At 40.8% G+C, this 144,179-nt stretch overlaps 4 protein-coding genes across 6 annotated transcripts; 2 read left to right on the forward strand and 2 right to left on the reverse strand.

Moving 5' to 3' along the window:
• Positions 1–688: 688 nt before the first annotated feature.
• Positions 689–44,021, reverse strand: LOC129863979 (transmembrane protein 164-like). The gene is made up of 6 exons (XM_055936473.1): positions 42,712–44,021; positions 21,877–21,926; positions 18,324–18,390; positions 11,457–11,535; positions 5,433–5,533; positions 689–4,988 (listed from the first exon to the last, which is right to left on the reverse strand). Exons 1-6 carry the CDS (start codon positions 43,072–43,074, stop codon positions 4,782–4,784), a joined length of 867 nt encoding a protein of 288 aa, XP_055792448.1. The 5' UTR covers positions 43,075–44,021; the 3' UTR covers positions 689–4,781.
• Positions 44,022–57,253: 13,232 nt separating this feature from the next.
• Positions 57,254–65,914, forward strand: LOC129863980 (FUN14 domain-containing protein 1A-like). Its single transcript, XM_055936474.1, has 5 exons — positions 57,254–57,362; positions 61,881–62,046; positions 62,183–62,258; positions 62,459–62,587; positions 64,691–65,914. The coding sequence occupies exons 1-5, from the start codon at positions 57,344–57,346 to the stop codon at positions 64,766–64,768; spliced, it is 468 nt and encodes a 155-aa protein (XP_055792449.1). The 5' UTR covers positions 57,254–57,343; the 3' UTR covers positions 64,769–65,914.
• Positions 65,915–67,328: 1,414 nt separating this feature from the next.
• On the reverse strand, positions 67,329–69,485 carry cmc4 (C-x(9)-C motif containing 4 homolog (S. cerevisiae)). Its single transcript, XM_055936476.1, has 3 exons — positions 69,385–69,485; positions 69,198–69,262; positions 67,329–69,098 (listed from the first exon to the last, which is right to left on the reverse strand). Exons 2-3 carry the CDS (start codon positions 69,253–69,255, stop codon positions 68,953–68,955), a joined length of 204 nt encoding a protein of 67 aa, XP_055792451.1. The 5' UTR covers positions 69,256–69,262; positions 69,385–69,485; the 3' UTR covers positions 67,329–68,952.
• Positions 69,486–69,814: 329 nt separating this feature from the next.
• On the forward strand, positions 69,815–116,668 carry LOC129863982 (lys-63-specific deubiquitinase BRCC36). 3 transcript variants are annotated; one of them, XM_055936478.1, is made up of 8 exons: positions 69,815–70,074; positions 70,463–70,582; positions 70,781–71,065; positions 71,157–71,212; positions 71,440–71,571; positions 72,988–73,031; positions 73,144–73,301; positions 116,378–116,668. In XM_055936478.1, the coding sequence occupies exons 1-7, from the start codon at positions 69,970–69,972 to the stop codon at positions 73,290–73,292; spliced, it is 891 nt and encodes a 296-aa protein (XP_055792453.1). In that variant the 5' UTR covers positions 69,815–69,969; the 3' UTR covers positions 73,293–73,301; positions 116,378–116,668. The 3 variants fall into 3 exon arrangements, with proteins under 3 accessions (XP_055792453.1, XP_055792452.1, XP_055792454.1); XM_055936479.1 differs by lacking the exon at positions 116,378–116,668 and having other exon boundaries at positions 69,822–70,074; positions 70,781–70,868; positions 70,977–71,065; positions 73,144–73,685; XM_055936477.1 differs by lacking the exon at positions 116,378–116,668 and having other exon boundaries at positions 73,144–73,685.
• The last annotated feature ends 27,511 nt before the right edge of the window (positions 116,669–144,179 follow it).

Raw genomic sequence — 144,179 nt, forward strand, 5'->3', positions numbered from 1 at the left:
AGAATTTACCCACTGAAGTCGGTTACGACCATGGTGAGGACAACGAGCACACAGAGAGACTGTTTCTGACAGTTTGTGGAGAAATTCTTCAGTTGTGGAAACCCACAGTTTCATCAGCTGTCCGGGTGGCTGGTCTCAGACGATCCTGCAGGTGAAGAAGCTGGATGTGGAGGTCCTGGGCTGGCGTTATTGCATGTGGTCTGCGGTCATGAGTCCGGTTGGATGTACTGCCAAATTCTCTAAAACAACATGAGGCGGCTTATGGTAGAGAAATGAACATTCAATTCTCTGGCAAATGCTCTAGTGGACTTTCCTGTATGCCATTTGGACACTCCCTCAAAACTTGAGGCATCTGTGGCATTGTGTTGTGTGACAAAACTGCACATGTTAATGGCATTTTATTGTCCCCAGCACAAGGTGCACTTGGGTAATGATCATGCCGTTTAATGAGCTTCTTGATATGCCACACCTGTCAGGTGGATAGATTGTCTTGTCCAAGGAAAAATGCTCACCCACCCTGATGTAAACACATTTGTGCACCAAATGAAATAAGCTTTTTGTGAGTATGGAACATTTCTGGGATCTTTTGTTTCACCTCATGAAACATGGGACCAACACTTCACATGTTGCATTTATATTTTTGTTCAGTGTATTATTAGTACCTGAGGTATTCACTGAGAAAATACAATTAAAGGGTAAAAATCACTTTTATTGTCAATAAATACAACAGTGCATATTCACCCAGAAAAAAGAACAAGCGTACAAAAGTAAACCATATCCCTTTTATTTTTTATTGTGTACTTGTAAAGTAACACAAATATCCCTCATTACAAAATGGGAGCGATCCAATGATCGAAGTGAATAGGAAATGCTACTTAAAACCTCTTCATTAGGCTGTAATACTTCCCTTATAACAGGGGTTCCCAATTACTGTCCCAACGTAGAGCTATGCAGGTTATCAATAAACAGATGCACTATGTGATCATGTATATAGAACAAATATATTGGGGTACATGATAAGGGCCATCCCAATTTCAGTCCATAAATAACCTGGGGCACAACACTCAGAATGTAGACTGAAGTGTAAAGTAAAGAACAAGCCTGGTTCACAATCTCATGTGATAGAGAATAATCAACATTATAGTTTAATCTGCAACCTTAACAGTTGTGCCCCACTGAATATGGCCCATGATTAAAAAATATATATATTTAATGAATAATCTCTGAAGGCCATCTCTTCCTCTAAGATCCCTGTATCTCTCAACAGGCACAGGACATTGTTCCTCTCACCCTTTCGACAACCGTGCTGCACCAAAATACCTCCATCCAGATACTTTCTGTCGTTTCCCCTCCATTATAATCTGATAGGACAGAAAACAGTCTTTGTCTCTGAAAAGGCCCCCTACATCATATTTCTTTCACCTTTGCAGTTTTGAAAATCAGTGATGGAGAAATGGGATAAAGAAGCAGGAGCCTCTTTCATATATACCATTTGATCCAGCACGTGAGGAACAGGTTTGTCCATGTAAGTCATTGAAGAGGCTGTGACCGAGGCTGTCTGACCACAGATATCATGACAGGGAAAGCTGCTTCACTACTGTTACTCTTCAAACAATCATAAAGTGATGTTTTTTTACAATGGATTAAACTTGTCACAGATGAAATGTTACAAACACAAAATGTCAACTTGACCCATATCCAGGCCAACTGGCATGGCAAACCCAAATGAAGAGTTTAAAGTGTACAATAACAATGACATCTAAGAGAGCTCTAAAATGTTTTACTGAACATAACTACAAAAGGTAACTTAAAAAATAAAAAGTATCTCGTATTCAGAAAATCGGACCAAAACAAAACAAGAAACAAAGGCAAATTTCATCTGGCCAGCCCCACATCAAGAACTACCAAACTCCAGAAGTCTTTCCCATTGTGCGCATAGGCGCCTGAGCAATGGGGAAAATGGAGCAGCTTACAACTCCACTTTTAGAATAGAGGTGCAAACATCAGTTTTAACCCCCACTTTTTTACCAGAAAATGATCATCCATTGGATAATTTCAAATGATTAGTAATGTTTGTAATAAAATGTATATGTCCATTTGAGTAATAATCAGTAGGCCTAATATTACATGCTTACATCTGTGAAATATTTTTCCTCCCCAAGCTGTTTACAGGCATTTAACACCATTCTGCATTTTTGCCATCTATTTCCCCCAACTTCAAATTAACTAAATCACATTGTTAATTTTTTTTCATTAATTGACAAACGTAACAGTTCTGGCTGAGCCCCATATGCGAGCGCACAATGGCCACTTCACGGTTATAATGTTGCCAAGTGGTGTCTGTATGCGACTATGTTCTAAATGAAAAAGCACAGGGTATTTGGATCTCCATAAAACAGCTATGCTTGCGGACCCGGCTCCACGAGGGGGCAAAGCCACTTCAGTTTTATGTCTCTATATAAAAACAGCAAAAAGTTCAAATTATCGAGTGACAGGTTGGTGCAAAATCCGTATCTGCGCACCTCAGAGTGTGTGTGTATATGTGTAGGGGGGCTAAGGAAAGCTACTGGGCGGTTAGGTATGACTCCTTTGGGTTTCCATAAAAAGCAGGGGGTAAATGCTGCTCATCTGTGGTAGGCTACGTGAATAATGTGATACGCCTCTGCCTGTAATAGGCTCATTTGATTTTGATTTATAAGGGCAGGTCAAGTTCAGTTAAAGCCCCACCACTACAGCGTTTAGTTAGCTTCTTAGCTAGCTGTAAAGGGTGTTAGTGTTATTATCCTATTTTGCTCTAACCAGCTAATCTGCCACTGCCACGATGGATATCAGAAACGAAACCGCCGCCAAGCTCAGCAGCGATGATGCTGCCGAGCTCCAGCTAGCTCAGCGTGAAGAGCCTACTCACTCTTCCACAAGCGCCACTAGCATAATGTCTCCACAGACCCCTCCACCTGTTCCTGATGATCTTGGAACAAAGAAGCCAGCCCAGGTTGGCAAAGAATTCTACCCTAGCTGCAGGTTTTCTGGGCCTTATTCAAAGGCGGGTATTCTAACTGGAAGCATGCTATTGATAGAATAAAAGGATTCGCTAGGCACGCATGAAGCATTTGAAATGCACTGCACTGTGGAAAGAAAACAAAGTTTTAAGTCCTATGGGAATTGAGGTGTCAACACTTGTTAATGATAGGCAACTGGCACAAACTCCTTTTCCACTTTGACAAATGTGTTTAGTCAGGAGATGAAGCATGCTACACTCGAGGAAAGCTCAACTAATCCAATCCCCCTCCATTTGAGGGGGATCTTACAAGAAGATTTCAGGGAGAATGGAATGATTGATTACTCAGGAAGTTCCACAGAGCATCAAGGAGGCTGCAACTTTTCTGAAAAGGTAAGAAACAATCTAGCTGGTTGGTTTTATCATAATCTTGGTAGTATAGCCAGTGACATCCTTTTCAGCAACAACCTAGAGTATGAGTGGCAAATATATTTTCATTGCCAAAAAGGGCTTGCTTAGTGTGTAGGGCGCTGTACATGGTGATGATATAGCACTCAATGGTCTCGGCCTTTGAACTTTTACATTTATTGTGATATAAGTAGAACTCATTCTAATTCTAATGGAAGAACCCAAATGATAGCTACATATCGATACATTTCACCATAGAAATAGAATGTATGCTTTCTTGGCAGCCTATTGGTTTTCATGTTTTTAAAATGGAACTGAAATGGAAACGTATTTATGGTAGGCCGGCATTGCTTAATTGATTACAGGGGGAAAAACAGGGTTGGAGAGCCCTGCTGTAGACTGTGGTTATTTGCATTCTCCTTTTGTTTACTGTTAATGTAACTAGCCTAGATTATGTCATGCCTTTATTAATCTGCTATTGTTTATAGGCCTATAGTAGGCCTAACTCTGTTTTGTTCTGTTCACATTCATTTGTTCACATTCGCTGTGTCGCTTTTCTAAGCCAAACTGCTATTCAGTATTTTTGTTTGCATGAATAACTAGTCTACTACTTTCAGCATTTAGTTTGCATTATTTTGGTAAGACAGCTGTGTGCACGCCTGCATTCACATTAGGCAATTCACCATTATAAAAAGCCTATATTGTAGCCTATATTCATTACCGAAATGGCCTTGTGTAGGGCGCTGTCCATTGTGCTGATACAGCACAGTGGAGCTGGGCTACAGATTTCACGTTAATCTGTCACTTCAAAAAGCACTCACTGGTCTGAGTATCTGCATTTGAACTTAGTTTATTACGTTATAGCGTGATAAGAATTCAATATAATTCCAATGCAAGAACCCTTAAAAATTGTGCCCCCCTCACCGATTTCAACTGCACCCCTTAATCACTTAAAACCTGTCCTGACGCCGGGTCTGTGTGCTTGGCTTGTTAAGTAATTTTGACCAAATAAGCCATTTCTACCCTTTTTAATCAAATATGTACGCTGCTGAGACAAGTAAATTGTTTTAATGTTTATGGTGACAGCGCTTTAAACGATGCCAAAAAAAGTCAAGCCCCCCCCTTCCAAGCATTTGCACCCCCACTTTCAGACAAAATCAGGCGCCCATGATTGTGCATGCATATAATGCAATCCAGCACAAACACTAAAGGAATGGTATTTCATTGACTCTGAAAGGCTTATTTCTTTACAGTAGAAATAAATATGGTAAAAGTGGCACAGATGCATTAAAAATGTGGATAGAAAATCCCAACATAAGAACAGGCGTTTGGATTGAAAAAGGCTACGTTCGTGTTTGTCTCTGTGTGTGGATGTTCAGTCAATCTTCTTGCTGCGCAGTCTGGCGGTGTCCAGCAAGTACCTGCAGGTGGGGCCGGTGTGGTGGGAGAGGAGGGTCAGGGCCTTTCCATGGACCAGGGTCAACAGGGTCTGGTGACCCGCAGCCCAAACCCGGTACCAAGGCCCATAAAATGGATCTGACACTGCTGGACACAGCATGTTGTTCAGGTTGACCTCAGTCATCTGGGAAGAGGGAGAGAAAGAGACAAAAGTGAGAGACTATGTAGAAGGAGAAACACTGAGGCCACAGGAGGTTGGGGAGGACTGGCTCGTGGTAATGACTGGAGCGGAATTAGTAGAATGGTATGAAATACCTTAAACACATGCTTTCCAGGTGTATAATACCATTCCATTTGCGCCGTTCCGGCCATTACTATGAGCCGTTCTCCCTTCACTCTGACGGTGGCCTTGCTTGGTGTTTGTTTCATTCGTGCCATCAGTCAAGCAGTGTGGGAGAAGAGCAGTCCGCTGTGTCATGCAGCTCATTAGTCATGCTAGTGTGACCTGTACATTAGTGTCTGACTCCTATATCTGTGTCATGCGTCTTGTTACTGGCCTCTCCTTTAAGAGCAAGTGAAGAGGAGTTGCACCGAGTGTCCAGTAGAGGGCTCCCTCCATCAATCTTACCAGGCCAAGGCCCTGCAGGAACAGGAAGTGATAAAGGAACAGGATGCCAGTGGAGAGGATAGCCCACCACATGTCCCCCAGGGGCTCCGGCTTGTACACACCTGGGGGGGAGAGAAGAATAGTAAATGTATGAACATTATTCAAAACAGAACTGAAAATACAGTTACGGATTTCTTCCATTTTATGGCAGAGTAATCAATATGGGTATTCTCAAGTTCCCTTGAAAATTAAAGAATGCAGCTGGCAGTGGATTTTTTTGCTCTCGAGACCCACTATTGCATGCCTTTTCACAATGGGTGTGCCGATCTGTCGTACTCATATTTGTAATGGGAATTACTTGTGATCGGAAAACCCGGAAGTGCACTTTAAAATGCCGGTAATGCCTATACCTTAAGTGTGCATTTCTGCGCTATATCACCCAGAGTACATCATTAAGTTTCTTCACTCATTGTAAAAAATAAATAAATAAATAAAATAAATGAAAAAGTCACATGATTTACTTACTTGATCCTATTCAATTATGAACGGAATAGGCTAATAAATTGCCTAATGCATGGCCAGTTACTACTGACTGCATTTATTCCAGACAGATTCAGATGAAGGTACGCAAATTTTTAGCCCCATATATTGTTTCACTTTCGTGAGAAGCAAAACTTCTCCCAACACTTTTACAATCAAAATAAACAATCTACATTTGTGATATTATTTTCTAATGATTTGTTGCGTGGCAAACATGCCTGGGCGAGAAAAAGTAGCAAGCAAGCATGGGCTTGGATCACGACAAAACGAGAGAATTATACTAATTATGCGGACAGAAATTAGGCCTACTAAACAAGGCAAAGTAGACAGACAAAACCAGCTTATGGACTCAGCAAAGTGTGAGAGCAAAATTGCAAGATAATGCTATAATACTGTAATTGCATCAAATTGTTGTTTTATGCAACAGAATAAGGGGTTGTTAGAACACTCATATGTGTGTGTTCTACTGAGGGTGGGCTCTGAGAGATTAAACACTGACAGGAGATTTATGTCTTTGGGTCATACCGCATTCCATAGCATGAGTTAATGTTTCTGTACTGGGGTAACAGGGGAGATGGCTCCAGTATGGAGTTGGGGGGCCAAACCCTGGTCTCCATACAATGAGGACAGTATTTACAGCAGATACTGTTTGCTGTGAATTATTAGCAACCTTGTGACCCATTCCATACAGCCTTTGTTTGTCATGAACATCCAGGAGGATGGACTTTGCTATAAAATGCTGTCTCTCAAATCCACTGGTTGAGTTCAGTGATCACCTCCAGGGGTGATTACCGACCAGCTCCATTACTGCACTAATGAAATAAAGTTTGATTGTTTAGAAGAAATCTAAACGTCTCTCCTTTTGATTCCAATAATTCCACCACAAAAGTCAACAGGAAATAAATTGATTTAACAATGACTAGCTACGGATTCTGATTTATACATGGAGAAAGGGAGACTTGTGCCCTGAGACGAGTGTGTGACACAGAGCCGTGCGTGTCTGTCTGGGAAAATGAGAGCGGCTTGTTCTAATCTAATCATTGCAGCAGGTTCAACCAATACCCCGCCCATTTGATCTACAGACAACAACTACCTAATAGTAGTTTAGAGCACCCAGCGCTTCACACTATTTGAGTGGAAGCAAAATGAGTGCTGTCAGCTGAAAATTAATTTTTCCAGATGAAGGATAATTAGAAAATACGTGTCATAATCGTATTTGAAAAATTCTCCATATCCGTTTCGATATTTGTTTTGTCCGAGTACTCAGCACAGCCCTACTTTTCACTATGTTAAAAAAAAGCATTGAGTAGATAGTGTGTGCATGTACTAAGAACATTTGTATTTTTAAAATAATTTGTATGGAGTTTAATTGAATATCATGTGAAAATGTGTACTGACAATGCAATTGTTGTTTGTCCAATGCGGTTGCTTAAACAGAAGGAAATAGAAGGAAACAGTACTGAGTAGGTATGGATGGCGGCGTCAAGTTTTTTGTTGTTGTTCGGTTTCACAATAATAATCAAATGCAGCCTTTGCTTTAATGAGGCCCTTCCCACCCTAGACTCCCCTTTTTGTTAATATATTATAATGAGTCCCTACACTATTCAGTGCATGTTTTCTCACAAACTAAAATTGAGCAAACAGTGTATAATTTTAGCAGCCAGGAAATTAGTGATTTCTACATTGGCCGCTTGACCCGATTTCCACCCAGATAACAGCCAAAAAGTCAAAACAGCTTTCCCACTTTGACAACAGGTGCCAGCCCGGCGGGAGATATCAATAAGCGAATATTACAACACTGGCCAGCCAATCACAACACTGGCGGGTAAATAATACTGTGAAACACTATCATTCCACTATTACTGCAGATATACAGTGTCTTCAGAAAGTATTCAGACCCCTTGACTTTTTCCACATTTCGTTATGTTTTAGCCTTATTTTAAAATTGATTAAATAAAAATCATCAGCAATCTACACACAATACCCCATAATGCCAAAACAAAAAAACAGGTTTTGAGAAATGGGTGCAAATTTTTTACAAATAAAAAACAGAAATACCTTATTTACATACTGTAAGTATTCAGCCCCTTTGCTATGAGACTCGAAATTGAGCTCAGGTGCATCCTGTTTCCATTGATCATCCTTGATGTTTCTACAACTTGGAGTCCACCTGTGGTAAATTCAATTGATTAGACATGATTTGGAAAAAGCCACACCTGTCTATATAAAAAGGTCCCACAGTTGACGGTGCATGTCAGAGCAAAAACCAAGCCATGAGGTTGAAGGAATTGTCCGTAGAGCTCCGAGACAGGATCCTGTCGAGGCACAGATCTGGGGAAGGGTACCAAAACATTTCTGCAGCATTGAAGGTCCCCAAGAACACAGTGGCCTGTATCATTCTTAAATGAAAGAAGTTTGGAACCACCAAGACTCTTCCTAGAGCTGGCTGCCCGGCCAAACTGAGCAATCAGGAGAGAAGGGCCTTGGGTCAGGGAGTTGACCAAGAACCCAATGGTTACTCTGTCAGAGTTCTTGAGTTTCTCTGTGGAGATGGGAGAACCTTCCAGAAGGACAGCCATCTCTGCAGCACTCCCCTAATCATGCATTAATGATAGTGGCCAGACGGATGCCACTCCTCAGTAAAAGGCACATGACAGCCCGCTTTTGCCAAAAGGCACCTAAATACTCTCAGACCATGAGAAACTAGGTTCTCTGGTCTGATGAAACCAACATTGAACTCTTTGGCCTGAATGCCAAGCATCACGTCTGGAGGAAACCTGGCAACATCCCTACGGTGAAGCATGGTGTGGAGATGTTTTTCCAGAGGCAGGGACTGGGAGACAAGTCATTATCGAGGCAAAGATGAACGGAGCAAAGTACAGAGAGATCCTTGATGAAAACCTGCTCCAGAGTGCTCAGGACTTCAGACTGGGGCGAAGGTTCACCTTCCAACAGGAAAACGACCCTAAAACCACAGCCAACAACGCAGGAGTGGCTCTGAATGTCCTTGAGTGGTCCAGCCAGAGCCCAAACTTGAACTCAATCGAACATCTCTGGAGAGACCTGAAAATAGCTGTGTAGCAATGCTCCCCATCTAACCTGACAGAGCTTGAGGATCTGCAGAGAAGAATGGGCGAAACTCCCCAAATACAGGTGTGCCAAGGTTGTAGCGGTATTATTAGAGAGGGGTAAAGATAAAGGTTTTGTTTGGGCGCCAAGCAGGTATTAACCATGCCAAAAGGAAAAGAGTAGAATAGAGAGAGTACCACTACCAGACACACACATCAGCAGAAGAGACTGCCTAGAGTGTAGCCTGTTTACCAGATAGCCAGTGGAGAGAGAAGAGAGAATACACACATCAGCAGAAGAGACTGCATAGAGTGGAGCCTGTTTACCAGACAGCCAGTGGAGAGAGAAGAGAGAATACACACATCAGCAGAAGAGACTGCCTAGAGTGTAGCCTGTTTACCAGATAGCCAGTGGAGAGAAAAGAGAATACACACATCAGCAGAAGAGACTGCATAGAGTGTAGCCTGTTTACCAGATAGCCAGTGGAGAGAATACACACATCAGCAGAAGAGACTGCATAGAGTGGAGCCTGTTTACCAGACAGCCAGTGGAGAGAGAAGAGAGAATACACACATCAGCAGAAGAGACTGCCTAGAGTGTAGCCTGTTGACCAGATAGCCAGTGGAGAGAAGAGAGAATACACACCCTATAAAACCCACATCACAGCACAGGGGTAACCCCACCAAGAATACCTCATACAATAATAATAATGGCAGAGCAATTGAACCGTAACTTAATAGAAACTATTTACAAGAGGGTATGAATGTGTGGGTGTTCATAGACAAAACAAAGGCCTTAAAATGTCCAAAATCTTCTCGGCTACATGTCATTAGAATCACACCACCTCAATACAGTTCAAATAACAATACACAGACTTGCAAGCAACCTCCCTCTCAACTAAAATGTCAACCCAAATAGTTCTGGCAGGGCAATAAGAGTCCAGCGATAATGAACATCAACGGGAAGCGCATCTGAAAAATAGAAAGCCTGCTGCAGTGTAAAGCACTGGAACGATAGAGGGAAGAGAAAAGATCTTAATGCAACTGCAAGCCTGAAGTCAACAGCTGTCTGTCCGTCTGATGCTTTATTTGTTTGCATGTCAAAACTTCGCAACAATGTTGCTACTAATTCATGCAATTCATAACCAGTGCAGTCCCAAAAGAAAAAAATCATGACCTAGAGCGCCACACCGATGATGGAGTTAAACACTTTACAAACTAAAACACGCTGAAAACAAACAAGATTCATGCAGCATTGCACACAATCAAACTGCCGCGCCAACCAAGAGCTACCTCCCAGAGAGCCAGAAGAGCAGTCTATTTCCTCCTTCCTTACTGCTGAAGCGCTCTTAGAGGCAGTGCACAGTGAAGGCTCCGTGCAGGATTTCATCAAACTTGTAGCATCATACCCAAGAAGACTCGATGCTGTAATCACTGCCAAAGGAGCTTCAACAAAGTACTGAGTAAATGGTCTGAATACTTATTTAAATGTGACAGCAAAAATGTCTAAAAACCTGTTTCTGCTTTGTCATTATGGGGTATTGTGTGTAGATTGACGAAGAAAATAAACAATTTAATACATTTTAGAATAAGGCTGCAATGTAACAAAAATTGGGAAAAAGTTAACGGGTCTGAATACTTTCGAATGGCACTGTATTACGGACATTTTCGAAATTACAATGCAGAAAAATCCTATGTGTAGCACCTTTAAGTCAGACTGTTAACTCTACAGTACAGGTATGGACTTGGTTTTTGTCTAGTTTTTTTAGCTCACCAGTGATGCTGCTATGACAGGGATATGAATTATTCCTTATGTTCACAGATATGTTGTGTGTAATACACCAGACTGTTGTTCCAAATTAGTTTGAATTTGTTAGGAGCCAGGGTGGTGTGTGACCTTATCGATTTTTCCTTAAAGCTGTCAGAGCGGTTTCATTTTGAAGCAGTTTTGCTTTTTCATTCTATTGGAGAAATGGTAGATCACGATGGAGAGTTCATTCCATTCTTTTTGTTCAAATTGTAGCCTAGTCTGTTGTTGACTGGGGATCCATTTCACTATGTATTGGAGCTAATTTTAACATAGGCCACCGTAGTCTCTATTCCTCTGAATTGTTAAATTCATATTTTTTTTATTGCCATATTATGTTTTATTTTAATGTTAAACATGGAAAATTATCACATTCTCACGAAAAATAAATGTAATGTCAACAGTGTTTGCAAGAATGGCATCACAACACTAGATGGCAGTCTAGTTTACTCCAGGGCTCTGCCTCTCTCCCTGCAACAATCTCATAACTGGAGGAGGGTTTTGATTGGTTGAGTTAAGGTAGTAGTGAGAAGTAACTCAAGATGGTTTAAATTCTCAATGATAGTGAAGCACCCATGGAATGGAGACAAAGCACAGAATTCCATAAGTGCAAAAGAAGCCGGCACCTACCTCCTTTCCTGAAGAGGTATACAGGCACCAGGTAGAGCAAAGAATGCTGGATGTAGTAGACCTCCTTCTCAAATGGAAGCTGAAGAAACAAAATTGACCAGTGTTCAGTATCTACATGATCATCATCAGCTTCATTATAGCAGTACAGATATGTACATGTCAACAATTAGTGTTTGCCTTACTATATTAAATGTTAAACAATGCCCTGCTCCTGCAGTTCACATTGTCTGGCTATGGACATGTTTGAAACTGTGTGTGTGAGAGCACAATTGGATCAAAACATGACTGGTGTTTTGGATTCAGTTAGGCTAACTTCCGTAGAAAACAAAGAGAACCCTTCCCTAGGCAGGAGTGGAACCAATCTGGAAATTGCCAGCCAGCCATAACAGTAAAAGGATCTGTGAGTGAGATGGTGAGCTGGAACGGAAAGGGAGAGTTGGTAAAGCACTGGGAATCCACAGGGTGCATAATCTGGTTGTGCATCAGCAGGTTCTCTCTCATCATGTCAGTCACTCACAATTAGCCCATATCAGCTTATTGTTTTTTAGATTTAGTCAAGCAAACAGCTTTCTTTTTTTAGTCACTCAGTAGGATATTAAAACTGCACATTTTTCTCTCCACCCCATGGCAAAATGAGTAACAGGGTTCGCTTGATATTAACTTTCTTTACACCATAGAGAATCAGATCAAAATGTAGGCTACACTTCATTGCATATTCAAGCCTGTCTCAAAACAGTCCCCTTTTAAAGCTCTCATAGAGGATGGTTGGCCACCCTTTGTAGCCTTTAAAATATTGCAACATTACAATTACAAAAAAATACTTATGTCTTAAAAAAATTATTCCCTCCAGGGCTTGAAATGAAGTACGCCCCGTCGGTGTCTATGGTTGAAAATAGACTCTGGGACAGTTCTGGGACTACAGATCCTAAAATCATACAACCACTATACAATAAAAAAACAAAAAAAATGTAAGCTAATGAGGCTGATGCAACAGATCAGTCTGTTTAGCCTAAAATATTGATAAACTTTAATTCTTCATATTATAAACTCAACAATGCAGAGATGGCTGTAGAATACGTGCGAATGTTCCAAAATGCAATTAGCGGAAAACACCGTCTCAAAAGCGCTCCGCATGTGTGAGCGGTTTCATGTGACATTGATGAAAATATCCATTCGAAATTAAGAAAGTCTGGAGCACTAAAAATGCATCAACTAGCATGGGTTACTAATATGACTAGGATTATGCCTTTGTTTTCTGGACAAAAAAATTCACTGTTGAAAACCAATGAGAAAAATGCTGGTTTCAATGTCATGTTAGTGTTAATAAAATAATTCCCTCAACATTTCTATGGTCGTATTTTGGCTAGGTTACTTTGAAACAAGGTAAGACATGCTTCATAAAATAAAACATTCAGGGTTTCAACAATTACGTTTATGGTTAAATAGTCGTTAAATGCTGACCGCCTCCACTCAGATTCAAGTTATGTAAATTGCGGAGCGCAATTCCTGCACTCTCTGGTCTTGTGACCATTTGATCTAAAACGAACCGTGCCTTGAGGACAACTTGTATATAGCCTCGTTATTGTTATTTATTGTGTGTTATTTTAGTATGACTATTTTCTTTTGATCTATTTATTTTTCGTACTAGTTAAATTAAAATGATATTAACTGCATTGTTGGGAAAGGGCTCGTTTAGTAATAATTTCACCGCAAAGTCTACACTTAATGTTGTATTCGGCGCATGTGACAAAATATGATTCAATTATTTAGACGTTAATGTTAATTATTATTTGCCAAACATGACTGGCGTTTAGCCTCAATTTTCTGTAATTTAAAAGTGTCATTTATGTTTGGCCAAATTTTCTGGCGCCTCCATCACGTCAGCATCAGCTTGGACATGACGCCGTAGAGAATATGCACGAAGGCCCAACAAAATGTAGATTTGGGGCCCCCAAAATGCTCTGACTGCATGTGTGGGTATGGATGAGGGTACGCAGATGCGGGAGCCATTGCGCCCCCCCCATGATGAGTTCAGATTGTATATGTGCCCCCCACCCCCATCAAAGTTGCCCATCCCTGCCTTAGATGATCGGATATGACCTTTGGATGACCGTGTCTCTGCTGTAGCATACACCCCCCCCCAAAAAACACACCCTTGCCTTTTGTGACCACAACTTTGCTGATAGTAAATACAATTTTCCTCAAAGTAGCTATGATTGAGATGTGGTTGTCCCACCAAGCTATCTTAACATGAATTCACAAACTAAGTAGCTCTGGATAAGAGGATCTGCTAAATGACACATTTTTGTGTGTGAGAGGAGCCTCACTGTTTGTCAGGGGTTCCCGGGAGCCACCTGTCACATGTTGCTGCTGTTACTCAGCCAACAACACAATAAACCCCGCCTGCCTGCCTGTCTGCCTTTCGACTGCCAGGCAGCAGTAAAAGAGGTAGGAATTGGTGGTCACAGGCCCAGAGCAAGTCAAGGGGACTCAAGCATACCGAAGGGCAAAGCCACATAATGAAGCCATAGTTATGCAAGTAGTATTTGTCTTTACTGCTGTTCAACATTCAATACAGTTGACACAACATGGCTGGAAAACTTGACTTGAGACATTCAAAGGATGCATTCACTTTTTAAAAAGACAGACAAATCTTCTGTATGAACAAAAACAATTCCAAATCCTTACTGCTCATCAGAATGACCATCTGTCCAAACCGGACAGCATAGATGAACAATCTTCAGGAAATAAACTAATTCCATTCAGGTATTGTGAACTGGACTAAAATAAAAATGAATGTCTTGTTTGGTCTGGATATTTAGTACCATGTGTGCTTTGTTCAACTATTTAGAAAATAGTTTGGAAGGAAGTATAAATGTGTGGCCATGCTTTCCTTGCTATTGAGATATGAAATGAAAAAGTGCTTGATGTGCGTTCTGGACAGACAGCAGATAGTTGGATATAAAACACAGGAAGATAACAGTGATCTTGTAAATGTTTTACCAACAATGTCACTATAACAGGCCTTACATACAGTACTGTTTACATGTTTGGGAAATTACAAGTTTCAAAACACACCCAATAGGCACATCTAAATGTATAACATTAAAACATCTTAAAAATGATCAACACACTAACACAGCCATATGATCTCTGGTGAGCGTGTGACCGTTGAGAAATAGCAATAGCATTACAAAGCACAGATCAGTGTGAAAGAACTTTGATGACACAGTGTATGTGTGAACCCTCATCCCCCTCACCATGTAGCTCAGATTTACCAAACTCAGTCCTGGGGACCCCAAGGGGTGCACGTTGTGGTTTTTGCCCTAGCACTACACAGCTGATTCAAATAATCAACTAATTATCAAGCTTTAATTATTTGAATCAGCTGTGTAGTGCTCGGGCAAAAACCAAAACGTGCTCCCCAGGACTGAGTTTGGAATTAGCTGATGTAGCTTGTGGCTCCTCCCCAGGACAGAGCACGCCCGTCCCTACACACCAAATCAAATTGTATTTGTCACATACACATGGTTAGCAGATGTTAATGTGAGTGTAACCCCCCAGGTTTGTGCCAGCATCAAGGCCAAGATATGGTTCCTCTTCTCCCTCTATGATAAAGGAATTGATATTGACTGTTCAAACAATAAAAGTACTGGGAATTTGAGATGTGTGAAATGAATCTCTATGCTCCACTGACACCTCCCTTTGGTTAAATCCTGGCAAGGATCTATCATACACGGGATGTATTCAGTAAGGTGAAATGTAGCAGATAGAAATGTAATGAATAGAGCAGACAATTTCCTATTCTTCATGACAATCATATTCTACACAATTGTTTCAAGTTTTATTTGTCACATGCACAAGTACAGTGAAATGAATGACTAGCAAGCCCTTCCCAACAACCCAGTTGGGAATCAAAAAGTATAACAATATATATATATATATATTTTTTTAGAAATAAGTAATAAAAACAGGAGTGTAAGCTTTACTCTACAAAAATATGAACATAACATGTAGTGTTGGTCCCATGTTTCATGAGCGTAAATTAAGATCCCCCAAAACGTTCCATACACACAAAAAGCTTATTTCTCTCAAATTGTGAAGAAATGTGTTTACATCCCTGTTAGTGAGGTCTCCTTTGCCAAGATAATTCATCCACCTGACAGGTGTGACATATCAAGAAGCTGATTAAACAGCATGATCATTACACAGATGCACCTTGTACTGGGGACAAAAGGCCACTAAAATATGCAGTTGTCACACAACGCCACGGATGTCTCAAGTTGAGGGAGCGTGCAATTGGCATTTTGACTGCAGTAATGTCCATCAGAGCATTTACCAGATAATTGAATGTTAATTTCAATACCATAAGCCACCTCCGTCATTTTAAAGAATTTGGCAGTATGTCCAAACGGCCTCATGACCGCAGACCAAATGTATGCAACTCCAGCCCAGGACCGCTACATCAGGCTTCTTCACCTGCGGGATCGTCTGAGATCAGTCACCCAGACAGCTGATGAAACTGTGGGTTTGCACAATCAAAGAATTTCTTTACAAACTGTCAAAAAACATCTCAGGGAAACTCATCTGCATGCTTCCTCACCCGGGTATTGACCTGACTACAGTTCGGCGTCATAACCGACTTCAGTGGGCAAATGCTAACCTTGGATGGCCACTGGCACGCTGGAGAAATGTGCTCTTCACGGATGAATCCCAGTTTCAACTGTACCGGGCAGATGGCAGACAGCGTGTATTGCGTCGTGTAGGTAAGCGGTTTGCGGATGTCAACTTTGTGAACAGAGTGCCTCATGTTGGGGTTATGGTATGGGCAGGAATAAGCTACAGACAACAAACACAATTGCATTTTATCAATTTGAATGCACAGAGATACTGTGACGAGATCCTGGGGCCCATTGTTGTGCCATTCATCTGCTGCAATCACCTCATGTTTCAGCATGATAATGCACAGCCCCATGTCGCAAGGATCTGTACACAATTCCTGGAAGCTGAAAATGTCTGTTCTTCCATGGCCTGCAAACTCACCAGACATGTCACCCATTGAGCATGTTTGCGATGCTCTGGATTGATGCGTACGACAGCGTTCCATTTCCCGTCAATATCCAGCAACTTTGCACAGCCGTTGAAGAGGAGTTGGACAACATTCCACCGGCCACAATCAACAGCCTGATCAACTCTATGCGAAGGAGATGTGTCACGCTGCATGAGGAAAATGGTGATTGACTGTTTTTTTTGACACACGCCCCTACCTTTTAGGTATCTGTGACCAACAGGTGCATATCTGTATCCCAGTCATGTGAAATCCACAGACTAGGGCCTAATGAATTTATTCAATGAACTGATTTCCCTATATGAACTGTAACTCAGTAAAATCTTAGAAATTGTTGGATGTTGTGTTTATATTTTTGTTCAGTGTACATACAGGATCAGTGCAAGTACCACATTTACAGTGTGCTATACTGTAGTAGTTGAGGTACATTCTATCTGAAACTTATGTAATGTTGCACTCTCCTGAACAGCCCCAGGTACGTCCTGAAACATGATATTCCACACTGCCCACGAGCAGGTGCCATTGACACATTAATGGATGTCTGTTGCATGTGTATGAGACACAATGACTTGACACTAAAACAAAACAGATAACTTGACACTAAAACAGAGAAAGTCCATAGCCTAGAGAACATGCCCCATATAGTCCATGAGATGGAACCAAGAGACTAAACTCTTATAACCATCTGACCTGTGGTATTCAAAAGCTGAGTTGTTGACCCATAGCATACCGTAAAAGTGCACTTCCAAATCAGATCATCAGACCTACAGGATATGATCACAACACCTCTACTTCCCAGAGGTATGTAGAGGGATTGGAACAAAACCAATAAGGCAGAAGTCTAGAGGAAGCCAAAAGAATCCTCACATACAATGTTGTCAGAGTCATTTCAGGGGCTGGGCCAGACTCAGCATTGAATTGAGTACTGTGCTTTTTTGAACAAGAGAAACTGAAGTGCTTTTGAGTCATTGATGGATGAATGTTTGGGAAGGTGGTAATGAAATGTGGAATGGGCCGAATAGGCCTAATTGAATTTGGGCTTGGTTTCCATGGCTGAGATGTGATTAGCAGCAAGAGAGACATTATTCAAGAGCAGGGAGCAGAGCTACTCTTGAGGAAAAGGGAAATGCAGCAAGAAGAACTGCCTGAGGACAGAGAGAAAAAGAGCAAGTGGGGGTTGTGACAGGGCAGCTTCACAGTTATTCTGTCAGCAGCAGCCAAGCTCAGCTACTGTAGGGCTCTGCTTTTACTGTTTCACATTCAATTACTGAGTCCGGAAGGCTCATAAAAAGAGTATCTTCTCCCCGATCCTATTCTATGACCACGTCACCATGGTTACATTGGATTGAGAGAAGTTGATATTTTCCGAGATGCATTACACATCTGCCATTGTCAACTAGAGACGGTTACATTTGGTTACAGAAAAACATCTCATCAAGTCCCTGAGAACAGTAGGACGTCATGGCTGTGTTCATCTTCTGCACAAAGGACAGTTATGTTACTTTCCCACAAGGCTAGGAGATGCAACCTTGGGGTTTTTCTATGTCCTGTCACTGTATTTTTCAAACAAACATGGTATTTCAGCTTCCTGATAAAGTTGTATTTATTTGAAAAATACTGTTTAACCATAAGCAATGCAAGATGTGTTTTTCTGTGTTTCACATACTAGGTCAATATTTGTATTTGATATGCATAATGAAATATGATCTTTGAAACTATGAAAGAGTGGAATTCTAATTGTGAGTGACTGCAGTGCTCGCTAATACAGTGAATTTAACAGATAGGTGATGGTTTCTTACCAGCCTAGTGTTGACCACAGGGAAGACGAGGGCCAGTAGGGCACCGTTCAGCATATGGACCTGCAGCCTGCGGACAGAGAGTACACGTCACACACTTAACTCCATAATCAACAAAACCAAAGAAAAGTTTGCTTAAGATTCTGCAAGCCAAATGCATCATATACCATATGATACCAACCAGCACCTGTCAAAGTGCTAGGCTAGTATGGAAACGTGCTACACTTGGACCGGTGGCTTAATGCAATGAACTTGGGCATCCGCAGATGATAATTTAGGTAGATTCATTGTTTGTGTATCTCATATACTAGTATATATCCTCATTTTGTAGTGTACCCTACATCTGGTTGTTGATCATCTTCAGCATGGCCCATGTGATGTGACATAATCCTGTAGCTTTTGCATTACATCTCATTTCCTTCCCTCAGGGAACCCAGATTAGTCTTCATATCCTTTTCAGTCATTTTGTTTCTATGCAGACTAGTTCAGCTACATTTCAATTTTCCTCTGACTGCATGGCAGAAGGACAAGGCAGGGTCTTGATTGGAACAGGGAGGGTTTGGAGGCCAGTATGGCTGTGGTCCAGCTCCAACCCTCCTAATTAAGTAGAGGACAGAGAACAGGGCCCAGGTGTTCTGTACTGACCCCCACCTTAGGGTTCCTCCCTCTGCTATAAGACCCTACCCACATAAGTAGAGGCTGACAGGCATGTCTGCACTTTGGGAGTGATTGGTGCTGTGATACGGATCCTAGTTGGAGTCTCCACAACTAATGGCTCTGCTCTTTTCTCTATGGGGATCCTTTAGGGATGGAACGATTTACCAATACGCATCAGTCCACGAATCAAATGTTTAAGATACAAGTGCATCGATTCGCTGACCGCAAACCGATCCAAATGTAGCATGAGTTGGTCAGAAAATCAATTCAAATGTTATGAATCGGCAGTTCACCCATTTGTTTTGCTCATATTACTATGAGCAAAACTAATTTTGTCTCTGACAAAAAAAATTATAATCTTGGCCGACCAATAATCTGTTCTTTCGACTAATCGATTAATAAATCAACTATATATATATGCATTGAGCTTGTCTGAAGCTTTAATTAAGCGCAATGTTTGATGAAATAAGACAATAATGACTCAAAAAGGAAGCCAGGGATCAAGATAACCAGAAGGGGGAAAAAACGTAACTTGACGAGCGTCCTCCCGCTCCTACTGGTGTTCGCAGACTGCCGTTACTCTCCTGAAGTTGCCAGTAATAGGTTGCCGACTCCTCGTGTAGCCTTTCTCATGTGGAATGCCAATTTAATTGACCATTTCTACTGATCTGCGTGCCAGTTATGGTTATCATATGCACATTTTTGTGGAACAGTTTTATTTAATTTATAATAAAGTCTTTGTATCTCAAAATAATTGGTCTGTTAATCAAAATTCTGTCAATCTAAAATCAAAATTATACAAACTTAAAAAGTAACTTCAATTGCCAACTATGTAAAAAAATTGCCTATAAAGCCAACAAATAAAAACATTGCAGCCTACAGGTAGAAAATATTCTGATAAAAATAAATAACCTAGGAATCACATTGGAACATTGTATCAACTATTAACTTTGGTCCAGCCCGAAGTGTGCTAGCAAATTTGCAACATTGTATAAAATATTTTGGGCCCTCAGTTTCCTGCACTAGTGAGCTCGGGACAGACACAGCTGTAGGCTATTTGCGCAAGGGATAAGAAGTAATCAGGTAGGCATATTTTATGATGTTTCCACTGGATCAGAGCATGATATTTTTCCCTTTCACGCTGAGTGGTTATGGAAAGGGAGAAAGCTGGAAAGATTTTTCAAAATACATTTAGGAACTATTGTCATTCTCAAAGGATGTAAAAACAGACTGTTTGCTTGTTGTTTGAGGTGAAGAAAACATTACTTTGAGAAGCTCCACAGTTCATTAGTGGTGGTGCGTTAAGCCAATCAGAAATACTATCAGATCTCCAAATGGGCACATTTATATGCCTACATTTGCACCCTGACACGGTCGCCAGATGTACGATGTTTCCTCCGACACATTGGTGCGGCTGGCTTCCTGGTTAAGTGGGCATTGTGTCAAGAAGCAGTGCGGCTTGGTTGGGTTATGTTTTGTTTCAGAGGACGCACAGCTCTTGACCTTCGACTCTCCTGAGTCCGTATGGGAGTTGCAGCAATGAGACAAGACTGTAACTACCAATTGGATACCAAGAAATTGGGAAGAAAAAGGGGGGAAAAAAGAGGGACTCCCAAGTATACAGACTACACTGTCTGACTTCAGTCTTGTTGCGCCATGGGTGTCCATTGTTTCTGAAGATGTGTTGTACTATAGCAGCTTTTTTCCAACATGAGCTTCAATAATGATAGTACAGTAATTCAAAAACAAGAGGACTAACAAAAACTCTTGTGGGATGTTGGCAATATTACACACCTCGGCTGTGATTATGAAATGTCCTGAGAAGGAACCTCAGCCTGACCGCCAGATGATGGAACTAAATTTGCATGGCATTGGTTTGAAATGTCATGGTCTGGTGTGGTGAAATGTGCACAGTGGTCATATATCAACAGCATAGTCAACTGTTGCTTGTGACATTCTAAAACCACAATGTTCTTTTCACTTTCGTGGCATTGCAGAAGTCCTAAAAAGGTTAGTAAAACAAGGAAATTTCAGACAAGTGGGGACATTTTGCTGGTCCCCATAAGGAAAAAGGCTATTTTAGGGTTAGGGGCTAGGGAAAATAGGCTTTTGAAGGGTAATAAATGTTTTGGTCCCCACAAGGATAGTACAACTTGTGTGTGTGTAATTAATGTTTGTCCATGTACTATGTAGGCACCTGAGCTGAGCCATAGGGGAGACTAGGCATCTACCACCCCACGGTCAGATTAGGGGGGGGCAGTGTTGCCTGTTTTTTGTCCACCCCACCTTGGTTCTGAAGTTACCATCCTCCACTAATTAACTTGTAATTTTAGCATATTATGTTTTTGAGCAAGTAATTTATCAATATTTATCGTTTACAAATTAAGTGGGCATTAACAGTTTTGTGGAACCATGAAGCCAGTGTCCAGTCAGTCTCATTGGATCTCCCTCCTCGTCTCTCGAGTGTAGCCTAATGCATGCAACCAGCTAGCGCAACTTCACAAGGAAGAGAACCGATTCAACAGATTGTGGTAAACCCTCAGAATTCCCCTCAGCTTCACATATTGTACATGCAGTTCCTGGCTAAGTTCAGTGTCCTACTGTGCTGGGACTCAGTCATAAGATGAGCACTGAGGTGTTGACAGGGTGATGGTCTATTTTAAGAAGAACTTTGACAGTCAGGTGAAGTAATGCCTGGGAAACTCCAGTCAATGGCTAGTCTGCGTTCTCACATAGCTAACTCAGCATGACACCTTAATACGTGGTGTGGTCAGTAGGATAAAATGGGTGGGTATTTGGGGTGAGGGTGGTTGGATACGTATTTGAGGGTGGTGGCTTGTTGAGGTGGGTGGGGTTGGGATTTCATGGCGGTGAGAGTGTGTAGAATGGAGGTACTCACCTAAAGAGGACCATGGCTGTTTTACATGGGGGACAGGCCAGCAAGAAGATCTGTGGAAAAAGATGAAAGAACACTGATAAAAATAAATATGCTACTGATGTATTCAACTCCAAGTCGGGTCCTTTACGGATACTGGGTAGGCCGTGGTGCTACACGAGATACTGGGTAGGCCGTGGTGCTACACGAGATACTGGGTAGGCCGTGGTGCTACACGAGATACTGGGTAGGCCGTGGTGCTACACGAGATACTGGGTAGGCCGTGGTGCTACACGAGATACTGGGTAGGCCGTGGTGCTACACGAGATACTGGGTAGGCCGTGGTGCTACACGAGATACTGGGTAGGCCGTGGTGCTACACGAGATACTGGGTAGGCCGTGGTGCTACACGAGATACTGGGTAGGCCGTGGTGCTACACGAGATACTGGGTAGGCCGTGGTGCTACACGAGATAATGGGTAGGCCGTGGTGCTACACGAGATACTGGGTAGGCCGTGGTGCTACACGAGATACTGGGTAGGCCGTGGTGCTACACGAGATACTGGGTAGGCCGTGGTGCCTCCTTGAGAGTCGTTGTAAAAGCTGCATCCTGAAAAGGTCATAGAATGTACATAGGTTTTTAGTGACACCCAACACCAACAGGTTATATAAATCAGACTGACCACCAATATTATACTGAACAAAAATAAATGCAACATGCAACAATTTCAAATATTGTACTGAGTTAAGGAAATCAGTCAGTTGAAATAAATTCCTTAGGCCCTAAATCTAGGGATTTCACATGACTGGACCGGGGTGCAGCCATGGGTGGGCCTTGGGCATAGGCCCACCCACTTGGCAGCCAGGCCCACCTACTGGGGAGCCAGGCCCAGCCAATCAGAATTGTTTTTTCTGTACAAAAATGCTTTATTACAAACACAGGCTGTACCTGTTTTAGGTTACAGTTATAACAGTTGCCAAGAAGGCTACTGAGGCTATTTGATCATAATGTAAGCCTATCAGAGTGGCCTACCATAAAAAACAAAATGCATCCCATAATATTTTAACATTGAAATAGCTGTGCTGTCATTCCGCCTACAGTAGCAACCAATGTGTGGTGTACAATGTAGACTTTTGGAAAAAATATGCAGAGCGTGACAACCTGTTTAAAACCACTTGTCATTCAGATAAGGTGACAAAATGTGTTGTTTGATACAAGAAACCACTTTACAAAATAAAGTATTATTCCCATACCATTATTACAGAGAATCAGACAAATTATGCTACCCTGTACGTATTGGCTACTTATTTAAGCCCGTCTCAAAATACAACACTGCCCCTTTAAAAATACAACACTGCTAGAAATGCACACATTTTGTGCTGTTGTAGGAAGCAACCACTCCCCCATTGTTGACTAGAAAGGTGTTATAACTGGGCTAATAACTCACTAACACAAACTATGAACAAATGTGCACATGTGGCTAAATGCAGCTATTGCTTTGAGCTCTACAAGTACATCTACTTGTGACCACTCATGCTGTAAACACAGTCCAGTTCAAAATGAATGGTCAGATCCATACATGGTAATGGTATATTTGTATATAGGGATACTGCAGCTGATTAGTTATGCCGCACCGGTCTGTAGAGTACGGGCTGAGTCATCCCTGTCAATGCAATAGACTCCTACTCTGATGCATTCTGCAAGAAAATATCTTGCATAGTTTGCTTTGCATACAAAGTCTTGGTTAGTTAGTTTTGTTGTTTTGGTGTGTTGCATTGAAAGTGGCTAATATGGGCAATTCCCACAGTAGAAAGGGAAACATTGATAGTGTTAGCTAAAAAGGGGAAAACTAGAAAGTTGAGTCAAGTTTAATCTTGTGCTTCTCTACGCAGGCTGATATTTATTCTGCGCGGCTGTCCTGCGTGCCTGCACACACACGCAGTTTAGAGGGCACATTGCTCCTCAGCACCCTCCCAATTGCATGCTCCCTCAACTTGAGACACCTGTGGCATTGTGTTGTGACAAAACTGCACATTTTTTAAAAAGTGGCCTTTTATTGTCCCCAGCACAAGGTGCATTTGTGTAATGATCATGCTGTTTAATCAGCTTCTTCTTGTCAGGTGGATGGATTATCTTGGAAAATTAGAAATTCTCACTAACAGGGATGTAAACAAATTTGGGCACAAAATTTGGGAGAAATAAGCTTTTTGTGCATTTGGAACATTTCTGGGATTTTTATTTTAGCTCATGAAACATGGGAACAACACTTTACATGTTGCATTTATATATTTTTTCAGTATATTTAACTCCTTATTTTTGGCACTAAACAGTCTCCATATGTACTTTCATTCACCTTTTCAACTGGTACCGGGGGACCTTCAGAACAAGTCTTGTGAGGCCTGTGGTCATCCTAGAGCGAAACATGTTCGTGAGAGTTTCACCTTTGCACAGAGGGGTCATGTTAGTGTGCAGCCCAAACTGTTTGGACGCTACAGACAGAAGTTGGCAGATCGGCTGTACCGACTTCAGTCCCAAGACGCTTGTGGGAGTCGTAGAGCAATCACAATAGTAGGCCAAACCGTTCGGACACTACATATGATTTTGTGAAAAGGGATGTCTCATGGCCTTTCACCACAGCTGCAGAAGTGCGACATAGGCTAATGTGATGGATTGAGACGTATCCAATGCAAACAAAAAACATCTCCAGCTTAAACTGACTGATTTTTTATGGGGATAGTTTTTTTTTTTTTACTAATGAAATTTCAGCGGGGGCGCTGACATCAACCTTAGGGGGTTAAAACACCTGGCTTTCTGCGTAATCTCTCAAATTATTAGGACATGTAAACACCTTAAAAGGAAAATTCCTTCAAGGTCCATTGCTGATATAGTCCCAAAATGTCATGATTTCAAAAGCAGGATTATATGATGCAAAATGCATCATACTGGCTGTATTTCTGTATTTTTGAAGTTATACATCTTAAACTTGATTGCTGACATGCAAACATTTTTGGGACTATACTCTTTTCTAATCATTTGTCAATTAGTCAGGGAAGTTGTTAAAAGATTACTATACATTAGTTCCAGCAGTGTGATCTGCACACATGCTTGCACAAGCAGCTCGAGCCTCCCTCTTTTGCGGGAGGGAAGTGAGTTCAGAAAAACTGAAAGTATGCATTCTCACATACAAACGTCTCCAAAAATAACATGGTCGCTGTGATAATGTTTATTTTGATTGACGATTTCTTACATTTATCAAAGTCCCATCAGGTAGTCTGATTTCAGATGTGTCCATGTAAAACAGGATTATGAGGGAAATCTTTCTTCTTGCAAAGCAGGTACACGTTTTAAACTATTATATTAAATCTGAGGATTCACAATAATTGTATTATTGTGTGCATGTAAACGTACCGAACAATGGATAAAGTGAACACTTACAACCTTCTCAACTGTCATTTACTGCATAAGCTACTAACCTAAAACAGATGCACTCTAAATTATTTTAAAATGGCAGAAGCTCTGAATGATGGAGCCGAAAGGAAATTAGTATGAATATTTTATTACCATCAAACCCCTGCAACTTATCCAGAATGCCGCAGCCCGCCTGGTGTTCAACCTTCAAGTTTTCCCATGTCACACTGCTCTTCCACACACTCCACTGGCTCCCAGTCAAAGCTCACATCAACTACAAGACCATAGTACTTGCCTACGGCGCAGCAAGAGGAACTGCCCCTCTCTACCTTCAGACTATGCTCAAATCCTACAACCGGACTACTCCATTCTGGCACCTCTAGTGTCTTGGCCCTCCCACCCCTACAGGAGGGCAGCTCCCACTCAGCCCAAGCTCTTCTCGGTCCTGGCACCCCAATGGTGGAACCAATAAACTAACTCGCACTTGACTCTTCCCACCCTACTAGCGCTGACTTTGCTGATAGCTACTTTGAGGAAACATGTACTTACTATGACTGAGATGTTGCTGTCCCACCTAGCTATCTTAAAGGGATTCTTTGGGATTTTGGCAATGAGGCCCTTTATCTACTTCCCCAGAGTCAGATGACTGCACTAACTGTATGTCCCTCTGGATAAGAGCGTCTGCAACATGACTAAACTGTAAAATTCCCAGTTTGCAAATATTTGTTCATTGCACTTGTGTGAGCATGCCTTCGTATTAGTGAGTATTGTGCTAGACTGCTACTAGTGTTCTGTTTTGGTGGACATTTTCTCAGCCAGATGTGACATTCTGAATATCTTGGTCTGTCAAGGCCAGTGCTAGACCCCTGCCTGAACCCTGTGCTCCCATGCTGCTCACGGCTCTTCCCCTCAAAAAGAATAGGCCGCTTTACACACTCATCCTTCTCCAGCCACACAGCTGCCTGCCTGCCTGCCCACCTGTCTGCCCAGAGACTCTGCTTGGGTTATGTAAATGTCTTAACACAAAACAAGAACAAGCATGTCTTGGATGTAAATTAGGGTTTTGCCATACAAATTCTATCTAATGAGATAATGACAGAGCAAAGCATTCGTTATGTGTGCATGCTGTGCTTTTGTTCCAGCAAGATGACACAGTGGTGAGTAACAATGGGAAGCCCCCCCCGCAGAACAGCCTCAATTTGTCGGGCATGGATTCCACAAGATGTCGAAAGCGTTCCACAGGGACGCTGGCCCATGTTGACTCCAATGCTTCCCAAAGTTCTGTCAAGTTGGCTGGATGTCCTTTGGGTGGTGGACCATTCTTGATACACATAGGAAACCCAGCAGTGTTGCAGTTCTTGACACAAACCGGTATGCCTGGCACCTACCACCATACCCCATTCAAAGGCACTTACATTTGTTGTCAATCCATGTTTCAATTGTCTCAGCTTAAAAATCATACTTTAACCAGTCTCCTCCCTTTCATCTACACTGATTGAGGTAGATTTAACAAGTGACATCAATTAAGGGATAGAGTACACATGCTCAGTCAATGTCATGGAAAGAGAAGTGATCAACTGACCAAGGTATCCCTGTTTGATATTACCCACAGCCTTGTAGGGCTGACCCCATTTAGTAGACTGATCGATAAGCTGTTGGTCGACCGAGATTAGTCGAGCAGTAGCCAAAATAAATATAGACATACAGTACCAGTCAAAAGTCTGGACACACCTACTTATTCAAGGGTTTTTCTTTCTTTGACTAATTTCTATATTTGTAGAATAGTGAAGACACCAATACTATGAAATAACACATATGGAATCATGTAGTAACCAAAAAAAAAAAAAAAAAGTGTTAAACAAATCAAAATATATTTTTGATTCTTCAAAGCAGCCACCCTTTGCCTTGATGACAGCTTTGCACACTCTTGGCATTCTCTCAACCAGCTTCACCTGGAATGCTTTTCTAACTGTCATGAAGGAGTTCCCACATATGCTGGGCACTTTTTGGCTGCTTTTCCTTCACTCTGCGGTCCAACTCGGGGCGGCAGGTGGCCTAGCGGTTAGAGCGTTGGGCCAGTAACCTAAAGGTTGCTAGATTGAATCCCCGAGCTGACAAAATAAAAATATGTCGTTCTGCCCCTGAACAATGCAGTTAAAACTTCTTAAGACTAGGGGGCAGTATTTTAGTTTTTGGCTAAAAAAACGTACCCATTTGAAACTGCCTATTTCTCAGCCCCCGAATCTAGAATATGCATATACTTGTCAGATTAGGATAGAAAACACTCTAAAGTTTCCAAAACTGTCTTAATATTGTCTGTGAGTTTAACAGAACTGATATTGCAGGCGAAAACCGGAGGAAAATCCAATCAGGAAGTGCCTTTTTTTTTAAACCTCTGTTCTTATGCATCCCTATTACTCATTAAAAGGGATATCAACCAGATTCCTTTTTCTATGGCTTCCCTAAGATGTCAACAGTCATTAGACAAAGTTTCAGGCTTTTATTTTGAAAAATGAGCGTGAAAGATCACATTGCGTAAGTGGATAGGTGGGGGCTCTCAGAGTGAGTTGTGCGCAACAGAGAAAGGCGGCCATTGTTTCTCCCGGTCCGATTGAAAAAACAACACTCCCGGTTGATATATTATCGAATATATATTTGAAAAACATCCTGAGGATTGATTATAAAAAACGTTTGACATGTTTCTGTGGACATTATGGATATTATTTGGCATTTTCGTATGTGTTTTCGTGACCGCTCTTTCCGGTGGATTTCGGAGCATAACGCACCAAACGAATACGAGGTATTTGGATATAAAAGTAATATTTATCGAACAAAAATAACATTTGTTGTGTAACTGGGAGTCTCGTGAGTGGAACCACCCGAAGATTATCAAAGGTAAGCGATTAATTTGATTGCTTTTCTTACTTTCGTGACCAAGCTAATATAAGGCTAAGCTAATGTAGCATAGAAAGCTACACTCACAAAAGCTTGGATTTCTTTCGCTGTAAAATATATTTTCAAGACCTGACACGATAGGTGGATTAAGAACAAGCTAAGCTGTGTTTTGGTATATTTCACTTGTGATTGCATGATTATAAATATTTTTAGGAATATTTTTTAATCTGATACGTTTGGAAATTTCCGTCTTCCTTTCAGGACCTGAATGAGGCTGTCGTTTTTTTCTTCATGACGCACAACCCAAATGGCTGGCGTTTTTTTGTGGTAAAAGTAATATTTATCGAACAAAAAGAAGATTTGTTGTGTAACTGGGAGTCTCGTGAGTGGAAACGTCTGAAGATTATCTAAGGTAAGCGATGAATTTTATTGTTTTTCATGCTTTCGTGACTATGCTAATTTGTGGTTAGCTGATGTAGCATTGAAAACTACACTCACAAAAGCTTGGATTTCTTTCGCTGTAAAATATATTTTCAAGACCTGACACGATAGGTGGATTAAGAACAAGCTAAGCTGTGTTTTGGTATATTTCACTTGTGATTGCATGATTATAAATATTTTTAGGAATATTTTTTAATCTGATACGTTTGGAAATTTCCGTCTTCCTTTCAGGACCTGAATGAGGCTGTCGTTTTTTTCTTCATGACGCACAACCCAAATGGCTGGCGTTTTTTTGTGGTAAAAGTAATATTTATCGAACAAAAAGAAGATTTGTTGTGTAACTGGGAGTCTCGTGAGTGGAAACGTCTGAAGATTATCTAAGGTAAGCGATGAATTTTATTGTTTTTCATGCTTTCGTGACTATGCTAATTTGTGGTTAGCTGATGTAGCATTGAAAACTACACTCACAAAAGCTTGGATTTCTTTCGCTGTAAAATATATTTTCAAAATCTGACACCATAGGTGGATTAACAACAAGCTAAACTGTGTTTTGGTATATTTCACTTGTGATTGCATGATTATAAATATTTTTAGTAATATTATTTGACTGTGGCGCTATGCTATTCAGCGTTGCTGATGACAATTATCCCGGATCCGGGATGGGTGGTTGAGAAAGGTTAACCCACTGTTTCTAGGCCGTCATTGTAAATAATAATTTTTTCTTAACTGACTTGCTTAGTTACATAAAAGGTAAATAAAATAATAGTCATCATCCCAAACCATCTCAATTGGGTTGAGGTCGGGGGATTGTGGAGGCCAAGTCATCGGATGCAGCAATCCACTCTCCTTCTTGGTCAAATAGCCCTTACACAGCCTGGAGGTGTGTTGGGTCATTGTCCTGTTGAAAAACAAATGATAGCGCAAACCAGATGGCATGGCATATCGCTGCAGAACACTGTGGTAGCCATGCTGGTTAAGTGTGCCTTGGATTCTAAATAAAATCACTGAGTGTAAACAGCAAAGCACCCCCACACCTCCTCCTCCATGCTTTACGGTAGGAACCACACATGCAGAGATCATCCGTTCACCTACTCTGCGTCTCAAAGACACGGCAGTCGGACTCATCAGACCAAAAGGACAGATTTCCACCAGTCTAGTGTTCATTGCTTGTGTTTCTTGGCCCAAGCTAGTCTCTTCTTACTGGTGTTCTTTAGTAGTGGTTTCTTTGCAGCAATTCAACCATGAAGACCTGATTCATGCAGTCTCCTCTGAACAGTTGATGTTGAGATGTGTCTGTTACTTGAACTCTGTGAAGCATTTATTTGGGATCCAATTTCTGAGGCTGGTAACTCTAATGTACTTATCCTCTGCAGCAAAGATAACTCTGGGTCTTCCTTTCCTGTGGCAGTCCTCATGAGAGCCAGTTGCATCATAGCGCTTGATGGTTTTTGCGACTGCACTTGAAGAAACGTTCAATGTTCTTGAAATTTTCCGGATTAACTGATCTTCATGCCTTAAAGTAATGGACTGTCATTTATCTTTGCTAATTTGAGCTGTTCTTGCCATAATATGGATTTGGGCTTTTATCAAATAGGGCTATCTTCTGTATACCACCCCTACCTTGTCACAACACAACTGATTGGCTCAAATGCATTAAGAAGGAAAGAAATTCCACAAATTCACTTTTAACAAGGCACACCTGTTAATTAAATTAAATGCATTCCAGATGACTACCTCATTATGCTGGTTGAGAGAATGCCAAGACTGTGCAAAGCTGTCATCAAGGCAGAGGGTGTCTACTTTGAAGAATCTCAAATATAAAATATATTTTGATTGGTTTAACACTTTTTTGGTTACTACATGATACCATGAGTCTTATTTCATGGTTTTGACCTCTTCACTATTAGAAAATAGTAAAAAAAAATAAAGAAGGAAAGAAATTCCGCACATTTCCCAACTCCATAGGCCTCTCTGGCACTCCCCAATCACCTCTGCATAGCTCATGAGTGGCAGTTATCTAGTGTTCCAACAAGCTTTAACAGTATCACATCAGAATTAGAAGAAGTTGTTCCAAATCGAAATGTTTAAGTTTAGGCATTAACTCTGAAATCGTGATCTTTATCTCCTATCGTATTGCCCAAGTTGACTACAGGTATTTACTTAAAAAGTATCTAAAAAAATATTCAAATTAGTGATGCACCGATATCACATTTTTGGCTGATACCGATATCCAATATTTTCCTTGCCCCCCCAAAAAACGATACCAGTAACCGATATTAAAACTTTTAGCGGCCTTTTAAGAATTCTTATACAGTTAAATAGTGAAAACACACACACACACAGCGGTCTAAGGCACTGCATCTCAGTAAAGAGGAATCACTACAGTCCCTGGTTCGAATACAGGCTGTATCACATCCGGCCGTGATTGGGAGTCTCATAGGGCGGCGCACAATTGACCCAGCGTCGTCCGGGTTTGCCATGATTGTAAATAAGAATTTGTTTTTAACTGACTTGCCTTGTTAAATAAAAAAGGTTATGCACACACCCGAAAAAGTTATTTTGTTGGCATTTACGTATGTCCCCATTACCAGTAAAACATAACCAAACCCATTTATTTCACTTACTTGTGCTGTTTTGCTGTTCATTTGTTCAGTCATTTCATTCTCAACCAGGATTTCTCATACTTTGGAATGCCGTTTGGGTCGTTGCGTGTCAAATAAGCTTGTTGACCAATCATGACCTGAATATGACTGCACGTCACATAATTTTACACGTTCAAACATTTTTTACGTGGTTATTACACTATCACTCGTATTTCATATGTCACAACGATTCATTAATACGTATGCTGTGATGCTGGTAGTTCTCGCGCACCTACAGTGCTGGTCATTTAAAAAAAAGCTAGCTAGCTCATAAATGCAAACAATGTTCTTCCCCAAAAACATAGCAAAATGACATACTGTTTCAATAGCTATAGTTAGCAAATTCAGAACACACAACATTCTATAATAGAACTGTGTTATTTTACGTGTGAAATTAAAAGCTTATTTAGCGCGTCAAAAAGTGTTAGGACTCATCAAATAGTGTTATTTGAAGTGTATCTTCTTTGACACGCAGACCCAAACGACGTTCCATAGTATGTCATGAAGCTAATAGCTATTACTGTGTAACTCTGGTAGAGCAACATGTGTACCGGTGCTCGACCAGTCAGCGAAAGCCAACGTCACCCACGACAGAGAACAGTTGATAGCCACGGTCAATGAATACCATTATCTTGGCGTGAATGATGTTTGTCTTTGAGTTGTCTCACTGAAATTTTCTTACTTACGCTTTCAAATGACTGCTCGACTTGTTGACTGCTCGATCCACACAGCAGACATTGTGGGTTAGGTTAGGAATGCCGTGTTGCATGTGTAGTGCAACATTTTACGTGGTGTCATTATGTCATGTACCTACGTTATAAAAGGTATGCATGTCAGCTTTGACATCGGTTTTGCACATCGGTGTTAAACTAGACACCGGGCCGATACCGATGTTGTCATTTTTAGCTAATGTCGGCCGATTCCGATATGTTCACCGATATATTGTGCATCCCTAATTCAAATATATGAAAAAACTTAAAAGAAATAGTTTCAACGGTATTGGGAAACCATTGTGGCTTTTACCAAAATACTCCGGTATACCGGCCAAGCCTAGTTGTCGTTGTTGCATCTATTTTATAGCAGAGATTCTCAAGTGGTGGGTCTCGACCCCGCAGGAGATTTTGAATAGGTCGTGGGTGTCGGAGGAAAAAATAAAAAATAATAGCAGGGAGGGGGGGATACTCCTGTCTGAACTTAAACAACTAAAACCAGGAATAGTAGAAATTATAAAGAACCTAAAAATGTTATAATTTCATCTGAACAATTTTTCTTCAATCACAGTATTTTAAATATAGAGCTGTTAGCAGAGCTTTTTAGCGGATTTGGTTGATTTTGTGATCTCAAACCAGTGAGCTTATTAACATTCTTCATCAAGAATTGTCACACCCTGGCCTTAGTTATCTTTGTTTTTGTTATTATTTTAGTTAGGTCAGGGTGTGACATGGGGAATGTATGTGTTTTTGTAGTGTCTAGGGGTGTTGTATGTGTATGGGGCAGTGTCTAGTGTAGTTGTCTAGGTAAGTCTATGGTTGCCTGAAGGGTTCTCAATCAGAGACAGCTGTCATTCATTGTCTCTGATTGGGAGCCATATTTAAGGCAGCCATAGGCATTAGGTTAATGTGGGTAATTGTCTATGTTGTACGTTTGTAGCTTGTGTGTGCACTTAGCTTCACGATCGTTTGTTGTTTTGTTTTGTAAAAGTGTTCGTTTCGTGTTTCATCATCTTTAATAAAGGAAGATGTCTTCATATCCCGCTGCGCCTTGGTCCGCTTATTATGACGATCGTGACAAGAATATGGACAATATTTCATTATTGACAAAGAAAAAGGTGGGAATGTTGTTCCCTTGTCAAATAATTGCTACATTTACTATCAATACAGAATTAAAAATAGTTCTCCAGATTGCATTTTGGCATAAAAATACATCAGGATGCAAATATTTGCTCGAAACTGACAACCTGGTTAAATTTGGGTCCCAAAGCAAAACCAGTTGAGACCCACTGTTCTATAGCAAACTTCACAGCAAAAGAATCCACTGTTCCTTTCCACGCAAAACCTCCAACTTACTCCACAATAAGTCACAGCAGCTCATCTTTGTCCACAGACTGACCAGACATATGCTAATGAGGGGCCACAGCGCAGACCTGTAACTCTAAACCCCCTGGTTAACATTGACCAGGATTCAAAGAGTTCCCAGAATAGTAAACGGTAAGTGGAATTGGAAGTGAAAGGCATCTCCCAGTAGTCTCTAGGAGGCAGGCAGAACTATGACTACTCCTTATTTACCAGACAAATATTGGTCTAGTGCAAACAAGTCAGATAAACAGTCAAACAGCTGGCAGCCTGTGAAAAGATGCTTCATATACAGTCATCAGAGTGACTGATTGCATTGATATGCCTGTTGGTCATTGATACAAGCAGAATTGTACAAATTTAAAAAAGATTAGACTGCACTCACTTTGCTTGATTTAAATGCTTATTTAAAAAATGTAACACTGGAGGTGCCTTGCAAAAGTATTCACCCCCCTTGGCGTTTTTCCTATTTTGTTGCATTACAACCTGCAATTTAAATGGATTTTTATTTGGATTTCATGTAATAGACATACACAAGAGTAAAAATTGTTTAAGTGAAAAAAAAAAAAAAAAACGTGTTCTCTAAATTAAAATAAACTGAAAAGTGGTGCGTGCATATGTATTCACCCCTTTGCTATGAAGACCCTAATTAAGATCTGGTGCAACTAATTACCCTCAGAAGTCACATAATTTGTTAAATAAAGTCCACCTGTGTGCAATCTCAGTGTCACATGATCTCATATATATAAACACACACACACACACACACACACACACACACACACACACACACACACACACACACACACACACACACACACACACACACACACACCTGTTCTGAAAGGCCCCAGGGTCTGCAACACCACTAAGCAAGGGGCACTATGAAGACCAAGGAGCTCTCCAAACAGGTCAGGGACAAAGCTGCGGAGAAGTACAGATCAGGGTTGGGCTATAAAAAAAAAAAAAAACAGAAACTTTGAACATCCCACAGAGCACCATTAAATCCATTATTTAAAAAAAATTGAAAGAATAGCCTGACTGCCATTAGGTAGAGATGAGATCCTCAGACCCCTTGTGAGACCATATGCTGGTGCGGTTGGCCCTGGGTTCCTCCTAATGCAAGACAATGCTAGACCTCATGTGGCTGGAGTGTGTCAGCAGTTCCTGCAAGAGGAAGGCATTGATGCTATGGACTGGCCCGCCCGTTCCCCAGACCTGAATCCAATTGAGCACATCATGTCTCGCTCCATCCACCAACGCCACGTTGCACCACAGACTGTCCAGGAGTTGGCGGATGCTTTAGTCCAGGTCTGGGAGGAGATCCCTCAGGAGACCACCCGCCACCTCATCAGGAGCATGCCCAGGCGTTGTAGGGAGGTCATACAGGCACGTGGAGGCCACACACACTACTGAGCCTCATTTTGACTTGTTTTAAGGACATTACATCAAAGTTGGATCAGCCTGTAGTGTGGTTTTCCACTTTCATTTTGAGTCCAAATCCAGACCTCCATGGGTTGATCAATTTGATTTCCATTGATCATTTTTGTGTGATTTTGTTGTCAGCACATTCAACTATGTAAAGAAAAAAGTATTTAATAAGAGTATTTCATTCATTCAGATCTAGGATGTGTTATTTTAGTGTTCCCTTTATTTTTTTGAGCAGTATATATATATATATATATATATATATATTAATTGAAGTCAGAAGTTTACATACATATTAGCAAAATACATTTAAATTCAGTTTCACAATTCCTGACATTTAATCCTAGTAAAAATTCCCCGTCTTAGGACAGTTAGGATCACCACTTTATTTTAAGAATGTGAAATGTCAGAATAGTAAAGAGAATGAATATTTCAGCTTTTATTTCTTTCATCACATTCCCAGTGGGTCAGATGTTTACATACACTCAATTAGGATTTGGTAGCATTGCCTTTAAATTGTTTAACTTTTTAGGGATAGGGGGCAGCATTTTCACTTTGGATGAATAGCGTGCCCAGAGTGAACTGCCTCCTACTCTGTCCAAGATGCTAATATATGCATATTATTATTACTATTGCATAGAAAACACTCTGAAGCTTCTAAAACTGTTTGAATGATGTCTGTGAGTATAACAGAACTCATATAGCAGGCAAAAACCTGAGAAACAAATCCAAACAGGAAGTGAGAATTCTGAGGCTGGTCGATTTTTAACTCATCGCCTATTGAAATCTCAGTGGATATGGATCTGTTTGCACTTCCTACGCCTTCCACTAGATGTCAACAGTCTGTAACACATTGAATGAAGCTTCTACTGTGATGTTGAGCCGGATGGGAGCTGTTTGAGTCAGTGGTCTGGCAGTGTGCCAGGTCCTGGTCACGCGCATTCCACATGATATCGACTTGCGTTCCATTACTTCTATAGACACAAAGGAATTCTCCGGTTGGAACGTTATTGAATATTTATGATAACATCCTAAAGATTGATTCTATACTTAGTTTGACAAGTTTATTCGACCTGTAATATAACTTTTTTAAGTTTTCGTCAGAAGTTCGCCTGGACCTGCACGAGCGTTTTGGATATGCGTACTCAACGTGCTAACAAAAGTAGCTACTTGGACATAAATAAATGGACATTATCGAACAAAACAACAATTTATTGTGGTATTAGGATTCCTGGGAGTGCATTCTGTTGAAGATCAAAGGAACGGGAATATTTATCATGTCATTTTGTATTTCTGTTGACTCCAACATGGCGGAGAAATCAGATTATTGCATGGTTTGCTTTTTCCGTAAAGTTTTTTGAAATCTGACACAGCGGTTGCATTAAGAACAAGTATATCTTTAATTCTATGTAAAACATGTATTTTTCAAAGTTTATGAGTATTTCTGTTATTTGATGTGGCTCTCTGCAATTTCTCAGGATATTTTGGAGGCATTTTTGAACATGGCGCCAATGTAAACTGAGATTTTTGGATATAAATATGAACTTTATCAAACAAAACATACATGTATTGTGTAACATGAAGTCCTATGAGTGTCATCTGATGATCATCAAAGGTTAGTGATTAATTTTATCTCTATTTCTGCTTTTTGTGACTCCTCTCTTTGGCTGGAAAAATGGCTGTGTTTTTCTGTGACTAGGTACTGACCTAACTTAATCAGATAGTGTGCTTTCGTCGTAAAGCCTTTTTGAAATCGGACACTGTGGTGGGATTAACAAAAAGTTTATCTTTAAAATGGTGTGAAATACTTGTGTGTTTGAGGAATTGTAATTATGAGATTTCTGTTGTTTGAATTTGGCGCCCTGCACTTTCACTGGCTGTTGTCATATCGATCCCGTTAACGGGATCTCAGCCGTAAGACGTTAATTGAAATGCATTCCAGGTGACTACCTCATGAAGCTGTTTGAGGGAATGCCAAGAGTGTGCAAAGCTGTCAAGGCAAAAGGTGGCTACTTTGAAAAATCTAAAATGTATTTTGATTTGTTTAACACTTTTTTGGTTACTACTACATGATTCCTCCATATGTTATTTCATACTTTTGATGTCGTCAATATTATTCTTCATTGTAGAAAATAGTAAAAAGAAAAGAAAAACCCTGGAATGAGTAAGTGTGTCCAAACTTGACTGGTACTGAATATGGATGATTTCTAAAGCCAGGCACATTCAACAGTTAGGTCTGTAAACAACAGCCTAGTTTAGTTGAGGTTTCCTCTCTCCTCACTTTTCTTAGACAATTAAGGCAAGGAGTGTTTTCTCGTCCCCTAACTCTGCTGCTGCCCCCGCCTCATTGTTCTCTACACCAATATGCTGGTTAACTTTGCTATTATGCACAGACCAACATGGTCTAGGAAAAGGCACCAATTCAACAGTGCACGTATGCGTTTCAGAACCGCGGACATCGACCACTATCCAACGCGGGAGAAAGCGCATGCTATAAAATGTAATTCTAACCATATATAAATATAAATATTATTATTATATAAATATAGTAACCATATACAATTTCAGTAGCACATCTTAGAATGATGGACTGTGTCATCCCAACAGCCTCCACAATGGATCAGTCCACTCACAGGCACGAATCATTCAGGTGTTTCCGTTTACACGTTGGATAGCCTTGGGCTTCAGAGCCCAATAAAACAGACTTTCTTGATGACTGCAGTCCTGTAATCATAACATGCCCTTTTTCTGATACTGATGACATTGCCCTTTTCATGATTCAACATGATCCTCTCACAGTTAAATTGAGTGGGATAAGATCAGACAATTACAGTGCACCGCAGCACACCACTTTGGGAAGAGGGGGATACTCATGCACAACATTACAACAGATGAGCCCCTACCTCCTCAACACCCTCTGTGTTGAGTGCTCTCCAAATGTTGGCTCAGTAGACACACTCACTGCCCACACCTCATGTTCAGACTGAGGCTGACTGAACAACAAACCCCTCATTGTGTACTAGGTAGGCAGCTAGTCAAGATACATTCCTCCTACCTGCCAGCGTTTCTCTCTATTCCTTTCCTTCACCATGTGTTTCTCTCTAGTCCACTCCTCGCCATCAGGATTCCCTTAGTTGAGGCTACAACATGATAACTCAAGGAACAGGGAGAGGCTAGTGAATTGGTTTCCCATGTCAGATTGTGCATGCAGCTTTCACTGGTTAAGGAATGTTTCATCCTATTAAAATACATTACTTTGACTTCAATTTCCCCCATCACTAATGCGTTCATAAATGATAGGATCTTTCTGGATGCCACTGCAAGTAAAGGCGGGTTCCGTTGAAAACTACATAGGTATTTCCATAGCCACATGAAAGATGTTCCTGAAATCAGTGCACAATAAGATGTAGAGTAAAAACACAAGGTAGAAAGTTAACATATTGGACACGATGGTAAACCTACGTAGAACGGTTTTACAGAGAGGCAGATAACATGCTTACTTAAGTGATAATACCCGAGGAGCCGGTGTTTGGAGGATATATTGGCACGGGGCGGCTTCTGGGGCATTATCACTTGTATACAACAGGTTCCTAACATATTAAAATAATGTTTGACATATTTTCCTTAAAAACGTTACTTAATTTATCCATACTATTTCATCCTTCCACAAGATATAGTCCTGACACAAATCTAGGGTTTCTACCCAAGCCGGCTGGTCGTTCGTTCTATCGGTTCGGTTGCCAGAGACGCAACCTAGTCGTTCAGTCCTTTTGTTCTGTATCTATGGACGCGACCCAGTCGTTCGTTCTAAATGTTCCATTGCCATACTGGCTGGCAACGTTCTTAACCCTTGCTTGCTAGCTAGCCAACTACGGCTAACTTACAGTCACATCAAAAAGTGCAGGCAAAATAACAACAAAGTAGCTGCATTTGCAAAAGCTGTTTTCTAGTGACATTTATTTGGATACAACCATAACAATGAGCTAATGAGGCGCGATTTCGCCTGGCATAGAAAATGTGCTCATTCGTCAGGACACTTGTTCAGAGGAGCTAGCCAACAACACAGCTAAGACAATCACTTCAAACTGAAGCTGGAAAGACTAAACTACAGTAGCTGCGCTTCATTTCATTTGACCTTTTTTGAAATTAAATTTTCATTGTATATATCCATAAAATGATGCCAGCTGATTCATTCATGATTTCGACTGACTGAGAAACACTGCCTGCATGTCTGTCTCGTCCCGACTCATTCATTACTTTGGGACAGCTGGAGATGGAATTTGAATATTGAAACAATGTTCCAAATGTCAGAGACTGACTAAGGCTTACACAAATCTCCGCTGTTGAAAACGAAATGTTAGTCTAAAAGAAATATGAGATAATGTCTGGATGCTTTTTAAAGTAGAGATCAAGTTTATAAATTGCCTGGCTGGGCTGATGAGACAGTGGATTGCGCAGTCAGATAGAACAGAGTAAATAGGCATTTTAACATCATAGATTTAGCCGGTGGTAATTTGTGGAATAGACACCGGCTGGAATACGGTTTTAACCAATCAGCATTCAGGATTAGAACCACCCATTGTGTAAATAGTGCATAATGTGCTGGAACAGAAAGAGACAATCTTTGTATACTGAACAAAAACAAAACACAACGTGCAACAATTTAAAAGATTATAATGAGTTACAGTTCATATAAGGAAATCAGTCAATTTAAATTAATTAGGCCCTAGTCTGTGGATTTCACATGACTAGGAATACAGATATGCATCTGTTGGTCACAGATACCTTTCAAGGTAAGGGTGTGGATTAGAGGTTGACCGATTAATCAGAATGGCCGATTAATTAGGGCCGATTTCAAGTTTTCATAACAATCGGTAATCGGTATTTTTGGACACCGATTTGCAAAATATTTTTTTACACCTTTATTTAACTAGGTAAGTCAGTTAAGAACACATTCTTATTTTCAATGACGGCCTAGGAACGGTGGGTTAACTGCCTTGTTCAAGGGCAGAACAACATATTTTTACCTTGTCAGATCGGGGATTCGTTTTTGCAACCTTCCGGTTACTAGTCCAACGCTCTAACCACCTGCCTTACATTGCACTCCACGAGGAGCCTGCATGGCAGGCTGACTACCTGTTACGCGAGGGCAGCAAGAAGCCAAGGTAAGTTGCTAGCTAGCATTAAACTTATCTTAAAAAAAACAATCAATCTTAACATAATCACTAGTTAACTACACATGGTTGATGATATTACTAGTTTATCTAGCATGTCCTGCGTTGCATATAATCAATGCAGTGCCTGTTAATTTCTCATCGAATCACAGCCTACTTCGACAAACGGGTAATGATTTAACAAGCACATTTGCGAAAAAAAGCACTGTCGTTGCACCAATGTACCTAACCATAAACATCAATGCCTTTCTTTAAAATCAATACACAAGTATATATTTTTAAACCTGCATATTTAGTTAATATTGCCTGTTAACATGAATTTCTTAGACTTAGGGATGACACCCGTTAAGATAAAATACAGAATGGTTCCGTATTTCACTGTAAGAATAAACGTTTTGTTTTCTAAATGATTGTTTCCGTATTCAACCATATTAATGACCAAAGGCTCGTATTTCTGTGTGTTATGTTATAATTAAGTCTATGATTTGATATTTGATAGAGCAGTCTGACTGAGCGATGGTAGGCAGCAGCAGGCTCGTAAGCGTTCATTCAAACAGCACTTTTGTGCGTTTGCCAGCAGCTCTTCGCAATTCTTCAAGCATTGCGCTGTTCATGACTTCAAGCCCATCAACTCCCGAGATTAGGCTGGTGTAACCGATGTGAAAATGGCTAGCTAGTTAGCGGGGTGCGCGCTAATAGCGTTTCAAACATCACTCGCTCTGAGATTTGGAGTGGTTGTTCCCCTTGCTCTGCATGGGTAGGTTGGCTTTTGTCGATGTGTTCCTGGTTCGAGCCCAGGTAGGAGCGAGGAAAGGGACGGAAGCTATACTGTTACACTGGCAATACTAAAGTGCCTATAAGAACATCCAATAGTCAAAGGTATATGAAATACAAATCGTATAGAGAGAAATAGTCCTATAATAACTACAACCTAAAACGTCTTACCTAGGAATATTGAAGACTCATGTTAAAAGGAACCACCAGCTTTTATATGTTCTCATGTTCTGAGCAAGGAACTTAAAAGTTAGCTTTTTTACATGGCACATATTGCACTTTTACTTTCTTCTCCAACACTTTGTTTTTGCATTATTTAAACCAAATTGAACATGTTTCATTATTTATTTGAGGCAAAATTTATATTATTGATGTATTATATTAAGGTAAAATAAGTGTTCATTCAGTATTGTTGTAATTGTCATTATTACAAATAAATAAAGAATAAATAAAAAATTCTGATTAATCGGTATCGGCTTTTTTGGTCCTCCAATAATCGGTATCGGTGTTGAAAAATCATAATCGGTCGACCTCTAGTGTGGATCAGAAAACCAGTGAGTATCTGGTGTGACCATCATTTGCCTGATGCAGCTCGACACATGTCCTTTGCATAGAGTTGATCAGGCTGTTGATTGTGGCCGGTGTATCGTTTGTTCCACACCTCTTCATTGGCTGTGCAAAGTTGCTAGATATTGGCGGGAACTGGAACATGCTGTGGTACACGTCTAGGACATTTTCAGCTTCCAGGAAGTGTTTACAGATTCTTGAGACATGGCGCCGTGTATCATCATGCTGAAACATGAGGTGATTGCAGCAGATGAATGGTACAACAATGGGCCTCAGGTTCTCGTCACAGTATCTCTGTGCATTCAAATTGCCATCGATAAAATGTAATTGTGTTCGTTGTCTGTAGCTTATGACTGCCCATACCATAACCCCAACATGAGGCACTCCGTTCACATCAGCAAGCCGCTCGCCCACACAACGCCATACAGTCTGTGGTTGTGAGGCCAGTTGGACCTACTGCCAAATTCTCAAAACGACGTTGGAGGTGGCTTATGGTAGAGCAATGAACATTCAATTATCTGGCAACAGCTCTGGTGGAAATTCCTGCAGTCAGCATGCAAATTGCACGCTCTCTCAAAACTTGAGACATCTGTGGCATTGTGTTGTGTGACAATATTGCACATTTTAGAGTTGCCTGCTATTTCCCCAGCTCAAGATGCACCTGTGTAATGATCATGCTGTTTAATCAGAATCTTGATATTCCACACCTGTCAAGTGGATGGATTATCTTGGCAACGGAGAAATACTCACTAACAGTGATGTAAACAAATTTGTGGACGAAATTTGACCAAAATAAGCTTGATTTGTATGCATCTAAAATGTCTAGGATCTTTTAATTCAGCTCATAAAACATGTGACCAACACTTTACATGTTGTGCTTATATTTTTGTTCAGTGTACATTGGGTAGGTCTACTCTACACAGAAATGCTCAATGCACATTCAACACTAAAACAATTAGTAGGCCCATCTCAAGCTCACACTTCAAATTTGAGATAGGAGTCCCCAAAAGACAAAAGTAACTTTAACGGGCAATCAGCAGTTGAAATAATAGCAAAGCCCCGTTTAGATAAAAAACTGAGGGATGGTGCTGGAGAAATGTAACCACTCAAATTTAAAGTCAGCGCTATGGATGAAGGACTAACCATCCATGATATCAAAACTATAGTTTTTACCATGTTTGGAGGCTATAGTGTTTGTTTACAAACATTGGAGAAAAACAAGGGTATAGTTTTGGTTCTGATGGGTTACAACAGTTATACTTAGCTCATGAGTCATTTAGAAGTTACATTCTTCAAGAATCAAATGGGTACATATCATTCATGTATAAATGCAAAAATGTATGCATGCAACAGTAGATTTCCCATTTAAAAGTACGTTTAAATCCTGTGTGAATAACACCATGCATGTTTGCAAAAAGTGGTTGTTGCTCGTATTCCCAGCCTTGTAGCAATCTTACCTGCAGCATGGTCACAACATGACAAGGATTCAGTAGGTATATCACTGTCTTTTTGGCGAATTTGAATCCAACCTCTACTCCAAACGTCATACACAAAGCAACCAGCAACAGGTTCTTGCCCAAACTGTCCTCTTTTATCCTTGGACCATCTTTCGCGATCTCTTTGAGTTCTTTAGAAATGTTGATTTTTCTCAGTGCGACGACAACTTCCACGATGGAAATCAGAACCATGACAAAACTCTCGCCGATACGTTGTTGGGGTGCAAGAAAGGCGGCACATTCTGGGCCACCGTTGCCTTCAAACTTTGGGTCCACGCCGCCATATAACCAGTCTAAAAGACTGTAAATGTTATATCTAGACATATTCCTCTTCTCGTTTTGGAAAAGGTAAGAACAAGATGGAAATAAAATATAGTACACTGACTTCTTGTCGAAACATGAACTGCAGTATTTCACCCTGGCAGTGATCTCTATAAAGAACGCAGAAATGTACACCACAGCTGCCACCGCCTCCTATTCTTGACAGGTAGACGTAGTACTAATAGAAATTCAGCTAGCTAGACTGCGTGGACTGTAACTCGGAGGCCGCCAGTGCGAGACCAAATTGCAGTGTGGAAGTAGCTAGTTAACTATAGCTGCTTCTCAATCATATGGAAACCTGGTCATTCAGATAAGAAAATAATCATAGCTGGTTAGCTAAAACATTGACTATTAATACGTAGCAACATTAAAGCTATGGCTGTACCCCCATGTACATACAAGTAACCACGTGATTAGCTACAGGCATGTCGACCAAGTCACATATTTGCAGTGGCATTTTAAGCATTTAGCTATTAATTAGTTGCAAGAAATTAAGTTAACTAGCTGGCAGCAGCATCCAAAGATATGACTACGAGTAGGATAAATAGTAGCAAATTCAACAGTCCAGTTGTAGTTATTATGTTGCTATATCTCATCAAGAGAGGCCATCGTTGGTGCCCAGTTGCACTATTTAATCCAACCATTTATCACAGGCCGGCAGAATCGCGAAGATTTGACATCATTCGTTCAAGCACGAGACTGTAAAGGTAGCTTACTAACTGGTTATATTACAACTGATATGCGAGTCCACGTGCGTTGTAACATACGGTTCTTGCTGCCTACAACGCCGTTTTCTTTCAGATATTTTTGTATTAAAAAATATAGCATAGCTTTCTTCACCAAACAATTTTAGCTCTATCCATCAAATTCCTTTTAACCCATTTAAAATTTCGTCTCTACACAATAGGAAAATTACTTCCTAGAGGATAGTTGCGTTTAAACCCCGCCTCTTTCAGTTAACCCCTGACTACTAGACCCCCTTTGTATACAGATGTCTATACATTTACAATCTGCTGTATCTGATATGTGTAAAAAAAAAAAACATTCATTTACAATAACAAGTGTTCTATATTTATGGAACAGCTTGCCCTGTCACGTAAGAGCGGTAAACACCATTGAGGTTTTAAAATGTAGTTTTGAGATGGAAACCAATCTATTAAGCTGTGCAAATAAAATGTCTCATTATTATTTCAGTCAACAATAAGTGACACTTTAATGGACCTATGCTGGATGTATCCATTGGGTGTAGCTCTCGCAGTATGTCATTAATATAAGTGCAGGCTCGCCCTCTAGTGGTTTTTCATCACAGCTGAAGAAGTGACCCCAGGAAATTTGATAGGCACATACAGAACAATGAGCCAGATATTTTACTGAATGTATACATGTGAAGCATCCGTTTGGCGTTTCCACTCACTACCAAAATTGTGATGAGAGGAAGCCCAGTGACCGGCAGTGGAGAAGATGGAGCGATATGGATTGTGGCATACATTCTGCAAATTGTATCACTGATGAAACATTTGATCTCCATCAAATTTTCTGTTTCCAAAACTAGAATCTAAAAACAAACAGAGTGGACTGCATTGTGTAGACATTACCCTTTGCCAACGTAACATAATACTCTTTTTGGACGAATTGTACAAGGGCGAATTGAGTTATTGCACACGCGCATTTAACAGAGTAGCGTTCCAAACGGAAATATGCAAATAAAGGCTAGAACGCGCCAATATTATCTCACTAGCTCGTGCTTGGCTCTGCCCACCTCTTTGCTTGTTCTGCCCGCTATGATTTATTTGCTCCAATTGGAAACGACAGACTTCTGGTCTGTCTTGGGTTAGTTAAACAAATATGTGACATCAGTCTATGTTACATATTGAGCTCGCCAGTTTGTAGTCCTAAAACCCGGAAATAAGTAACCTCTAGTTCGGTCACCCATCCCTATGAGAAAATAATAGGATTTTGGAATAAACTTCTAAAAGAAGGTCTGAGGTTAACACAGGCTTAGGAGATCTTAAGTTCTATGATATTATAGCAGTCGGTGAACATGATCTTTATGAATTATGAAGCCTTTATGTGCTTTAAAAAAAAGTAATTTAAAAATAATCACAAAAGATATGTTAGCTGATTAAGTCTCATTGAACAAAGAATCTCATTGAACAAAACATACGGTCTCGTATGCCTGTGTTTAGGACAGACCTTCCTTTGGGCGTTTATCCAAAAACTCTACAAAAACTCCATTAATTTCTTCCATAGGCTTTGTCCGAACCGAGGCGAAGTTAGTTCCTACACAAAGATAACGTTACTATTTCTCTCTATACCCCATGTCTGCACTCCCCACCCAGAAGCTATGTGCTTTCCCACCTGCCCGTATAGAGAACCTACAGGAGATGGTTAATTCATACAATTGATTTGTAGGGCTCATGCAGCAATGGCAGTGTATTTTTCTGAGGAGAATATAATTTTTTTGCACAGAACCTGTATAATATGTGCTGACTGTAACAGTGGAGGCTCCTCAGAGGAGGAAGGGGAGGACCATCCTCAGTGAATTTCATAAAAAATTTAAATGTTAAGACATTAAACAAGTTATAATTTTTAGATAAAACTATACTAAATATAACCAAATAATTTACTATTAATAAATAAATAACACAATTTTGCAATGAAGGTCTACAAGTAGTCTCAACAGCACTCTGTAGGGTAGCACCACGGTGTAGCCGGAGGACAGCTAGCTTCTGTCCTCCTCTGGGTACATTGACTTCAATACAAAACCTAGGAGGCTCATGGTTCTCATCCCCACCCATAAACTTACACAGTAATTATGACACATTCAGGAGGACGTCCTCCAACGTATCAGATCTCTTGCAGCATGAATTGACATGTTGTCCACCCAATCAAAAGATCAGAGAATAAATCCAGTACTGAAAGCATAAGCTACAGCTAGCTATCACTGCAGTACATAACATGTGGTGAGTAGTTACCTCAAAAAGAGAGAAAGACAATAGTCTAACAGTTTTGAACAAATTAATTTCTTACAAAATGATGGAGAAGCAAGAGCAGTTTCACTTACTTTGCAAGCTAGTTTAGCCTACTGAAACACGGGGATGCTACATTAGCTAGCTGACTATCCAACACAACACTGGAACTCTTCCAAGTCAAGGTAAGCTTTTGGTTTTACTAATTTATTGCCACCGGGTCCCGCCGGTATAAGTGCTGAACTGCTTACTGCATGATTGTAGCAGGTTTAATTTAATTTATTTAACTAGGCAAGTCAGTTAAGAACAAATTCTTATTTTCAATGATGGCCTAGGAACAGTGGGTTAACTGCCTTGTTCAAGGGCAGAATGACAGATTGTACCTTGTCAGCTCAGGGATTTGAACTTGCAATCTTTCGGTTACTAGTCCAACGCTCTAACCACTAGCCTACCCTGCCGCCCCAAACTGACATTTCTTTAGCTAATATGGTAACAACAGTTTGGCTTGGAAAGTTTTTTTTTGCCTGGTCACATACAGCTGATGTATTGTGCATTGAAGTCCACAAGTGAAGGGAAAAGGTGAGAGGAGGAGAGTGCATAGATAGATGCGAGAAGGAATACAAAGTGGCTGCTATGAAAGTGAACTGTGTTTACAGTGGTCAGTGATGTATTCCTTCCGACGATTCTGTTGAAAAAAAAATCTTAAACATAAGCAAACGGTACAAAATGGGGATAAACATACCTGAATTTGTCAAAAAAAACTTGTTTGAAACTTTTGGACTAATGATTACACCCTATATAAGCTAGATGCAGGCAAGAGTGTGCAAGGCGGTATTGAATGTGTCACTGTCTGTCCATGTGTCACTGTCTGTCACCTCAACATTTTCTCTCGACCTGTGTGCACCTACGTTGTAAACTTTCCTTCATAGGCTAGGTTGTAGCAACTTCATGATGGGTATAGGGAAAATTTGAGTATCATGTAGTAGCCTAAATCTATCGCTGTTACATTGAGCTGGGTGAATGGAATATGAATGACAGTTATCCAATATGCTGTAATAGAAATAAGGCCATGCCCATTAACAAAAGAAAATCGTCCTCCCTCATCCTAAACGGCACTGACTGCTACTGGACTGTAAATTGCTAGGATTAGAGATTGCAATCAAGACGTAAAGGTAAATGTGCAACCCTGTCTTGACTTAAACTGCCAGAAGAACCACTATGGTTTGGATTTTTTTGTCTGATCTAATACTGTCTCCGTAAACATCAAAGACAATGTACATGCAGACAGAAAAAAGCCCCACCCACCCTCTGGGGGTGGGCGGTAGTGATGAGCAGTTACTTCCTGTACTTTGGGCTTCAAAACACTAAAACGTTTCCCCTCTATGGATGTTGGTGTCAGTATGATTCACCAAAATGTTTATGCAAATAAAAAACTACTAATGGAGGGCACAGCGAAAATATTGACATTCAGATTTCCTGAAAAGATTATGAGATCACTCCAGCACTAAGGTGAACTGCGCCCACACCCACCACACTCTGTTTTAATAGTTTTTATGTAAACTGATACGTTTTTTTATGGAGATAATCCATACTTGGGAATATCAAGCCATATCAAAGGCATAAACGTTGGTAATAAGTTAATGTTAAGATATCCTTTCCATCAATACTGTCTCTACATCAACCGTCAGGGTCAGTTCTATGGCTCTCTGTTCCTGTATGCGGACGATTCTGCCCTCTTGGTTTCACATAAGAATAAGGAGACAGTTGAAAAGACCCTAAGCAGCAAACTGACTAAAGTCAGTAAGTGGTTATCCGACAACAAACTGTATCCTGTTTAGTTCCAAACACAAAGTAAGAAACTTTTCCAACTTCTAGGTCAAGTGTAATGGTGTAGTGGTGAACGAAAAATGCTCTGTTACATACTTGGGTGTGAACTTGGGTGTGAACTGGACCAACACGACTGGTGAACTCATGGCTCTGAAGGACATTGGGAAGGTTCACTCCAGGACAAAGTTCCTGGCAATGGTTGCCAAGTTCCTGGATACAGAGACTATGAGGACCCTGGAAAGATCTGGTACAGTGCCACTATGAATATGCTTGTATCTCATGGTTCAGTGGTATAACAAAAAATATGAAGTACAAACTTCAAATAGCCCAAATCAAACTAATGAGAATTATACTCAAGCTCTTCCCTAGGACGCACATTGGTCCTAACCATTTCAGGGAACTAAACTGGCTTCCAGTTGATCTCCGGGTGGTGCAGATCAAACTGTTGGTGGTTTTTAAAGTTATACATGACCTTGCCCCCAGTTACCCATCTGGTTATTTTTATTTCATTAGAGACTCATAGCCAATAAACCAGAGACAGTGTTGCCATTATCAGACCGCTCTGCTATAGGAGCATGGCTGGAAAAAGCTCTTTCCTTAACACTGGTGTAGTGGAATGCAATGGTGTACCAAACATATAAAATCCATTCCTATGCTAGAGAGTTTTAAGATAAACCTTAATAAATGGTTTATGGGCAAAATGCTATAAAACTGCACAGGCTTAAAGGAAAGTATAATTGTTTTCAATGAACATTACATGGTAATCTATTTTATTCCTTGTATGGTTTCCTCCCTATTGATGAGATGTATTTGAGATGTACTTGGTTTTCATGTTATAATCTTGTGTATATTTTGTTTTCATGAGGACCACAATGGAAATACATTTTAAAACTGTTTTGTGTCATCCTCAATGATTTTAATGTCATTGTACGGTATCCACGTGTGGTTGTTTTGTGTTTTAAAATGGTCAAATAAATCACACCAAAAAATGTCATCACAGAACACAACACCTGTAATGTACTTAGTTTCAAGAATAAGTCATAACAAAGTTAATAATTCTCTGAAACTTTGAGAAATAAGTTTTAATGACAATAACCTTTTTTGTTTTGTCATCTTTCTGAAAGTCAAATTTTATTGACATTTTAATATGAAATTAATTCATGAAATAAAGTGGTCCTTTCTTTTTTCCCTAAAATCTTTTGCAAAGAAATGTGAGGTGACTAGGTGAAAAATCTGTTGATGTGCCCTTGAGCAAGGCATTTAACCCTAATTGCTCCTGTAAATCGCTCTGAATAAAAGCCTCTGCTAAATGACTAAAATGTACATGTCAAAATGTAAAAAAGAAATTCACATAGCCTTCATCATATGACCAAATCCTCTTTTTATTTTTAACATGGCTCTGATACCGTAGTTGCAAGAGAGGTCAGAAAACAAAATGAAAACTTTCGCTAGCATGATCCATTGTCTGTTGTGTGCTGTTCATATGGAATAAAAAGACACAAGATTATTTTGAAAAAGCACTGAAATCACAATCTGTAGAAGATTAAATACAAATTAAATACTGTTCTCTTATTTTGACAGAAATATTAATCCTGCTAATGTTTGAAAGAAAATGTTGTTATTATACTGATAAAGACACACACGTTATGTAAATATTGAGCGTAAGAGTTTGTCAAAGAGCTGTAAGAATTGGCTGTAGGGACAGTACCTAAAAAGTGACTAATTCATAATTCCCATCCAGGTGCCGGGAGAGACCCAGGGGAAATTTGATTGAAGGTGACAGCTGTCCCCTCCTCTGTCACACACACTTTTTAAGGCGACCCAAAGGAACCTGTCCTCCCTGACATCACAAACATAAGGCAACTCAATGTTTAAACTACTCTCTTCTGCAACCAAGGAAGTAACCCTTTTCATCTGATTCTTAGAATTCTGGGTCTAGTGAAGCAGGAAGGATGTGGAGCAATAAGCAGTGCTGCTGAGAGGCACCAAACGAGGGGTTCAGTGGAGACAGGTCCACACAAACCAGCAGGTAGGTCTATGGGAAAAAAAAGTTACATTTTGAATGTTTTAATGGTGTGAGAATATTTATAATGTGATCCATTGACTTGTGACAAACTTTAGAATTAATTCAAGGCAGAGGTATATATTCAGCTTCTTGTACAGCCCAACAGACTATCACACTTTACAACAAAACCTTGAAAACAAACAATGAGCTATGGCTTATTCTCTTTGGATCTTTTGTTTATGGGTGTTGGCCATGATATTGGTATGGTACTGATGGATGAAACCATATGGAGAGTAAGTTTTTGATTCCATATAGTTAGAATGAAATGTAGATTATTTTTATAAAGGTGAAGAGATAAGATTGTGACAACCTAGATTCATTATGGAAATAGTGGTTGTGCTGTAAACTGTCAAATTTGGTCAATATAATGTTACATTAACCAGCCAATAAACATAAACATCACATCACTCATGAATGCTTATAACGAATAGGACATTTCCCTCTTCGTCATACAAACACAGAGATATAGACATTTCACTTTCACACAGTTATAGACACTTTCACTTTTAAACACAACATGTGACATGGAGCTTAAGACCAACCCTGCTGAGTTGACTGAGATGCAGTGTTAATAAATCATCTATTCTAGTGTCTTTATGGGTGTCAAGAAGTGGTTGCTTGTAATCAATAAGGCAAACACTTGCATTTAAATTGGCAGGTCAACATGGGTGAAATATGCATATTGCTATCTATTTTTATTCAAGGGAATGGTTTGATTTTCACAGTCCAAAGAGTGGAGATATTTAAAACACATACAAATGTTACACCAGGCAACAGATATATATATATTGCAGAGGATAATATACACAAAAAAGTCTAAATACTTGTTTCCATTGTGGTCATCTTCAAGATGGATCTGGACTCAACATGGGTCACTCACACCAAGATGTCCACTGCTCACCCAGTTCTCAGTGTAAGGTCTGTGTGATCAAAGTAGAGCTACATCTGATTACTGGGTCAGTAATGACGTTATAAGCTGCATGTACCCAAACGGAACATCTCAATAGGTATGTAGACCGTTATACCAACTGTATTCTTGTTTAATAAAATACACATTTGATTAAGTATATCGTTGGTTCATTATTTATTGGAATATAAAATGTGACTTTTGTTCTACTTAGTCATCATCATGCCATACATGATAATCAAGGATAATATTAATAATAAAAGGTGTCTCGTATAAAAGTGAATAAAGCTGTCTCAATGTAGCTGTATTTTTTAGTTGGCTGTTCAGTATATTACAAGTGGTAGGCCAACACAATGTTTAAATATGTCTAATATAGGGCTCTGGGGGATTTTGGATAGAATGAGGATGGTTGGATTTGTCATAAGTGCATCTCAATAATCTATAGAACCCTCCTCTCTTTCTATCTTTGCTCTCATCTGCACTGATTGATTTGATGCCTGAACGCAGTGTTTCCCAAATTCACAATGGTGTAAAGTACTTAAGTAAATATACTTTAAAGTACTACTTATGTAGTTTTTTGGGATATCTATACTATTCATATTTTTGACAACTTTTCCTTTTACTTCATTATATTCCTAAAGAAAATAATGTACTTTTTACTCCATACATTTTCCCTGACACCAAAAAGAACTCGTTACATTTTGAATGCTTAGCAGGACAGGAAAATGGTCCAATTCACGTACTTATCAAGAAAACAACCCTGGTCATCCCTATCGCTTCTGATCTGGCAAACTCACTACACACAAATGCTTCCTTTGTAAATAATGTCTGAGTGTTGGAGTGTGCCCCTGGAAATCGATAAATAAATAAAAGCAAGAACATTTTGCCGTCTGGTTTGCTTAATATAAGTTATTAGAAACGATTTATACTTTTACTTTTGATACTTAAGTATATTAGAAATTACATTTACTTTTGATACAAGTATATTTAGAAACAAATACTTTTAGACTTACTCAAGTAACATTTTACTGGGTGACTTTTACTTGAGCCATTTTCTATTATCTTTACTTTTACTCAAGTATGACAATTGGGTACATTTTCCAACAATGCAAACTCGGTCCTCAGGACCCCAAGTGGTGCACGTTTTGGTTTTTGTCCCAACACTACACAGCTGATTCAAAGTATGATTAGTTGATTATTTGAAATCAGCTGTGTAGAGCTGGGCAAAAAACAAAACGTGTGCCACCCGAGGACTGAATTTGGGAAACTCTACCTAAAAGGCACTGTGCTTGTCCAGTGCAAGGGAGCCCTGCATGGTGTCTGCCAGGCCAGTGTGATGAAGGGACAGAGATGAGAAGAGGAATCTACTTTAGATGATTAGATGCAATCTTCTCCTAAACCTAAACAATGCCCTCTGCTCTTTTCCATCCTTTCTCACCATGGATACATTCAAATAACGAAAAAAATAACGTTTTTAAACATACCTATGAAATAGGCCTATTCAAACTGAAAGAGTAGTTTTCACCTGTCCAGTCCTTTGAATCTATAAACGCCACAAGGGTAGTAGGACAAAAGAGGCATGTCACGAATCCCGCCGAAGATGGTGCCTCTTCCTGTTCGGGCGGCGCTCGGCGGTCGTCGTCACCGGCCTACTAGCTGCCATCGATTCTTTTCTTTGTGTTTCTGTTAGTTTGGGCTGATTGGGTGCACCTGTTTTGAGTTTAGTTTTGTGGGTAGGCTATTTAAGGGCAGTAAGCCCACTGGCTGTTGTGCGGGCTTGTTTCTGTTATTTGGTGTTGGATTTGTTATGTGGATATATTATTTTTTCCTGGACAGTTTAGTCCTGTGTTTTTGGACTCGTCTTTTCATGCGCCCGTGTGTTTAGGGCATGGTCGTTTTTCCTGTCGACTGGAAAAGAAATCCACTTTCTTGAAACCCTGCTCTCTGCGCTTGACTCCTCCACCCAGTACTCCTAGCAGCTCTGACAAGGCACTAGAGATCGAAATTGTACTTTCTAGCTCCCGCCTATCCTTTCTTTGGATTGGTGGCTGTATCTCATTATTTAAATACTTTTTTGAAATATACGATGAAGGTTGGTGACGTCAACCGCCTGTATTCAATGGTGATACTATGCTACAGCCTTGGGAGCTCTCTAATTTGAGGTGTCCAAATACCTTAGAAAATATGGTAGTAATCTTGCTAAGACCAGAAGAGCTGAGGAGGAAAAGGTGATCATTAAGATAACTTCCCTTTCTCAGAGGTCCCCAGCCGGCCTCTCGGGGGAGGAGAAGATGGAACTAATTGAGTTACAAAATAAACTGGATAATATATATAGATTAAAAGCAGAAGGAGCCTTTATTAGATCTAGGAAAAAATTGATTGAGGAGGGAGAACAGAATTCATCCTATTTCTTTAGACTTGAGAAATTTCACTCTAAAAATAACACTATCCATAAATTAAACATTGATGGTGTTATTACAGATGACCAAAAATTAATCGCTAAATACTGTAGCAATTTTTACAGAAAATTGTATAGCTCTACGTACTGTCAGGAATCCACAGATATGTTTTTTAACTCACGGAATAATGTTCACTATCAGTGATATAGAATCTAAACAGTGTGATGAACCCATCAAAGTTGAAGAGATTATAGAGTCTATCATTTACATTTAAGTCATTTAGCAGACGCTCTTATCCAGAGCGACTTACAAGTACATACATTCATACTTTTCTGTTCTGGCCCCCCGTGGGAATCGAACCCACAACCCTGGCGTTGCAAGCGCCATGCTCTACCAACTGAGCCACACAGGACCACCCGTGACTATCGGGACTATCAAACATCTAAAGAACAATAAATCACCAGGTGTTGATGGAATTACATCAGAATTTTACAAATTATTTTCTGAACAAAAAGCTCCCTTCCTATTTGAAGTCTTTTTAGAGAGTATTAAAAACAATGTTCTCCCTCTTACAATGAGTCAGGGGTTAATAACACTGATACCTAAGCCTAAAAAAGATGTGCTGCTCATCGATAACTGGCGTCCAATTTGTCTTCTTAATAATGACTATAAGATATTAGCCTTACTACTTGCAAAAATAATTAAAGAAGTCCTGGATGCAGTCATTGATGAAACACAGTCTGGCTTCATGAGGAACAGACATATTTCTAACAATGTCAGACTAGTATTAGACATACTTGACTACTCAGACCTAATAACTGAGGATAGCTTCATATTATTTTTTGATTTTAATAAAGCATTTGACACAGTAGAGCATCAGTTTCTCTTCCACTCCCTTGAGAGACTTGGCTTTGGGGATTTTTTCTGTAAGGCTATTAAGACTCTCTATGCAAATGGTAACAGCTCTATCAAATTGAAATATGGTACCTCACCTAGATTTGAGTTAAAGAGAGGACTTAGGCAAGGTTGTCCTATCTCCCCGTACCTGTTTGTATTAATCACCCAACTTCTTGCAAATTCTTTAAAAAATAGTCCTGTACAAGGTATTTCCATAGCTGGTAAAGAAATTATTATAAGCCAGCTGGCTGATGATACTACACTTTTTCTGAAAGACGCTAACCAAATTCCCATATCGATCAATGTGATACAATCCTTTTCCAAAGCGTCTGGTCTATACCTTAACATGAATAAATGTGAACTCATAGCTGTCAAAGATTGTGTGACACCTTCATATTATGGTATTCCAGTAAAAGAAGAACTTACATATTTAGGCATAACCATTACAAAGGATCAGAAGTCTAGAGGCTTGCTAAATTTTAACCCTCTTATTAAAAATACCCAGAAGAAGCTAAATCAATGGCTACAGAGGGACTTATCTTTAAAAGGTAGAGTCCTAATAACCAAGGCCGAAGGTATCTCTAGACTAACATATGGCGCTCTATCTTTATATCTTGACAGTAAAATAAGCAAGGAGATAGACCAGATGCTTTTCAACTTTCTTTGGAGAAACCGTACTCATTACATTAGGAAAACTTTTTTAATGAACACTTATGATAATGGTGGACTTTACTACTTTAAATAATACTTTTAAGATCAATTGGATAAAACAATTCCTAGGAAGACCCACTTCTATCTGGAATTTTATTCCTCATCATATCTTCTCTACTTTTGGTGGCCTTAACTTCATGTTGTTTTGCAATTATAATATTGAAAAAAATTCCAGTGAAACTTTCTGTCATGTTCTGACCATAGTTCTTGTGTGTTTTACTTGTTTTAGTGTTGGTCAGGACGTGAGCTGGGTGGGCATTCTATGTTGTGTGTCTAGTTTGTCTGTTTCTATGTTTGGCCTAATATGGTTCTCAATCAGAGGCAGGTGTTTTGTGTTGTCTCTGATTGGGAATCATATTTAGGTGGCTTGTTTTGTGTTGGGATTTTGTGGGTGGTTGTTTCCTGTCTTTGTGTTCATTGCACCAGAGAGGACTGTTTTGGTTTGCCACGTTTGTTATTTTTGTATTTGTAAGTGTTCACTGTTTTCGTCTATTAAACATGTTGAGCACTGGCTACGCTGCGTGTTGGTCCGATCCCTGCTACACCTCCTCTTCTCGTGAAGAGGAGGAAGGCTGCCGTTACAGAACCACCCACCAAACTCGAACCAAGCAGCGTAGTAACGGGCAGCAGCAGCAGCGATTTCATGATTCTTGGAATTGGGAGGACGAGTTGGATGGAAAAGGACCCTGGGCAGAGCCAGGGGAATATCGCAGCCCCAAATCTGAGCTGGAGGCAGCGAAAGTGGAGAGGCGGCGTTTTGAGAAGCTAGCTCGGCAGCGTGAGCAGGATCTGGGTTATACCAATTGGGAGGAAATAGACAGGTGGTCGATCGACCCAGGGAGAGTGCCGGAGCCCGCCTGGGATTCCATGGAGCAATGTGCAGAGGGATACCTGCGAATGAGGTTAGCACGACGCGGTAGGAAGCCCAAGAAGAAACCCCCAAAATGTATTGGGTGGGGGCTAAAGGGGAGTGTAGCTGGGTCAAGTAGGAGACTTGAGCCAACTCCCCCTACCTACCGTAAGGAGCCAAGGATGGAACCAGAGCCGGTGAGGGCGGTATTGGAGGTGAGCGAAGTAGAGACTGTGAAGGATCTAATGGGGAAATTGGAGGAGAGAGAAATGAGGGATTTGCTGGTTTGGTGCATGAGGCACGATGTCCACTTTCTGCTTTTCATCGGCAGGTTTTCTTGTCATGGTCCTTAATTTATAAACACAATTTTTCTCCACAAAGATATTATATATGGAATAATCGGGATATATTGTATAAAAATACTTCTTTGTTTTTAGAATATTGGTTCCGAAATAATATCCTATTGGTGAGCCAACTGGTAAATGCAGAGGGTCTTTTACTCAGTTATAAGGAATTCTTATCACTTTACAAGGTCCCTGTAACACCTAAAGATTTTGCAATTGTTTTAGACGCCATTCCCTCAGGTGTTGCTCTGTTATTCAGGAACGTGTCAAGACCTGACCCTCAGAGCCTACCTTCTATTGACCCTGTTGACTCATCAGTAGGAAAGATTTGTTTCTCTTTTGGTCCATTCAACAACAGAGCGATACAAACCTTGTTTCAGCAGGAAAAACCTTATGTCATGCCTTATTGGAATGGATTTATTGATAATATCTGTTGTGAAAAAGTTTGGATGTTGCAACACACATACCTACTTGTTAACAAAATTAAGGAAGTTTCCTTTAACATTTTTCATAAATATTATCCTGCCAACCACTATATGAAGAAGTTTAAGGAAAACATAAACTTAAATTGCTCCTTTTGTAATGACCAGCCAGAAACAGTGTTGCATCTTTTTTTTTTGGCATTGTATTCATGTAAGAAAACTGTGACAGGACATTTATGAAGATTTTACACTATTGTGGAGAGATGTACTGCTTGGATTCTTTACATACGATAGAAATAAGCAGAACATTTTTATGTAATTAATTTCATTATTCTTTTGGCCAAATTTCATATACACAAATGTAAATTTACTAACAAAAAAACACATTTTCTTACCCTACAAAAATAAATTGAACTGTATTTTAAGACTGTTAAATACTCTACTAACAAAAAAGCTGTTAGAATTGTAAGTGTATGTATGTCCCTTAAGGTCCTTGTGTAATGTGATATTGTACCCCCTAGCTCGATTGTCCATTATATATTTTTTATTTTATTTCACCTTTATTTATATATAATAATAATAGTAATATAATAATAATTAATAATAATAGTATATATAATCTATATATACTTGTGTTCCCTTATGTACTTTCTGTATCGATTTGTTGTTAATAAAAAAATACAAATAAAAAAAAGACTGTCAAACCTCAGATGGGCAAAATAAAGTGGGCGGGGTCAAACGTGGGCCGAATCGCACACTGCAGTCAGCCCGTACTTGGAGAATGTCTCGCTTCTACTAGGCCAGTTTTCTGCTCCGTCACGTGATATTCCGGATGGGCTCTCGATTCAAATCCGGGTTGAAACGAAGTGACTTGAGAAAAAATGGCCGAGAAGAAGAAAGGTGAGAAACAAACTAGCCACAAATATTTGAAATAGAATACATAGGTTAAATATATTGATCTAGGTAACTATCCACAAATAGTCTTTAATCTGACTGAAAATATAAAATACTGGCACGCAAACTGCATGCGTTTGCCTTTCTTTACGTTAATGCACTTGAACGCTGCCCTTCAGAAAGTTAACTAGCATGTGCAAAATGTTATGCTAGCTAAAAATCGCAGTTAGTAAACGTTAGCTAGATAGATAGAAAGAACTCGGTGTGAAATGCACATCAGCGTGCCTCGTTTGCAAGTCACCACGCCTGCTATTCAGGGACTTAGTCCCAGTTGCTAGCAGCTGTAACGGTAGTTGGCTAACGTACCTTCCACTGCCCCTGGGTGTGTTGGTCGGTAGTTAGCTAATCAAATCAAATGTATTTATATAGCCCTTCTTACATCAGCTGATATCTCAAAGTGCTGTACAGAAACCCAGCCTAAAACCCCAAACAGCAAGCAATGCAGGTGTAGAAGCAGTGTGTACTAGCTTAGTAGTTCAGTAGCTGGTTAGCCTAACACATTTACTACTAACTACGACACACACATTGGGTCCATTCAATAACTTGGTTATATAATATTTGGCATTATGCCTTCCTGGTATGTCTTACTGTGCCATTACTGAGGTCTCTTATAGGGGATAGTGAAGGCCATGTTATGGGACTCTGCCTACTTTCTTGTCCAATCTTGTAGTATTACTAACCACTTATTTTTGTTATTCGATGAGGTTTAACAGCGGTTGGCATCAAATGTTGCATTACCGCTACCTACTAGACTGGAGTATAACTCCCTTATAGAAAATAAATCCACACAACCCACCACCCTTCTCCACTATTTACATCTATCTAGTCCTACCTCAGGCCAACAGTCTGAAAGGACGGGACACCACCACACCCTGTAACTCTTCTGACATCAAGTCTCACACACCCAAATACCTCTCTGCAGCTGCCACCACAACCTCAATTTTCCCAGCAACTCCCATTCCATCCCGGTAGTACAGTTGACACCATTGCTATAAACACAAAATATCCAATCTTACTGAAGCATATATCACTTGTTGGTCTATCCCTCTGTACTGGTACATATCTACTACTCCCACCACTCCTCTCAGGATCCCTTGACCCATCTTCCTCTACTTTCTTCACTGCCTCAGCATATGACAACTTCTGCACTACTCTAACCCTGGAAACCTCAACCTGCCTCTATCACACTGGACATTTCTGTTTTTTCTTTATTTTTACTATTTTCTACATTGTAGAATAATAGTGAAGACATCAAAACTATGAAATAACACATACGGAATCATGTAGTAACCTGGACTGCAGAGTAATGGAAAAGCAGCCAAAAAGTGCTTAGCATATGTGGGAACTCCTTCAAGACAGTTGGAAAAGCATTCCAGGTGAGGCTGGTTGAGAGAAGGCCAAGAGTGTGCAAAGCAAAGTCAATAAGTCAAGGCAAAGGGTGGCTATTTGAAAAATCTCAATTATAAAATATATTTGGATTTTAACACTTTTGGTTATTACATGATTCCAAACGTGTTATTTCATAGTATTGATGTCTTCACTCTTATTCTACAATGTAGAAAATAGTAAAAAGAAAAACAAACCCTGGAATGAGTAGGTGTTCTAAAACCTTTGACTGGTAGTGATTATATCCTAACTTCACTTTGTCGGGCAAGGACATCAACATCGAAACTCAAAAGGACAGACAACGTCTCTTCTGTTTCACCACTCACCCAACCCTGTCTGCGTCGCTCCAATCGACACCGGGAATCTTCCCCTTCAGTTGGTTAACTTTCACATTTACCGCTTCCCCAGTAATCACTCCTTTCAATGGTGCCCTTTTCTTGAGAGCAAAACAAATCACATCTCTTATTCCCCATTCATTTAACGCGAACAGCCTGCTCCCTCTGACCAGCAGAAACGCAAAAAAATTATCACAAGATCACTTCTGGTTACCTTTACTGATTCTACAGCACCCAACTCTGTTTTCACCCATCCTGAAACCACACATGGATCAGCCAAAAGGCAAGGGTCCACTTTTTCCAAACATTTCACTCCTACCAGACTCATCTTTATCCTGACTCTCGGTGCAAGCCTCGGGCTCCGAGAACTCCAAGAACTACCCCCTCCGACACTTTGCCCTGAATCACTTCCATTTCTCTTCCTGTCTTCGATCCGGTGTACAGCACACTCTGCTTACACTTTCTACCATTCTTATTTAAAAAAAACTCCCTTTTTCCTGCACTTTAACCGATTCAAGCTCACCCTCTTCCTCCCTCTCTCTCCGACTTCCTCTGCCTCTCTTTTCCAACAGTCTTGAAGGAGTTCCCACATATGCTGAGCACTTGTTGAGTGCTTTTCCTTCACTCTGTGGTCCAACTCATCTCAATTGGGTTGAGGTCGGGTGATTTGTGGAGACAAGGTCATCTGATGCAGCACTCCATCACTCCTTCTTGGTCAAATAGCCCTTACACAGCCTGGAGGTGTGTTTTGGGTCATTGTCCTGTTGAAAAACAAGCACAAACCAGATGGGATGGTGTCTCGCTGCAGAATGCTGTGGTAGCCATGCTGGTTAAGTATGCTTTGAATTCTAAATAAATCACAGACATTGTCACCAGCAAAGCACCATCACACCACCACCTCCATGCTTCGTGGTGGGAATCACACATGCAGAGATCATCCATTCACCTACTCTGCGTCTCACAAAGACACGGCAGTTGGAACCAAACATATCCAATTTAGACTCATCAGACCAAAGGACAGATTTCCACCGGTCCAATGTCCATTGCTCGTGTTTCTTGGCCCAAGCTAGTCTCTTCTTATTATTGGTGTCCTTTAGTAGTTTCTTTACAGCAATTCAACCTAACTCTAATGAACTTATCCTCTGCAGCAGAGGTAACTCTGGGTCTTCCTTTCCTCTGGTGGTCCTCATGAGAGCCAGTTTCATCCTAGCACTTGATGGTTTTTGCCACTGCAGTTGAATAAACTTTCAAAGTTCTTGCTTATTTCAGCTGTTCTTGCCATAATATTGACTTGGTGTTTTACCAAATAGGCTATCTTCTGTATACCACTCCTATCTTGTCACAACACAACTGATTGGCTCAAACGCATTAAGAGGAAAATAAATTCCACAAATGAACTTTTAAGAAGGCACACCTGTTAATTGGGGCGGCAGGGTAGCCTAGTGGTTAGAGCGTTGGGCTAGTAACCGAAAGGTTGCAAGTTGAAATCCCCGAGCTGACAAGGTACAAATCTGTCGTTTTGCCCCTGAACAAGGCAGTTAACCCACTGTTCCTAGGCTGTCATTGAAAATAAGAATTTGTTCTTAACTGACTTGCCTAGTTAAATAAAGGTCAAATAAATAAATAATTGAAATGCATTCCAGGTGCATTCATGAAACTGGCTGAGAGCTGGCAAAGTGTGGCTACTTTGAAGAATTTCAAATATAAAATACATTTTGATTTGTTCAACACTTTTTTTGGTTACTACATGTTATTACTACTACTACATGTTATTATTGCATGTTATTGTTGTTACTACTATGTTTTTTCATAGTTTTGATGTCTTCAATATTATTCTACAATGTAGAATGTAGTAAAAATAAAATCCATGGATCCCGAACAATGCTGAGCCAATTGTGCTCCGCCCTATGGGTCTCCCGGTCACGGCCGGTTGTGACACAGCCTGGGATTAAACCCGGGTCTGTAGTGATGCCTCAAGCCCTGTGCTGCAGAGCCTTAGTCCACTGCGCCACTCGGGAGGCCTTATTTATATGTTTTTTTTAAGTAGTGCACTGGGCCTTTACTAGTCCTGTATTAGCAGACCGATATCGCTGTCTGTAGCGCAGGCAATTTTTTACAATTATATTTATTTGTCAAATGACAGCCAAGCATCAATGATCCTTTGGCCTTTGCATGCCTCCGAAAGGCGCCGCAATTGCGTCACACCCTCCATACGGAGCCTCCGACCACATTTTCAGATCAAGCATAAATTGGCTTTTAGGGTAGGAATGTCACAAGAATCCCGGATAGCACTGACCTTAAAACAAACAAGGCCAATTCCATAAAACGAAACTAAAGTGTTTCACTATCAATGGTATGCATCAAAAAGGATTGTGTCTGCCAGGTCAGTGTGTTTGATCTTGAGACAGACCAAATCTCTTGACTGCTGAGCTGATCACAAGTCTGTCTGACTGAAAGTGAAATTGATGGCCATCTGGTCTCTCTAGGCTGGTCTATTTTAGGCCTCTATTTTCAAGTGTCCAGAAGCCTGGATTTGTAAAGGTCAATGTAGTCTACTTTCTGGCATCAGACGCAGCATAAGATGCACACTGTATTTCAGTGTCCTGCAAGGTCATGTGAGCCAAGGACAATCGAGGGTATGACTTTGAAATCAATGTAATAATTGGCTATATCAAATTACAACTAGATACAGTTACATGGTGGTGGGTCTGACTCTTTTTTTGTGTGTGATTTGTTCTTCTAGATAAGAGTGAGGAGGTGGTAGAGTATCTTCTAGATAAGAGTGAAGAGGTGGTAGACTATGCCAAGAAACAGAGATGGTGGAACAAAATTTTTGGCAAGAACTCTGGGCCAGTAGCAGAGAAGTATGATGTTGCCACCCAGCTTGCCATTGGTGGAGTGTCTGGCTGGTGAGTCAATCAGTCCTGATTGTGTAATATGAATAAATAATAAATGGACAAGCCATGTGAATCTGCTGTGGTGTTCTACAATTTTAACCATTTATGACTTGGCAGGTCTCTGTTTAATAGCTGTTTTTCCTCTTAGGTGTGCTGGGTATTTGTTCCAGAAAGTTGGAAAGCTGGCGGCTTCAGCAGTGGGTGGAGGCTTCTTTTTGCTTCAGGTAAGGTGTGACTTCTTACGCTCTGCATCAATTTATTTTGTGTTTGAATATCCATAGTTCTAAATAACACCTGGCTGACTTATTTACCTACATTTAACACATATTTGACACTCATGTTTCACATTAGGACACATGGAAGTGTGTTATGGCTCAACCCCAGTCACATTGCCATTATTGGTGTGTGATTCATTTCCTTCTAGATTGCCAACCACACAGGGTACATCAAAGTGGACTGGAAGAGAGTGGAGCGTGATGTAAACAAGGCCAAGAAGCAGCTGAAGTTGAATACAGAAAAGCCCAGTAAGGAAGTCAGGACAAAAGTGGATGAGGTAAGGGGTCATCATGGTCTACTATAAAATGGTGGATGTTTCCTATCTGATTCAAGTCTTATGATCTCTTTGGTGTTGTGATTTTAGCATTTCAAATATGCTCATGACTAATGGTATGATGTTGAAGCTATCCACACCTTTTTACTCCAGAGTATAAAAGAGAACAATGTCAAATATATGGAAGCCCGTTCCTGCCACCCAAAAAATAAAATCTGACTGAGTTGTGAGATAGTAAGTCATAACTGAAATAATATGTCATTATTATAAGTAGGATTGTCATGATGCCAGTGTCGTGATATTACGACACCAGATTTTACATTGCAAAAAGAAAACAACATGAATTAGACTAACTCAATGGTCCTACTTTATTTAAAAATGTTGGTGCTTTAGTTTGCAAAATAAACAAATGTGACTCTGGGTGACAACATAACGCTGTTTGTTTCTAACATTTTTCCTTTTTCTCTCGAGAAATTGAATATGTTTCATGTTTTATTTCCTTGCCACGATACTTCGTATCGCAATACTTGTATCGTGGCAAGCAAACAAAACATGAAACATTTAATTTCTCGAGGAAAAAAGTGATAACCTTAATTATGAGATAGTAAGTCGCTCATGAAACGGGCATCAACTCACAACATGATACAAACCTTAAATAAAAACATATGGGCTGCATGGTGTGAACTATAGGCTCCATTGATGAGAAAGTAGGGAAAAAAATTGCGCCCGGTTCCTTGCCTCGTGCTGCACAGCTGTCCTCTCATCAAGCGATCATATTTTCACCCATCAGACTATTCTCAATTTAATCTTGTCATTACTAATATGTAAAATTTGTTTAGATTTAGAATGGTCCATTATCAAATGGGTAGGGGCAGGGGAAAAGTGACATGTCATCTGTATGCACACACATTGCAAATGAAGGCTGTGCGCTTTCCTGTGGGTCTGCTTTGTAGGCTACTTTGGTTTTACAGTGTTTACAATGTTCTTAATATGAGCAGTTGAGGAGTAAATATAAGAACACTAATTTCACTCCATGCATAAACCAACCACTGTTTGAGGAGCATGCTCTCGCTGCCCGACAGGTGATATTCCTGTTTGAGGAGCATGCTCTCGCTGCCCAACAGGTGATATTCCTGTTTGAGGAGCATGCTCTCGCTGCCCGACAGGTGATATTCCTGTTTGAGGAGCATGCTCTCGCTGCCCGACAGGTGATATTCCTGTTTGAGGAGCATGCTCTCGCTGCCCGACAGGTGATATTCCTGTTTGAGGAGCATGCTCTCGCTGCCCGACAGGTGATATTCCTGTTTGAGGAGCATGCTCTCGCTGCCCGACAGGTGATATTCCTGTTTGAGGAGCATGCTCTCGCTGCCCGACAGGTGATATTCCGCCCCAAACTCTGTATGCCATGGGCTCTTCAACCCTGTTCCTGCATCTACCCAGTGCTTAATTAGGGCTAGTGAAATCTGTTCGGGAACATCAATAGTGACATGTTTACGCAACAAAACATATTTCACTACACTGTTGACAGCCCTTCTGCGCGCTCAAGAAAGGAATTAAAGGAGAGCAGATGGAAATGCATGTTGGTGAGATATTCTGTATAGCTGAAGGTAATGTGTCAATCAATTAATTCTTAAAATAAATAAAAAATCCCTATTTAGTAGGCTATTCAAAATCAAATACAAATTCACTAATTCTAGGCTAACTTTAAGTCGCACTGCAAAATCAATAAATCAAGTGCATGGCCTAGGGTTATAGGTTCTCTCCCAGACTCATGGATAGACATGTTGGAGCGTAGCATAAGGTAACCAGTCCATCCAATATGCATAATAATACAGTCCACACTCAAAGGCCACTACTCAAATCTGTTTAATTTTGGAGTATAAGCTAGACCAATTATGTACTAAAGACATCTTAAATCAGTTTTGTTTTGTTTTTCTGCCATGCGTAATATGTGGTAGGCTATGTATTGTATAATGGCACAGTCATAACTTTAACGTTTTGCATTTTCGGGCTTGGGCTCATAAGGAACGGGCTTCCATACTAAGAACAATGCTTATCATAACTCTGCTAAACTTAACCATGCATTGGTGTTTTTCTTTTTACCAGGTGCAGACATTTGTGAAGAAGAATATTGTCCTCACGGGAGGTTTTGCTGGGGGATTTCTGCTGGGCTTGGCCTCCTAAATCTACAAATTCATCTCTTTATTTAATATTGTGTCAAATACAAGGCTGAAAAAAAGCTTAAACCTAACCAGCTATCTAGATATGCAAGTAGACTACATATCAATAATATGTAAAACTGTAACTCATAGGCTTGATGTGTGTTTTTGGGCTTATGGGAATGTGTCCATTTGAAAACACAGCTATTTAAAATACTATGTTTATCATTGAGGCTTATGCATGACCTGTCTTACTATTTAATTTATTATTACATTTTCCTATGCATTATTCTGGTGTAATACAGTACTTATTTGAGATATGGTTTGAAATCCACCAAAATATGTCTATCTGGATACATGTAAATGCATTCTGTCAGATGGAACTGGAGCGAAGCCATTTTAACTTGTTTTCCCTCATTTGGGATTTGTTTAGTAATATCCTTCATATTATAAATTGTTAAGATCATGGTTGTATGTGTGTTTATGTTCCTTCAAACCAAAGGGTCTCAGAGTTACAAACAAATACATGTATGAGTAAGTACTGTACAAGGGGACTAAGAGGCTGCAGTAACACAAGTTTGAATGGTATTACAGACATGATATTTTCTTACCTAAAATTCCAAAGTGTAATTCAAGGACAATCATGGTGTGTGCATATTAATCATCCCCAATAGTAGTGACTTATTTACCAGTGGATGAGGATGCGTGTCAAGTTCTTACTTGAGACCAGGGAGTTAGAAAGCCAGACTGGACATATCTGGCTTTCTAAATCCATGCTTGAGACTGAGGTCTGAGTAAGATTTGTTTGTAAGTACAGATTGTGTTGATTAATGTTGCATGATCAAAAGCTGCCGCACAGCATACAAGATTCCAGTGTACTTACAGATGACTAAGGACAATTATGGAATGTACTGTAATACATGGAACATATCAATAAGCCTTTGTAGAGAACATATGTGATGAGGTAATGCACTGATAGGAATGCAAGTTTGCTACAATTATTTCTCCCAATGTTTCTCCTCCTCAATGCAACCCTTACCCAATTACTTAGCAAAGTGTAAAATGTGCTGTTCAAAAGCTTCATAGTATTTTTTTCACTGTTTAAAATTCTATATTTTGTTACAAACAAAATGTAAAAATTATGGGAGAAGTAATAAAAAAGTGAACTGTCTCTTTAGAATGATTTTGTTTGCCATAGTTTCACAGAAAATACAGCTATAGTAAGGTGTGCAACTTTGTTCTAGAAGTGGGGGGACAACTTGGTGGAGGGTCTGGAGGCACTCCCATTTTTTGGGGGCATCTAAAGCTAATTTACTGCAGTTCTACACAATCTAATATGGCCCTTCTATCATCACTATTTGGAACAACAAAGTAAGCAAAAATGCTGTCATCAAGCTAGGTAAGAGATCATTAAATATGTTTAAGTGATTGATAAGACTGAACTAGATCAATAATGAATATTGTGTTGCACCTTTAACCAATAGCCTAACAAATGAACAACTCTTACAAATAAAGTACGACTTTTTATTATCAAATTTCAGCCAGCCAGCCTGAGCCATCTGCATGCCCGACCCCCACCAGTCTAGTCAATAACTAAGCTCTCCCCCCAACACTTCCTTCCCATCTTTTTTTGTTTGTTTATGTCTCAAGGAAAGGTTTGGAAAACAAGTTTTATAAAAACAGCTACACATTAACACACAAACAGTACACCCTCCATATAATTCATAGGCCTAATAGTACTCTAGAGCTTTTTTTACTTGCACACAATTTAGCTGGGTCACCCTGTCCCTAGGGGTCCATGGCCCTGCAACACCCCAACCCAACACACCCTACTCAGCTTGAGGATCTTAGTTAAACATTCATTATTGGTTTCAGGTGTTAGGCCAAGGCCAAAGTGATAAAAAATAGTATGGCAGACACCCAGGGCCAAGATTGAGCAGCCCAGCAGCTAGGGATTGCCAAAATAGGTATCTCCCCTGACGTGAGCATGTTTTCAATACAGACTCCTTTTGTCGTACTGTTTTCCATAAGGCATCCAGACCTTATGAAAGTTGCACAGTATACCCTTAACTAGATTTGATTAATTACAAGATTATCTGCATAACTTGATATTTCTTCCATCCATTGTGGGAGGATAACCAACCTTCCAATTAATGGCAATGCATTTCTTAGCCACTGTAAATGCTAGGTTACACAGTTTTTTTCTGACAAGTCTCCAGTATCAACATTTCCAAGCAAACAAAAACAGGGAGAATCTATAGACATGTTAAGACAGAACATACTCTTTGCCAGAATTCAGCCAGCCTTCACAAGAACATAACATATGCAATTATGTCCCCTTTTGTGTTTTACACCTCCAACAGAGGAAGTACATTTCTGAGTGATGATATTCAGTTTCACTGGCATATAGTACTTTCTATGGATGGTCTTAAACTGCAGTAATTTATGTCTGAGATTATATGAACATGACTGGGCATTCTAACATATCTGTATCCATTCATCATCATCAATAGTCTCCCAGGTCTTCCTCACATTTCTGTATGACAAGTTTTGTGCCATCGGGAAAAGCCTCTATCAACGCTTGATACAGTTTGGAAATCAGCTTTATTGGTTTGTCAGACGTACTTAAAATAGTTTCAATCTTTGAAGCTTCTTGCTTTACAGTGTTTGCGGCACAGAGAAAATAGTGTATCTGCAAAAATTCACCTCCACTCTATCACAGACTGGTCTTCCCTGCCTGCCTGACCCTGATGAGACCCCTATCACTATCTGATCCTGCTCAGATGAGGCATGACAAAGAATTGCATTGGTGAACATTTATATATTATACATTAATAGAATCAATGGTTCAACAATTTAAATTACCATTATTCACAGATCCCAGACTGTAGCCTACCTATCAACTCAAAAACGTTGTATCCATTCATTGATTGTTATAATATACTGCAAAATTCCCCTAAACTCCGTAGATTGATCTTCCCTGGCTGTCTGACCCTGTAGGGACATCTGATCCTGCTAAGATATGATGAGTTGTGTACTGACTGCACCATGACAGTGAAGCCTCTAAAGCTATTTACACCGTGTCAGTGTGAAAAGTAGGGAATTAGCTAGGAAAACTGACAGATCAATAACCTTACAGTGGTATACTGACTGATAACTCACATTGAGCTGAAAAAAAAAACGTCCGAATATCAGTCTTCATTCATTTGGCCGCTGGTTTCATTGTTTGATTCAGGTCGTGTGATTGAGGCAAAAATAATCGCTAAAATTAATGAGCTAGCTAGCTAACGTTAGTTCTTTCGGCTAGTTCTGCTAGCTAATGGTACATCATCAAATGTTGTTGTCCATATACCACGGCTAAGGGCTGTTCTTAGGCATGACAGTTTATAATAGACTTATTGCTATTATAAACTGGTTAGCAACGTAATTGGAGCAGTAAAAAAATGTTTTGTCATACCCGTGGTATACTGTCTGATATACCACGGCTGTCAGCCAATCAGCATTCAGGGCTCGAAACACCCAGTTTATAACAGACCGTATACCACGGGTATGGCAACATTTATTTGTACTGTTCTAATTGAGTTGGTAACCAGTTTATAATAGCAATAAGGCACTTCGGGGGTTTGTGGTAAATGGCCAATATACCACAGCTAAAGGCTGTATCCAGGCACTCTGCTTTGCATCGTGCGTATTGGCCATATACCACACCTCCTTGTGCCTCATTGCTTGTCCATATATATTGTCCATATACCACAAACCCCCAAGGTGCCTTATTGCTTAACCCCTGCCAGCCAATCAGCATTCGGGGCTCGAACCATCCAGTTTATGAATATAGATTTTTTCTGTCAAACAGCAGTTACATTGCCAGCTAAATCAGTCAACTAAAGAGTAGCTGCCTCTGTTCAGCTCTCCAGTGCTGGTCCTATACGCCTGACCGCTCTAAGGCATCTGCATGGTCCTAAAGCACACCCGCGCAGCGGTTTGTATCACAGTGCAATGATAAAACTGAGCGGGACAAAAATGCAATTTCAGAATGTGAGGGGGGTCATGGCCCCCCGTGAAAGTTGTACCCCTGGCTACAGTACTTGAACACTGGACACTATCTCCGTAGGATCATTTACTGTCATTATAAACAACTTTATTACATTTGAAGCATTGTCATCATGTACAATTTACAAATAAGACCGTTGTCCAGTGTCCACAATCAGGTCAGGGTGCACCAGGAATTTTAGGCTCTGTAGACTTCTGTTCCCTAGCGAACCCTGAGCAGCAGATGGAGTTCTCGCCTGCGTGCTCACAGCACATACGCATAGCTCTTATTACATCCTCGCACCTGCTCTCTATGTACTTGTTTGCTGGAAGACAAAGACAGTGGGCTAAGTGCGTGTAATACATGAAACACACGCTATTCACGTTAGAAATCATAAATAGATAATGTTGTGGAAAACCCTCACCTTGTAAACACTTCTGAATTGCGCATGCTTGCTTCTGACATGGATCTTTCTGTGGCATTTTACCACTATCAAGAAAACACAGACATGCAAATAGACATGTTTGATTACTTGGACAATCAGCATAAACTATTAACCACCTGTACATATTGCAATTAGCCTACGATACTGAACTGTCATGATTGTATACCTGTTCGTTCTTCAAGAGAGCTACAAACGTCCCCGGAATCCCGGGTGTTTACCAAATGTCGTCCGACTGGATTGGCTGCCCTATGGATTTTGCTGATTAAACTGCAGATAATTATAACTACATTATTTTGTGATGTCTATAAATGTATTATAAATGTATTTTATGTTTGTGGAAAACGTACGACTGTATAAAAAGTGTAAGATTTTGAGGGCTAAGAGGTAAAATATATTGGCACACTTATGTAGTTAGGACCACATGGGGGATCTTTTTTGCAGCCTTCTCGCGTCCTCTCTCTTCGCCTCCTTCTCAAAACCCATTGGATGAGAAATCTACTGGCCCCGCCCTTATGATCTTCTCTTCCAATAGGTTTGAAGGAGGCGAAGGAGGCGAGGAGAGAGGACGCGAAGAGTTGACACTTGAGATTCACCCATAGAATAATCCGCCTCCTTGCAACACCGTACTGTTATTGATGTAACACACGCTTTGATAAGGAAGTAGATAGTTAACTAGTTTGTGGAGTTTTATAAATAGCTAGCTAGCTAGCTAGCTAGTCATTGATTATTTATTAAGTTATAGTTCTATAACATGGCAGTGAGCGCAGTTCACCTCGAATCAGATGCCTTTTTGGTTTGCATGAATCATGCATTAAGTACCGAGAAGGAGGAAGTAATGGGACTCTGCATCGGAGAGGTGAAGTTATGTTTGCTAGCTATTTAACGTTAGTCATTTAGCCATATAACTTTATCAATCAATCAGTTTATTGGTCACGTACACGTTGAGCAGATGTTATAGCAGATGCAGCGAAATCCTTGTGTTACTAGCGCGATAGATAGATAACGTTACATGCATTCTAGTATGATTAATCAGGCTGTAATACACACTTGGTATGTACAATTTAATTGTGTATTCCAGCCTGATTTAATCCGACTACGTACATGCATACATGTGTATCCCTTGTTACATTTATATTTTTAGTTGGCATATGTCCCTAACTTGATATAGTGACACATTTCATTGATTCTAGCTAACAACCCTTCTAAGTATTCTGCTTTCTAAGTCACCTGGTTTGTTTACACAGGCAGACACCAACCGCATCGTCCACATTCATTCTGTTATTATTCTCCGACGCTCAGACAAGAGGAAGGATCGCGTGGAAATCTCGCCTGAGCAGCTATCTTCAGCTGCTACCGAAGCTGAGATATCTTTTGTGCAACATGTCTCATTCATGAAAAAAATAAATCTCTGTCTTCTGGTGGTGTCTTGCAGGAGATGAGTGTGACAAAGTAAGTGTCATGGATGTCACAAATGTCAGTGTGACTGGTGGAGGTTTCATAGGATTCACGAGGACACAGCCATTGTATTATTTTTGGTAATCTATTTCCTTAGTAAGAGCTACAGATTGGCTGAAATGACTGGACGGCTGATGCGTGTAGTTGGTTGGTACCACTCTCACCCCCACATCACTGTGTGGCCATCACATGTGGGTAAGAACCAGAGCACCCCTCTACCACATCAGTTCCAGAACTTTAGTTTTCACTGTCATGGCAAACTGTTTCAGTTGGTGTGTTTGAGTCATTCATTTTCTACAACAGATATAAGGACACAGGCCATGTACCAAATGATGGACCAGGGCTTTGTTGGGCTGATTTTCTCCTGTTTCATTGAGGATAAGAACACAAAAGTAGGGTTTAAATGACAGCAATTTTAAATATAGAAAGTCATTTTGATATACAAAGGGGCATTGAATGAATTCAATTATCATTTTCTCTTAGACTGGTCGAGTTCTCTACACCTGCTTCCAGTCTGTGCAAGCCCAGAAAGGCTCTGAGTAAGTGTGCCCCTGTTTGGAAACCACTGTTTGCAGTGAAATTAATATCCTATCCAGCTTTCTGTTAAACAAAATTAGGTGTTATTAGATTCTCGTTATCTTTTCTCCCTCAGGACTACTAATTAGAGTAATATTCAGTCCTTCTCAGAGCAGTTGTCCCCCAAAAAAAGCCATGTGACAGTATTGGCACAAATACTGAATTGCATCCCTGATCTGTGTTGATAAAGGTACGAGAGAATCGAGATCCCAATTCATGTGGTCCCGCACGAGGCCATTGGGAAAGTGTGCCTTGAATCAGCAGTGGAGCTCCCAAGAATCCTCTGCCAGGAAGAGCAGGATACCTACAGAAAGATTCACAGGTATGTAGCCTCGTAAGCCCAGGGGGTGCGTTTATTTCGGTTCAACGTTTGCTTCGTTGTGACTGTTTTTACTGAACGATACGTTTCGCCAAAACGTTGCATGGAAACCTAATGTTGAATCACATTGAATTCTACGTTGGGCAGAAATGAGCGTTTGAATCTGGAAAGTTTCTTTTCGCAACCTCTACAAGCCAGAATGTTGAATAAAGTTAGTGGGGCACTGTATATTTTAATGTACTTTACCGGTTGTCTGTGCGGTTGGTCATATTGGCGGTAGGAATGTGAGACAATGTATCCACAGGAAAGTATAATTGCATCAACTTTTCAAAGCGCTGGTAGTGCGTTCAGATTTCTATCACCTGCAGCATGTGCACAAGAGAAAACATGCATGCACGAGACGCATCCATACTTTCTGAGCTCGTGCACGAGTTGACATGGTTGTTGTGCGCATGCTTCAGTTGATAGAGATCTGAATGCACTACCAGGGCATTGAAAAGTTGATATCCCCGTACACCCTGTATATAGCGTCGTTGTTACTTTTTATTATTTTTTACTTTAGTTTATTTGGTAAATATTTTCTCAACTCTTTCTTGAACTGCACTGTTGGTTAAGTAAGCATTTCACAGTAAGGTGTGACAAAGTTTGATTTGATTATACTTTACTGTGGATATGTCTCACATTCCTACCTCCAAAAGGACCGACCGTACGGACAACTGGTAAAGTCTGTTAAAATATATATTTTTTTCAACATTCTGGCTAGTAGAAGTTGTGAGAGGAAGATTTACTGTTTCAAATGCACATTTCTGAATGAATTCTACGTCAATGTCGGGTTTCCAGGAAACACAAAACGGTACACATCGTTCTTCAACAGGTACGTTTGGTGGCTGTGGCGTGCTGTGGCCTGATCAATATGGTGGTGACCATTTTGAGACTTCAAAACTCCTGCAGCACGCCATGCACAATTGCCCTTTGGGGCACCATAATCACGTCATTCATCAACTGGTTGTTTAGTACAGTTCCATTGAATTTAACGTTCAACACTGTTCTGTCGTATTGAACGCACCCCAGGCTTCTAACGTTTTGTTCGAAAGCCTGGGGAAGTTCTCAGAAGGACAATTAAAAAGGGGTGGAGTCTTGATGGAAACTAGTGATGCATTGAAGGTAGTTGATTAAACTGGCCTGGGTTGTACCAGGCTATTGCCCGTCACATGACCGGGTGAAGCCAGTGAGGGAGGAACTCCCTGGTACCTCTTTTTGGTGTGTTTTGAGCCCCCCTGCAATTGCCTCTGCTACACTGAACACATTTCCCCTTTGTCTACCAAAATATACAAAATTGTCTTGCTGCAGACACAGGGAAGCTCATTGTGTATTGCTCATTGTAAATGGTATAATTGTAGTATTTCATTCCTTTTGCAGCTTAACTCACCTGGATCCGATCACGAAGATACACAATGGCTCAGGTTGGTGTCATGAATTTGTTGACAACTGATATTTGATTGTATCAGCATGCACATTAATATCACAGACGGTGCATCTGTCTTCACTGCTTTCTCCACCTGATGTGTGTTTCAGTGTTCACTAAGAACCTGTGTAGTCAGATGTCTGCTGTGAGTGGTCCCCTGCTGCAGTGGCTGGAGGACCGTTTGGAGCAGAACAGACAGAGCGTCATTGAGCTGCAGCTGGAGAAGGAGAGACTAACTCAGGAGCTTGCAACCATGTGAGAGAGAAAGGTAAGGAAAAGACTTGTGTTTTTGCAGTGCCGTAAACCTTCTCACACGAGGACAAGTGACTAAGGGAATCTCATCATGGCTAAGTGATCTGTGAGCATGGAATTTTAACCACCATCTACCTGAATCTTTCTCCATTGTAACAGTTTTCGTTCTGAACACTTGTCTTTGCTTCCCAATACCACTGTTTCCTGTTAGGTCATCCTCTGTTTACTAATAAACACTACTGTATTTTTGAGAGACATTGTTACATGTTTTTTCCTTGGCACTGAGTATTGGATGTGTTTTTCATTTTCGTCAACTTATATTTATGTTATGAAAGGATGTCCCCATGTGAATTGACAATTTCTTTAAATGTGACATAGTATATTAAATAATTTAATGTTTCATGCTTCTTTATTTGTGCTCTTAGATGTCAAAAGAGATGACTCATTCACTCTCTGATTACTTGTAGTTATGAATGTTTTCATGTGTCTATGGAAATGTACAGTGCATTTGGGAAGTATTCAGACCACTTTACTTTTTCCACATTTTGGTACCTTATTCTAAAATGTATTAAATAAATATTTTTCCTCAATATACACCCAATACCCCATAATGACAAAGTGAAAACAGGTTTTTAGCAATGTTAGCAAATAAAAACAGAAATACCTTATTTATGTACAGTCATATGAAAAGGTTTGGGCACCCCTCTGAGGCTGCATAATAATTTACTCTGTTGTCACAGAAAATTATCACAGTGGCATGCCATTAATTTTCTAATAAAAGCTGAGTACTGGGGTATTGTCCAGACAAAGATTTTTAGTGTCGCAATATTAAGTTGGATTAGATTAGATGTGAAAAATAGGCTATGCAAAAATGTGGGCACCCTTGTCATTCTGTTGATTTGAATACCTGTAACTACTTAGCACTGATTAATTGGAACACACAATTGGTTTGGCGAGCTCATTAAGACTTGAACTTCATAGACAAGTGCATCCAATCATGAGAAAGGGTATGTAAGGTGGCCAATTGCAAGTTGTTGTTCTCTTTGACTCTCCTCTGAAGAGTGGCAACATGGGGGCCTCAAAGCAACTGAAAACAAAGATTGTTCAACATTATGGTTTAGAGGAAGGCTACAAAAAGCTATCGCAGAGATTTAAGCTGTCAGTGTCCACTGTGAGGAACATAGTGAGGAAATGGAAGACCACAGGCACAGTTCTTGTTAAGGCCAGAAGTGGCAGGCCAAGTAAAATATCGGAGAGGCAAAGGCGAAGGATGGTGAGAACGGTCAAAAACAGACCACCTCCAAAGACCTACAACATCATCTTGCTGCAGATGGTGTCACTGTGCATCGTTCAACAATTCAGTGCACTTTGCACAAGGAGAAGCTCTATGGGAGAGTGATGCGGAAGAAGCCTTTTCTGCACACACGCCACAAACAGTCGCTTGAGGTATGCAAACGCACATTTGGACAAGCCAGCTTCATTTTGGAATAAGGTGCTGTGGACTGATGAAACAAAGATTGAGTTATTTGGTCATAAGGGACATTATGCATGGTGGCAAAAGAACACAGCGTTCCAAGAAAAACACTTGCTACCCACAGTCAAATTTGGTGGTGGTTCCATCATGCTGTGGGGCTGTGTGGCCAGTGCCGGTACTGGGTATCTGATTCCACTCAATATCAGCAGATTCTTGGGAATGATGTTGAAGAATCAGTCACAAAGTTGAAGTTAAGCTGGCGCTGGATATTTCAACAAGACAACAACCCAAAACACTGCTCAAAATCTACCCGGGCATTTATGCAGAGGAACAAGTACAATGTTCTGGAATGGCCATCCCAGTCACCAGACCTGAATATCATTGAGAATCTGTGGGATGATTTGAAGCGGGCTGTCCATGCTCGGTAACCATCAAACCTAACTGAACTGGAGATGTTTTGTAAGGAAGAATGGTCCAAAATACCATAATCCAGAATCCAGACACTCATTAGAGGCTATGGGAAGCGTCTAGAGGCTGTTATTTTAGCAAAAGGAGGCTCTACTAAATATTGATGTGATTTTTCTATTGGAGTGCCCAAATTTATGCACCTGTCTAATTTTGTTTTGATGCATATTGCAAATTTTCTATTAATCCATTAAACCTAATTTCATTACTGAAATATTACTGTGTCCATCAGTTATTTGATAGATCAAAATGAAATTGCTGATCCAAACACCCAATTATTTACAAATGGAAATCATGGAAATTGTCAGGGGTGCCCAAACGTTTTCATACGACTGTAACTATTCAGACCCTTTACTATGAGACTTGAAATTGAGCTCAGGTGCATCCTGTTTCCATTGATCATCCTTGATGTTTCTACAACGTGGAGTCCACCAGTGGTAAAGTTCAATTGATTGAACATGATTTGGAAAGGCACACACCTGTCTATATACAGTTCATGAAAGTGCAAAAACCAAGCCATGAGGTCGACGGAATAGACCGTAGAAACCTAATGTAAGACAGAGTTGGGTCAAGGCACAGATCTGGGGAATAACATAAAATGCCTGCAGCATTGAAGGTCCCCAAGAACACAGTGGACTCCATCATCCTTCAATGGAAAAAGTTTGCCACCACCACAGCTCTTCCTAGAGCTGGCCTCCCTGCCAAACTGCGCAATCGGGGGAGAAGGGCCTTCATCAGGGAGGTGACCAAGATCCCGATGGTCGTTCTGACAGAGTTCTAGAGTTCCTCTGTGGTGATGGGAGAATCTTCCAGAAGGACAACCATCACTGCAGCACTCCACAATCAGGGCTTTATGGTAGAGTGGCCAGATGGAAGCCACTCCTCAGTGAAAGCACATGACAGCCTGCTTGGAATTTGCCTAAAGGCACCTAAAGGATCTCAGACCCTGAGAAACAAGATTCTTTGGTCTGATGAAACCAAGATTGAACTTTTTGTCCTGAATGCCAAGCGTCATGTCTGGAGGAAACCTGGCACCATCCCTACGGTGAAGCATGGTGGTGGCAGCATCATGCTGTGGGGATGTTTTTCAGCAGCAGGGGACTGGGAGACTAGTTAGGACCGAGGGAAAGATGAACAGGGCAAAGTATGGTGGCGCACAATTGGCCCAGCGTCGTCCGGGTTAGGTGAGGGGTTGGCCGGGGTAGGCCGTCATTGTAAAATAAGAATTTGTTAACGGATCCTTGATGAAAACTTGCTCCAGAGCGCTCAGTACCTCAAACTGGGGCGAAGGTTCACCTTCCAACAGGTCAATGACCCTAAGTACACAGCCAAGACAACGCAGGAGTGGCTTTGGGCAAGTCTCTGAATGTCTTTGTGGCCCAGCCAAAGCCTGAACTTGAACCCGATCGAACATCTCTGGAGAGACCTGAAAATAGCTATGCAGCGACGTCCCCATCCAACCTGACAGAGCTTAAGAGGATTTGCAGAGAAGAATGGGATGAACTCCCCAAATACAGATGTGCCAAGCTTGTAGTGTCATACCCAAGAAGACTCTAGGCTGTAGTCGCTGCAGAAGGTGCTTCAACAAAGTACTGAGTGAAGGGTCTGAATACTTATAGAGTACCGGTCAAAACGTTTGGACATACCTTCTCATTCTAGGGTTTTTCTTTATTTTGACTATTTTCTACTTGGTAGAATAATAGTGAAGACATCATCAAAACTATGAAATAACACATTGAATCATGTAGTAACCAAAACAGTACATCTCAAATTTCAGCTTTTTATTTGCTAAAATGTCTAAACAGTGTTTTGCTTTGTCATTATGGGGTATTGTGTGTAGATTGATGAAGGAAAAAAACGATTTCATCAATTTTATAATAAGGCTGTAACGTAACAAAATGTGTAAAAAGTCAATGAGTATGAATACTTTCCGAATGCACTGTATTTCTATTCCAAAACATTAACCTGCAGAGTTTGAGTTCTATGTGAGGCTTTTGGTCGGATAACCTCAGAATGTGTTGGTTCTCATTCTGATAGAATGGCATTAGTAGGGGCGATTTGTAATTAACTATTTCATATGAAGGAGGGGTGGTGGAAGAATTAGGATATCTGTTTGGTTAATACGGCATTGTTAGCTAAATTATGTTTCTTATGTAATTTTATGTCTGTATTTTGGCGTATTAATTTGAGCTTATTTAGTAGTTAGTTGCTTAGTCATCGTGTGCCTTGTCATGCTTGTATGGCTTCCGTTTGAGGGATTAACCCCCCCCCCCATTTTTTTTTCTTGATGACTCACTGTCTACAGTATTTGTGTCAGTTGAATGAAGCCAAACCAGTTCCAAATATAGGCTACACCACATGCAGATGTATGCAGCTCAAATTGGGTGAGCAGTCATTTAAATATGACTGGCTTCAGAGTCATATTTCAAACATATACATACATTTTATTTTTAGTACAGGAATAGTTCTGCAAACTACCAACGGCTCTTTTTGATGTTGATTGGTTAAAAAAATCCAACATTTTCAGATAGCCTGGTTTTTTGTGTACAATAGAAATGATGGAGAGATTTTCTTTATTTGATGCTTTGAAAAGATCTGACCATCTCTGAGAGTTGCTATAGGAACAGCTCTGCCCATCTGCTGGAGTGGTTCAGTATTCTGTCTGTCATGGTGCTGCTGCATTCACATCGAGCAGAGAGAAAGCAATTTCCTGAGAGACATATCTTCATTATGGTCTTTCAATGATACCTCACGATGTTGAAATAGCCTTCAGTGAGGTGAAAGAGTTGGATTGTGAGAGGAACTGTAGGGGGCCCTGTTAGCAGTAATACCAACCAAAAATCAGTGACAAGCACAAGGCGTCATGCATGGCAGATGGTGTAGACAGTATTAAGGCCTATAAATTAGATGTAATGCCTCTAGAGCTGACTTGACATCTGCCAATCTAAATGCTTTGACTGTCATCCTAATCACAATCACAATAACAATCATCCTCGTTACAGCCTCAATCATTCTCAAATGTTCTATGTTATTCCTCTATGTCGAGGCATTGTTCTCCAGAGATACAAGGTTTCTGCATCTCAGAAGTACAAACAAATGCATGCTTAAAAGGTACTGAGGATGGACTGGCCAGATAACTGAAGTGAATATTATGTGCTGTATTCTCACTTGGCCTTGTGTAATCACATTTTCATCAACATCTCAACACACAGATGCTCTCATCAGTGATTCTCTGTGGATGGTGGTTCTCTGTGCGTCATAGCATTGCTAATGTGTAATGTGGGATGGCATTGCCTGCATCGTTCACTGTGCATCCGAGACTCCAGTATAGAGATGGAGGGAAGGAAACCCATGATTCTTGGGAAACGGAGGTTGGGTGACAAGTTGATTATTATAAACTGCTGACCCGGAACTGGTGTAATTCATGGTGACTTCTGCCTCAGCCCGCACAAGGTTATATAGAACTGTAATATACTGTATTGTTTCAGAATAGATACATGACTAAAGTCATCCACCGTCAATCCTTTCAGATGACTTTTTAACATGCCACAGAGGGAATGCTGTTTCAGGTGTCATATGCTACCATTGCCACAAATGATGCATTTTTAAAGAAGTTCATCAGACTAATTTCTGGTAGATTTATTCAATTACTGTTATTGCAATTTATTCCAGAGGGGAACATTCATTTGTATTTCTTTCAGTGGGCCTGTTCCAAGCAATAATTTCAATTTTATTGACCCCAGTTGGTGAGGGTTGAATGCTTTTCAGATTGGATATTTTATAAGAATAATTTAGTGGGTGCTTATATTTGTCCTATTTCACGGGTGTGTATTATACACCCGGGAATTGGAAATCTGTCCCCAAGATACCCTCGGAGAGTGGGGTCGGGGTCACGGCCAGGATCTGCCATTATCAACCGCGACCCTTGAGCAATTAGAGTTAAGTGTCTTCCTCTAGGGCACATCGACAGATTGACTGATGAATACAGTTTTCAAAGGTTTGTTTATCTTTTCTTCTTTTTTTTCTCTCAATCTGTTATTGCTTTGGAATCCTTGTGTGAGACCAGTGGTCATGACATCATCCCATTTTACAGTAGACAGCATATCTTTCCATCCCCCAAGGACTCAAGCATATGACAGTGGTTTGATGGAAAGGTCAAGATAAAGCTGAACTAATAATAACACGCATCAGCTGTAATTCGCTCTGTGGATGGAAATAAACACATTGTCATAGCCCATTTCTTGGTGCTGGAAAACGAGGCCTTTCTCCCTAAGCATTTCCAATTGTTAAAAAAGCCCTAGAAACTAGAGGAAAAACATCTGTAAATATGCTACAATACAACAAATAGAAAACCAAACATTCACCACTATTACTGAAGCTTCATCTTGTGGAATTTCGGCAGTGCAAAACACATGCAGGTAGATTCCTCATCAAGTCTTAGTTTTGGAGGTGACAATGGACAGGAGGGAGAAGTGGAGGAGATTGTAACCTTGTAACTTTTAAAAGAGCCCCTGTACACAAAAAAACATGTCATTTGCATAAAGGTATCTTGTTTTTAGACTTCCATGGTCCCTACAATGGAAATGATGTTGATGGTGTTGATAATAATTATGATGATGATGAACATCACCAGAGAATAGTGATCCTCGATTTCAAACAATGAAATGACAATGGTATTTCCACAAGGGGGCAGTGCAAGCCTACTTACTGTACTTATTGTGTGTGAAGAGAGGAATGGAGTGTGAACTGCATGGCTCTATGAATCAGAGAGTGTAGGGAGGGCAGGGTAGGGAATGGGAGCTGCGGTGGAAGGCCAGCCCATGATGGAACACAACAGGTCTAGGGCTACAACAGGGAGTATCGGGAGGCTGGCACACAGGTGCATTTCTGGCTTCAGATGAACAGTCACACACCAGATAGTCATTAAGCACTGTCACTATCTCTGAAATAGACAGGGGTCGATCAGACACTGTCCTCTGCATGCACGCACGCACGCACGCACGCACGCACGCACACACACACACACACACACACTGCTCCTAAAGTGCCTAAGTGAAAACCAGAAGCCACTGGCAGCTTAGATTAAAATAAACTTTACCCATCCCATGCAGACCCGGCACTAAGATAAAGTGACTAAGGGGGCAGTTGAAATCAGAGATGGGTCACATTTTTTGGGGGTTCATGCATTGTAATTAAATGTAATTCTGCTGATATCACACTATATAAGCAAAGTTCAAATGCAGAGACTTAGAGATCATTGAGTGCAGATTTCACACCAATCTCAGTCTGGAGACCTGCAAACATTTAGACCTGTAGTCATACTCTCTAATTTCCGTTTTACTTCAATGAAAAATCCCTCAATCTACGCAATCAACAGTAGCCTAGGCCAAGGCTCCTCTCTGCTTTCTCTCTCTCCTCAGCAGCAGACCTGCTCTGGATAATTTGGCCGGCTAAAATTTTATTTATCGGCTTTTCATTTATTTTATATGCCAAAAGTCAGCAATTTCCGGCTAACGTAAACCCTGTGGCTTTCCATAGCCCCCATACACACACTGTGGTATGCTCTGTCCATTGTGCTAAGCCAACACAGCGAAGATACAGATTTTACACCAACCTGTCACTCAATCATTTTAACTTTTTTGCTGTTTTTATGTAGGGATATGAATCAAAAACTGAGGGGAACAAGTTTCAACTGAAGGGGCTTAAACCAATGTTCCCTTCCCTGTAAACTGAGCATGTGCACAGTAGTCCAGCAAAGAAATATCAGACCACAGAGAACTTTTTAGAGCAGTGGTCACCAACCAACCTGTCGATCGCTATCTTGCAATGCATTCATTCCTAGTCAATCGTCAAACATTTCTGTAAAAAACCCAACGATAAAGATTTGTGTTCCTATATTTTTTTTATTAGTCTCGGGCTGTTGGCAGTAGGTGCACCCGATTCAGCTGCCTTGCGCACCGGGTGGGCGACTTTTGCCATTTTAAACCATTTCATGAGTCTGAAGGTACAAACTCTGCCTTCCCAGAGAGAAAATCCAAGTGCACTATAAGCCTAACGCTGGCCAATCGGATTGCTCAGATTACCTTGTCTGCATTAACGTAGCAGGCATAAAAGAACGCTACAGCAAAGTTGATACTGTGAGATTTCAAAACGTTTAAAACCATGACTAGAGAGAGAGACTGTCAAAGAATACAGCAAAGAGCTGCTGTTTTTATGAGTGAGTTCATGTTTTAGTTCTTACTCAGCACTTTCAACATTTTGTATTCAACACTTTTATAAGCCATAAACTGCACTTTCTTCCTATTTCCACTCAGTGCTACAACAAGCACTGCAGCAGTAATGAATGAGTAGGAAAGTGTATCTATAGGCTTGTGTTGTTGTTATTATTAGTGGCTTGGGTCTTTTTTCATGTAGAGGAATATTTCACTTTCTCTGTTCATAGGAGTAACAACATGAATTTGTGCATGAGGCAGAAATAATGTGGTGCGACTCGAGTTTTTCCGTCAGCTGAAAGACGATGTCCCTTTTTGGTCTTCGTCAGTAGATGAAAGGGAGAGCGGAGGGATGTTGAGAGTCCGCTGAGACTGACCATCAGATGCAGGCACCATCAGCCCAGTAGAATAAAAAGCAAATTATTTAAATGTATGCTCACTCAGCTGTGCCTCAAGTAATACAATAACGGATCTTTTACTGGTGTGATCATATAGTCTACCTGAAATGTTGAAATATATATATTTTTAAATGTCCCGAACAACAATGCATTGGCAGGGCAAATCAAGCAACGCTAATATGCGGTGATAATGTATTATGCCTATAGCTTACTGCAGAAACCTTGTTGCTACAGTACTGTTTTTAATTGATTCATGTTGCATAGGCTTACGTTTTTTAAGTCACGTAAAAAAAATTGGGGGCGGTAGATCTCGGCTTCCAATTTGATTCAGAAAGTGATCTTGACTCAGAAAACTTTGATGACCACAGTTCTCTAGTTTTCCCTTTTAACACTATCAACGTTCCCCTTTTACTGTGGCCACTTTCAATGCAACATACCGAAACAAAACAAACTATGCAAGAGATTTTGTTATAGGCAGAACGCATCGGAGTATAATTCACTAACATAACTCTGCATGCTTTACACTTGCCTAAAATAAACATACTACAAATGGCTGAATATAACAGGAACATTTATGCTCTTGAACAACAAAATAATTTGGAAACATAGATAAAATACTACTGTTAACCCATGTTCTTTTGTCATTGTTTGGTTCCTGATATTTATAGTTCCAGCTCATGGCCTGAAGAGCTCTCTAAGAATCTGTCTTAGTGTTTCTATCACCACCTCTACCACAAGGACCTTCATCTTTTTTCTGGTTTCCAATCCCACTCTATAAGGTCTAAGAGTATTTACGTCTTAGATTTTGTCTGAGATGTATTATTTCCATTACAAGAGTGGTTCTCCGCTCTTAGTTAAGATCTGAAGCAGTTTGTTGCATACCGTGGGCAATCAGCAGCAGTGTCGGCTCCCCCCTTTTTTAATTTACTTATTTACATTTAATAACAACCCGTGATGTCGTAAATCACAGCATGCATGAAAATAAAAAAAGATGAATGTGGCAGTTACATCCACCCGTGGTGGTTGTATAGGTGAGGAGTTGAGGTGAATACTAAAATGTGATTGCATTTCCCAGGCCTGAACCACGGTGACAGGGCACTCATTCCCAGAGATCGTCAGACCACTGGTTTCTTATGAGACCCATTGATACCTCACATGGGTTTATTCCAACCCTATTGCATTGATGATCTATGTTTCCTTTCCTTGTTGTGACTTACAAATAGTATTTAAAAAGGCTTTATATGGGCATGCAGTGCCTTTGGAAAGTATTCAGACCCCTTGACTTTTTCACCCAAAAAATTACGTTCCAGCCTTATTCTAAAATTGATTAAATAAATAAAAATCCTCAGCAATCTACACACAATACCCCATAATGACAAAGCAACAACAGGTTTTTAGAAAAAGTTGACAGTGCATGTCAGAGCAAAAACCACGTCGTCGAAGGAATTGTCCATAGAGCTCCGAGACAGGATTGTGTCGAGACTCTTCCTAGAGTCTTCCTAGAGCTGGTCGCCGGGCTAAACTGAGCTCTAGAGTTCCTCTGTGGAGGTGGGAGAACCTTTCAGAAGGACACCCATCTCTGCAGCACCCCACCAATCTGGCCTTTATGGTAGAGTGGCCAGACGGAAGCCACTCCTCAGAAAAAGGCACATGACAGCCCATTTAGAGTTAAACACTCTCGGACCATGAGAAACAAGATTCTCTGGTCTGATGAAACCAAGATTGAACTCTTTGACCTGAATACCAAGCGTCACGTCTGGAGGAAACCTAGTATGGTGATGCCATGGTGGGGATGTTTTTCAGCGGCAGGGACTGGGAGACTAGTCAGGATCAAGGCAAATATGAATCGAGTCAAGTACAGAGAGATCCTTGATGAAAACCAGAGCGCTCAGGACCTCAAACTGGGGCGAGGGTTCACATTTCAACAGCACAACGACCCTAAGCACACAGCCAAGACAACGCAGGAGTGGCTTCGGGACAAGTCTCTGAATGTCCTTGAGTGGCCCAGCCAGAGCCCGATCGAACCTCTCTGGAAAGACCTGAAAATAGCTGTGCGGCAATGCTCCCCATCCAACCTGACAGAGCTTGAGAGGATCTGCAGGGAAGAATGGGAGAAACTCCCCAAATACAGGTGTGCCAAGCTTGTAGCATCATACCCAAGAAAACTTGAGGCTGTAATCGCTGCCAATGGTGCATCAACAAAGTACTGAGTAAAGGGTATGAATACTTATGTAAATGTGATATTTCAGTTTATTTTTAATACATTTGTAAAATTGTCTAAACCTGCTTTTTCTTTGTCATTATGTGGTATTTTAAATTTTTATGTGGTGTAGATGTATGAGGGGAAAATTATTTCATAAATTTTAGAATAGGGCTGTAACCTAACAAAATGTGGAAAAAGTCAAGGGGTCTGAATAATTTGCGAAGGCACTGTATACTGAGCCAATCTACTCTTTTCCTCTATGCTAGTTTTATTGTCCATCATTCATAGCCTTGGGGTTGGAGAGGTACATTGATCACAGAACCGCAGAGTTCCAGTAAACCATTTCATGACTTCCATTTTCTAGATGGAAGTACACTATATATACAAAAGTATGTGGAGGCTATTTCAGCCACACCCGTTGCTGACAGGTGTATAAAGAGCACACAGCCATGCAATTTCCATAGACAAACATTGGCAGTAGAATGACCTTACTGAAGAGCTCAGTGACTTTCAACGTGGCACTATCATAGGATGTGACCTTTCCAACAAGTCAGTTCGTAATATTTTTGCTGCCCCGGTCAAATGTAAGTGCCGTTATTGTGAAGTGGAAACGTCTAGGAGCAACAACGGCTTAGCCGCGAAGTGGAAGGCCACACAAGCTCACTGAATGGGACCATTGAGTGCTGAAGCACGTAATGCGTAAAAATCGTCTGTCCTTGGTTGCAACACTCAGAACCGAATTCCAAACTGCCTCTAGAATCAACATCAGCACAAGAACTCTTCGTCGGGAGCTTCATGAAATGGGTTTCCATGGCCAAGCAGCCTCACACAAGCCTAAGATCATCATGATCAATGCCAAACGTCGGCTGGAGCGGTGTAAAGCTCGCAACCATTGGACTCCGGAGCAGTGGAAATGCGTTCTCTGGAGTGATGAATCACGCTTCACCATCTGGCAGTCCGAAGGACGGATCTGGGTTTGGCGGATGCCAAGAGAGGGCTACCTGCCCCAATGCATAGTGCCAACTATAAAGTTTGGTGGAGGAGGAATAATGTTCTGGGGCTGTTTTTCATGGTTCAGGTTAGGCCCCTTAGTTCCAGTGAAGGGAAATCTTAACGCTACAACATACAATGACATTCTAGACGATTCTGTGCTTTCAACTTTGTGGCAACAGTTTGGGGAAGGCCCTTTCCTGTTTCAGCATGACAATGTCCCGATGCACAAAGCGAGGTCCATACAGAAATGATTAGTCAAGATCGGTGTGGAAGAACTTGAGTGGCCTGCACAGAGCCCTGACCTCAACCCCATCAAACACCTTTGGGATTAATTGGAACGCCGACTGCAAGCCAGGCCTAATCGCCCAACATCAGTGCCCGACCTCACTAATGCTCATGTGGCTGAATGGAAGCAAGTCCCCACAGCACTGTTCTTCCCAGAGAGTGGAGTCTGTCATAGCCGCAAAGGGAGGACCAACTCCATATTAATGCCCATGATTTTGGAATGAGATTTTCGACGAGTAGTTGTCCACATACTTTTGGTCATGTAGTGTATATAAAATGAGATATGAGAGAGAAGATGAACAGGTGAACCCTTCAGATACACCAGCAGCAGCTCCCCTGATAGAACACGACAGTGAGAGGATGAGTGAGCCGTGACACTTCCCCCTTGTTTTTGTTCAGGAGCATGTCTCTCTGGTCCCAGCCCTGAACCCTGGCCCACGCTCCTCCAGGCAACCCTTTCTGCTTGACAAACTTCCCCAGTTTAGTGAATTGTGTTTGGGCCAGAAATGCAGGAAATGTGCCTATGTGTGTTCAGTCAGATGAGTTGAAACGTGGCTGCTTGGTTCACTTGTGGTCGTCTGGACGGAAGATAACACTGGTGCCCAGACAGGCTCTTGTGACTTCAGTTGGGCTGCAGACAGTTGCCTTTTGTTGCAGTGAGCTGTGTTGAGCTCAGCTGAAATTAATACATTCTATCTACCCTTGGGGCGTGGTGTCATGAGTCTCCTTTTTGAAATATGTGAATTTTCCATGTCATGTTAAAGGTCCAAAGCAGCTGTTTTTTTAATCTCAATATCAAATAATCTCTGGGTAACAATTAAGTACCTTAAAGTGATTGTTTTCAATTAAAATGGTCAAAAAGAAACAAAAATACTGTAGCTTCTTAGCAAAGAGCAATTTCTCAAGCAAGAATTTTGCTAGGACTGTCTGGGAGTGGTCGGAGTAGGGAGGGGAAAACTACTGAAAACTAGCTGTTTTTGGCAGAGGTTTGGAACTCTCTTTCTTATTGGTCTATTAACTAATTTACCACCAGGCAGGCCAAAAGTCCATCCCACAAAAACAGGTACAAATTTCAGGCGATGTTTTCAAACAGCTCTTACACTAAATGGACATTATCAGAATTTTCACAGTTTCACATTATTATTTCAACATAGTGTGGAAATATACAAAAAACACAAGACAATCACGTTTTTGACTGCACTGAGCCTTTTCATTTCACTTAAGTGGCTTCATGCATGAAAGAAAAGGAGTTTTTGTCACGCTGTCACAACCAAGCATAGAGGAACTCACAGTTGGTTGGTTTACCCTGCTGAAAAGGATCCAAATGTGCCTCCCAGGTACCATGATGAATCAAGGACCACATTAAAGTCCAACATCTGAAACCTTGGTTGGTGTGTGTGTGTCTTGTGTGTGTGTGTGTCTATTTATTCTCTGGTGGCAGTAAAAATATAAATAGCAGCTCAATCAACATGTTGACCTCACTCTCTCTATGGCAATCTGGGAGGACAGCGCCAACAGTAAGCTCTACAATAATTCAAGTAAACACTTTTGTTGATTCATAAAGTGGGCAAATCCTAACTTCAGTAACTCTCTTCCCCACTTGTGTTTAAGAAATGCCCTGTCACAGCCCAGGCAACCCACTTCATCATGAGGGAGAAATCACATTTATAACTGCAGAGGCCATTACTTTGATTGTGACTAAACAACACCATGCAAACATTTTTATACAAATAAAGCAGAAGGGCCATTCAATCCTCTTACACAGATCAACTTGTCCCAAATAATACAGCGAAGTAGAGGAGCCGATTGTGAACTCTGCAAGGCAACCACTGTGCCCCAAGCGTGCCACAGTAACTGCACTTCCTGTGTCACGAACACTTGGTGTCACTTTGAATTAGGACTCCCATCACCCCCCAAAAACAACAAAAAAATGGCTCAGAAGTGGGCTGGAACATACACTGTAGGCCACTGTGACAAGAGGTCTTCAGTTGAAATCAAAATCATTGTTTGATGTGAGACCAGAATGAATATGTGCGTGACAAGACCATTTATTTATATTTTTGTATCTGTGAGAGGGATTGGATGTATGCCTTCACATGGGCGGATGGATAGTATACTGTCTCTTGCATGCCCTGGAATTGAAGAGGCTATTTGACTTGGACTGATGTAATGTAAAGAGGTTTCTAACCCTGAAGATGTATAGGACATATGACAGCACCAGCCAGTAGCCACAGACTATTTCTCCTCTGGAAAGAATCATTCAAGGCTTCTTGTTGGCATGATCAGCAACAAAATGTGAAATGCACTCCACATTATGGCAGTGTGTAATATCCTTTTTTTTTTGATTGTCACTCATTCTATTTCTGTCCTGTGACACTCATCCTGTAGCAGCAAACAACAACAATATTTGGTATCGATTCCCTACTAGTCCCACTGCAGACAACAAGTGAAGCACATCATGCATGGTCAATCCATTGAGTGATGCGAGGCTGCTATAACAGGAAATGAGAGGCTGTCACAGATGAGCAGGCTCTCCCTGGTCTGGAGAGAGACAGGATATGAGATACTTGACCTCTGACCCATATCACTGTAGATCACAATCTCTGATTTCGTCAAAACAAAGTGGTAAGACCCACTAGGCACGAATAGGTGGAATCAACGTTGTTTCAACAGAATTTGTCAAAATATGGTGACGTGGAATCTATGTGGAAAATACATTGGTTTTTGCAAAAAGTCATCAACATACTGTTGTTTTGAGGTTGAAATTTCGACCACAGAATTGCCATCATGGTAACCAATGTTCAACATAGACAAACCTTGTATAAAATATGTTGAATTCATACCTTTAAAATAATGTCAGATCTTTAACGTTATATTCACTATCAGAAAAAACTGGAGAGTTGATTTATCTACAACTATCCATTTGGTTTCCCATCCAAGGTTTTAACCAGAGCTTTGATATTTGTCACTGACTACTACCAATGTGTTATCATGAGAATGATTATTAAGAGATCTCATAATTTTTTATATTTATTTAACCAGGTAGGCTAGTTGAGAACAAGTTCTCATTTACAACTGCGACCTGGCCAAGATAAAGCAAAGCAGTGCAACACAAACAACAACACAGTGTTACACATGGAATAAACAAACATACAGTCAATAATACAGTTGAAAAAGTATATATACAGTGTGTGCAAATGAGGTAGGATAACGGAGGCAAGGCAATAAATAGGCCATAGTGGCGAAATAATTACAATATAGCAATTAAACACTGGAGTGATAGATGTGCAGAAGATGAGTGTGCAAGTAGAGATACTGGGGTGCAAAGGAGCAAAAATAAAAAACAATATGGGGATAAGGTAGTTGGATGAGCTATTTACAGATGGACTATGAACAGGTGCAGTGATCTGTGAACTGCTCTGACAGCTGGTGCTTAAAGCTAGTGAGGGAGATATGAGTCTCCAGCTTCAGTGATTTTTGCAGTTTGTTCCAGTCATTGGCAGCAGAGAACTGTAAGTAAAGGCGGCCGAAGGAGGAATTGGCTTTGTGCGTGACCAGTGAAATATACCTGCTGGAGCGCGTGCTACTGGGTGAGTGCTGCTATGGTGACCAGTAAACTGAGATAAGGCGGGGCTTTAACTAGCAGAGACTTATAGATGACCTGGAGCCAGTGGGTTTGGCGACGAATTTGAAGCGAGGGCCAGCCAACGAGAGCATACAGGTCGCAGTGGTGGGTAGTGTATGGGGCTTTGGTGACAAAATGGATGGCACTGTGATAGTACTGCATCCAATTTGCTGAGTAGAGTTTTGGAGGCTATTTTGTAAATTACATCGCTGAAGTCGAGGATCGGTAGGATAGTCAGTTTTACGAGGGTATGTTTGGCAGCATGAGTGAAGGATGCTTTGTTGCGAAATAGGATGCCGATTCTAGATTTATTTTTGGATTGGAGATGCTTAACATGAGTCTGGAAGGAGAGTTTACAGTCTAACCAGACACGTAGGTATTTGTAGTTGTCCACATATTCTAAGTCAGAGCCGTCCAGAGTAGTGATGCTGGACGGTGGGCAGGTGTGGGCAGCGATCGGTTGAAGAGCATGCATTTTGTTTTACTTGCATTTAAGAGAATTTGGAGGCCATGGAAGGAGAGTTGTATGGCATTGAAACTCATCTGGAGGTTAGTTAACACAGTGTCCAAAGAAGGGCCAGAAGTATACAGAATTGTGCCGTCTGCGTAGAGGTGGATCAGAGAATCACCAGCAGCAAGAGCGACATCATTGATGTATACAGAGAAAAGAGTCGGCCTGAGGTTTGAACCCCCATAGAGAGGTTTGGACAACAGGCCTTCCAATTTGACACACTGAACTCTGTCTGAGAAGTAGTTGGTGAACCAGGCGAGGCAGTCATTTGAGAAACCAAGGCTGTTGAGTCTGCCAATAAGAATGTGGTGATTGACAGAGTCGAAAGCCTTGGCCAGGTTGATGAATACAGCTGCACAGTACTGTCTTTTATTGATGGTGGTTATGATATCGTTTAGGACCTTGAGCGTGGCTGAGGTGCACCCATGACCAGCTTGGAAACCAGATTGCATAGTGGAGAAGGTACGGTGGGATTCGAAATGGTCGGTGATCTGTTTGTTAACCTGGCTTTCGAAGATTTTAGAAAGGCAGGCCAGAATGGATATAACAGTTTGGGTCTAGAGTGTCTCCCCCTTTGAAGAGGGGGATGACTGTGGCAGCTTTCCAAACTTTGGGGATCTCAGACGATACGAAAGAGAGGTAAAACAGGCTAGTAAAAGGGGTTGCAACAATTTTGGCTGATAATTTTAGAAAGAGAGGGTCTAGATTGTCTAGCCCGGCTGATTTGTAGGGGTCCAGATTCTGCAGCTCTTTCACAACATCAGGTATCTGGATTTGGGTGAAGGAGAAATGGGGGAGGCTTGGGCAAGTTGCTGTGGGGGGTGCAGGGCTGTTGACCGGGGTAGGGGTAGCCAGGTGGAAAGCATGGCCAGCTGTAAAGAAATGCTTATTGAAATTCTGAATTATCGTGGATTTATCGGTGGTGACAGTGTTTCCTAGCCCCAGTGCAGTGGGCAGCTGGGAGGAGGTGCTCTTATTCTCCATGGACTTTACAGTGTCCCAGAACTTTTTGGAGTATGCGCTACAGGATGCAAATTTCTGTTTGAAAAAGCTAGCCTTTGCTTTCCTAACTGCCTGTGTATATTGGTTCCTAACTTCCCTGAAAAGTTGCATAATAACTAAATAGATTCACTGTTGCTATCGAAGTCATTCCAAAGGGTAGGTTTAACAGAGCAAATGAAATGTAAACATACTCTAGAAGTCATATATCACCAATGAGACTATTTAGGCCTATATATACACTGCTCAAAAAAATAAAGGGAACACTTAAACAACACAATGTAACTCCAAGTCAATCACACGTCTGTGAAATCAAACTGTCCACTTAGGAAGCAACACTGATTGACAATAAATTTCACATGCTGTTGTGCAAATGGAATAGACAAAAGGTGGAAATTATAGGCAATTAGCAAGACACCCCCCAAAACAGGAGTGATTCTGCAGGTGGTGACCACAGACCACTTCTCAGTTCCTATGCTTCCTGGCTGATGTTTTGGTCACTTTTGAATGCTGGCGGTGCTCTCACTCTAGTGGTAGCATGAGACGGAGTCTACAACCCACACAAGTGGCTCAGGTAGTGCAGTTCATCCAGGATGGCACATCAATGCGAATTGTGGCAAAAAGGTTTGCTGTGTCTGTCAGCGTAGTGTCCAGAGTTCACCTAAAATAGACAATACATATAGGCCTAGTGTTTCAAGCTTTGGTTGATGTCAAATTGAATCTTCAAGTTAATAATATGTTGAATATGAATATGTTGGATTCACGTCTACATTACAACCAAACATCTAAGTTAAAGAATAGGACTAAATCAAATCAAACTTTATTTAAAGTGCATTTAAAGTTTGATTTGTTTGTTTTAGTCATATTCTGTAACTTAGATTTTTGGTTGAGATGGAGATGTGAATCCAACATATTCATTATTAATTTGTTGTCAAACGAATTAAAAAAGATACATCTCTTTAAATGTTGATATATGGTTGCGTTGACAACAAAACATAATTCAAAATCACTTTTGCAATACAGCCTATTAACTTGTCGACAAGTTATCAAATTATATGTTGGATTCACGTTTCCAACTGAACCAAAAAAGAAAAGTTAAAGAATAAGATTGTCAGTGGCTCAGATTAAACTATCCAAGCATTAGATACATCTCCTTTAAATGTTGATATTTTGTTGCATTGTCAACCTAACACAATTCAATATGATTTTGCAATACAATAAATAGCCTAAAGTTAAAGCTATCTTACAAACCAATCTATCCGTTTTGAGGTTACTGTACTATAAAAAGTCTTATCATGTAATCATAGAAAATGTGCATGTTCAAGATAACAAAATCTAAATCAATCAAATCCCCTTTTATTGGTCGCGTACACATACTGTATTTAGCAGATTCTTTTGGGGCAGTTATCGCAGGTGTAGCGGAATGCTTATGTTCTTTGCTCCAACAATGAAGTAATAACAACTATACAAAACAATACATGCAAATCACAAAACCAAACATATTAGAAAGAGCAATGTCAGAGTCCAGAAGATAAATATAAGTATATAATGGTATGTATAGACATTATGGACAATATATGAATAGAAAAGGTGTGTAGAGCAGTAGTTACAGTGCATTCGGAAAGTATTCTGACCCCTTTTTCCACAATTTGTTACGTTACAGCCTTTTTCTAAAAAGGATTAAATAAATGTTTTTCCTCATCCCAAGATACCCCATAAAGCGAAAACAAGTTTTTAGAATTGTTTGCAAATGTATAAAATATAAAAAACAGATATACCTTATTTACACAAGTATTCAGACCCTTTACTATGAGACTGGAAATTGAGCTCACGTGCATCCTGTTTCCATTGATCATCCTTGATGTTCTACAACTTGATTGGAGTCCCCCTGTGGTAAAGTCAATTGATTGGACATGATTTGGAAAGGCATACACCTGTATATATATATATATATATATATATATATATATATATATATATATATATATATAAGGTCCCACAGTTGACAGTGCATGTCAGAGCAAAAACCAAGCCATGAGGTCGAAGGAATTGTCCGTAGAGCTCTGAGACAGGATTGTGTCAAGGCACAGATCTGGGGAAGTGTACCAAAACATTTCTGCAGCATTGAAGGTACCCAAGAACACAGTGGCCTCCATCATTCTTAAATGGAGGAAGTTTGGAACCACCAAGACTCTTCCTAGAGCTGGCCGCGCGGCCAAACTGACGAATCGGGGAGAAGGGCCTTGGTCAGGGAGGTGACCAAGAACCTGATGGTCACTCTGAAAGAGCTCCAGAGTTCCTCTGTGGAGAAGGTAGAACCTTCCAGAAGGACAACCATCTCTGCAGCACTCCACCAATCAGGCCTTTATGGTAGGGTGGCCAGACGGAATCACTGACAAAGGCGTAATCACTGACAAAGGTGCTTCAACAAAGTACTGAATAAAGGGTCTGAATACTTATGTAAATGTGATATTTCAGTTTTTTATTTTTATAACTAAGCAACAAAAAAAGTTTTTGCTTTGTCGTTATGGGGTATTGTGTGTCGATTGATAAGATTTTTTTTTTTTTAAATACATTTTAGAATAAGTCTGTAATGTAACAAAATGTGGAAAAAGTCAAGGTGTCTGAATACTTTCCGAAGGATGATATATATATATATTTATTAGGTGAGTAAAACAGTATGTAAACATTAAAGTGACCAGTGTTCAATTACTATATACATAGGACAGCAGTTTCTTAAGTCACATGGTTGAGTAATATATACATAGGACAGCAGTTTCTTAAGTCACATGGTTGAGTAATGGGCGGTAGCCGGCTAGTAAGAGTGACTAAAGTTCAGGGCATGGTACTGGGCTGAGGCCGGCTAGTGGTGACACAGTCTGATGGCCTGGAGATATAAGCTGTTTTTCAGTCTCTCAGTCCCAGCTTGGATGCACCTATACTGTCTCCGCCGTCTAGATGGTAGTCTGGTGAACAGGCCGTGACTCGGGTGCTGTAGATGTCCTGGAGGGCAGACAGTGTACCCCCGGTGATGCGTTGGGCTGACCGCACCACACAGCCCTACAGGATGATCTCAATGGTGCGTCTGTAGAAGTTTGTGGTGGTCTTAGGGGCCAAGCCGAATTTCTTTAGCTTCCTGAGGTTGAAGAGATGCTGTAGTGGATGGACCATTCAGGTTGTCAGTGATGTGCACACCAAAGAACTTGAAGCTTTTCTCCCTCTCCACTGAGGCCCCGTCGATGTCACAGGTCTGTGGCGATCTTCACAATATAAATATCTGTGCAGAATCTCGAACAGCCATTGATCACTTGCACAATGTATTTTTAATGGATCTCAACTACAATTGAGCTGATTTGGTTGTGATATGAGATGAAGCACAGTGATAACACATTAAGTTGTTGTATTAATACAAAATAACTGACATTGTATTCCCATTTGAACTTTGTTGTGCTTTTAAATGGCTGAAAGTGCAGGAGTGATAACACATTTAGATGACAACTAAACCAAAAATCAGACATTGTTTTTCCTTTGGAATTCGGTTGTGCTTTTAGATGGTTGAAATCATAATGATGAACACATTGGGAATTCAATAAACTTCTGGCTGTCTTTTTGAGTGGGTGAATAAAGGTTGAAATCTCATTGGTCAATGTCTCAACCAAAAATGACCCACATTTCCACAATGAAATGATGTGGTGTGCCCAGTGGGTAGATTGAATGGTTAAAATCTCTTTGCAAAGAAATAATTCTGAAAGAAATTATGTCCTCATAAGATGTTTTACTAAATGGAATATCCCTAACACCTGGTTAAACTTGAATACAGTGAAATCCAGCAGAACAAAATTAGGCGGACAGTCTCGGGTGTGTCTGACCCTAATTGTTCCTTACATGACAAATGTGTTTGTTTGCAAAAGACAGGTTAAGCCACATAACTGTTCTACAGAGAGATTGATTCAGAACCATTAACTGTGCAGCTCTACAGGTCCATCGGTGTGTCAACAGGGCACTCCCTCCCTAACTCTCCCTCCCGTGCCTCAGTCAGCCCTGTGTTTGTATCGACAGAAAGGGAGTGTTTGGCCTTGTTCGATATGGCGGCCGCTTCACTGAGCCGCAGTTAAGGAGATCATACCACAGACCCAGGAGAAACAGTATTCCCCACGCCGGCCGGATCTCCCTCAGCCTCTGTTGTCAATACCAAACACAATCAATGGAGGACCCAGGGTCAGAATTGTAGCTTCATTTGTGGGGATGCCATTTCTCTATTTGGGCCAGGGAAAAGAGTGGGGTAAAAATGTAATGGCACATGCTATGGTATGCAAACTTGGATGTAATCGTCTAGGGTGCAACGTTCTTCTTCACCTAAATTATGTGTCATTGTGAAATATATATTTATATCCAAATGTCGATACCTAATGGTTATAGTCTAATAACAGAGAGAATGCTATATCACCAATGATGTCTGCATGTAAAATGAGGAATTAGAGCTGCTTGTCATACTCTCTTTCCTGTTGTCCAAAAGCCTCTCCTTGAAGACAAAAGAGACAAAAAGGTGACTCATGGGAAAAAAAAGAAATGGGACGGGAGAGATTTGAGTAGCGTCTGGCAGGCTATTCTCAGGTTCAGTGGTTTATTTGATGGATGGGGCTTTACCAAGCAAGTAAATAAAATATGTTTTGCTGTATCAGGCACTTTCAACAAATTAAAGTCAATATAGCGGAACGGCCTGTCCCTGGTTCCCTCCGTCTGCTCCCCAGGAGGCAGCAGGGATGAAACAGAAAGAGACCTGGGCTGTATGAGCTGCTGCAGCATGATGCTCCACTTCCACACTCCATCGTTCCCAGCCAAGCCTCTCTGCCACCCTCCATGTATAATTAGAATTATTAATAACACCTGTCCAATCAGACAAACCACTGAACCTCTTTGACCTTGAAGGGATCTTCGGGATTTTGGCAATGAGGCCCTTTATCAACTTCCCCAGAGTCAGATGAACTCGTGGATACCATTATGTCTCTTTGTCCAGTATGAAGGAAATTTGATGTCGTTTCGGGGGCCAATGCTAACTAGCTCAGTGACTGGAAGTCTATTGGTATCTGTTAGTACACAGAGACATAATTGCCAAAATCCATATACTGCTATGATATACAGTATCTACACCCACTCTTAAATGTTTCATGTTAAGGTTTTACTGGTGAAACATTTCCCCTGGATTCCCTCAATACCAGTATGACATTTATAGATTGTGTCTTACAGAGAAATAAGGAATACTCTAAAAAGCAACATGTTGTACATGGCTTCCAACAGGAATTCCCAATTGCAACAATTATGCCAGAAAAGAGAGGAAGAGAACAGAAATAGAACAAGTACAGTTGGATCCCCCCCGCATACGTATCTCCCAAAACTGTCCCAAACTGGCTTTTTGCCCACATTCACATGAAAGTACAAACTGTTCATATTCGTGTCTGATATCTGTTCTAATGGCTGTTCCAGACCCAGTCTGCAATCAGAGGGAGAAGTTAGAGGCAGTGACTAGGGACCCAGATCAGATGGTACCTTTTTTCCCTCACTGCTCCCTAGAGTCCCTCTGGTGGCTGTGGAACCCTTTTCTGTAGTTTCTCCACACTTTCCCTCCATTTCTCTGCTGAGTCCTGCTATTTGGTTTGCTAGCTGTTATTTAGCTGTCTAGTGCAGTCAAAAAAACTCAATTTTCCAGTGTTTTATATATATTTTCACACTAAGAGGTTGAAATATGATTGCCCCGGTGAGTAGGGCTGCCGTCTTATTGGCTCTCAACCAATCATGCTATTCTTTTAGTTTTTTCGCGTTGTTCGTAACTTGTTTTGTTCATAATGTTGCTGCTACCATCTCTTATGACCAAAAAAAGCTTCTGGACATCAGAACTGGGATTATTCACCTCAAATTGGACAAGGAGTTCTTCAAAGAGTCGGACGCGAGGGATTTACTGCAGACACCCGACCAGGCCCTGATCCCCGTGATTCGCTGGAGAAGGAAACTGAGATTTCGAGGCAAAAGATCAGGGTGCCTTGCAAGGATCAGATGACAAGTGGCTAATCTGCTCTTACCCTCCGTTCTGCTAGCTAACGATCAATCGCTGGAAAATAAATGGGACGAACTGATAGCACGTATATCCTACCAACGAGACATTCAAAACTGTAATATCTTATGTTTCACCGAGTCTTGGCTGAAAGACGACATCAAGAACATACAGCTGGCAGGTTATACACTCTATCGGCAAACAGAGCAGCAGCCTCTGGTAAGACATGGGGCGGGGGCCTATGCATATATGTAAACAACAGCTGGTGCACGATATCTAAGGAAGTCTCAAAGTTTTGCTCGCCTGAGGTAGAGTATCTAATGATAAGCTGTAGACCACACTATCTACCTAGAGAGTCTTCATCTGTATTTTTCGTAGCTGTCTACATACCATCATAGAGCAAGGCTGGCACTAAACCGCACTAAATGAGCTGTGTTCTGCCATAAGCAAAGAGGAAAACGTTCATCCAGAGGCGGCGCTCCTAGTTGCCGGTGACTTTAATGAAGGGAAACATAAATCAGTTTTACCGAATTTCTATCAGCATGTTAAATGTGCAACCAGAGGGAAAAGAATTCTAGACCACCTTTACTCCACACACAGAGACGCGTACAAAGCTCTCCCTCGGTCTATAAAAAAGTGATCAGATGAAGCAGATGCTAAACTACAGGACTGTTTTGATAGCACAGACTGGAAAATGTTCTTGGATTCTTCCGATGGCATTGAGGAGTACAACCCATCAGTCACTAGCTTCATCAATAAGTGCATTGAGGACGTCGTCCCCACAGTGACTGTACGTACATACCCCAACCAGAAGCCATGGATTACATGCAACATTCGCACTGAGCTAAAGGGTAGAGCTGCCGCTTTCAAGGAGTGGGACTCTAACCCGGAAGCTTATAAGAAATCCCGCAATGCTCTCTGACGAACCATCAAACAGGTAAAGCGTCAATACAGGACTAAGATCGAATTGTACTACACCGGCTTCGACGCTCGTCGTATGTGGAAGGGCTTGCAAACTACTACAGACTACAAAGGGAAGTGCACCCGAGAGCTGCCCAGTGACACAAGCATACCAGACGAGCTAAATTACTTCTATGCACGCTTCGAGGCAAGTAACACTGAAACATGCATGAGAGCATTAGCTGTTCCGGATGACTGTGTGATCACGCTCTCCGCAGCCGATGTGAGTAAGACCTTTAAACACGTAAACATTCACAAGGCCGCTGGGCCAGACGGATTACCAGGACGTGTACTCCAAGCATGCGCTGACCAACTGGCAAGTGTCTTCCCTGACATTTTCAACCTCTCCCTATCTGAGTTTGTAAAACCAACATGTTTCAAGCAGATCACCATAGTCTCTGTGCCCAAGAACACTAAGATAACCTGCCTAAATGACTATCGACCCGTAGCACTCACGTCTGTAGCCATGAAATGCTTTGAAAGACTGGTCATGGCTCACATCAACACTATTATCCCAGAAACCCTAGATGCGCTCCAATTTGTACACCGCACCAACAGACCCACAGATGATGCAATCTCTATTGCACTTCACACTGTCCTTTCCCACCTGGACAAAAGGAACACCTATGTGAGAATGCTATTCATTGACTACGGCTCAGCGTTCAACACCATAGTGCCCTCAAAGCTCATCACTAAGCTAAGGACCCTGGGACTAAACAGCTCCCTCTGAAACTGGATCCTGGACTTCCTGACGGGCCGCCCCCAGGTGGTAAGGGTAGGTAACAACACATCCGCCACGCTGATCCTCAACATGGGGGACCCTAAGGGGTGCGTGCTCAGTCCCCTCCTGTACTCCCTGTTCACTCATGACTACACGGCCAGGCACAACTCCAACACCATCATTAAGTTTGCAGATGACACAACAGTGGTAGGCCTGATCACCGACAACAGTGAGACAGCCTATAGGGAGGAGGTCAGAGACCTGACCATGGGGTGCAAGGACAACCACCTCTCCCTCAATGTGATCAAGACAAAGGAGATGATTGTGTACTACAGGAAAAGGAGGACCGAGCACGCCCCCATTCTCATTGACGGGGCTGTAGTGGAACAGGTTGAGAGCTTCAAGTTCCTTGGCTCCCATTTCACCAACAAACTAACATGGTCCAAGCACACTAAGACAGTCGTGAAGAGGGCACGAAAAAACCTATTCCCTCTCAGGAGACTGAAAAGATTTGGCATGGGTCCTCAGATCCTCAAAAGGTTTCACAGCTGCACCATCGAGAGCATCCTGACTGGTTACATCACTGCCTGGTATGGCAACTGCTCGGCCTCCGACTGCAAGTCACTACAGAGGGTGGTGCATATGGCCCAGTACATCACTGGGGCCAAGCTTCCTGCCATCCGGGACCTCTACACCAGTCGGTGTCAGAGGAAGGCCCTACAAATTGTCAAATACTCCAGCCACCCTAGTCATAAACTGTTCTCTCTGCTACCGCACGGCAAGCGGTACCAGAGCACCAAGTCTAGGTCCAAGAGGCTTCTAAACAGCTTCTACCCCCAAGCCATAAGACACCTGAACAGCTAATCAAATGGCTACCCAGATTGTTTGCACCCCGCCATACGCTGCTGCTACTCTCTGTTATTATCTATGCAATAGCCACTTTAGCCATAATAGCATAACCCTACCGACATGTACATAATTACCACAGTTACCTGGACACCGGTGCCCCTGCACATTGACACATTGACTCTGTACCGGTACCTCTGTATACAGCCCCGCTATTGTTATTTACTGCTGCTCTTATATTATTTATTTTTCTTTCCCCCTAAAGGTAAGAGATATTTTCTTAAAACTGCATTGTTGGTTAAGTAAGCATTTCACTGTAAGATAATCGGCACATGTGACAAATACAATTTGATTTGATTTGAATAATACTGTGAAATTGTGAAAATTATGATAATGACCCTTTGTGTAATTACTGTCTGAAAAGCCCCCTGAAATTTCTGCCTGTTTTGGTGGAATGACATCACCAGGTGGTAAAGTAGTTAATAGACCAATAAGAAAGAGATTTCCAAACCTAAAAGTGACTTTTCACTTTTCACCTCCCTACTCAGAGCACTTCCAGGCAGTCCTAGCAAAATTCTTGCTTGAAAAATTGCTTTTTGCTGAGATTTTTTGTTGTTGTTCTTTTTGACAATTTTTATTGAAAATAATCACAGTAACGCAATTAAATTGTTAACCAGAAATGATTTGATATTGAGATAAAAACGACTGCATTGGACCTTTAAGTGCCTAAGTTTATGTGCAATCCAACTCCATTCACACACGCTCTAGCAACCACGTGTACGCATGTTAGTTCTCACATGAACACATGCACACATTCACATTTTCTCTGATTCCAAGAGCAGAGATTTATTTGGTACCCTCCATAAGCCTGTTATTATGGCTACATAAGCATGAAATGATAGCAGAGTTACACATTTGCTGGTAATCATGGACAGCAGTAACATAATTATGAAATTGTTTAATGTGGAAAAAACTCAGTGTACAGTGATTACAGAGGACCTTTGCATAGACAGTATACCATTTTCCCACAATTTAAGGTATGTTACTGCGATAAATGTAGGTGTAACCATGAGCTCTCTTCTGATGTGTTCCAATGCTGTCATCTGTAAGGGGCTGTCACCTGCTTGTAGACTTGGCCACCCTGACAGCGAGTCTTTATGTGTCGACTCATGACAAGAACTATGGCGATTGTAGAGATTTAAACTATGGGAGCGGGAACCATCAATCTGAGAGGAGGGCCTGCGAGAAGGCTGTCCCCCTCATACATCCATAGATACCCTGTCACAAGGCAGGAGATTGGCTCAGATACACTCCATTGGGCTCCTCATCTTGATTTAAAGGTCTCTCAAGTGAGGAAGATAGATTGGTAGGGGAGTGAGGTAAAAAGGAGTTAAAACGGGTTAAATGCTTTCTGTCCTCTACTCTCTTGTGTCAACAGTCAGTCAGTCCAGTAAAAATCAGGACACCATTCAGATATAGGCAGTTGCAATGATTCCCAGAAAATGTTATAGTCTCTTGTGAAAAATGGTCTCTTGTCAATGAGGCTTGAAATGGTGTACCTTGCTAGATAAGATACTGTATATGACTAGGAGGATTAATGTGGCTATGTTGTGCTGAGGTGCATGAATGGGTTTTCATGTACCAACGTGCCTTCACTCTCTCCTGACATCTCTTCCTGTCCTCTCATTAATAATAACCAAGGGGCTGCATCTGCAGTAATTTCACCCACGGTCGCCTCACCCCCTTGGCTGGGTGGGACTTCCTGGAAAAGGGCCTGTTTTCAGTGTAACCCAGTTAGCACAGACTGAGGTGCTCTGATGCGGAGCAGCAGCCTGCAGCCACACAGCCAAGCAAGGATAGAATTTATGTAGCTCTCTCTGTGTCCTGCAGTGTGGCAGAGACAAGTTTTACAGACGGTTGGATCTTGCCATCCCTAGAAGCTACTGGCGGCCAGGGGAGAATGGCTTTCCATTCTGCTGTATTAAACTGGTAATGAGGACAGACCAGCCTTCTCCATGCAGCTCCCACCTCCTGTTGTCACATTAGGGCTGGTCCTAGGCATAAGCGACATAAGCAGTCGTTCAATTTACTACTAAAAGTAAGAATAGTGGAGTACATCAGGTGCAATTTTGAAATTTGTCTGTGGACCAGTAGTTTTTCTCTTGTTATGTCAGTCACTGACAGTCACTCAATTAGCCATGTGAGCTAACAATTTTTAGATTGGTAGTTAGTCGAGCCAGCAAACTTGTATTTATCGTGGCCGAATACCGAACGGGCACGCAAGGCACATGCCCAAGGGCCCTGACCTCCATGGTGTAAGTCATGAATTGCAGGAAATGTGCTTTAAAACTGCAAAAATTTATCTCCACCCCATGTAGAACGAATGTAGAAGGGTTCCAAAACATATTATATTTTATTTACAATAAAAGTGACTCCAAAATACAATAAATGATGTACCATTCATTTACATTGGGCACAACATAATCCAAAACACAACCAAAAAAACAAATTCATGCAACACGTTTGTAGAGTCACAAGCTTGATGTAGTGATTGCGTGCTAGAAATATGGGACCAAATACAAAACTTTTGACCTAATTTAATAGTCTAAGTGAATTTGTCCAAATACTTGTGACACCTTCAAATGGGGGGTCTAGATACATGAAGTGCTTTCATTTCTAAACGGTAAAACAGATATGTATGAAAATACCCTCAAATAAAAGGTGACATTCTGTACTGTCACCTCATATAAAACATTTGAGTTCAAATCCAAAATGCTGGAGTATACAGCCAAATTAAAAGCTTTACTGTCCAAATAAATATGCAGGGGAGTATATTCATCAAAATGGAAAATAACACAGAGTTGCTAAGCTCATCACTTAGAGGCTGTGAGTGATTGGTGACATGTGACTTGTGATTTGATTTAATATTTGAGAGAGTCGTGTGGAGCTTTTAGCTCTGTGTAGACGGTGTGGGACTGGGAATCTTTGAGAAAAGACCCCAGAAGGGATTCCACATTAGTGACCCCCGAAACTACCTCGATAAAAAGTTGGGACCTCTCAGCTATGTGCTAGCACTGCAGCTTGTTCAGCAGGATAGAGGGCCTTGACTCTGGTTTATGCCATAACATACCTGCTACCCCCGGGGGTGCTACTGTTGTTACAGACTTGCAGGCCAAGACCACCCTGGAGGAAAGGTGCCATTGTAGGGAACTAAGGGACAACACTATCATGCAGCAGCTTGAATGTATTATTCAAGCAAGGTATTAGTGATCTGTGGTATGCAGTGGTGTAAAGTTGAAGGTACTGCATGTATGACAGGCATACATGCACCACAACAGCACATTTTTTATTTATTTTTTATAACTTAAAGACGATGCCCAAAGCTTCCCCATGATTTTGCACAACGATTTAAGTCAATAAGTTATACTTTTAGTCAAAGTAGGATACACAGTGCCTTCAGAAAGTATTCATACCCCTTGACTTATTCAACATTTTGTTGTGTTACAGTATGAATTCAAAATTGATTAAATGTATTTATTTCTCTCACCCATATACACACAATACCCCATAATGACAAAGTGAAAACATATATTTTTTAAAATGTTTGGTAATGTATTGAAAATTTAAATACATACATATCTAATTTACATAAGTATTCACACCCCTGAGTCAATACAGAATAGAATCACTTAGAATTAGAATAACTTTTGGCAGCGATTACAGCTGTGTTTTTCTGGGTAAGTCTTTAAGAGCTTTGCACACCTGGATTGTACAATATTTTCATTTAAAAACTTCTTCAAGCTTTGTCCTCCCTTCAGAAAATCAGATCACAACTCCATTCTGCTCCTCTATTCCTATAGGCAGAAACTCAAACAGAAAGTAGGTATGCTAAGGTCTATTCAACTATGGTCTGACCAATCGGAATCCATCCTTCAAGATTGTTTTGATCACGCGGACTGGGATATGTTCTGGGCTACTATAACTCTGAAAATAACATTGACGTATACACTGTGAGTTCATCAGGAAGGGGATGTTGTTCCCATTGTGACTATTAAAACCTAACCAAACCAAAAACCGTGGATAGATGGCAGCATTCGCACAAAACTGAAACCGTGAACCACCGCATTTAACCATGGCAAGGTGATTTGGAATACGGTTGAATACAAAACAGTGCAGTTATTCCCTCCGTAAGGCAACCAAACAGGCAAAACATTAGTACAGAGACAAAGTGGAGTCGCAATTCAACGGCTCAGACACGAGAAGTCTGTGGCAGGGACTCCAGACAATCACGGATTACAAAGGGAAAACCAGCAACGTTGCGGACACCGACATCTTGCTGCCGGACAAGCTAAACCCTTTCTTCGCCCGCTTTGAGAATAACACAGTGCCACCGACGCGGGCCGCTCCCAAGGACTTTGGGCTCTCTATCTCTGTGGCCGACGTGAGTAAGATATTTAAGCGTGTTAACCCTCGCAAGGCTGCCGACCCAGACGGCATCCCTAGCCACGTCCTCAGAGCATGTGCAGACCACCTGACTGGAGTGTATATGGACATATTCAATCTTTCCCTGTCCTAGTCTGTTCTCCCCACTTACTTCAATATGTACACTCTTGTTCCTGTACCCAAGAAAGCAAAGGTAACTGAACTAAATGACTATTGCCCCTTGGCACTCACTTCTGTCATCATGAAGTGCTTTGAGAGGCTAGTTAAGGATCATATCACCTCCACCTTACCTGACACCCTAGACCCACTTCAATTTGCATACCGCACCAATAGATCCACACCATGCAATCGCCATCACACTGCATACTGCCCTATCCCACCTGGACAAGAGGAATACCTATATCAGAATGATGTACATTGACTACAGCTCAGCTTTCAACACCATAGTACCCTCCAAGCTCAACGTTAAGCTTGGGGACCTGGGTCTGAACCCCGCCCTGTGCAACTGGGTTGTGGACTTCCGAATGGGCCGTCCCCAAGTGGTGAAGGTAGGAAACAACATCTCCACTATGCTGATCCTCAACACAGGGGCTCCACAAGGGTGCATGCTCAGCCGCCGACAGGGTCACAGTGGAGAATGTGAAAAGCTTCAAGTTTCTCGGCGTACATATCACTGACAACCTGAAATGGTCCACCCACACAGACAGTGTGGTGAAGAAGGCGCGACAGCCCACAACCGCATCACTGGGGGCACACTGCCTGCCCTCCAGGACACCTACAGCACCTGATGTCACAGGAAGGCCAAAAAGATCACCAACAAGGACATCAACCACCCAAGCCACAGCCTGTTCACCCCGCTATCATCCAGATGGCGAGGTCAGTAAATGTGCATCAAAGCTGGGATCGTGAGACTGAAAAACGGCTTCTATCTAAAGGCCATCAAACTGTTGGCCTTTACCTATCACTAGCCGGCCTCCACCAAGTACCCTGTCCTGAATTTAGTCACTGTCATTAGCCGGATACCAACCGGTTACTCAAACCTGCACCATCGAGGCTGCTGCCCTATGTACATAGACATGGAATCACTGGTCACTTTAATAATGTTAACATACTGTTTTACTCATTTCAAATGTACAGTTGAAGTCGGAAGTTTACATACACCTTAGCCAAATACATTTAAACTCTGTTTTTCAGAATTGAGTATATGTAAACTTCTGACCCACTGGGAATGTGATGAAAGAATTAAAAACTGAAAGAAATAATTCTCTCTACTGTTATTTTGACATTTCACATTCATTAAGTTAAAACTTCTTAACTATAGGGGGCAGTATTTTCGTTTTTGGCTAAAAAACGTACCCATTTGAAACTGCCTATTTCTCAGCCCCCGAAACTAGAATATGCATATAATTGTCAGATTAGGATAGAAAACACTCTAAAGTTTCCAAAACTGTCAAAATATTGTCTGTGAGTTTAACAGAACTGATATTGCAGGCGAAAACCTGAGGAAAATCTAATCAGGAAGTGCCTCTTTTTTTGAAACCTCTCTGTTCTTATGCATGCCTATCATCCATTTAAAGGGATATCAACCAGATTCCTTTTTCTATGGCTTCCCTAAGGCGTCAACAGTCTTTATACATAGTTTCAGGCTTTTATTGAAAAATGAGCGAGAACGATCACATTGCGTAAGTGGATAGGTGTGGGCTCTCAGAGTGGGTTTTGCGCAACAGAGAAAGGCGGCCATTGTTTCTCCCGGTCCTATTGAAAAACCAACACTCCCGGTTGATATATTATCAAATATATATTTGAAAAACAGCCTGAGGATTGATTATAAAAAACGTTTGACATGTTTCTGTGGACATTATGGATATTATTTGGAATTTTCGTCTGCGTTGTCGTGACCGCTCTTTCCTGTGGATTTCTGAGCATAACGCACCAAACAAACGGTCTAACTGGGAGTCTCGTGAGTGAAAACATCCGAAGATCATCAAAGGTAAACGATTAATTTGATTGCTTTTCTGATTTTCGTGACCAAGTTACCTGATGCTAAGTGTACTTGTCGAGCGATCGATAAACTTACACAAACGCTTGTATTGCTTTCGCTGTAAATTTCAAAATCTGAGACGACAGGTGGATTAACAAAAGGCTAAGCTGTGTTTTGCAATATTGCACTTGTGATTTCATGAATATGAATATTTTTTAGTAATATTATTTGACTGTGGCGCTATGCTATTCAGCGTTGCTGATGACAATTATCCCAGTACCGGGATGGGTAGATCAGAGAAGTTTTAAAATAAAGTGGTGATCCTAACTGACCTAAGACAGGGAATTCTTACTAGGATTAAATGTCAGGAATTGTGAAAAAATTTAGTTTAAATGTATTTGGCTAAGGTGTATGTAAACTTCCGACTTCAACTGTATATATTTATACTCCGGACTCCGACATTGCTCGTCCTAATATTCATACAGTATATTTCTCAAGTACAGTGATCCCTCGCCACTTCGCGGTTCACTTATCGCGGATTCGCTATTTCGCGGATTTTCATAATGCATTTTTTTTTTTTTTTGGTGCATTGTGCTCTGCATTCTGATTCGCTAAAAACTCAAAAAACATGGTGGCATGTCGGTGTACAAGGATCTTTTTGCAAAGAAGAAAAAAGAGCGACAACAGCTGCCTATCACTATGTTCTTCTCCCGAACAAACACACCTGCACCGCGGGCTTCAGAAGAAGAGAACACTGCAGAGCGCAGTCAGGATGCAGCGGCCCAGTCTGAAGAGCAGTGAAACGGCCTACACGTGAGTCACTGTATTTGTATACATGTAATAGTTGCTAATTGTAAAAAAAAAAAAAGTTTTCTATTTCGCGGATTTCACTTATCGCGGGTCATTTTCGGAACGTAACCCCCGCGATAAACGAGGGATTACTGTACATCCTTTTACTTCTAGATCTGTATGTATTCTTGTGAATTGTTAGATATTACATGCTCTGCTGGAGCTAGGAACACAAGCATTTCACTACACCCGCAATAACATCTGCTAAATATGTGTACGCGAACAAATACAATTTGATTTGATCATTGCTAGACAGACATTTTTAAGTCTTGCACTAGATTTTCAAGCCGATTTAAGTCAAAACTGTAACTAAGCCACTCAGGAACATTCAATGTTGTCTTTCTCCTATAACAGCCATTCAATTCTGTAACTGTTTTAAAGTCACCATTGGCCTCATGGTGAAATCCCTGAGCGGTTTCCTTCCTCTCCGATAACTCAGTTAGGAAGGACGCCTGTATCTTTAATGTGACTGGTTGTATTGATACACCATCCACTACAAAGGAATAGTCAATGTTTGCTTTTATTTATATTTGTACCCATTTACCAATAGGTGCCCTTCTTTGTGAGGCATTAGAAAACCTCCCTGGTCTTTGTGGTTAAATCTGTGTTTGAAATTCACTGCTCGACTGAGGGACCTTACAGATGTATGTATGAGGTAGTCATTCAAATATCATGTTAATCACTATTATTGCCCACAGAGTGAGTAAATTAAACTTATTCTGTTACTTGATAAGTAAATGTTTACTCCTGAACTTATTTAGGCTTGCCATAACAAAGGGGATGAATACTTATTGACTCGAGACATTTCATCTTTTAATTTGTAGTTAATTTGTAAAAATGTCTAAAAACATAATTCCACTTTGACATTAGGTGGTATTGTGTGTAGGCCAGTAACACAACGACATTTGGAAAAAGTCAAGGGGTGCGAATACTTTCTGAAGGCACTGTCTTTGGCTTGAAGTGGAAAATCCAAAGTGGGACATTCGTAGAAATCCATGTCAATGCCGTATGTTTCCTTATAAGATTACATGCAAATACTTTTCAGATGAAGTTTTGTTTCAGCACTGTTTTTTTATTTTATTTTAATGTTACCACCCACCAGCATGGCATTGTTTATTAATCAGAGCTGCCAAGTTCTTCTTCTTCACGACTGAGCTAAGCCAAACAGCTTTGTGTCCCCTTGGCTACCTGAGTCACTTTGAAGTTCGTATAAATGTTAAAATAATGTATCAGACTATAACACAATTGATATGGTAGGCGAAAATCCAAAGAAAAACCAAACAGTTTTTTATAATGGAAAGCTCTGGGTCCTATGCAATTCTAGCTCCCAGATTGCAATTCTTATGGCTTCCACTAGATGTCAACAGTCTTTCTTTCAGCTACGGATCCCTATTACAGGATCACTTTCCTACACAACTGCTAGAATTGCAGGGCGCCACATGCAAAAATATTACTAAAAATATTTATAATCATGCAATCACAAGGGAAATATACCAAAACACAGCTTAGCTTGTTGTTAATCCACCTATCGTGTCATATTTTGAAAATATCCTTTACAGCAAAAGAAATCCAAGCTTTTGTGAGTGTAGCTTTCAGTGCTACAACAAGCTAGCCTTATATTAGCTTGGTTAGCTTGGTCACGAAAGTCAGAAAAGCAATGAAATTAATCGCTTACCTTTGATGATCTTCGGATGTTTCCACTCACGAGACTCCCAGTTACACAACAAATGTTATTTTTGTTCGATAAATATTACTTTTATCACCAAAAACCGCCATTTGGGTTGCACATTATTCTCAGAAAATCAAAGCCGTGTTCCGTTCGACAAATTCCAAAAAGTATCCTTAATGGTCGTAGAAACATGTCAAATGTTTTTTATAATCAATCCTCAGGTTGTTTTTAACAAACATAATCGATAATATTTCAACCGGACCATTACCTATTCAATAAGAGACAAACGGAAAATGGGGAGCTCCTCTCGCGCGCGCAGGAACTACTCGGAGGACACTTGACTAGTTTTGAAAAAACTCGTTCATTTTTCAAAATAAAAGCCTGAAATTATGTCTAAAGCCTAGTCACAGCCTGAGGAAGTAATTGGAAAAGGAATCTGGTTGATAACCCTTTAAATGGAGGATAGGCGGGCCAGGAAACACAGATAAAACATTTTTTTTAAAAATCACTTCCGGGTTACATTTTCTCAGGTTTTTGAATGCAGAATAAGTATTGTTATACTCACAGACAATATTTTCACAGTTTTGGAAACTTTGGAGTGTTTTCTATCCTAATCTGTAAATTATATGCATATTCTACGATCTGGGCCAGAGAAAATGTCCGTTTATGTTGGGCACGTTATTTTCAAAACAAAAAAAAATCTGCTAGCGGGACACCTGTTGTCACGATCGTCGTAAGAAGCGGACCAAAGCGCAGCGTGGTTTGAATACATTCTTCTATGTTTAATGAAGACGAAAATGAAAAACACTTGACAAACTATACAAAAACAATAAACGACGAACGTGAAGCAAATGAAAACTAGTGCTGACACAAAGACTACACATAGACAATAACCCACGAACTACCCAATGAATATGGCTGCTTAAATATGGTTCCCAATCAGAGACAACGATAGACAGCTGCCTCTAATTGCGAACCAATCTAGGCAACCATAGCCATACATCACACCTAGATTAGCAAACACCCATAGACATACAAAACCCCCTAGACAATAACAAAAACACCTGCATCCCCCATGTCACACCCTGACCTAACTAAAATAATAAAGAGAACAAAGATAACTAAGGCCAGGGTGTGACACCTGTCGACAACATCCGGTGAAATTGGAGAGCGCGCAATTCAAATAAATAATCGTAATATTAAACATTTATGAACATGCAAGTATCTTATATCGTTTAAAAGCTTAAATTCTTGTTAATCTAACTGCATTGTCCAATTTACAATAGGCTTTACAGCGAAAGCATACCATGAGGTTGTTTGAGGACGGCGCCCCACATCAACATATTTTTTAACAAGCACAGGCTTCATAAAATCACAAATAGTGATTAAATAAATCACTTACTTTGAAAATCTTTCTCTGTTTGCAATCCCAAGGGTCCTAGCTACAACATGAATGGTTGTTTTGTTAGATAAAATCCTTCTTTATATCCCAAAATGTTTGTTTAGTTGGCGCCATCGATTTCAGTAATCCACTAGTTCAACATGCAGACAAAGGAATCCAAAAAGCTACCGCTAAACTTTGTTCAAACAAGTCAAACTACGTTTATATTTAATCCTCAGGTGCCCTAAAATGTAAATAAACTATAATATTTCATACGGAAAGAAGTATGTTCAATAGAAAAGTAAAATTAGCAGGTGCGCCTCTTCGTCGCGCTCTGACAGACTGATTTTCCACTGGGAATCTTTGTACCAAAACTCAAAATTCTTCCTCGTTTTGGAAGAAACAAGCATGAAACCTTAAAGTATCTAACTATTTTATAAATGGTATAATGGCGTGATAGAATTGCATTTTTCAACCCAACTCCCCCCGTTGCCCCAAGAATTGTCTTTGACCACTAACGCTTTGTTACACTGCATGCTATTTGTGCATCTAGAAGCCAAAGGTGCCTTTTCCCATAATGAAAACTCAAGGAACTTGTTTATCTAATTTGTTGTGCTGATGTTAAATTTGTATTGGTGTTTCGTGTCAGATGCACTCAGGGTGTTGTTACATGCAGTGTTCGGGAGTATCTGATTACAAAAACCCAAACTGTAATCTGTTACATTACCAGCAAAACTATTGTAATCAGATTACAGGTACGTTTGAAAAACTAGATGATACCTCTAGCATCACTTTTACTTTTTTTCTATGACATTCAGATCAGCATTGAAAAAGGACACAAGTTTAAGTTTTTCCACATGAAAGTCTGACCACAAGTCAGAGACCATGGGAAAAGGGCAGGAATATGCTTTTGTAGGCTACAGTCAAAGCTATGTTTTCAAATGGTGTGACTGCTGTTGGGATCCAAAGATTATCCAACTTGAATAAACGCTTTGAGGTAAGGACGAAAGCAGTGTTGTAGCCTACATGGATATAACTTTTTATGGATATCTACATAGGGTATTCATGTGAATCACACTGCTGCTCTCTCATTTAGCTATTTGCGCATTACGGATTGTGGTTGTTGTGGATGGCTGTTCACAATTGTATATGTGTATTTTAACCCAATAATGTTGGAATTTAAGAAGTTTGAGCTGCCTATCAATTATTGTTTTTGCGACAAGTGGACATCAAGTAAAAAATGGGCTCTTTCAACAGCTGCATAGTGCGGATCCCAGCCTATGGAATAAAGGTTTGAGGGATTTCCTCCCTTCTTCTAAACTCCTCCATGGTATTGTGCTCCATACTGTTATTTTATTTTTGTTCTCCATAGGCCTAATGGACACATGATCAAACTCACACACTTTTGATAGACTGCAGCTGCAAATTATAGAGATATCAAAGTGTCACCAACAAAAACATAAACAATATGCTTATAGCAAATGCAGCATAGGCCTATGTTATTACATTTTCACATGCAAATAGCACTTTTCGGTAGTGCCCAAAGCATCCCTGGTCAAAAAATCCTATAGGATTACATTTTTTTTTTTTAAATCCAATAGAAAATCCTATCAGATTTGGAAGACTATCCTATATGATTCCTATCAGATTTTGGAACCAGTCCTATTGGACTCCTATAGTATTTTTTTCTCTCAAGATGAATCCTATAGGAGACCAATAGGACTGGTTCCAAAAGCTGATAGGATTTGTGTATTGGAATCCTATAGGATAGAATCCCATAGGTGTCCAATAGGACTGGTTCCACAATCTGATAGGATTTTTCTATTTGATTATTGAATTGGAATCTTATAGAATACTATAAGATTTAATCATATAGGATAGAATCCTATAGGAGTCCAATAGAACTGGTTCCAAAATCTGATAACATAATGGAAAGGTAAATTGCTTTATTATCTAAATGATGAAATTGAGTGGGCGACGGCGAGAAACAAAATGGTGCAGTTTGAGGCCATGTGGCGGAGAGTGATCCGGGAACTGGAGAGGAGGGTGTGAGAAGGTGGGTCCCCCAAAAAAGTAGTCCAATAGGATTCCAAAAGGATTCTGATAGAGGTGTTCCAAAATACTATAGGATTGCGAGAATCATACAGGGTCCAATATGATTACTTTTGATTACCAATAGGAAAGAAATCAGCCCAATAGGATTCTGATACAGGTGACACAAAATCCTATAGAACTGCAAGAATCCTATAGGATTCAATGATTACTTTTTTATTTCCAATAGGAAAAAAGGATTCCAATAGGATTTCAATAGGATTCTGATAGTGACACAAAATCCTATAGGACTGTAAGAACCCTATAGGATTCTATTGGAAAAATCACTAATCCTGAGTTTGGGTAATCCAAAGGTAAATTACTGTTACTGATTACAATTTTGGAGAGGTAAGTAGTAACTGTAACGAAATGACATTTAGAAAGTAACCTACGCAGCCCTGGGTACATCATTTGCAGCATGCATCATGAGCAAAGTCATGTAGCCTATCATTTTACTTCCCAAATCAGGGGCTGATTTGGCTTCGCTGTATCGCAGCCGAATACTCCCAGCAGCCTACCTACTGAAGGTTGCACCTGTCCATTACAATGTTGAAAAGCACATGTCTCTAAATCTTTCAATAGTTATCCATACTCCCGGAGCTTCATCTTATTACTATTTCTATTGCGGATTCGTAGGCCGCAATTTCTGGAAAGTGTTAACACTTTGGGGATAACAATAGATGGCAAAGTCAAAGATACTGGTTTTCCCTAAATGTTTATGACAACTCCAGCTGCAGAACCAGCCAAAGCCTAGCTCTTTTGAATACAGTGTAGTTTAAAAAACCCAGCAACAACAGATAACATTAGCTAGCTAGATAAGGTTAGCGTGCTAGCTAGCTACACTGACAGCTGTCAGTGCCCTATTTGATGATGTTTCTCCAATACGTGGAAATCACCTTGATGTTCCTTCCCCCCCCCAATTCGTGAATATGTATTGCTTGTGTCATTCTTCAGAGATGAAACCTAAACAAGCATTTTGGCTCTAGAACAGGAATTACATCAGAATAGGGGCGGCATTGGTCAGTGGATTACATCATTCTGATTACATTAGAAGTTCCAGTGCATGGTGAGGGGTCATTTGAAGCAGAGCTGTGTGCTGGCTATAACTAATAGTATGACCCCTACTGATGACAGCTCATTTTTCAGTTTTGATGAAAATGTCTTGCTCTTATTGCTGGCCATAGCTCATACAACGGTTATTATGTCCAACAAACAGATGGTATTTTAAAAAACAACGCTTGCTTTTCAAGAAACAACACTTGCTTGTTTTTTCATGTTGAATGATGTAAAACATATGGACAGGATTTGCAAGTGGGAATTTTTGGTAACACTTTATTTTATGGGTACCTAATAAACCATTTAGAAGGCATTTATAAATTGTGTGTTCACCATTTATTAATCATTACTCCTAGATTTGTAAATGTTAGTAAGCTAGTTATTCACATATTTATATATAGTACCAGTCAAAGGTTTGGATATACCTACTCATTCAAGGGCTTTTCTTTATTTTTACTATTTTCTACATTGTAGAATAATAGTGAAGACATCAAAACTATAAAATAACACAAATGGAATCATGTAGTAACCAAAAAAGTGTTAAACAAATCAAAATATATTTTATATTTGAGATTCTTCAAAGTAGCCACCCTTTGCCTTGATGACAGCTTTGCACAAGCTTGGCAATCTCTCAACCAGCTTCATGAGGTAGTCACCTGGAATGCATTTCAATTAACAGGTGTGCCTTGTTAAAAGTTCATTTGTGGAATTTCTTTCCCTCTTGATGCGTTTGAGCCAATCAGTTGTGTTGTGACAAGGTAGGTGTGGTATTCAGAAGATTGCCCTATTTGGTAAAATACCAAGTCCATATTATGTCAAGAACAGCTCAAATAAGCAAAGATAAATGACAGTCCATCATTACTTTAAGACATGAAGGTCAGTCAATACGTAAAATTTAAAGAACTTTGAATGTTTCTTCAAGTGCAATCGCAAAAACCATCAAGCGCTATGATGAAACTAGAATTAGACAGGAATTAGAAGACCCAGAGTTACCTCTGCTGCAGAGAATAAGTTCATTAGAGTTTCCAGCCTCAGAAATCGCAGCCCAAAGAAATGCTTCGGAGTTCAAGTAACAGACACATCTCAAAATCAACTGTTCAGAGGAAACGGTGTTAATTAGGCATTCATGGTTGAATTGCTGCAAAGAGACCACTACTAAAGGACACCAAGAAACCCGAGCAATGAACATTAGACTGGTGGAAATCTGTCCTTTGGTCTGATGAGTCCATATTTGAGCTTTTTGGTTCCAACCGCTGTGTCTTTGTGAGACGCAGATTAGGTGAACGGATGATCTCTGCATGTGTAGTTCCCACCGTGAAGCATGGAGGAGGAGGTGTGATGGTGTGGGGGTGCTTCGCTGGTGACACTGTCTGTGATTTATTTAGAATTCAAGGCACACTTAACCAGCATGGCTACCACAGCATTCTGCAGCGATACACTATCCCATCTGGTTTGCTCTTAGTGGGACTATCATTTGTTTTTCAACAGGACAATGACCCAACACACCTCCAGGCTGTGTAAGGTCTATTTGACCAAGAAGGAGAGTGATGGAGTGCTGCATCAGATGACCTGGCCTCCACAATCCCCCGACCTCAACCCAATTGAGATGGTTTGGGATGAGTTGGACTGCAGAGTGAAGGAAAAGCAGCCAACAAGTGCTCAGCATATGTGGGAACTCCTTCGAGACAGTTGGAAAAGCATTCCAGGTGAAGCTGGTTGAGAGAATGCCAAGAGTATGCAAAGCTGAAATCTAAAATATGTTTTTTATTTGTTTAACACTTCTTTGGTTACTACATGATTCCATATGTGTTATTTCATAGTTCTGACGTCTTCACTATTATTCTACAATGTAGAAAATAGTAAAAAATAAAGAAAAACCATTGAATGAGAGGTGTCCAAACTTTTGACTGGTACTGTATATTTCCTTAAAGATCCTGTGTTGTGTGCTTATTCTTTTTCCAGGTAGTGGTACTAATGGATTGTCTACCAAAGCCATGCCCATCTTATTGTGAGAAATTACACTGGTCACTCACAACATTTATAAAATATTTATAACGTATAACTAGGGCTCACTTTAGATTAGGGACTGCAAAAATACTTTACTAATGATTAGTAAATGGTTTATAAATGCGGGAGGAATGAGTAATAAATGGTGAACACAGAATTTATAAATTATTTTTTAATGGTTTATTAGATACCCTTAAAATAAAGTGTTGGCAAATTTTTCTCTCATGTTCTTTTTGGGAGATTTGTTCATCAGAATGGTATCATCTGTCATTTTTCTGTGTTCAGTGCTCACTACTATCAAATCTCACCAGAAGATGTTGCTCCTGGTCCAAACACACAACTAACCAGCGCCTACAGTATATTCCGTCTGCCGGTTTTTCATGTAAAGGGGGAAATATGAAAGAGAACATGAAAATAGCCAGAAAATAGCCAAAATAGCCCTCTTCCTCTTCTTGCCCATTTATTGATCTTTAGTTTTCTGAGGTTCATTGGCCACTGAGACTGTGGTTGTTTTTATGCTCCGTGTCAGAGGAGTGCTCAGAGAAATCAGAGCTAATCCTAAGTGATTTCAGGTGAAAAGGGTTGTAATCGGCACAGCCAACTGTCTGTTTTTCAAACTGAGTGGAAACAGTAACAGAAAAACTGACACGAGACACTGGCGCTCTAACAGACTGTAAGAGGTCCATTTCCACAGCACCTTGAATGATACTCCTCAAGGACCCCAGTGAGAAATAAATAAAGTGAAAAATAGATTATACCGTATACAGTATCCAAACAGTATTCCCTATGCAGAGGGCAGAGGAGGATAGACACACCATCTTAGCAGGGTATGTGTCTACAGCTGGGCCTCAAGGGAGGGGATGCTGCCAAGTGGACAAGCCCCCCCAGTATCTGGAGAGTCTTGAGGATTATGGTGGTCATGATGGTGCTTAAATCTATGGGGTGCTGGGGGGGGATGGCTGTGCTCTGACACACTTCCTCACCGCAGAACAGGAATCAGTCAAGGATATCCAACCGAACATCAGTCATGCATGGGGAACAGCCAGCGAGTAGAATGAGCTTGTTCATCCGTGCAGCTCCCGAGGGGGGTATGGGAGAGATGGGGGATGAGGAGGATGGGGGAAGGAGGGGGATACTGGACAGACTACAAGTACACAGACAATACAACACACACCCAGAAGACTGCCATTATTTGAAGTGAATTTCACTGGGCCTCCAGAGTGGCGCAGCGGTCTAAGGCACTGCATTGCATCCCTTGAGGCGTCACTGCAGACCCGGGTTCGATCCCGGTCTGTGTCGCAGCTGGCCGCGACCGGCGTCGTCCGGGTTAGGGGAGGGTTTGGCCGGCAAGGATGTCCTTGCCCCATCGTGCTCTAGTGACTCCTGTGGTGGGCTGGGCGCATGCGCACTGTCGTGGTCACTAGTTAAGCGAGCAGTGTGTCAAGAAGCAGTGCGGGTGGCCATATAAGAAATTAGTGATCAGCAAAGCAGTCAAAAATACCTCTGCTTTAACTGCAGTTAAGCATTTGAATGTTTTTCTCCCATTCTTCCACTTTAAATCCCACTTTCTTGCTCTCTCTGCACTCTCCCCTTTCTGACCCCCGCCTCTCTCTTGTCCCTTTGTTCATCTCCCTGGCCCTATCTCTGTCTCTCTCATTCCCCTTCTCTCTCTGCCCCCCCTCTCTCTTTCTTGCTCTCTCTCTTTATGCCCCCCCCCCCATAAGTTGTATATTTTATTGTGTTGATGGTTTTCATGTGTATTGTGTATTTATGTATGTCGTGTCAAATAATTCAGCATTAAGTGCTATTGATACTATTTAATGTTGAAATTGAAATAAACCTCTCTTTCTCTCTCTTTCTCTCTCCTCCCCAAGGACATTGCACAGCTGTGAATCCATTTGCTCCATGAGGGACCACCATCCTGTCTGCGGGACATAGAAGGCTTCCGCTCCACAGCTGATCCATGGTGGAGGCACTATCATGGAGGCCAGCTGCAATAGCTTGCTTACAAACTTGTTTACATATCATAACAACAGATTTCATATACACTGTATGTTGTCAAAGGAGGTCTTACCCATTTTTACAGTATGTATTATGACTTGTTAAAGTGCCCTTGGCTGTCTGAAATGCAAACTATTAAAACATTACAATCCCAAGATAAAGAACATACGCTGCGAGGAGGCAACTTGTTTACATTTCATTACCACATCCAACATCCCATATTCAGTGGGATGGTTATACTGCATAGGGCCTCCCTCTCTCCCTTTATAACAACACCATGGTAGCTCTCTGACCCAACAGGGAGGAGAGTTAAACGAAAAAGAAGACACTGCTTTTAAGAGGGAAATTCAGCCATAAATGAGAGAGGGTGTGAACACAGAGGTACCCTGATGGAGAGGAGAGTCAGAGAGTTCACGGTAGCAGTTATAGCCTCAATCCAGCCAATAATGATTCAACACTGATTGGGGCCTAAGTCTCAGGCTGCAAAATAATTGGGGAAATGTTGTATAGCAAGAAAGCAAACAAACAACAAACTTTGAACCATTTGTCATCTTCTGTTTCGATCTTCTTTCAAAATAAATACAGTGGGCCCTGAGGGACCAATAAAAACTGCACAAAGAGAGACACTCTGTGAGAAACCCAAGCACATTAAAGAGATTTTCTGGAAGTTTTGTATAATTTCAGCCAGTAGTTTTGAAAGTACAGATCAAGAGCCAAAACGGCTCCCCGAAAATGTTGCACAATTGTGTACAACCCCATCACGTCATTGTTCTCGAGCCTCTGCAGCGTGTGCCCAAAAGAGAGTAAAAAAACTCTATGGTGTTCCTGTGGTGTGCATGTTGGGTGTGTATGTTGGTCTAAACCCGTGCATCCTCATTGGACAACACTGGGCCGACCAGATCCCCGCCTCCCACTTTAACATTGCAAACTCATTGGACATTATTCCACTTGCCAATCAACATTGTCCATCACGTTTGGTTGTTGCAGGCCAGTTCCTGACTTTCCGTAGTTGCAAGTATGGACTCATCAGACTAGTACGGCAAACAAGCAAGTGAATGTGATTATGTATTTTTATACAATGGAAAAGTTATAGTTATATGTTTGCATTACATTTCCTATTCCTTGAAAGTTGTGTATTGATTATATATAGCATTTGCCTACATGAACGATGATCGCTGGAAATCAATTGCAGTGTTGGATTATTACCCCATATCTGTATAAAAACAAATATGGATGTCTATCAATAATGACAAAACACCTGGCACTGACAACTTGGATTCAAATTGACTGAGGAAGACTATATTGCCATTCCTACTTGCCATCTCCTAAATCTAAGCCTACAGGAAAGTGTGTGCCCTCAGGCTTAGTTGGGAATCAAAAGCCATTCCACTACCCAAGAATAGCAAAGCAGCCTTTACCGGTTCAAACAGCCGTTCAGCCAGCCTGCTACAGAGCCTCAGTAAACCTTTGGAAAAAATGGTGTTTGACCAGATACAATACTATTTCACAGTAAACAAAATAACAACATACTTTCAGCATGCTTATAGGGAAAGGCATTAAATATGTAGTGCACTGACACAAATGACTGATGACTGGCTGAAATAAATTGATAATAAGAATATCGTGGGAGCTGTTTTGTTAGTCTTTAGGGCAGCTTTTGACATTTTCAGTGCTGCTGAAAAAACTTATGTGTCATGGCTTTACATCCTTTGCCATATCGAGGATTGAGAGCTACCTCTCTAACAGAATAAAGAGGGTTTTCTAACGTAAACAAGGTAGAGGGTGGTATACCTCAAGGCAGTTGTCTTGGCCCGTTATGGTTTTCTATTTTTACTAATGACCTACCACTAGCCTTGACTAAAGCCAGTGTAGCCTGATGACTCAAGGTTATGCACGTCAGCTGCAACAGCAAGTAAAATCATTGCAACCCTTAACGAAGAGCTTCAGTCTTAGAATGGGTGGCTAGTAAAAAGCTAGTCCTATATATACAGTATATAAACTATAGGCATTGTATTTGGGACAAATCATTTGCTTAATCCTAAACCTCCTATACATGTTTCAATTCATAATGTGGCAATTGAGCAAGTCGAGGAGAATGAACTGCTTGGTGTAACCCTGGATTGTAAATTGACATGGTAAAAACATATTGATGCAACGGTTGGTAAGATGGGGAAAGATCTGTCCCATTGGCAATTGTAGCATGTAAATCTTGATGGGGCAAAAAACCCAAAAGTGGGATGCATGCCAGCAAAGCCACGACACGACACAACACAACACTAAACAATACATTAATTCCACTATAACGGAGACAAACAGTGCCCACAAAAAGCTGTCTCAACATCTTACCATCGCTACACCTGGCTATCAGCAGAGCCTTTCTGTCAGCGAAAGAGTTAATTCAGCCTCAGAAAACTGTCTTTTAAAAAAACATAGTTGACAAGGCTGACTTGCTTAAACAAATGTGGTTTCTAATGACAATTGAGATGTACAAACTATGGCACAAGGGGACGACAAGCAGATAAGAGGAAATCCTTCATTTCAATTAATTAAGACATTAATGAGTGAGCTAGGATGGACGCAGTCATTATAACTATTTGTTTAGCACTTTTGAAATGTACAGCGACAGAATTCAGAACATGGGCCATTCTTACAGTCTTCTCCCTGTACACCAAGTCAGAACTGTACGATAAATAAATAAAGGGGGCATATAAGCAGACAATGAAAGCTCTTACAATATTTGATGATTACAGTTCTATATAACAGGTTATATGCTACATGTGCACCATCAAGTCAGAACATTAGGCAAAATTAAGAGGGATAAATTGACCAAATTATTAGGTTGAAGCACATGGGCTACTAACATCTTACTACATCTTATCATACACTTAGTATCACTTTCTTAGCTACTGTATACATATCCCCCTGGATTTTGGATGGATGGATTTGATCGATGTATTCAGTGTATTTTCACTGTTATCAAAGTAACTAATGGTGAGCGCATGCAGCCACTCAGAGTGCGCATTTACTACATGACAGGAACGAGTTTGTAGATCTCATGAACTAAATGATGGCAGGTTAGAATGTTAAGATTCTGTGCCTTTTCCTGCTGGGAAAGGACTGTAGATGGATTTGTTATGCATGTATGAGCCATACATTGTAAACTGACATGGTCAAAACATATTGATGCAACGGGAGGTTTAAACAATAACAAGGTTGTTTTCATTCCTCTGGAGTATGTCTTTAACAGTGTGAATGAAGAGGGGGAGAGAAGCACTTTCAACTCCTATACTTTAAAAAGTGATTTAACATTATCTCATCTGATTGAGCTCAGCTTCTTGCCCTTCTGGCCAGCTTGAGGACCATGGACTGGGCTTAATCTTCCATTCTCAGTGTGGAAGAATAGGTTTGGCTCTGAGTACTTGAGGGGGAAAGATTAACTGTGCTAGTTATCCAATCAGCAGAGCTTCCTCTCCTCTCCTGGCCCTCCAACACCACAGGAACATATTCACACCACCAGCCTTTAATCTCAACTACTTTGTAAGACTTTAAATATGTCATGTTCTGCATTTGATACTACCAAGCCACCCCACCACCTTAAAGATGACACGATTGCTGTTACGTGATTCCGCTCAATAAATCCGAAAGGGCAAATCTGGGTCAGTACATCTTTGTCTCCCAAATACATTTGCAGTCTTCCTGGGATGGGGGACGGGGACCTCTTTCTTTAGGTTTACAGTTGCAGGGGTGAAGCCAGTGAATTAGTTCTCTCTAAGTTCTTGCAAGTTCATGAGGAAACATGAAAAGACATAATGAAATAGTGATTGATTGTAAGGACCATGTAAAATAGAGGCAAAGGTACATGTTTTCTGAAGTCAACTGCTGACGATTACCTAGATACAGGTTCAACAGATACTGTGTAATATGTCTAATTATAAACTGGGTGGTTTGAGCCCTGAATGCTGATTGGCTGACAGCTGTGGTATATCAGACCGTATACCACAGGTATGAGAAAACATTTATTTTTATTGCTCTAATTACGTTGGTAACCAATTTATAATAGCAATAAGGCACCTCCGGGGTTTGTGGTATATGGCCAATATACCACGGCTAAGGGCTGTATCCAGGCACTTCGCTTTGCGTTGTGCATAAGAACAGTCCTAAGCCATGGTCTATTGGCCATATACCACACCACCACGGGCCTTATTGTTTAAATATAAATAATAATTTTAGATGCTATCAATTTTTTTTTAGGAAGGGTAGTCGTCAGAGATGAGTGAGAACTACTACATTACAGAACTAGTTTGCCATTATTTCCAGTGGTGGAAAAAATACCCAATTGTCATACTTGAGTAAAAGTATAGATACCTTAACAGAAAGTTACTCAAGTAAAAGTGAAGTACTTTACACCACTGATTATTTCACTTTGGAAATAAAATACCCCTTCAATGGGTCCGTAGACTGGCAAAATATTATCCATCAATTACACATTCATTACATATTTTTTTCATCATAATCATGAGCTTTGAAGCTGCTAGGCTGTATTGACAAGCAGGCTGAATCTTCCTGACACATGACAAAATAAGCTCCTCTGTGGAATTAGTCATTTGCTTTAGGTGGAACATTGGTGTGCTGCTGGGAAGACTGTCATTATGAGGCTTTACAGATACATCTGACAGATTTTCTGTTACACAAGTTCATATGGATTTTAAGTTATCTATATTATTGTGCCTTGGGCTGGATTCAATCCATATTGCAGAAGTATCACGGAAGGTCCACGTTATAGCTTGATTGAAATTTAAATGCAATGACAATTTCAATTGCTGAATATGTATGCCCAAACGGAAATGGCTTTTCCATTTTCACGTGGATCTACTATGATACTTCCAAGATACGGATGAATCCAGCCCTGTCCGCATTACTTGGTATGAATTGCTGACTGACTAATTGTCCTAATTTTACATTTGAGTCATTTATCAGATGCTCTTATCCAGAGTAATTTCCAGGAGCATTTAGGGTTAAGTGCCTCGCTCAATGGCTCAGTGGTATATTTTTCACTTAGATGGCTGATGGATTCGAACCAGCAACTTTTCAGTTATTGGCTCCACGCTCTTAAAAGCTAGGCTACCTGCCACCCTGATTTGTTTTAACGCATTTGTTAAGGTGTAGATTAAAAAGCTAATCCATTTGCTGTGTCTTAACAGGCTTAACCAATGATTGTGTACATATGGTTTCAGATGAAGACTCAAAATTACATTAGACCAAATGACTGTATAACAAAACTCCAATATGAACAAACACAAAATGATAGATGACTCTATATTCAGTAAACTATGTTGCTACAAGTGATAAAGACTTTGATGCATTTGATGCATGAAGAAAACATGGACCATTGACTTCTGTCATGAAAAGCTGCATTGGAGGAACTGTGTTGAAATCACTCCCATGGAAAATGACATGGGTGGAGCTGTCTATGGTGCTGAAACCCACTAAACTATCCCAACTGTTTATAATGAGGAAAAAAACAAAATGCAGAATTGTAGTGCAACTACTGCGCTGTTCTACTACTGTGTTTCTTGGCCAAAGCAAGGCCTGATTCACACAGTCTCCTCTGAACAGTTGATGTTGAGATGTGTCTGGTACTTCGGCTGCAATTTCTGAGGTTGGTAACTAATGAACTTATCCTCTGCAGCAGAGGTAACTCTGGGTCTTCCAATTCCTGTGGCAGGCCTCATGAGAGCTAGTTTCATCATAGCGTTTGATGGTTTTTGCGACTGCACTTGAAGAAACTTTCAAAGTTCTTGACATGTTCTGTATTGACTGACCTTCATGTCTTAAAGTAATGATGGACTGTTGTTTCTCTTTGCTTATTTGAGCTGTTCTTGCCATAATATGGACTTGGTCTTTTACCAAATAGGGCAATCTTTTGTATACCAACCCTACCTTGTCACAACACAACTGATTGGTTCAAACGCATTAAGAGGGAAAGAAATTCCACAAATGAACTTTTAACAAGGCACACCTGTTAATTGATATGCATTCCAGGTGATTATATAATGAAGCTGGTTGAGAAAATGCCAAGAGTATGCAAAGCTGGCAAAGGGTGGCTACTTTGAAGAATCTCAAATATAAAATATATTTTGATTTGTTTAACACTTTTTGGTTACTACATGATTCCATGTGTTATTTCATAGTTGTGATATTTTCACTATTATTCTACAATGTAGAAAATAGTAAAAATAATGAAAAACTCTTGAATGAGTAGGGGTTCTAAAACTTTTGATTGGTAGTGTATGTACTCCACACAGATTCTGTAACGTGATTGAAGTAATTTTTAAGAATGAATCATAGTTCATGGAACCACAGTAATTCAGCATGGAACTAAAATCTTCTGTATGAACAAAACACTTTGTGATTCAGATAATGCATCACCCATATCTCACAGCATGAGTGTATTGTTAAAGGGGTTCATGTTTCCCTGTGATCTTGAGCCGGAGGAAATATAAACAGGAAATAGTGGGAAGAAGTCTGGAGAGAAAATAGAGCACAGGAAAATAGACTACATAGAGGATTAGAGGGAGTCTTTCACCTGCAGCTAGCAATATTCATTCCACACTCTTAGAAAAAAGGATTCTGAAAGGGTCCTTCAGCTGTCTCTATAGGAGCACCCTTTTTTCATTCCAGGTAGAACCATTTTGGGTTCCTTGTAGAACCCTCTGTAGAAAGGAACCAACATGGTTCTACCTGGAACCAAAAGGGGTTCTTCAAAGGGTTATCCAATGGGGACAGCCGAAAAACCCCTTTAGGTTCTAGATAGCACTTTTTTTTGGAGTGCAGTGACATTAGGCCATAATTTCTATTCACCAGGGGTTTTCATTAACGTAGAACGAATGTTGAATGGCGAGCGCATAGTCATATCCAAAAGCATGCTTGGAAACAAATCTGTCTTGAGTGAAATGTTGCCATGGCAAACAAGGAGCACGAGGGTGGGGGCTGGATAACATCATTGCTCTGAGGTTACAGAAAACCTCACTGCTACTAATATATTAATGGAACCAGTTAGACGTTGACTGGCGCTTCATCAGAAGGGCTGCGGGGTGAAGTGTTGTGGCTGGTGGACAACATAGAGCAGGGATTCCATTAACTGCCTGCCTGGCCCAGCCAAAACACCAGCATGACTTGGGATTGCTTCATGGTGTTTACTGTTCATTATAAACTGGGTGGGTCGATCCCTGAATACTGATTGGCTGACAGCCGTGTTATATCAGACCATATACCACAGGTATGACAAAACATTTATTTTTACTGCTCTATGACTAAGGGCTGTGACCAGGTACTCTGTGTTGCATTGTGCCTAAGAGCAGCCCTTAGCCGTGGTATATTGGCCATATACCACACCTCCTTGGGCCTTATTGCTTAAATATGCTATGATGATACTGAGTATCCAATCTAGAAAACAAAACTGAAGAACTTGCTCACTTGCCTATTGTATATGTCAAAATCCAAGGGAGAACTTTTCAACCTAAAATATGTAGACAACACAGCTGTACAATCTGAATATTCAAAATACAATGCATGTCACTCTGGTATATATGATTCGGGAGACAGACGCAGGAATGCGTAATAGTTTTTTAATTAAGCCCCAAATTACAGCGTGCCATGTAAAGGCACGGGGACGAAGACCAAACAAACACGTACACAAAACACAGGGTTGAAACCCAAACAAAAGAGCGAGGAGAACCACAAATAAATACACACGCGCACAATGATTAACACACGGGAGGAGACCCGTAATCATCTGCGCAATCCACAAGAGCACAAAAGCCCTAAACACACAGCACAGGTACTCACACGCACCAACAGACATTGTAACAATAATCGACAGCACCATGGTGAACAAAGGGCACATATACAAATACAATCAGTGGGGATAGGGGCCAGGTGAGCGCAATGAAAGTTCCAAAGGGATCCGTGACAATGCACTTTAAACCCATTGTGCATATTGTTCCAAATCTAGGATAAGGAGGGGTATTCTGATGAGTCTATTGCAAACGACATCAGCAGCCAGGCGATGTGCGTCAGTCAGAGCAGTTAACATCAGCCCCCACACTCCCATTTGGCACAGATACCAAATTTGATTGGAAGCTTGTTAGCAAAATATATTACACCATCCTGGTTCTTTTCCCAATCCTGTCATTGGGAATTCTGACTGGCAGTTCTATTTTTAGGGGCCTCCCAGAGTTGGCACAGTGAAAACTGGTTCAGATGGCGCAACAGTCTCTGTCGCCCAATCAAATTAGAGGATTTCATCAGTGGGAGAAGAGACTGAAGCCATGAAGACCACTGCATTATCTCCCTTCCTAGTCTCATAAAGAAAAATCTATTATCTACCACCAAGGAAAAGACACGTCAAGTGGACATTTTCCTTTTTGCTCACACTCACTTTTTTTCTTTCAACATGGTACCCTCATTTCCATTGTCCATGTGGCAGAGGATGTTGTGTTGCCCATGTGCTGCCCATGATAGAGGACGTAAGTGTTAGGCAATGTCCAAACAGCACGTCCACCAGCAGAATATATTATTCTTGTCAGGACATGGCTCCCAGTTCAGTAAACATTGGCTTTTACATTGTTGTTTTAGAGTGTTGGAGCGCTGTATGCTGGTCTATGACTATTAACCCAAACGTAGGATTACTGTTGGAGAAATCGTTTACATTTAGATGTAAACACATTCATCTCAGAATATGCCTGGAGGAGTGAGGATTAACCTGTAATTCAGTTTCTGTCAATGGGTCTGAGCAACAGAATGAAGCCTATTTCATCACTGCTGCAGAAGTATTGGCCCTAGAGATTGGCCAATGGCCACATACAAAATCTGGAAATGACATACTGGATTTGATATCAATACAACAACCATGTAAAATAGCCTTCCTGAGATATAGTTTGGTTGTCATAGCAGTTTCAATTTCTATCAGATAGCAGAGGTTATTTTTTAAATGTGCTTAATCATACTAAGTGGTCAGGCCTCTAAGTCCTCTAAACTTTTAACTCTCCTGATGTCAAGTCTCTCTCCGGCTGAGTGCAAGTCAATAACACACACCCCAATGACCCAAAAACAACAGACAGACGCTACTTCCCGGCAGTGGAGTCTCCACTTATATAAGGTACTTTGTCTTGCAGGTGATTGCATGCCGTTACTGATTGTATCATTTAAGTAGAAATAAAACCGAAATGTGAGCCAAAGCAACCTTGGAAGACTCTCTGCAAAGAACCTCCCATTTGAGGGCAGCAGCAGGGCAGCAGCCGCTATGGAGAGAGTGAAATTTCTGTCTGGTCATTAGGAGAGAGAGAGAGGGTGGGAAGAGAGGCTAAATGGATTCAACAATGTCTTGCACACTGAATGAAAATCATGGCAGCTCCAAAGACATAAAAAAAATGACCACACTTACAAAAATCTATTGTTAGTGATGACATCATCTGCCTGCTGTGCTGCCTCTCATCCCATTCCCCCTGAGGTCCCCATTCAGCCAAATGTCTCATTACCTCTGCCTTGCCGCACAGATGCTCCATCTCACGCCCCTAGCCCAGGGGCTAGAAATATCAGTCATCTTTGGGCAGGTCAGCACAAAAAACAATATATAATTTATTTAATTAACATATTTATCAACTATTTGTTGGCTATTGATATGAATGAGATGGAATCTTTCTGTTGCAAGCAGGATGTAATTTCAGAATTCAATAGTTTTAATGAGAGTAGCAGTGACAAAATGTCACACCCATATTGCCAAACAATTATTAGATCAATCAAATATACCAAACATATGGGGACGGCCAGCTGGTATCCCTGTTCTTTAAACTAACATAAGAAAATGAACCAGAATAACTATTTCACATATAGCAGTGATCATTTCTGGCTTGATTGGCATAAAATGTTAGAATTGATGTCATGGTGACCCATTGGACCTGTCTGTTCTGTTGTTCTGGCCCATGTTTGGACATGCCAGTACACCATGAGGTTGGCATGGGGTGGCTGGGCAGAGTGAACGTGACAAGCATTGTGTCTATGAAACATTACCATGGCAACTGCTCCCGCCACTAATGATGACTCATATTGGAAGCATGACTTTTCCCACACTGATATTGCACATATTTCTTTTAAACCGCAGTGATGGAGCATATTATAAGCATCCTCTAGTCCAGTTACAAAGAAATACTCTACTACAAATTTCCAAGAGAAAAGAGTGGAAGAGGAAGAAAATACCAAATACAGTGAAAGAGTGCCCATCCTTTGTTGTGCCTGATCTAAATGCTGACATAATCAAAATGACACCATTGGAGAAGAGGGGATTTTTACCATTGCAGAAGGGTGGGTTGAGAGGGGACATAAACGTGCATATTTCTTCAGATAATATGGTTTGGTTGAATCATGGCACTAGCTGAATTGTCCAGCTGACTGGTCTTTATGAATGAATTAATGAATTAACTTAATGACAGCTATATATTAGCTCTTCTCAAGGTGGCTGATAAGCAATGTGGATCTCTGAACCTATTCAGGTGTCACACATTCTTACAGTGTGGCTTGATAAGGCACCTGATGAAGTCCAGACTTTCAGTTCGATAAGGCAGAAGTGGAGGGTTAGATCAGGATGGCCAGACAATAGGTGTGTTCTACAGATGTAGGATCTTAATTTGATCACCTTGTTGCAGGAGAACTTTCCTGCAATTCAGGACATTTAAAACGTGTATTTGAGGTTTAAAAAGGCTTCTGTAATTTCCACTTTTACATTTCTTCAATTACGGAAAATGTATCAACCCCTACTAAAATCTCCATTAATCATAATCCACATAATAATTCACATTTCCTGTTTCTGCAGGATTATTTCCCTGCTGTAGCAAACTGGCTCAAATTTAGACCCTACATCTGTACCATATGGGCTGGTAATGAGCCCCTATAGACAGCAGCTTTTTAGACAGCCCTTTAGCAGATCTGCTGCTAAAACAGAGCCAATGTTCTGCTTCAACATTTGTATTTCCTTTCCGGCAAATAGCTGTATAAATTTTACCATAGCCCCTCTCATATAACTTGTTAATATGCTAATGTATGAATATTTAATACATTGATGTGATCTTTCAGATAGAGCAGAGTAAGTCTGGTGTGTTTGTGAGTTCCATGTAATCTGAATTCTGGCCTTTAATTAGAATCCATGTTTGAAGAGTCTGAAATAATAATCACACATACTGGCTGTGAAAATTAATCCAAAACATGCTGTATTTCCACACATTTTAAGTAATTGCATTTAAAAGTACACATTATGCACGATCACTGGCTGTCCAAGAAAATGCATACTTTTACAATTTTAAATATGGCATATGATAATTCTAACAAATTAATTCCCATTAACCAGAGACATTTTCAAAATGTTAAACAATATTCACAATAACATGATGATGAGGTTCTAAGTAAAATAGATTTAAGGGGAATAACTATGGTTTAAACTTTTTCACAAAACTGATGCTGAATGTTTAAATGTCATGTATTGTTGATAGAAAGGTGCAACAGACCCATCAGACAATATTAGCCCGCATAATATTCTTAGTGTAGAGTTTAGGTTCTGAATATTTTTTCCCATTGAGAGAGTAGCCTGCGACGTATAATGTGTTTTGGGGTTGTATCCATCATTTTGGGGCCCTCCCACTGCCAAACCAGAAAATGTGGGTACTATGGTCTGGCACAATGGTTGGGATACTATGAAACAATTTGACAAGATTTTAAAGGTTGAAATTGGAAAGCAAATCAAAGATGGTGGACTTTGGCTGCTGTCCTTGTTTGGCTCCTACACAGAGGGCTTGTGGCATAATCTTCTAATATACTCACAATTAATTTACAGATGCTATCTTAATTTGATCATTCTGCTGTCACAGAGAATGTTCCTGCACCACAGGAAACGTAAATGAGCCTTTATTTTTCTCTCACTAGATCTCACAACAAAACTATGGCCTATTATAGCTTATTAAAAATGATTTCCAGTTAGAAATTATATATATTTTCAGTAATCAAATCCTTCTGCTGCAGCATTATTTTACTCCTGCTTCAAAACTGGTCAAATTAAGATCTTACATCTGTACAGTACTATGATTACTTTTATATACAATCATCAGGATCTTTTAATAAACAATAGTATTCAGAAGAGACTCCTACTTAACTTGCATAGCTGAGAATAGAAGTAAACATACACTATGGCTCAACCCAGGTGTGGATATCTAACTTGACATTTAACTTTTTCATGGTGTCAGCTCCTGAGGGGACCTTTAAACCTTTTCGGATTAGTTCACCGGTCATCCTACCAGAATCTCTGAGGCATTCACACATATCTGTTTGCTCCCGTGCTCATCCGTTCGTCTAATGCATTTTTTAAAAGGATCAGCCTCCATCAATGGAGCAGTATTCCCCTAGCTGGCGCCGGCTACTGCAGCAGTGCAGTCTGGGAAAACTGCTCAGGATTCGGATCAGGCAACCTATGTCCTTTAGGCATGATAGACTTTCACATTGTTCTGCTTGGTGCGTCTCCTACCGTCACTTATCGCCTGAGCTGTTGCAAGGGCATGTACTTTGAATACAGCAACAAATAATCAAGAGAGAAAAAAGTAGTTAGGTAGAACACTTCTGAAAGTACTATGTACAGTTGAAGTCGGAAGTTTACATACACTTGGGTTGGAGTCATTAAAACTTGTTTTTCAACCACTCCTCAAATTTCTTGTTAACAAACTATAGTTTTGGCAAGTCGGTTAGGACATCTACTTTGTGCATGACACAAGTAATTTTCCAACAATTGTTTACAGACAGATTATTTCACTTATAATTCACTGTATCACAATTCCAGTGGGTCAGAAGTTTACATACACTAAGTTGACTGTGCCTTTAAACAGCTTGGAAAATTACAGAAAGTGATGTCATGGCGCTAGAAGCTTCTGATAGGCTAATTGACATCATTTGAGTTAATTGGAGGTGTACCTGTGGATGTATTTCAAGGCCTACCTTCAAACTCAGTGCCTCTTTGCTTGACATCATGGGAAAATCAAAAGAAATCAGCCAAGACCTTATAATTTTTTTTTTAGACTTCCACAAGTCTGGTTCATCCTTCGGAGCAATTTCCAAATGCCTGAAGGTACTACGTTCATCTGTACAAACAATAGTACGCAAGTATAAACACCATGGGACCAAGCAGCCGTCATACCGCTCAGGAAGGAGACGTGTTCTGTCTCCTAGAGATGAACGTACTGTGGTGAGAAAAGTGCAAATCAATCCCAGAACAACAGCAAAGGACCTTGTGAAGATGTTAGAGGAAACAGGTACAAAAATATCTACATCCACATTAAAACGAGTCCTATATTGACATAACCTGAAAGGCCGCTCAGCAAGGAAGAAGCCACTGCTCCAAAACCGCCATAAAAAAGCCAGACTACGGTTTGCAACTGCACATGCGAACAAGGATCGTACTTTTTGGAGAAATGTCCTCTGGTCTGATGAAACAAAAATATTACTGTTTGGCCATAATGACCATTGTTATGTTTGGAGGAAAAAGGGGGAGTCTTGCAAGCCGAAGAACAAATCAAATCAAATAAATTTTATTTATATAGCCCTTCGTACATCAGCTGATATCTCAAAGTGCTGTACAGAAACCCAGCCTAAAACCCCAAACAGCAAGCAATGCAGGTGTAGAAGCACGGTGACTAGGAAAAACTCCCTAGAAAGGCCAAAACCTAGGAAGAAACCTAGAGAGGAACCAGGCTATGAGGGGTGGCCAGTCCTCTTCTGGCTGTGCCGGGTGGAGATTATAACAGAACATGGCCAAGATGTTCATAAATGACCAGCATGGTCAAATAATAATAATCACAGTAGTTGTCAAGGGTGCAATAAGTCAGCACCTCAGGAGTAAATGTCAGTTGGCTTTTCATAGCCGATCATTAAGAGTATCTCTACCACTCCTGCTGTCTCTAGAGAGTTGAAAACAGCAGGTCTGGGACAGGTAGCGCGTCCGGTTAACAGGTCAGGGTTCCATAGCCGCAGGCTGAACAGTTGAAACTGGAGCAGCAGCACGGCCAGGTGGACTGGGGACAGCAAGGAGTCATCATGCCGGGTAGAACACCATCCCAACCGTGAAGCGCGTGGGTGGCAGCATCATGTTGTGGGGGTGCTTTGCTACAGGAGGGACTGGTGCACTTCACAAAATAGATGGCATCATGAGGAAGAGAAATTATGTGGATATATTGAAGCAACATCTCAAGACATCAGTCAGGAAGTTAAAGCTTGGTCGCAAATGGGTCTTCCAAATGGACAATGACCTCAAGCATACTTCCAAAGTTGTGGCAAAATGGCTTAAGGACAACAATGTTAAGGTATTGGAGTGGCTATCACAAATCCCTGACCTTAATCCTACAGAAAATTTGTGGGCAGAACTGAAAAAGCGTGTGCGAGCAAGGAGGCCTGCAAACCTGACTCAGTTACTCCAGCTATGTCATCAGGAATGGGCCAAAATTCACCCAACTTGTTGTTGGAAGCTTGTGGAAGGCTACCCGAAACGTTTGACCCAAGTTAAACAATTTAAAGGCAATGCTATCAAATACTAATTGAGTGTATGTAAACTTCTGACCCACTGAGAATGTGATGAAAGAAATAAAAGCTGAAAGAAACAATTCTCTCTACTATTATTCTGACATTTCACATTCTTAAAATAAAGTGGTGATCCTAACTGACCTAAGAAGGGGAATGTTTACTAGGATTAAATGTCAGGAATTGTGAAAAACTGAGTTTAAACGTATTTGGCTAAGGTGTATGTAAACTTCTGACTTCAACTGTAGATGAGAGGCTGGATTTAATCTGTATCGCTGAAGTATAGTGGAAGATCCGCATTAGAGCTCAATTCAAATTTAAAGGCAACGCTCCCACATTTGCAGAGACTGCATTCACGGTAAACACTGCATCAGTGCATTCGGGAAAGTATTCAGACCCCTTGACTTTTTCCCACATTTGGTTCCGTTACAGCCTTATTCTAAAATGGATTAAAAAAATAAAACATGTCCTCATCAATCTACACACAATACCCCATAATGAGAACGCGACAACAGACTTTTTGAAATGTTAGCAAATTTATACAAACCAGTTTTTCCTTTGTCATTATGTGGTACTGTATGTAGATTGATGAGGAATATTTTTAAAAATCTATTTTAGAACAAGGCTGTAACGTAACAAAATGTGGAAAAGGTCAAGGGGTCTGAATACTTTCCGAATGCACTGTATGTCGGCTCAATCGGAAATGACCTTGAAATTTTAATCCAGCCCGAGATTCCAGTTCAAGCTGTAGTCCCATCAGTTCCCCGCCTCTGAGTCTGCACATTGAGAGTTCTCTATACTTCTAACCCCCAGATTGACCCCAACAAAGGATATAAGGTTGGTTTATAAGCAGTTCTGGGACTATTCAGCCTTGGTGATTGTTTACTGGCGGTTGGTAGGCAGTCAGGCGAACAGTACACTGACTCCCACACCTCTCCTTGGTCTCTCAAAGAGAGCTGCCACCCACCTCAGCCACCCAATTCCACAGTCATGGCCCAGTTTCCAGACTGCAGTAGGGAGAGCTAGGCCCTCCCCGTGAGCACAGAGAATATACGGACAAAACAATATTTCCCAAGGTTAACTTTTTCTCTCCCTCCTCAATCTGAGTTTCAAAAGCTGGTGCAAAACACAGAAAATGATAAATCTGTCCTTGGTCTTCGGATTCTGTGGCTGTCACTCAACACACAGGAAAGAATGTGTGTATTTACTATGTTTTCCCTTAACAAAATACACCGCAGCATTTAGAAACATGGGAAACAACATGTTGCATATTAGTCCTAACAGTTAGAGATTGGTTTGTTATCTTTTAAAAGAAAAAAGAAAGAAACAAACACTTGTTCTCAGTTGAGGCTGAAGTTTTCTGAATGAGTCACATCTCCAGCCTTGTTAATACCTGGTTCTAACATGCGTCCTTTGTCTTGATCATGTCCACTTTCTGGTTATGGCCACAATTTTAGACAGGTATAGACAATTAAAAGACGCATTAAGATCTGATTGGGATCAGATTTTTCAGACCACCTCCGGAAGTATTAGACAGATCTGGACAGCGAAACTATTTTAAATTAGCATTGTCCCGCCCTCAAAAACAATTGGCAGGTGACACCATTGACTTAAATTATCAATATGTCTTAAAATAAATACATTTATAAATATTATTTTTAGAAAAAAAGCTGGTCACAATGCAGAAACAGTGGACGGATATGATACACATTTTAATACCACATGTAAACACATTTAAAAAAATGTGGGCACAATCAGAATGTGGACAAGATCAGGACACAGGACCCATGTTAATGTAGTGTTTGAGACATAAGCAGCATGTTATTATGGTTAAAATGGTATGCACGTGTTCAGTGAGTGATATTGGAAATATGTATATGATTGGATGCGCATAGTTTAATTGGCAGGCCCTCATTGGTTGTTGGCCAAGGTATTCAAGTGTGCTTCCTTTGAGCGGGTGCAGATGGACTCAGTTTGGAACCGGCTATGTAGTGTCCACTGTCATATTGGAAATAAACCTCTTTGTTAATGCTTTATACTGTCGAGTTTCTCTTTACAATAACTAAAAAGAACCCGCTTCCTTTAACCAGGGATGCAACAGTTAGCACCAGGTATAAACGGTATAGGTATAGACTTCAGGTATAGACCTCAGATACAATAGAAATGGGATAACCAAACCACCTAGTGATTTCCCATAACAACTTGCAAACAAAACAGACTGTAGTAATTGATGATCCAAATCATATATTCTACACTAACCAATCAGTGCTGAGCATAACACAACATTCTCCGCCCCCACTCAGGGTGGCATCAATGGCAGAGCTGGGACATGCAGGAGGTGGCACCTTCCTCAGACGCTTGGCATGCCAGAGAGAGCCGTCAGTTAGTTGAAACGTTGCTGGGCCCAGCTGACGTTCAACTTGACATAGTGTTGACCAGAAGGTGCGGAACTTGTCTGTGTGGTGTGATCGTTGCACCCTGACCCAATCCTTCACTTGGATTTCAGGAAGCTTGTCTTCTCTTTCTTTTGTTGTAGCTCTCAGTCCGTTTTTCAGGGTTTGATTGAACCTCTCCATTGGCCTGGGAGTGGTAGTAGGCTGTTCTAATGAGTTTGATTCCCTTGCTCTGGATGTAAGAGCTGAACTCGGCGGAGACCAGCTGAGGGCCGTTGTCCGTGATCAGTGTTGCAGGCAGTCCCCAGAGAGCAAAGCGCATATCCAGGAAGTTTATGATGGCCCCTGATGTGACAGAGCCCATGGGCGTGACCTCTGGCCAATTTAAATGTAGGTCATAAACAACCACCAGGAAGAATGTAGCACATTCTGGAGTTCACCGCAGATGTCCAGTTAGATATATGTTCCCATGAGTGATTCCTCACGAAACTGGAACAAACATTGACCATGCTTCTTGGGATTTTCAAAAATGTCATCCACAGAAGGGTCCTTTGGAGGAACAATTGTTGATATATATTTGAAATGTGTATCTAACCTTTCACTGCAGTGGGCTGAATCATGGTCACAGAGTGTTTTTTGGTAGTCTTAAACAAATCTACTTTGAAAAAAAAGTATACAAATCACATACATGGTTATGGGCTTAAGAAAATAAGACACCTGTACCAAGTCAAAAATAGAGATGAAATGTATTACATTTTTATATTGTATCCCAATATTACAATTACATACATCTGAAAGAGACACAAACACCGGCACAGACGCGTACATACACACACACGATAACATGCGCACATTCCCAGTGGGTCAGAAGTTTAAATACACTCAATTAGTATTTGGTAGCATTGCCTTTAAATTGTTTAACTTGGGTCAAATGTTTCGGGTAGCCTTCCACAAGCTTCACACAATAAATTAGGTGAATTTTGGCCCATTCCTCCTGACAGAGCTGGTGCAACTGAGTCAGGTTTGTAGGCCTCCTTGCTCGCACACGCTTTTTCAGTTCTGCCCACAAATTTTCTATGGGACTGAGGTCAGGGATTTGAGATGGCCACTCCAACACCTTGACTTTGTTGTCCTTAAGCCATTTTGCCACAACTTTGGAAGTATGCTTGGGGTCATTGTCCATTTGGAAGACCCAAGCTTTAACTTCCTGACTGATGTCTTGAGATGTTGCTTCAATATATCCACATAACTTTCCTGACACATGATGCCATCTATTTTGTGAAGTGCACCAGTCCCCTCCTGCAGCAAAGCACCCCCACAACATGATGCTGCCACCCCCGTGCTTCACGATTGGGATGGTGTTCTTCGGCTTGCAAGCCTCCCCCTTTTTCCTCCAAACATAACGATGGTCATTATGGCCAAACAATTATATTTTTGTTTCATCAGACCAGAGGACATTTCTCCAAAAGGTACAATCTTTGTCCCCATGTGCAGTTGCAAACCGTAGTCTGGCTCTTTTTATGGCGGTTTTGGAGTGGTGGCTTCTTCTTTGCTGAGCGGCCGTTCAGGTTATGTCGACTCGTTTTACTGTGGATATAGATACTTTTGTACCTGTTTCCTCCAGCATCTTCACAAGGTCCTTTGCTGTTGTTCTGGAATTGATTTGCACTTTTCGCACCACAGTACGTTCATCTCTCGGAGACAGAACACGTCTCCTTCCTGAACGGTATGACGGCTGCTTGGTCTCATGGTGTTTATACTTGCGTACTATTGTTTGTACAGAACGTGGTACCTTCAGGCTTTTGTAAATTCCTCCGAAGGATGAACCAGATTTGTGGAGGTCTACAATTTTTTTTCTGAGCTCTTGGCTGAGTTCTTTTGATTTTCCCGTGATGTCAAGCAAAGAGGCACTGAGTTTGAAGGTAGGCCCTGAAATACATCCACTGGTACACCTCCAATTAACTCAAATGATGTCAATTAGCCTATCAGAAGCTTCTAAAGCCATGAAATCATTTTCTGGAATTTTCCAAGCTGTTTAAAGGCACAGTAAACTTAGTGTATGTAAACTTTTGACCCACTGGAATTGTGATACAGTGAATTATAAGTGAAATAATCTGTCTGTAAACAATTGTTGGAAAAAATACTTGAGTCATGCACAAAGTAGATGTCCTAACCGACTTGCCAAAACTATAGTTTGTCAACAAGACATTTGTGGAGTTTTAATGACTCCAACCTAAGTGTACTGTATGTAAACTTCCAACTTCAACTGTATGTGGTAACTGCCTTAATTTTGCTGAACCCCAGGAAGAGTAACTGTTGCCTTGGCAGCAGTTAATGGGGATCCATAATAAATACAAATACAGAAGACTGAAATATATATTTTTTAAACATGCTTTGTCATTATAGGCTATTGTGTGTAGATTGATGAGGGGAAAAAAACTATTTAATCACATTTAGAATAAGGCTGTAATGTAACAAAATGTGAAAAAAGTCAAGGGTCAACACACACACACACACACACACACACACACACACACACACACACACACACACACACACACACACACACACACACACACACACACACACACACACACACACACACACACACACACACACACACACACACACACACACACACAAACACACTTTTGCACTCATCAGTTGCTGCTGCTCTGTTATTTATTTTACTCTAATTATTATCTGTTGTGATGCCAAATAGCTCAAATAGCTCCATTCTTGTGTATTTTATTTTATTTCTCGTGTTACTAATATTCTATATTTTTTTACTCTGCATTGTTGGGAAGAGCTCGTAAGCAAGAATTTCAAGGTAAAGTCTACACCAGTTGTATTCGGCATGTAACAAACACATTTTTATTTGATTTGATTAATTTGACCCTTCTGTTCCTGTTTCTAGAGGAGAGGAATGCAGGTATACAGCACAAGCGGGAAACCCAGCTGGGTTTGAGCCAACAGTGTGAGTGACAGAAGGGGGCGTGGCCTTGGGGCGTGACCCCGTCCGGGTGTGAACCAACAGTGTGAATAACAGCAGGGGGTTTGTCCATGGGGGATGAGCGTTGCTGCATAGGGTCCTGGGCTGGAGCTGACCTACACCACTTTGTAAAGTAGTTTGGTTGCTGACATCGTCTACATGTCTTTCCACGAGCGGGCAGTCAGGGGCATGTACATTGTGTCTATTGGAACCGCAGTTGGCACACCGTTGACGCATCTGGGGTCACATCAACTGAACTGACACACTGGGCACAGACGGTAATTCAACTTCTATTCCATGCTGGTTCAATGTAATTTCGTTGAAATGACGTGGAAACAACTTTTGATTCAACCAGTATGTGCTCAGTGGGGAGGCACTCATGTCACTGTCTGAGTGACAGCTACAGTCTGAGCCCCAAGACTGCTGCACAGCTTGAACAACACTGGAAGCATGTGTCTGTTTCTCAGATATCTTAGCTGCACAGTGAGCTCCTGATTCCACTTGGGAAGCTACGGCTACAGCTTTTCCTAATGTCAGATCGTCATCTTCAAGGAGAATCCTCTCTCGCACAAGTGAGCTTGAGCTTCTTTCAATTAACTGTTCCCTGATCATTGAATCCTTAAGATATCCAAACTGACATGACCGCGCTAGCCCTTATAAGAGCTGTGACGCACTGTCACTGACCCACCCGTGCGCTGTGCTGGCTTCCAAAAATGCAGCCTGTTTCTTAGTGAAAGGCCATCCAAAATTCAACAGCTCTACCATATGTGTGCACTTCCCCTAGTGTTTGGAAGATGCACAGGCCCTCGGCGCCGAGACAGTGGAGAAGAATGGCCCTTTTCCTCTCAGGGCTAACCACATCCAGGCCAATAGTTATCATGTACATCGTTAACATAGAGATAGATAGAGGACTCATCTTTCTGTCTGTGCCATTATAGCATCTCCATTTTGAAGTAGTGAGGGGATGTAAAGCCATAACACATACGTTTTTCCAGCAGAAGACTATGATCGATAATGTTAAAAGCCGCACTGAAGTCTAACAAAACAGCTCCCACAATCTTTTCATCATCAAATTCTCTCAGCCAATCATCAGTCATTTGTTTAAGTACTGTGCCTGTTAAGTGTCCTTCCCTATAAGCGTGCTGAAAGTTTGTTGTCAATTTGTTTACTGTCAAATATCTGGTCAAACACAATTTTTTCCAAAAGTTTACCAAGGGTTGGTAACAGGCTGATTGGTCGGCTATTTGAGCCAGTAAAGGGGGCTTTACTATTCTTAGTTACTGGATTGACTTTTCCTTCTGTCCAAGCCTGGGGACACACACTTTCTAGTAGGCTTTAAATTGAAAATATCGCAAATAGGAGTGGCAATATCGTCCGGTATTATCCTCAGTAATTTTCCATACAAGTTGTCAGACCCCGGTGGCTTGTCATTGTTGATAGACAACAATAATTGTTTCACGTCTTCCACACTCACTTTACGGAATTCAAAATTACAATGCTTGTCTTTCATAATTTGGTCAGACATACATGGATGTGTAGTGTCAGCGTTTGTTGCTGGCATGTCATGCCTAAGTTTGCTAATCTTGCCAAGGAAACAACCATTAAAGTATTTGGCAATATCAGTTGGTTTTGTGATGAATGAGCCATCTGATTCAATGAATGATGGAGCTGAGTTTGCCTTTTCCCCAAAATGTAATTTAAGGTCCTCCAAAGCTTTTTACTATCATCTTTATGTCATATTCTTTGTTTCATTATGTAGTTTCTTCTTATCGAATTCAGTTTAGTCACATGATTTCTCAATTTGGAATACGTTTGCCAATCGATTGTAAAGGATGTCACGCTGATTGCTTAGCTAGTACCACTTCCTCACGATTCGGCCCATACTTGGTGCAAACTCGGCCTTCTGCCTCACAAACATACGTGACTGTCCTCCCTCAAGCGTCTTAGCAAATTGCGCCACCTCAAAATCTAGCTAATGAGATGACCCAAGCGGTACACTCAAGGCTGAGTGTAAGTGGGCGCCGGAGAAGAAGGCTGATGTTTTACTATCCAATTGTTTTATTTATTTTTTATTTGCGTTGTTTGTAACTTATTTTTTAAACTTATTTTGTACATAATGTTGCTGCTACCACCTCTTATGATCGAAAATAACTTCTGGACATTAGAACTGCAATTACTCACCACGGACTGGCAGAGTACTTTTTTTCCTTTAACGAGTCCAACGAGCCCGACATGAAAGACATACGTACTATTTTTCTGGGAAGAGGCCCAGATCCCCGTAATTTGCGTGAAGAGAAGGCGTAGAAAAAGGGGCCGGAGGGAGGGCTGCCTTCTGAGAATTCGTAGGCGATTGAATAAACCCCCACTGCCTTCCATTCTGCTAGCAAACGTGCAATCTTTGGAAAATAAAATCGATGACCTACGCGGAAGATTACAGGATTACAGGCAACATTCGCACTGAGCTAAAGGCTAGAGCTGCCGCTTTCAAGGAGCGGGACTCTAACCCGGAAGATTATAAGAAATTCCTCTATGTGCTCCGACGAACCATCAAACAGGCAAAGTGTCAATACAGGACTAAGATTGAATCGTACTACACCGGCTCTGACACTCGTCGGATGTGGCAGGGCTTCAAACCATTACAGACTACAAAGGGAAGTACAGCCGAGAGATGCCTAGTGACACAAGCCTACCAGACGAGTTAAACAACTTCTATGCTCGCTTCGAGGCAAATAACACTGAAACATGCATGAGAGAACCAGCTGTTCCGGAAGACTGTGTGATCACGCTCTCCGCAGCCAATGTGAGTAAGACCTTTAAACAGGTCAACATTCACAAGGCCACAGGGCCAGACGGATTACCAGGATGTGTACTGTGAGCATGCACTGACCAACTGGCAAGTGGCTTCACTGACACCTCCCTCTGCAACTGGATCCTGGACTTTCTGACTTTCCGCCCCCAGGTGGTAAGGGTAGGTAACAACCCATTCCCCACACTGATCCTCAACACAGGGGCCCCTGAGGGGTGCGTGCTCAGTCCCCTCCTGTACTCCCTGTTCACTCATGTTTGCACGGCCAGGCATCATTAAGTTTGCCAATGACACAACAGTGGTAGGCCTGATCACCGACAATGATGAGTCAGCCTATAGGGAGGAGGTCAGAGACCTGGCTGTGTGGTGCCAGGACAACCACCTCTCCCTCAATGTGATCAAGACAAAGGAGATGATTGTGGACTACAGGAAAAAGAGGACCAAGCACACCCCCATTCTCATCGACGGGGCTGTAGTGGAGCAGGTTGAGAGCTTCAAGTTCCTTGATGTCCACATCACCAACAAACTAACATGGTCCAAGCACACCAAGACGGTCGTGAAAAGGGCACGGCAAAACCTATTCCCCCTCAGGAGACTGAAAAGATTTGGCATTGGTCCTGAGATCCTCAAAAGGTTCTACAGCTGCAACATCGAGAGCATCCTGACTGGCTGCATCACTGTCTGGTATGGCAACTGCTCGGCTTATGATCGCAAGGCACTACAGAGGGTAGTGTGTATGGCCCAGTACTTCACTGGGGCAAAGCTTCCTGCCATCCAGAACCTCTACACCAGGCAGTGTCAGAGGGAGACCCTAAATATTGTCAAAGACTCCAGCCACCCTAGTCATAGACTGTTCTCTCTGCTACCGCACGACAAGCAATACCGGAGCGCCAAGTCTAGGTCCAAGAGGCTTCTAAACAACTTCTACCCCCAAGCCATAAGACTCCTGAACATCTAATCAAATGGCTACCCAGACTATTTGCATTACCCCCCCCTTTTACACCGCTGCTACTCTCTGTTGTTATCATCTATGCAAAGTCCCTTTAATAACTCTACCTACATGTACATATTACTTCAATTACCTCGACCAAGCAGTGCTCCCGCACATTGACTCTGTACCGGTACCCCCCTGTATATAGTCTCGCTATTGTCATTTTACTGCTGCTCTTTAATTACTTGTTACTTTTATTTCTTATTCTTATTTGTATTTTATTTTTAAAATTAAATTTAAAATTAAACTGCATTGTTGCTTAGGGGCTCGCAAGTAAGCATTTCACTGTAAGGTCTACTACACCTGTTGTATTCGGCGCATGTGCCTTATAAAATTGGATTTGATTTGAGGAGTAAGTTTCACACATCCCCAAGTGCTACACTAATACGGCTTTTAGGCCTCTAGAGGCCTCTAGTGGCCATTCTCTATGGTCTCGAACGACAACTTCCACCTGTCCCATGGGATTTTTGGTTCACCCGCGTGAGGTAAGAACGGCTCCGATGGCGGTAGAGATATTGCAGAAATACATTCAACCATCCTCGTTTGCCAAATGTTCTGCTTTTAAAGGGCAGAGCAAACACTTGTTCTCAGTTGAGGCTAACGTTTATCTGAATGAGTCACGTCACTGATACAATAGAAATGGGACAACCAAATCACCTAGTGATTTCCCATAACAACATGCAAACAAAAAAGACAGTGTAATCGATGATCCGAATCATGGATGCTACACTAACCAATCAGTGGTGAACATAACACAACAACATTGACATCAGTACTTGTGATTGTGAAGAGAATTACAACATCATCATCATCTTGAATTTAGATTGTTTTTTCAGTATCTTTAGCCTATTAATCAGTCTGATTAGGGTGAGTCACAAGGTAATGCTCTGAGGGAGGCAATGTAAAAGGAGATGCTGGGGAGAGAGAGCATGTTTGACACATGCTCTGTACATAATTCAAGTACAGTGCAGAGGGCATTCATTTGTTTAACCAGTAGCAGGTTGATATACTAGAGATATGGAACGTGTGCACTTGGCTCCAGTTTCCCCGCTCAATAATGGTACTGTGTGGGCTCAAACTGGGAGAACATGGGAATGATTTTGGTCTCAGGGCAATTTGTATTATTCTGTAAGTAAATCTGTGACACTCCATTTAGTATGATATATTACATTACATTAGGTTACATTATGAATGGAATACCGGTGCAATATCACACAAATTATAGGATGTATAGTGTCATACATCTTACCCAGTTGTACTATATAATACGAATGGTACCTTATTTGACATTTTACATTGGAGGATGTGTAGTATTATATGTCTTTCCATGAGAGCAGGTTACTTATTGCGGTGTAACAACAAAGGAGAATTACAGGGAGAATTTACCTTGGCGGCAAACAACAAATAATTGATGTAAAAGGTTAAGTAAAATGGGTTACGTTTAGAATAAGGGTTAACTAAAATGCTACAGTTCTCTCTGACGCGACTCTAACAAGCAACCTTTGGATTGCTAGACGGTCACGGATAACATCAACCCATCCTCCCCGACCAACTCCTTACTTTAAATTCTGTCTAAAGTAACTAGACCATTAGTAGGTATCATACGTCTTAGAGGTGCTCAGAAATACATACGTATGTTTTGTATGGCTCTTAGGCCAGGCTGTGATAAAATGCATTGTAAGTACAGTATGGCCCATTTATCACAACAGTCACTGTAGCCTTAATGAGGAAACATCATTACTTGAACAATTCATGCCTGATTATATTTACATATTATTTTACACAGTCAAATGTGTGATACCCTCTCTAAGAACAGATTACAATGTAGAATAGAGCTGCATGGCTGGATACAAAATTAGGTGTCTAAGGCTGCACATGCATCCCAATTTTGATCTTTTGCCCAATTAGTCATAAAATATGTCAGAATTGGGCTGCATGTGTAAATGCAACCCTAGAGTTATACTTGTGTCCAACACTAGTGACCAACAAAAAAATCAACCAAATTCATTGAAACATATTGGATGGTGACAAGCATTGGAACAACAAAAGCTGATAGTTATGGGTTAAAACAGAACTGCACTCCTCCCATCTGTAAAAGTGTTTTTTTAATCCACTTACTAGTCACACTCACAATCTGCTTTTGATTTTAGATTCAGTGACTCCCTGGACATAGTGCTTGGCACACTGTTTTGTGTCCAACACATTCTTTTCATTCAGAAAGAGCAATGCTGTAAGGACACAGTAACAATGATCAACAACGACAATTGCATCTCAAGACAATCTTCAATAACCTTTATTCAGAATCAACATTGGATTTTTGTTTCCTAGCCTTACACTGTACATTCAGTGTTGGGGAAGCTACTCTGAAAATATAGTTTACCAAGCTACCAATGCCTTCACAGTGGAAGAAGTTAAACAACACCAAAGCTACCCTTAGGAAAGATACAGTTTACTTAACTAAAGTTAATTTGAAAGAGTAGTTCATTATATCCAAACTACTTTGTGATAGATTATCATATCTAAATCTGAAATGTAATAGACTACAAATTGCAAGAACAGATCACTCTGGAGTCAGATGTTGAAAGAATGTGTAATTTAGCCTATAAACACAAAAACAATGTTTCAAGTGAAAACAGGTCTGATGGCAGGTCTGATGCCGAAAAGTCAATTCTTGCCTGCTTCACTGTCACGCCCTGATCTGTTTCACTTGTCTTTGTGCTTGTCTCCACCCCGCTCCAGGTGTCGCCCATCTTCCCAATTATCCCCTGTGTACTTATACCTGTGTTTTCTGTTTGTCTGTTGCCAGTTCGTCTGGTTTGTCAAGCTTACCAGCGTTTGTCCTGTCAGCTCCTGTCTTTTCCCAGCCTCTCTTTTTCTCGCCCTCCTGGTTTTTGGCCCTTGCCTGTCCTGTCCCTGAAACCACCCGCCTGACCACTCTGCCTGCCCCTGACCCTGAGCCTGCCTGCCGTCCTGTACCTTTTCCCCATCTGGATTTCCGACCTCTGCCTGACCTGACCCTGCCTGCCGTCCTGTACCTTTGCCTCTGTTGCTGTAATAAACATTGTTACATCGACACAGTCTGCATCTGGGTCTTACCTTATCCTGATACTTCACCCATATTTTATTTTATTTTAGCCAAAAAAGTAGTGTGTAGCTCCAGGAGTTAGTTATACTGCTACATGGCAAAAAACGTAATGACCTACTGAAAACACTACCATGAATTGGATTTAGTTAAACTACCACCAACCTAAATTCTAGATAAATTACTAGTTGAACTACACTGAACAAAAATATAAGCCCAACATGTAAAGTGTTGGTCCCATGTTTGATGAGATTAAATAAAAGATCCCAGAAATGTTCCATGTGCACATAAAGCTTATTTCTCTCAAATGTTGTGCACAAATTTGTTTACATCCCTGTTAGTGAGCATTTCTCCTTTGCTCCATCCACCTGACAGGTGTAGCATTTCAACAGGGTTGGGTAGGTTACTTTCTAAATGTAATTACAGTTACAGTTACTAGTTACCTGCCCAAAATTGTAATCATTAACATAATTTTTGGATTACCTAAACTCAGTAACCTAATCTGATTATATGCAGTTACTTTTAAATTACTTTCCCTTTAAGAGGCATTAGAAGAAGACAAAAATGTATGTTACCAATTGAACGATATCTATTGCAGGATAAATCAATGTTAAAGTTTACATAGCTGGCCATTTACGGATGTTACATTTTACTTTATGAGTTGGTTATGTAGGCTTCTTGAAACCCATCACTTTCTACTAAATAAATTATTTACATTAATATATATAATTTATAAGTCCAAAAATGGATGTAGCAACTACAGATTGTCCCTTTAAGTCTATCAAAAGATTGCGAGTTTGAGCA

This window comes from Salvelinus fontinalis, chromosome 10 (genome assembly GCF_029448725.1).
Source record: "Salvelinus fontinalis isolate EN_2023a chromosome 10, ASM2944872v1, whole genome shotgun sequence".
NCBI lineage: Eukaryota > Metazoa > Chordata > Actinopteri > Salmoniformes > Salmonidae > Salvelinus > Salvelinus fontinalis.

What these genes read in the sequence shown, in the direction of transcription:
- LOC129863979 (XM_055936473.1), bottom strand. Translation starts at nt 43,074, where the DNA reads ATGTCTAGATATAACATTTACAGTCTTTTAGACTGGTTATATGGCGGC. An exon ending in ATGTTGTGACCATGCTGCAG is followed by an intron (nt 21,927 to 42,711) that starts GTAAGATTGCTA and finishes CTTTTTCCACAG; the next exon opens with ATCTTCTTGCTGGCCTGTCC. An exon ending in ACAGCCATGGTCCTCTTTAG is followed by an intron (nt 18,391 to 21,876) that starts GTGAGTACCTCC and finishes CTCTGTCCGCAG; the next exon opens with GCTGCAGGTCCATATGCTGA.
- LOC129863982 (XM_055936478.1), top strand. Translation starts at nt 69,970, where the DNA reads ATGGCAGTGAGCGCAGTTCACCTCGAATCAGATGCCTTTTTGGTTTGC. An exon ending in TGGGACTCTGCATCGGAGAG is followed by an intron (nt 70,075 to 70,462) that starts GTGAAGTTATGT and finishes TTGTTTACACAG; the next exon opens with GCAGACACCAACCGCATCGT. An exon ending in CAAGCCCAGAAAGGCTCTGA is followed by an intron (nt 71,213 to 71,439) that starts GTAAGTGTGCCC and finishes GTGTTGATAAAG; the next exon opens with GTACGAGAGAATCGAGATCC.
- cmc4 (XM_055936476.1), bottom strand. Translation starts at nt 69,255, where the DNA reads ATGCCACAGAAAGATCCATGTCAGAAGCAAGCATGCGCAATTCAGAAG. An exon ending in AATTCAGAAGTGTTTACAAG is followed by an intron (nt 69,099 to 69,197) that starts GTGAGGGTTTTC and finishes TTTGTCTTCCAG; the next exon opens with CAAACAAGTACATAGAGAGC.
- LOC129863980 (XM_055936474.1), top strand. An exon ending in ATTGGTGGAGTGTCTGGCTG is followed by an intron (nt 62,047 to 62,182) that starts GTGAGTCAATCA and finishes TTTTCCTCTTAG; the next exon opens with GTGTGCTGGGTATTTGTTCC. An exon ending in GAGGCTTCTTTTTGCTTCAG is followed by an intron (nt 62,259 to 62,458) that starts GTAAGGTGTGAC and finishes ATTTCCTTCTAG; the next exon opens with ATTGCCAACCACACAGGGTA.